At 43.1% G+C, this 144,179-nt stretch overlaps 2 protein-coding genes across 7 annotated transcripts; both read right to left on the reverse strand.

The window, feature by feature from the left end:
* Positions 1-10,406: 10,406 nt before the first annotated feature.
* On the reverse strand, positions 10,407-114,782 carry LOC139169313 (rho GTPase-activating protein 8-like). Of its 6 annotated transcripts, XM_070755288.1 has the most exons (18): positions 114,562-114,782; positions 91,564-91,644; positions 79,704-79,752; positions 78,722-78,779; positions 77,820-77,911; positions 74,945-75,085; positions 70,567-70,705; positions 46,878-47,018; positions 44,627-44,714; positions 42,311-42,442; positions 40,713-40,799; positions 34,175-34,273; positions 32,385-32,495; positions 31,769-31,842; positions 23,510-23,587; positions 14,862-14,990; positions 13,965-14,068; positions 10,467-10,928 (listed from the first exon to the last, which is right to left on the reverse strand). In XM_070755288.1, the coding sequence occupies exons 1-18, from the start codon at positions 114,690-114,692 to the stop codon at positions 10,731-10,733; spliced, it is 1,932 nt and encodes a 643-aa protein (XP_070611389.1). In that variant the 5' UTR covers positions 114,693-114,782; the 3' UTR covers positions 10,467-10,730. The 6 variants fall into 6 exon arrangements, with proteins under 6 accessions (XP_070611384.1, XP_070611386.1, XP_070611385.1 ...); XM_070755283.1 differs by lacking the exons at positions 70,567-70,705; positions 74,945-75,085; positions 77,820-77,911; ... (2 more) ...; positions 91,564-91,644; positions 114,562-114,782 and adding exons at positions 48,242-48,348; positions 54,391-54,588 and having other exon boundaries at positions 10,407-10,928; XM_070755285.1 differs by lacking the exons at positions 70,567-70,705; positions 74,945-75,085; positions 77,820-77,911; ... (2 more) ...; positions 91,564-91,644; positions 114,562-114,782 and adding exons at positions 48,242-48,348; positions 53,963-54,406 and having other exon boundaries at positions 10,407-10,928.
* On the reverse strand, positions 60,726-64,760 carry LOC139169314 (proline-rich protein 5-like). The gene has a single exon (XM_070755289.1). It carries the CDS (start codon positions 64,524-64,526, stop codon positions 64,152-64,154), a length of 375 nt encoding a protein of 124 aa, XP_070611390.1. The 5' UTR covers positions 64,527-64,760; the 3' UTR covers positions 60,726-64,151.
* Positions 114,783-144,179: the final 29,397 nt, after the last annotated feature.

Below are 144,179 nucleotides of genomic sequence, written 5' to 3' on the forward strand. Positions count from 1 at the left end.
AGCATGATGATACAATGTGGAAAGTTTGTTTTAAAAAATATAGCGGGCTGCACATTAGGAAGATTAAAAACATATTTTCTGAGCTGTTCCAATAAATCCAGATGAACTGAAACTTTTCAAAATGCTTCAACACCAGGTTTCCAGTGGGTGAAATACTGAATTTTCTGCCTCATTTAGATCGCTTAGGATTGTGAGCATGGCTGAGTTTTACCTATTTACTTGGCTTTCTTTTTATCCAATCCTAAAACCCTCCTGAAGAAATTTTTAGTCAATGTGTGGTGCCCCTTCAAAAAAGGCCCTGACTGGAAATTATTTCAGTTGTTGACACCCATTTCTGCATTTTCTCTGATCAAGTGAGAAGCTGGTGGTGCTTAAACGGGAGCCTATCAGAGGTGGATTCCTGGTGGTTCGTACCGGGCCATACCCCCTGAACTACTCTCTTGGCGCCATAGGTGCTGCCATTTTGTTTTTCACTTCTGTGCATTCACAGAAGCTGTTTTTTGCTTCTGCGCATGCACAGAAGCTGGGTTTTCGATACTTCGCATGCACAAGCACCCACACGGCACAGGAGGAAGCGAACCGGCAGCGAGGTAAGTTAGAACCCACCCCTGGAGCCTATAATAGATCAGATGAGAGCAAGTCAAGTGATTAAAATCTGTTCTGCACTTTGTTGGCCAATAACTTGTTTATAAGTCAAGTGAACTCACACACAAAAAAGGGTTGAGAATTCTAACATTCTGAAATTTATGGAGAATTTGGACATTGTGCTATGAGAAAAGTATCCTGATGTTTGTGTTTGTTCTTCTTATTTTATTTCATTCAAGGCTATTGCTATCCATTTTGTTAGCATTTTGTTTGCCTGTATTTAAAACATCATTTTTTCTATTCTTAAAAAAATATCACAGGAATTCTAGTTCACATAAATTACCTTTTTTCTTAAATTTGTTTTTTCTGTCAGGAGTCAAATTACACTTTGATTATGTTGATATGTTGCATGGAGAGTGGTGTACCTTCCTATTTATTAACATTGTTAATGCTTGCAAAGGATTTGCAAAAGAAAATAACTGAATCCTGCATGAAAATATTGCGGTTTATTCCTAGCATGGTTTGCCCAAGTCCATTTGCACAAATTAAATTGGTCCATTCCTGATCTTTTATAAAATCGCATTTATCTGAATTGTAACTACTGGGATGAGATCTTGCACTAAATTTGACTTTAGATGTCCTCTTCTACCCCCAAACCCAACAGGACAACCTGTCCCCCAAATCCCCGACAGGAACATCATTATGTAAAGAGCTGAAGCCAGAAAAGGTGAGTGATTTTACAAGGAAATACAAACCAAAGTGAAAAAGCAACAAAGAACGGCATTATTCCGAATGGAGCTGCAGCCCATCAGAAAGAAGGCTATTTCTTTTCATCTGCTTCCTTTATTATTCTGATTATAAAATGAAACCTCTGTTTGTAGAGAGACTCAAAGAGATGCCATTTCACTGTTCCTGCAATCCACTTTTAACCAAACAAAGATGATTAAAGATTACATCAACACGGACACCAAAGAAGACTCCCGAGACTTTGAAGGTACTGGGAAATTTCTGGTGTAAATGATTCAAATTGGTTTCTTTATACTTTCTGAAGGAGATGCTATTTTCCCAACCACTGTGAAAATGTAGGAAGACTTCAATGCCATCATAGAGAAGTTAACAATCTTGGTCTTCGTTCTCTCTTTGCCATTTTATCTTGCGTGTTGAAGCCAATTTTAATCTCTGCAGATTTCACTCGGGTTTTTATACTCCGTAATCGAAGAATGTCAAAACTGATGTTAGACAAAAGAAACATCTACTGTTGCACGTCCAGGTTCTGCTAAATCACGGGTGATATATTCTGAGGTTTAATATGCATCACATGGTCTTCAAGTTATCATTGAGGAAAATATGCTTTTGTTTGAGTTTATAGATTGAAAAAAATGCAATGAAATATTTTTAAAACGTAGGAAATAAGCTCTTATAAAAGTGTTTTAGTTAGGCCGTTCTATCAAGTGTTGTGGCCCGTTTGCATTCTGCGCAGCTGATCATGGATTCTGAGGATCAAGAGTTGGGTGTGGTTATGTATCAGTGAAAGGCTGCAAAAAGTTTTACTACCGCACTGTGGGCGTGGCATATTTTGTGGGTGTGGCTTGCTGGCCATGTGACCAGGTGGGAGTGGCTTGACGATCATGTAACCAGGGGATGGATTAAAGGTCATGTGACTGGCTTAAAGGTGGCCAACTTGACGTCACTCACAACAAGGGTTAGGATGCCTGGCCTCTCCTCGCCTCAAAGAGATAAAATTTCCCTATTTTATTTTATGTATTTATGTATTTATTTATTTAATTGGATTTGTATGCCATCCCTCTCTATTTACTATTACTGAACATCCAAAATATACTATTTAATTCTATGCGCATATGCCATGTGTACATAAATATTACAGGCACACAAAAATATACCTATTATATAAACACGCACGCACACCTCTTCTAAAATTATACACACTCAGCCTCATTTACTGTGATAGGAGAAACATACTCAGAGCCCAGAAGGGAAAACAAAATCATTTTTTTCCTACTGGTTCTGCGTACTTGGCCATACCTTTAGGAGCCCATCACTGGTTGGTATCCTAGGCCGGTCTACTTGGCACCCAAGTCTGACAGCGAGGAGATCGGAAAGGATGTGGGGTCAGAGGCTGAAAGCCAACCAGGGCCTGTTACACCTCCAGAGGTGCCTATGAGTAACTCAGGAGAAAAGAGCCTCTTCTTGATGCCAGGGTGTGCAGAAGTGTCAGAAGACATGAATGGCTGAGCAGGAGGAGGTCTCTGTGTGAATAGATCTCTAGAAACCTGGTTACGCCTTTTGGCTATATAAGGGTGAGCCTCGTGATAAGCCAGTGTGAAAGTCAACTTTTGAATGTGAGCGATGGCTGCTTGGATTTCTCTTTTGGACTATTTATGTGAATTACAAATTAGGAAACTGAAACCTTTTGTCTCTGGGCTTCCTGCCAACTCAGAGTGAGTCATGATAATTAGAGATCTGTGGTCAAAGAAAGAGTATTTGTGAGTTTACATTATTACGTGAGACTCTAATGAGCTACTGTGACGAACAGACTTAATTCTGGCTTGGCTGATGTATTTTAACCCTCCTTGCTACTAAACCATTAGAAATTACATGCTTAAATCTTGTCAGACCCATGTGTGGATCAAATTATTTGCTTTTACATTGATTCCTATGGAAAAAAATTGCTTCTACTTAAGAACATTTCTACATTCCTGGTCACGGAACGAATTAAGTTCTTAAGTAGAGCTACCACTGTACTTCTCTTTTTTTTTCTGGACCCAAACCACCAGAGCCATCTATGGACTTGGTAAATCTCCTTTTATCTGTTAAATTTTCAGTATTGGTAAAGGTGTTTACAAGAGAGAGATTCTTATTCTTTGCTGAAGAGTTTTTGTGTTGACTTAAAAATTGTTGACCTAGTCTAGTGATGGGGAGCCTTTTTTTCCTCGGGTGCGCTATTGCCCACACCCATAATTCAATGCCTGGGGAAGGCAAAAACAGCTTCCTCCACTTCCCGGAGGCCCTCAGGAGGCTGGAAACAGCCTGTTTCCCAACTTCTGGTGGGCCCAGTAGGCTCACGTTTCATCCTCCCCAGGCTCCAAAGGCTTCCCTGGAGCCGGAGGAAGGTAAAAACGGCCTCCCCCATCCCTCCCGGAGGCTCTCTGGAAGCCAAAAACGCCCTCCGAGAGCCTCTGTGCGAGCCAAAAATCAGATGGCCGGCACACATATGCATGTTGGAGCTGAGCTAGGGCAATGGCTCTCATGCCAGCAGATATGGCTTCACATGCCATAGGTTCACCATCACTGATTTAGTCATTACAACTAAACATATCAGATTACTGAAAACCGTTCCTTAAACATGCCTTCATTTGTTCACATTCTTAAGCCACAATGATTTAGCGGAAATGCAGTGGCTGTTTTCCATAGTCTAATTATTATCAGCCACTCTTATCTTTCCAATGGCATTTGTTGAATGTTGACATTCATTGAACTCTCCAAGCTAAAATTATCCTGCTTAATAGACGCCATTGATTCAAACGTTTTGTTTATCATCCCCTCATTTAGCATCTGCCTCTCTGTCAATATATTTGTTCTAAAATAAGAATCTTACCTCTTTGCTCCTATCCATCACAGCCATGATGGGCTGCCAAAATTTTTACTGCCACACTGTGGGTGTGGCTTATTTTGTGGGTGTGGCTTGATGGTTGTATGATCGGGGTAGGAGTGGCTTGCCGACCATGTGACTAGGCGCGAGTGGCTTGACAATCATGTGACCGGGGTGGCTTAAAGGTCATGTGACTGGGTGGGAGTGGCTTACCGGGCAAGATAAGTTTTCAAATAGGTGCTTGGACTCTTTCAGTTGATTAAGTCACATTATTTGAATAGCCACAAAAACGACAAATGAGTTATTTGTTGAGGAGCACAGTAACATTTTAAGCTTTTGTACTGAACCCACAAGGTTCAGTACGATAACAGATTTGGCAAGTAGCTCAATTTTCTTTACTTGCGATAAATGTTCAGTTCTAGATAATGATTAAAATGATTAAAGCGTTTATGGGTAAAAACATACTATTTAATTATTTCCTATTTTAAAAGTAATTAAGGATCATACTAAAGTACTAGAGAAGGAAGGACAATAAAAAAACTATTAAGTATTCCATAAATAGTGCGTAAACTTACTAGCCCCACTGCGTCGCCATCCCCCCCCACCCCCCGTGGGGGCAGCAGCCCATTACAGCATCACAGAATGTGCCAGGAAAGTAAAACTGCTTCCTGGTTTCGGTTCAGACAAAACCACCTTGATTTCCCCCCCCAAAAAATATAGATTTTCATTTGAGATAGGACAACCATTTCTTATATTCCCGGCTGGCACCGTTCTACTTCACATATTCCCAGGGGTGTGTGGATACCATATGTTCTGCTTGAATGTCTGGATTCATTCCATGTCATGCTGATGTTTTGTGAAAAGTACTTTATTCCTTTTCAGATTCTCGGATTGTGTGTGTGTGTGTGTGTGAGACCAAATGTTATTAAAGCTGTCAAAAACACCTGTCAACATGCAACGTGCCTTTCAAAGTCATCGAACATGCAATGTGCCAGAGAGAGAACGCACTGCCACATTAATTATTAGATTATTGGTTGCAACCACTTTAGTTGCAATTATAGCTATCAGCAAGTTCCTGTAACTAATAATAAATCACATCAGACGAATGAGGAATTGCTTTGCCTGAGCAATATTTCATAGAATCCTAAGGCTTGAAATGATCTTGGATGTCTTCCAATCCAGTGGTCACCAACTGGTGGTCTACGAGAAAAGTTTGGTGCTCTGCAGAAAAATTATTTGTGTTTTTTTTATATTGCACTAAATCAGTGGCCCTCAAACTACAACCCCTAGGCTAGGTACGTGCAATGGATGCTTGTGTTGCTGCAGAGAGTCTCCACCTTTGGGGTCTTTTTGTGCGGGTCGGAGGGGTGGCAGAAATTCCAATTTGGGGTCTGCTTCAGCCTCCTGGTGTGGGGCTTTGGGTGAAGGCTGGAGGGACGTGCCACTGGTGGCAAAGAGCTGGAGGGCCTTGTTCTACATCATGGCCTGGAACTAGCTGAGCATCTCAGCCTGCTGAGTTTCCAGGTGTGGGTACCTAGCCTTGTACTCCCTCTGCTTGGAAAGCCAATGCTCATAGTCCTAAGACAAGTGCTTCTGCTAAGTCTCCTCGGTCAGATACAATTTGAACTAACCACAACTAGCTGTTGTTGTGGTTAGCTCTGGCCCAGCTCCTGCCCCAAGGACTGTGGATGTGGGGGAGACATCCACATGCTGCAGGCCTGTTTTGCCCCTGGGGGAATCTGATGATGAAGGCTCCTCTGATCAAGAAGACATGAGTGACAGGGAGGAGAGTGGGGCAGGCAGCTCAGAAGGAGATCAATTATCTAGCTCCTCCTCGGATTCGGAACAAGAGTTAATGACACAGCCACGCATGCGGAGAGCGATGCATAGGCAGCAACAACTGAGAGATTATTATCAAAGAAAATGAGGCCACCTGTGGTTGGGTGGGGCTGTGGTAATTAGTGAGGCTGCTATAAAGAGCAGCCTGTGGGTTTGGCCATTGTGGAGGATTATCTGATCGTTGTGTTTCGTGACTGCTTTACTGACTTTGTCCTTTTGTGTGCTGATTTTTCCCCGCTTTGAAACTAAACCAGGGCAAAGTGTGTTTCACTTTGTGGAAGAAGAAGGACTGTGAATTGCCTCACAGCTGCAAGCTAAGTATCACAGAACTGATAAGGGACTTGTACAAATTACCAGTTTGTTTGGAGACCAGTGCTCTTTGCTATACCAAAAGAGGTCTTAGTTTAAGTGAATTTTCATTATAAAGAACATTGTTTTGAATTTTCAAACGTGTGTGTGTCTGAAATTTGTACCTGTGAATTTTTGGGAGGAGTCTACCAGAGAGCCCGACAGAACAGCTGTTTTGCCAACTCTTTCTCGTGGTAGCTGCTTCCCGTTGGGGCCTTAAGGAGCCTGTCGTGTCCCTGTCCCGCTCAGCAGATCATGGATTCTGAGGATCAAGAGATGGGTGTGTTATGGTATCCTAGGCCTGTGTACTTGGAACCCACGTCTGAGAGCAAGGAGATCGGAGAGGATGTGGAGTCAGAAGCTGAAAACTAACCAGGGACTGTTGCACCTTCAGAAGTGCTCTTGAGTGACTCAGGAGACAATGAAGAGCTTTTAGATGCAAGGGTGTGCAGAAGTATTAGTAGGCAGGAATATTTGAGGAGGAAGAGATCTGTGTGTGAATAGCGCTATAGGCCACGCCTTGTGGCTATATGAGGAGGTGTTTCATGACGAGCTCTTTGTGAGCGTCAACACTCGACTAAAGAGGGCTTATACATGGTGATCAAGAACTCTTTCTGCTCGAATAAAGCATGTGGAAACAGAAATTTGCATTTCCGGGATTTCTGCCAAAGTACTGACAGTGTGGTGATTAAAAATTGCGTCTAGGACAACATTTTAATGACTTTTTGACTTCCGGCCTGAGACTGATAATAGCCGCTAAATTGGTCATGGAAATGCTATTCAGGGTTTGCTCTTATCTCTTGCTACAGTTAACAATTTCTGCTATGATTTGTTTTTAAAAATAGATGCTGAAAAATTGGATAACCTGGTTGTGTGTGGACCCACTTCTTGGAGGCTTCTAGCTAAGACAGAACAGAAATGAGTAGTGGCTGAGAGGGGATGGGTAAGTAGAGGCTGGCGAGGCATCTCTTGACGTGAGTGACATCAAGTTGGCCATGCCCACCTAGTCACGTGACCACCTAGCCACGCCCGCCCACCCAATCATTAGGCAGCTCACATTGGTAGTCCACGGGATTTAAAATTATGAATTTAGTGGTCCCCGAGTTCCAAAAGATAGGGAACCCCTATTCTAGTGCAACCCCTTGCCCATCCCTGACAAATGGTGGGTAAAATGAGGAGACGGATTGTGAGGGCAATCTGCTGGCTCTGTTAAAAAGTGCTATTGCTAACATGTTTGTAAGCTGCCCTAAGGAGAAGGGCGACATTAAAAAAAAATAAATTCGAATAAATAAATAAATAAATAAATGGCTCTTTTGAAGCTTGAACTGCTCCTTTCTGATGGTGCTTCAAATTTCAACCAGGTTTAGGTCTTGACTGTTCCACAGCCATTCCCAAACTCTTTGCTCTTCTTCATCCCTTTTTGTTAGACTTTTTTGTCGGGGGGACCCCATCTTCTTAGTCTACAGACACATTCTTGGCAAGGAGCGCTTAAAAATCTCGAGCAAACCCAGGCCTTGATTTTACTTTGTCCCTTCTCCCTTCTAACAACATGGATAATCAACAGCCTAGCCACAATAAGCCCAGGTTCTAGTTTTCTCTTCAAAACTCACACAAAATCAACAATACTCTTTCCTGTATCAGAAAAAGAAAACCAGTAAACAACACATCTTCGTTTATAAAGGGACAAAGTCATTTATGAAAATATAGCCCCACTATCGACCCAAATTGCTCACAGAACACAAATGTCTTAGGAGAGATCAGTTTTTGTTTCTAATTTTTTCTCTCTCTCCTAGCAGCAGGGACACAGTTTTAAAAGCCACTCTGTCGTTTTCCTTGTCAAATCTGGCACAGTAAAAGTATTCAATTCCGCCGATTCTTTCTGGAAGCTTCTAAAAAAAAAAACAACCCCCCAGACAAATCTTGCAACCATTTTAAAGCCCCCGTGGTTTAACTTAACTGCAATATTTACCTCCGTTTTCACGCTGTCAGTCACCAGCTTTCAAAGGCAAAAGTTTTGATTTTGCATGCTACAGTTCCTGGTTTTTTTTTTTAATTGTCCAATTGCCTCCGACTGCAGTATGTGTGTTTCTTCCGATTACCCCTGGTAATCACCTGCTTTTTTTCTGCGATGGAAATGGCCCGAAAATTGCTCTTCGATAATCAGGGATGAGTTCGCCGGGGCCCTGCCTCACAAAAGCTGGAATTGTGCAATTATCATTTGTAAAGAGAAACTGTTATCAAAGCCGCTGCGGGGGACAACACCAGGACTTCTGTTAAAGAGTTGGGGAAATCTGAAGCACATATTTCTCACACCAGAAATTTTCTTATAAACTCGGCTGAATAATTCATGAGGCTTGATTTAACAGCACATTTAATTCCTGGCATGTGCTGCATAGAGAAAAAACAACAACCCCACCAGAATTCTCTTAAGGTGTAGCCGCCTGGAAGCAAAGGGGCAACGCGGAACTACATTTCCAAACGTTCTTTGAATGCAATTCAGAACTTTTGTGATGCTTGTGTGTTCGGCGTGCCTAGAATCAACCCAGCCGGCCACTGACAGATGCACATTTCGAATCCCTGCCTTATCCCCAAGGATGCAAAGGAAGATCTGGGTTTATCGTTCAATCAGTACTCACAGCTCAGGCATTAATGTCCCTGGAAAACAGACGGCTTGGCGATTTCATGCATTTTTTAAAGGGCTTACAAAGGAAAATGGCCCCCAGGAAGAGAATTGCTTGAGCTGAGCAAACGAGGGGGTGGTGGATAGTGCAAAAAAAAAAACACCAAACAAACCCCACAACCCACCACCAGAATTCATGAAAGCTGCTACTGTTTACCATATTTTTCAGAGTATAAGACCCACCTTAGTTTTGGGGAAGGAAAATAGGGGAAAGTAATCTTCTTACCAGGTATTCATCTGGCTGGCATCCTTGGTCTGGTCAGCCTCAGTACATTATTTTATCCCCTGGTTAGGGCTTTAAAAAATATTTATTCAGAGAGAGTAAGAATGAAAGAGCTTGCAAGCCAATAAGAGCAGGGAACATCATTAGCACCTGGAAAGAAACTTTTGGAGCATGTAGAGCAATGGGGAAAAACCCTGCAAAGACCTAGGGCTTGGAAAACATTCTTAGCAGAGAGTAACAATGAAAGAGCTTGCAAGCCGGTAAGAGCTGGGAAGATCATTAGCACCTGGTTAGGGCTGGAAAGAAACTTATTCGGAGAACGTAGAGAATGAATAAAAAACTCCTACAAAGACAGGGTTTGGAAAACATTTTTCACAGAGTAACAGTGAAAGGGTATGCAAGCACCTGGTTAGGGCTGGAAAGAAACTTACTTGGAGCAAGTTAGAACAATGAAAAAAACCCTGCAAAGACTTAGGGCTTGAAAAACATTCTTTGCAGAGAGAAACAATGAAAGAGCCTGCAAGGTGAGAGATGGGAAGACCGTTAGCAGCTAGTTAGGGCTGGAAAAAAACCTACATTCAGAGTATACGACGCAAATCATCAGCCTCTTTTAGAGAGGAAAACGCTGTGTCTTATCCTCCAAAAAATATGGTAATTAAAATGCATGAATTGGAAAATGGGCTGCTAGACTTCTGATTTTTTTTTCTTTGCTCCCTTAAACACTCAGCTAAAGCAAGTAGGATGCTTGGCTGCATAGCTAGAGGTATAACAAGCAGGAAGAGGGAGATTGTGATCCCGCTATATAGAGCGCTGGTCAGACCACATTTGGAATATGGTGTTCAGTTCTGGAGACCTCACCTACAAAAAGATATTGACAAAATTGAACGGGTCCAAAGACGGGCTACAAGAATGGTGGAAGGTCTTAAGCATAAAACGTATCAGGAAAGACTTCATGAACTCAATCTGTATAGTCTGGAGGACAGAAGGAAAAGGGAGGATGTGATCGAAACATTTAAATATGTTAAATAGGGTTCAGGAGGGAAGTGTTTTTAATAGGAAAGTGAACACAAGAACAAGGGGACACAATCTGAAGTTAGTTGGGGGAATGATCAAAGGCAACATGAGAAAATATTATTTTACTGAAAGAGTAGTAGATCCTTGGAACAAACTTCCAGCAGACGTGGTTGGTAAATCCACAGTAACTGAATTTAAACATGCCTGGGATAAACATATATCCATTGTAAGATAAAATACAGGAAATAGTATAAGGGCAGACTAGATGAACCATGAGGTCTTTTTCTGCCGTCAGTCTTCTATGTTTCTATGTTTCCTCTTCCGACACTTGCCTTGTAACATGGGAATTCGTCCTGCTGCCTTGCATAGAAATGTGTGGGAAGGAAGGAAGGTGGTGGTGAAGTCTTTACAGTCCCCAGTCTTTTGATTTTTCAAGGCAAGCATTCGCCAGGCACCTTTCGCGAACTGAAGATGATGGGATAGAAATCGATCAACAACTCAACAAAAAGATTTACGGGCACCAATGCGCTGAAGGATGGAGCACTGCTGGGTGGCCAGATTAAATTCAATCCAAAGACACAAGCAAGATTAGAACTGGACATTTTGTTGAAAATGGTTTCCCGCGACACCTGGAGAAAGAAAGACACAGAAATCAGAATATGTACAACACATCTAGGAAGGTACAAACTCTGGGCAGAAAGTATTTAAAAATAAAAATAATGCCCATTAATTGCACGAGTGAAGCTGTTCTCTTCTTTTAAATCTACATTGCATGCACAATGTGTTCTGCCGGCGTGTCCCAACCGCCCGTAATTACAGGGTAATTAGTCCAGAAAGACACACACCACACGATAGAAGGAAAACCAAAAGTCTTTATCAACAGAAAAGCAGAAAAACTCCCTTTTAAAATGTCAAAGGGATTTTTTGATACACACAAGGCACAGGTTAAATGCAATCCAATTTCTCACCCAGTAACTGGGAAATTGAGTCCAATTTCAAAGTCCAGAAAGTCCACACATAGGCTTGAACAGGGAAACAGCAAAACCACGATCTTGACGAAAGTATGAATCAGATAAACTTCCACAAGGCTAAATCAGCACGCTGCTCTTTTTATCTGTAGCACTAATTACAGCAGCCCCACCCAACCAGAGGTGGCCTCACTTATCTCCTGTAATAATCCTTCAGTTGTTCTCTTCTATGCATCAATTTACGCATGCGTGGGTCTGTCATAAGTTCTTGTTCAGAATCCAGGGATGATAAGGAAGATTGATCTTCTCCTGGGCTGTCTGCCAAACTCCCCTCTTCACTGTCACTCACGCTTCCTTGGTCAAAGGAGACTTCGTCGGCAGATTCTATCGGGAGCAAAACAGGCCTGTGGCATGTGGATGTTTCCCCCACTTCCACCTCCACATTCCTTGGGGCAGGAGCTGGGCCAGAGCTAACCACAACACAATGTACCCATGACTTTTTGGAATGTTATATTTTTTCTATAATTTACACATTTCCCCAACCAATAAAGCTCATGCTTTTCTCTTGTGGCTCCAAATAAATAAGGGTAGATGTAACTGTTAAATATACAGGAAGAACATGGCATCTGTAGAATGGCTTGGGAACAGTCCAGTTAATAAATAAATAGTCCAATTAATAAATAACTAGAGCTTTCTAATAGAGAGGAATAATTCCATCCAGGAAAATATATATATTAAAAACGCTGTCCTTTCAATAATGCATTCTAGTATAAAAATATAATGATAAAATAAAGATAATGATAAAATGAAGATAAAATATAATGCGTGTGTGTGTGTGTGTGAGAGAGAGAGATATATATAGAGAGAGAAAACATATTTTTGCTGATAATGAAAAGGAAGGGAGACTAGTATAGATCTATTTCAAGCTATTTTGTTCTCATCATATTTAACAAATAAATGGCATATATACATAGAATTAAATAGTATATTTTGGATGCTCAGTAATAGTAAGGAGATAGGGAAATTGTATCTCTTTGAGGCGAGGAGAGGCCAGGCGCCCTAGCCCAAACCCTTGGCGTGAGTGATGTCAAATTGGCCACCTTTAAGTCAGTCACATGATCATCAAGCCACTCCTACCTGGTCACATGGCCGGCAAGCCACACCCGCAAAATAAGCCACGCCCACAGTGTGGTAGTAAATTTTTTTGCAGCCCTTCACTAGTAAGAAGCATGGCTTAAAGAAGTCAGAGAAATTGCACTCTGATAGACTTTTTAAAAGGAGAGGAGGAGCTAGTTCCATTTTGCTTGCCTTTGTGCTTATTAAACCTGAAATCAGAGGAGGAGGAGGAGGATCCAGTTGAAGTAGCCCTTTGTTCTGCCGATTTTATGAAGATTTTCACAGCTACAAAAAGCCCAGGTGGCTCTTGAATCGATAGAAAGTGAGGACCATGGCAGAAAAGAAAGTCACATATAATTTACTCTTTATAGCAATCCTATGTAGCTTTTGATCTGGTAATCTCACACTACTAACCATAGCTTACAAAACTTTTGCCAGACCAATCCATCTGTCTGGAATCCCCACCGTATTTTGGACGCAAACACTTTAGAAAATGTCTAGACATACTTTAATAGGAGAGCCCTCCACTCTTCCACTGGCAACAGAATACCCTACACAACTAGACTGACACTCCTAGGTTTAGAAAACTTAGAACTACATCACCTTAAACACGACCTAAGCATAGCCCATAAAATCATCTGCTACAACATCCTTCCTGTCAATGACCACTTCAGCTTCAACCACAACAATATACGACCACGCAACAGATACAAACTCAAAGTAAACCACTCCAAACTCGACTGTAGGAAATACAACTTTAGTAACCAAGTAGTTGATGCATGGAACTCACTACCTGACTCTTTAGCATCATCACCTAACCCCCAAAACTTTACCCTTAGACTATTCACTGTTGACCTCCCCCAATTCCTAAGAGGTCAGTAAGGGGCGTGCATAAGTGCACCAGCGTGCCTTCTGTCCCCTGTTCTAATGTTTCTCTTTTATTAGTATCATGTATATAAACATTGTTATATCTTTGGATACTACCAATACGTACTTGACCAAAATAAATAAATAAATGTAAATAAATAAATGTTGTGACTGAAACAGTCTGTAATATTGGATGAGGCCTGGAAAATGCATTGATAAACTTAGAATAAATCTGTTCATCTGGAACTGTCCAGCCTTTGCGGTAATCCAAAGAAGGACCAGCCTTTATTGCAAATTTACAGTAAGTGAAGCTTCATTTGCCCTTTCCTTATTTTTACTCTCCCCCAAAACTAAGAAGGGTCCCTAAGAAGAGACCCTCCTTTCTGCACCCCTCCTTTAGTCTCAGATTTTGTTTATTGGATTATTGTCTAGGATAGGGCTGTCAAACTCACGTCTCGGCAGCATCACGTGATATGTCGAGAGTTCCCCCCTCTTCATTAATGGGGTGGTGGGGGGTCACATTCTGCCCATGGGCTGCGAGTTTGACACCATCGTCACATCCCCCGCACGTCGCTAGCCGTTTGGGCGATCTGGTGTGAACCAGGAGGAACCCAGCCCTGCCCTGCAGACACCCTTTGGGTCTGGTACCAGAAGAATCAGTTAAGAGGCAGCTTCAAAACAGCAATGAAGCCGGAGATTTTAATTGGTACCCACCATATGGAGAAAACACATCAGAAACTTCAACACGACATAATTGTGCTCAGGGAGTCTGTGTACAATTTCTTTGCATCTGGTCACTCGCAAGCTGCTTTCTACACCTAGAAGAAAAGAGAAGGGGTTAACCATTTCATTCACTGTGAAAATATTTACTGACCTCTCGAATCCTGGACATAAAATGTTTCAACTCCTACCCTCAAAATTTCCCTACAAAGCACATCAAGACAGCTAGACACAAGAACAGTTTTTTCCCAAATGCCATCACTCTGCTAAACAAATAATTTCCTCAACATTGTCAAACTATTTATTAAGTCTGCACTACTATTACTACTAGTTTTTTTCTCACCATTCCTATCATCCATCTCCTCCCACTAATGACTGTAATTTGTTGCTTGTATCCTTAAGATTTTTATTAATATTGATTGTTTCCTCATTGCTTATTTGACCCCTATGACAATCATTAAGTGTTGTACCTTGTGATTCTTGACAAATGTATTTTTTTTCTTTTATGTACACTGAGAGCATATGCACCAGTGACAAATTATTTGTGTGTCCAATCACACTTGGCCAATAAAGAATTCTATTCTATTCTATTCCATTCCACTCTACTCATTCTACTCTACTCTATTCTACTCTACTCCACTCCACTCTACTCATTCTACTCTACTCTATTCTACTCTAATCTACTCTACTCCACTCCACTCATTCTACTCTACTCTATTCTACCTCTAATCTACTCTACTCCACTTCACTCCACTCCACTCTACTCATTCTACTCTACTCTATTCTACTCTAATCTACTCTACTCGATTCCGTTCCATTCCATTCTATTCTGCGGTTCCCAATACAAAGTACAGATGAGTCAAAGCTCTATATTTGCGGAAAGTGACTCACTAGTGATTTGAATGATCTGATCATACATTGGGAAGGTCAGTAAAGGTTCAGGAAGTTCTCGGAGAAAGGCCTTCAGGATTACTCCCGGGATGTGAATATCTTCATACTCATCAAAATCAACAGATTTTCCTACAACAGAAAATGCCAAAGAATGCATGTAAGAAAATGTAAATAAGAGGATTTAATTCAAACGCCCTTCATTTCCTGGGTCAGGAGTTCCAGCACTCAGTCATTTAAGGCCTGGTCATCTCACCCTTGTACTACTGCAATTAATAATAATAATAATAATAATAATAATAATAATAATAATAATAATAATAATACAACATCGAAGTTGGAAGGGACTCCTGCTTAGGCAGGAAACCCTTCAGACAGATGGTTATCCAATATCTTCTTAAATCTTCCAGTGTTGGAGCTTTCACAATTACTGGAGGCAAGCTGTTCCACTGATTAATTGTTCTAATTGTCAAAAAATTTCTCCTTAGTTTTAAGTTGCTTCACTCCTTGTTTAGTTTCCACCCATTGATTCTTGCTCTACCCTCAGGTGCTTTGGAAAATAGGTTGACTCTCTTTTCCTTGTGGCAACCCTTGAGATTTTGGAACACTGCTATCATGTCTCCTTTGGTCCTTCTCATCAAACTAGCCATGCCCAGTTCCTGCAACTGTTCTTCATATGTTTTAGCCTCTAGTCCCCTAATCATCTCTGTCGCTTTTCTCTGCACTTTTTCTAGAATCTCAACATCCTTTTTGCATCATGGAGACCAAAATTGAATGCAGGATTCCAAATGTGGCCTTACTAAATGTAACTCTACAGGTGGCTACCCCTGAAGAGCTTTTAGAAGCTTTCACTGGTCCAGAGTGTGCCAGCATAGGCAATCTTTGGAGCCTCTAGAGTGGCCCATGTTCAATTCAATTCAATTTATTAGATTTGTATGCCGCCCCTCTCCGAAGACTCGGGGCGGCTCACCACAGTAATAAAAACAGTAATAACAATGGAACAAATCTAATAATAAAATATATAAAAACCTCAACAATTAAAAAACCATACAGCACATACACATCAAACATGAAATATAATAAGCCTGGGGGAGATGTCTTAGTTCCCCCATGCCTGGTGATATAGGTGGGTCTTAAGTAACTTGCGAAAGACAAAGAGGGTGGGGGCCGTTCTAATATCCGGGGGAAGTTGATTCCAGAGGGCCGAGGGCACCACAGAGAAGGCTCTTCCCCTGGGGCCTGCCAAACGACATTGTTTGGTCGACAGGACCCGGAGAAGGCCAACTCTGGGGGACCTTATCGGCCGCTGGGATTTGTGCGGTTCCGGAGATATTCTGGTCCAATGCCATGTAGGGCTTTAAAGGTCATTACCAACACTTTGAATTGTGACCGGAAACTGATCGGCAGCCAGTGCAGGCCACAGAGTGTTGTAGAAACGTGGGCGAATCTAGGAAGCCCCACGATAGCTCTCGCGGCCGCATTCTGCACGATCTGAAGTTTCCGAACACTCTTCAAAGGTAGCCCCATGTAGAGACCATTACAGTAGTCGAACCTCAAGGTGATGAGGGCATGAGCGACTGTGAGCAGTGACTCCCGGTCCAAGTAGGGCCGTAACTAGCGTGGCTTGGCGGGCGTAGCAGGGGAAGGATACTGCAAAATCTCCATCCCCTCCTGATCAGCTGGGGCTCGGGAGGCAGAGAATAGATGGGGACAGGGCCAGTCAGAGGTGGCATTTACCGGTTCTCCGAACTACTCAAAATTTCTGCTATCAGTCTCCAGAATTGAATCCCATCTTTGCCCCACACCCTGCTGTTTTCCTCTCCAACTTTTAGTCTTAGTTATAATTTGTATTTTATTATGATTTTATTTTACACATTTGTGTGTGCATGACTATACACATAAACCTACATACAGTACATATTGTAGAGGGGAGGCATATAAATGAGTAAGTAAGTAAGTAAGTAAATAAATAAATAAATAAAAATTCATATATATAGTAGATGATAGATGGATAAATAATAGATGATAGACAGACAGACCGAGAGATATGGTAGGTAGGTACGTAGGTAGGTAGATGATAGATAAATGATGGATAGATATAAATGATAGATAGACCAATAGATATGGTAGGTAGGTAGATGATAGATAGATAGATAGATAGATAGATAGATAGATAGATAGATAGATAGATAGATTTATAGAGGGAAGGCAGCTCAGGTCTCGTGTGTTCGCCCTAGAACAAGGACAGAAGCACCAGCCTGAAGATGACGAGTGGGACCTTGTCGAAACGTCGCCAGAAATCTCTGAATCCTACACGGGAAGAAACCCGAATATGCCAAGATCTTCATACCAGATATGGTAGGTAGGTAGGTAGATGATAGGTACGTAGGTAGACAAACAGACAGACAGAAAGGTAGGATGGATGGATGGATGGATAGATGCAGTAATGGACAGCTGCCCCCCCCCAGTGGGGCAATGCTGTGGTGGTAGTAAGTTTATGCACTCTTTGTTTGAATACTTAATATTGTCCTTCCTTCTCTAGTACCTTAGTATGATCCTTAGTATGAACTTGTCTAATTGGTGTCTGACTAAATACTTTTCCCCTCACTGTATCAACTATCTATCTATCCATCCGTCCATCAATCTTACTTATACGTTTCCCACAGTCACTGTGCAATGAGATGGATAGCTCTCCATTTTCCTTACCTATCCAACTACCCACCTACTTCATAACCTCAAGACCCTTCTTGCTACAACTATAATTTGAACCTTATTCCCATATCTTGATTGGCTCTAAGATGGCTCAAATGCAGATCTTTTCCACTTAAGAGAGTGTGTGAAGTTTATCAAAAGCTATATTTATTTTTTCCCCAAAGTAATTTGATTTTATATCAGATAAGAGATAGAGTAATTTTATACTGCATATTCTTTTTTCCCCTTATTGTGGTGACAACGGTATGTTATTATCTAGCAGCAAGATATTTGCACTATAAAAACATTTCATAAAACGACTTCAGTGCTTTTCACAAATGATTTCTTTTGACATTGTCTCTACAGGAAAAAAGCGGTAAAAAAAATAAAGTGAAAAGCAGAGGAGCTGATATTGCTGTTTAGAGAAAATCAAGCTATGCAGGATTCACAATTTGTCATTTCATAGCTATTGTGAAACCATCAATATAAGCTGGTCACGACTCATTGTACAAACTGTTTTAAATGCTGGTCCTATCTCCTTCCTTCTAGATTTAAAGTTAAGATGGCACCTCTCCAATCCATTTAAGACATAGCATGGAGTGGGGACCAATTTTAAAGTATCTTGCTAGTATATATTTTAGGGAACTGCCCTTTTCATATATTAACTAACTGGGAGTGTGTGTGTTCCAGAATATCCTTCCCTCATAAAAATGAAAAATGGCATTTGTTTGATAAATCCAGTGATGGGCTGCCAAAATTTTTTACTGCCACACTGTGGGTATGGCTTATTTTGTGGGTATGGCTTGATGGGCATGTGACCAGTAGGAGTGGTTTGCCAGCCATGTGACCAGGTGGGAGTGGCTTGACAATCATGTGACTGGGGAATGGCTTAAAGGTCATGTGACTGGGTGGGAGTGGCTTACTGACCAAGATAAGTTTTCAAATAAGTGCTTGGACTCTTTTTCAGTCGATTAAGTCACATTATTTGAATAGCCACACAAAGGACAAATGATAGACAGAGTTATTTGTTGAGGAGCAGAGTAACCTTTTAAGGTTTTGTACTGAACCCACAAGGCTCAGATTAGGCAAGTAGCTCAATTTTCTTTGCTATAAAAGTTGAGTTCTAGATAATGATTAAATAAAATGATTAAAGCATTTATGGGTAAAAACATCCTATTTAATTATTTCCTATTTTAAAAGTAATTAAGGATCATACTAAGGTGCTAGAGAAGGAAGGACAATAAAAAAATTATTAATTTAGTGCATAAACTTACTATCCCCACTGAGCCCCCCCTCCCCGTGGGGAGCCGCAGCCCATCACTGGATAAATCATACACCTGGAAGAGGGGTGTGGCCAACAGCGGCACAGTATGGAAATCTGGAATGCTCCAGATAAAAGTGCTGAATTCAAGTTGGGGTTTTCTTGGGGGGGTGGGGTGTCTTTTTAGACCAGTGTTCCTCAATTATTTTCTATTATGCCCCCCCCCTAGGAAGAAGTAAACATTTCACGCTACCCCCAAACCGGGATGATTGCAATATTCAACACGTTTTCGCTGAAAAACTCAAGCAGCTTACCAGAGTGAGTGAAGTGTAATGTGTTTAAGTGACACCTTAATTTATTTGCCTTCATACTGTCTGCTGTCAACATCTTTAGACACGGTAAACATACCGGTCTTTCCTCGTCTCCCACCATAGTCACAGTGAAGCCAAGCGCTACATACGCTTTGACATATTTCCTTGTCTTAGCTTTCGGGAAATGTAACGTTTGTCTCATTATGCTGCACTGCAGGCCACTGAAGCTGACTTTGGATATGTGGATCAGTGGTTCAAATCTCATCACCGGCTCAAGGTTGACTCAAGCCTTCCATCCTTCCGAGGTGGGTAAAATGAGGACCCGGATTGTGGGGGCAATATGCTGGCTCTGTTATGCTGACCTACAAGTGCTATTGCTAACATGTTGCAAGCCGCCCTGAGTCTAAGGAGAAGGGCGGCATAAAAATCGAATAAATAAAATAAAAAATAAATTATCTCCGTCTCTCTCCTCCTTTCTTTTCATCCCTGTTAAAATATTTTTCCATGGTGTCTCTTAAGGGTTTGTTATCTGCACTTCATATCTCCTGCTTTGTGCTTTGTGGCTATTGTTCAGTGCAAAAAACCCCTACACCCTGTTGTGGTTGGCTTGGCCCAGCTCCTGCCCCAGGGAATGGGGAGGTGGATGCAGGGGAAACTTCAACATGTCACAGGCCTGTGTTACTGCCGACAGAATCAGTTCAGAGTTTAGTTTCCTCGGACGAAGAAGAAGGTGGGAGTAACTCGGCAGAGGAGGGCTTGGCACACAGCCAAGGCAGTCAATCTTCCTTATCTTCCCTTGATTCAGATGATGACGTTTTGGACCCACGCAAGAGCATAATTATGCGTAGAAGAGACCAAGTAAGAACATATTACAGTAAATAAGGGAGGCCACCTATGTTTGGGTGGGGCTCCAGTAATTAGGCTGCTGCTATAAATAGCAGCATGTGGGTTTGGCCGTTGTGGAAGAATATCTTATCGGAGTTCGTCAGGAATCTTGTGTTGCTGGACTTCGTTGCTTTTTCACGCCTTTGAAACCAAAGCAGAGCAACGTGTGTGTGTGTGTCTCACTTCATTGGAAAAAGAAGGGGTGTGAAGTTTCTTCACAGCTGCTAGCTAAGTACTTAATGACTGCTAAGGGAAATTGTACAGACTACCCGGTTGTTTTGGGAAGAGTGCTCTTTGCAATACAAAAAGAGTGCTTTGTTTCTTTTGAAGTTTGTGATAAAGAACATTGTTTTGAATTTTCAAACGTGTCTGTGTGTCTGAAATTTGTACCCTTGAATTTTCGGGAGGCTCCTATCAGAGAGCCCGGCAGAACACACCCTGTGGTTAAAAAAACCCATGTTTCCTGGGGTCACACGCCCTCCCCCCTGGCATCACTTCATGCCCCCCCCCCCAGGGTAGACTGCCCCACCATTTGAGAAGCACTTCTTTAGACCATAGTCTTCCAGTAGGGACTAAAGTAGAATTAAAGCACAGGCAGGTGTAGAAAGGGAAACCCTATTTCCTCCAGAACGCCAGCGAAGGGCTTTGGACCGGACGTCTTGGAAGGCAGCCATGGAGCACTGCCAATAGATGAGGCGGCCTCTCAAAAGGAGAGAGAAAGTTGTGTGAATCATCTGGGTGAGATTTATTTAATTTTGTCTTCTATACAAAGTGACTCTGATTTTAAGTGGTTCTTCCTTTGAAGAAGAAGATTGCTTAAGGAAAAGTTTGGCAAAGAAAAGCAGGGCGAGCGGAACTTAATGGCTCCCTCCCTGCATTAAGGAAAAGGGGTGAAATAACTAGGATCCAAGGAAAGAAAAGAAAAGAAAAAAAGAAAGAAAGAAAGAAAGAAAGAAAGAAATTGATTGAATAAGCTAATACAGTGGTACCTCATCATACGAACTTAATTGGTTCCAGGAGGAGGTTCGTAAGGTGAAAAGTTCGTAAGATGAAACAATGTTTCCCATAGGAATCAATGTAAAAGCAAATAATGCGTGCAAATCCTTCAGGAAAATCCCAAACTTTAGAAGGGAGATGAACAGAGGGCAGGGAGGAGCAGCTAAAGGGGGCAGGTGGAAGAAGCAAGGCTAGGCTAAAGGGTGAGTGCCCCTCCCTTTTCTTTCTTCAAAAGACACCCTTTCAGTGTCTTTGCAAGCACCTTGTTCTCTGCAAAATGTTTCCTCCCCCAAGCTGCCCCTCCCTCCTCCCTTTTCTTTCTTCAAAAGACACCCTTTCAGTTCCTTTGCAAGCATGCAAAATCTTTACTCCTCCAAGCTGCCCCTCCCTTTTCTTTCTTCAAAAAAGGGGAAAAAAGAAACCCCTTCATCCCAGCAGCAGCTGCTTGGGTTCGTAAGGTGAAAATAGTTCGGAAGAAGAGGCAAAAAAATCTTAAACACCGGGTTTGTATCTTGAAAAGTTCGTCAGAAGAGGCGTTCGTAAGATGAGGTACCACTGTATTATAGTGGAATTGAAAGCAAATTGGAATTAGTTATTATATGATTTACCCTTAGTTATTATATTATTTACTTTCCTTTTTTGTTTAATATTTAAAGTGAAAAGTGGAAACTTTTCCAACAGCTGCAGTGCCATCTAGTGGCAGAAAAAAAGAAAAGGAGAAAGGAAATTTTTGAACAACCTTGACATTTGTTGAGGTCTAAACAACATGTGGATATAGCTTTTGTTTTTATTTTCTGTATCTATGAAGCATTTTTGAAAGAAAAAAAGAGTCAAAGACTGAATTAATACTGTTATTTTTGATTCTGCTTTTTTACTCTTTATGCTTGGAGCTTGAACAAATTATGCACTGGCAATTTTGTTCTTAGGTTTTTATCTGTATTATTAGAAACTATTTTTCTTTTGGGATTTTGATTCATAAGGATTATGTATTTTGTTTTTTCTTTTCTGAATTTTGATTTATGAGGATTATATTGACTATTGGACTCTCTCTATTCATATATACCATATTTTTTGGAGTACAAGATGCACTGAAGTATAAGACGGACCTTAGTTTTGGGGGAGGAAAACAACGGGGGAAAAATCTGCCTCTGCATCCCAGCAAATAGAAAACTACACAGATGATAACACTGTTTGCATGTGTGCCTGACCCATAGAAATATCAAAGAATTGGAGAAATGTACATTATGGTAGTATATTAATGCCAGAAAGTTTTCTTAAATGTAGTCACACTAACTCCGCCCAATTATTTAAAGAATACAACAATAGAAAAAGAAAGAGGAGGATGAAGAGGAAAGGAAAAAGGGAGAGGAGAGGAAGAAAAAAGGGGATAGGAGAGGAGTTAAAAGGAGGGAAGAGGAGAATAGTAAGAGAATTATTATTATTGTGGAAAATATATTTTCCCGGTTCAGACTGGATCTTAGAACTGGTAGCATGAGCAGCGAGAGGCTCCGCCCATCCACCCGGAACACTTCTGTTGTGGTTAGCTCTGGCCCAGCTCCTGCCCCAAGGACTGTGGATGTGGGGGAGACATCCACATGCTACAGGCCTGTTTTGCCCCCGGTGGAATCTGATGATGAAGGCTCCTCTGACCAAGAAGACATGAGTGACAGGGAGGAGGAGAGTGTGGCAGACAGCTCAGAAGGAGATCAATTATCTAGCTCCTCCTTGGATTTAGAACAAGAGTTAATGATACAGCCACGCATGCGGAGAGCGATGCATAGGCAACAACAACTGAGAGATTATTATCAAAGAAAATGAGGCCACCTGTGGTTGGGTGGGGCTGTGGTACTTTGTGAGGCTGCTATAAAGAGCAGCCTGTGGGTTTGGCCATTGTGGAGGATTATCTGATCTTTGTGTTTCGTGACTGCTTTACTGACTTTGACCTTTTGTGTGCTGATTTTTTCCCGCTTTGAAACTAAACCAGAGCAAAGTGTGTTTCACTTTGTGAAAGAAGAAGGACTGTGAATTGCCTCACAGCTGCAAGCTAAGTATCACATAACTGATAAGGGACTTGTACAAATTACCAGTTTGTTTGGAGACGAGTGCTCTTTACTATACCAAAAGAGGGCTTGGTTTAAGTGAATTTTCATTATAAAGAACATTGTTTTGAATTTTCAAACGTGTGTGTGTCTGAAATTTGTACCTGTGAATTTTTGGGAGGAGTCTACCAGAGAGCCCGACAGAACAACTTCTGTGGTCACACGTGAACACATGCAAACTGGTAGTAAAGGGTTTTAGGACCCACTACTGGTGTGACCACCTTCTCACCCACTTGCAAATACCTTTACTCCGCATCTATCTAATATAGCATTTCACTTTTTAAAGGACTTTGTGATTAATCAAACAACTAATGAAAATGAGTCTATGTTTGCATGCCAGGCGCTTTTTCTGTTTTGTTTTGTTCTTATCTATTTGTTTTACTTCGTGCTAATAAAAGAGCTACTGACCTTGATTGTAAAGTTTCTGAATCTCTTGAATACTTTTGATGCTTGCTGATCTTCGAAACAGCCCTTCCGTTTTAAGTCCTTGAAAAGGGAAGGATTAAAGTTACTTTTTGCCACTATCATTCATTTGACCTTCCAAATTCAATACTCGACATCCTTGCAAACCGAAATGTCATTTTTCAGTACGGATTCATATAAGTGAATTGTTTCACTTATTTCACAAAGAAATCAGCTGAAAATATTCCCCCCCCCCCCCACTTCTGCTGCATTGTTGTGGTTTAGTGCAGTGATGGTGAACCTTTTTTTGGCTCGGGTGCCAAAAGGATGCATGAGTTCATGCCCACACCCATAATACTGTAAGCATTCCACACTGGGCTTATAACCAATGTTAGAATCCTAAACTTAGAAGTGGTGGTTGTTCAGCCAATAACCATATTGAACAATACCGTGTTCAGTTCTGGAGACCTCACCTACAAAAAGATATTGACAAAATTGAACGGGTCCAAAGACGGGCTACAAGAATGGTGGAAGGTCTTAAGCATAAAACGTATCAGAAAAGACTTAATGAACTCAATCTGTATAGTCTGGAGGACAGAAGGAAAAGGGGGGACATGATCGAAACATTTAAATATGTGAAAGGGTTAAATAAGATCCAGGAGGGAAGTGTTTTTAATAGGAAAGTGAACACAAGAACAAGGGGACACAATCTGAAGTGAGTTGGGGGAAAGATCAAAAGCAACATGAGAAAATATTATTTCACTGAAAGAGTAGTAGATCCTTGGAACAAACTTCCAGCAGACGTGGTTGGTAAATCCACAGTAACTGAATTTAAACATGCCTGGGATAAACATATATCCATCCTAAGATAAAATACAGAAAATAGTATAAGGGCAGACTAGATGGATCATGAGGTCTTTTTCTGCCGTCAGACTTCTATTTTTCTATGTAACCAATAGCCAAAATAAGAGCCGAGATGGCGCAGTGGGTAGAGTGCAGTACTGCAGGCCACTAAAGCTGACTGCTAGATCTGCTGGTCAGCAGTTCAAATCTCATCACCGGCTTGACTCAGCCTTCCATCCTTACGAGGTGGGTAAAATGAGGACCCAGATTGTGGGGGCAATAGGCTGGCTCTGTTAAAAAGTGCTATTGCTAACATGTTGTAAGCTGCCCTAAGTCTAAGGAGAAGGGCGGCATAAAAATCGAATAAATAAATAAATAGTCCAACCCCCCGTTCAAGCCTAAATTCTATTGCGGGCATCCATAGAACTTTGCACATAAGATATGGCAAGAGGCTGAATGAATGTATTAGACTGGACCAGTGTTGTAAGCCTCCCTGAGACTAAGGAGAAGGGCGGCATAAAAATAGAATAAATAAATAACACAAACTAATATAAGTAAGAGTATAAATATTATTTAGAATGTACACAATAGAGTAATCAGCAAACAGTCAACTACATTTTTGCCAGACCCATCCTCGAATACAGCTCATCTGTTTGGAACCCATATCGCATCTCAGACATCAACACCCTTGAAAATGTCCAAAGATACTTCACCAGAAGAGCCCTTCACTCCTCCACTCAAAACAGAATACTCTATGAGACTAGACTTTCAATCCTGGTTCTAGAAAGTTTAGAACTAAGACGCCTTAAACAAGATCTAAGTATTGCACACAAGATCATATGCTGCAACGTCCTGCCTGTCGGCGACTACTTCAGCTTCAACCACAACAACACGAGAGCACACAACAGATTTAAACTTAATATTAACCGCTCCAAACCTGACTGTAAAAAATATGACTTCAGTAACTGAGTTGTCGAAGCATGGAACTCATTACCGGACTCCATAGTGTCATCCCCAAACCCCCAACACTTTACCCTTAGATTATCTACGGTTGACCTATCCTGATTCCTAAGAGGTCAGTAAGGGGCGAGTACAAGTGCACTAGAGTGCCTTCCGTCCCCTGTCCTATTGCTCTCCTATATCTCCTATACCTTTCTTCTATTCCTATATCTCTTCTTCTATTCTTTCATTGATATGTTCTATTACTATACATTCTTTTCTATTATTTCTTAGATATAGAGTATCTCCTCTATAACCTTCATCATGTATTTTACTATGTGTATATAGATATATACCCACTAAAACACTCATTGTGTATTGGACAAAATAAATAAATAAATAAAATAAATACATACATATCCAAGTCAAGCGATCATATAAAAACTGGATATCAGAATACAGTGATCCCCCGCTCGTTGCGAGGGTTCCGTTCCAGGAGCCCCCGCAACGAGCGGGTTTTCGCGAAGTAGCGCTGCGGAAGTAAAAACACCATCTGCGCATGTGCAGATGGTGTTTTTACTCCCACAGCGCTAGCGAGGAGCCGAAGATTGGGGGCGGCGCGGCTGTTTGCCGCCGGCATGGGGGGCTTCCTAGCAGCCCCCCAAACCCGGGTTGGGGGTCCGGGGGGCGCTGTCTCTCGGCGCTTTCGAGCTGAGTCCGGGAGCGAATTCGCTCCCGGACTCAGCTCGAAAGCGCCGAGAGACAGCATGGACAGGCCCGTTCCTTGGCGCTGTCTCTCGGCGCTTTCGAGCTGAGTCCGGGAGCGAATTCGCTCCCGGACTCAGCTCGAAAGCGCCGAGAGACAGCGTGGACAGGCCCGTTCCTTGGCGCTGTCTCTCGGCGCTTTCGAGCTGAGTCCGGGAGCGAATTCGCTCCCGGACTCAGCTCGAAAGCGCCGAGAGACAGCGTGGACAGGCCCGTTCCTTGGCGCTGTCTCTCGGCGCTTTCGAGCTGAGTCCGGGAGCGAATTCGCTCCCGGACTCAGCTCGAAAGCGCCGAGAGACAGCGTGGACAGGCCCGTTCCTTGGCGCTGTCTCTCGGCGCTTTCGAGCTGAGTCCGGGAGCGAATTCGCTCCCGGACTCAGCTCGAAAGCGCCGAGAGACAGCGTGGACAGGCCCGTTCCTTGGCGCTGTCTCTCGGCGCTTTCGAGCTGAGTCCGGGAGCGAATTCGCTCCCGGACTCAGCTCGAAAGCGCCGAGAGACAGCGTGGACAGGCCCGTTCCTTGGCGCTGTCTCTCGGCGCTTTCGAGCTGAGTCCGGGAGCGAATTCGCTCCCGGACTCAGCTCGAAAGCGCCGAGAGACAGCGTGGACAGGCCCGTTCCTTGGCGCTGTCTCTCGGCGCTTTCGAGCTGAGTCCGGGAGCGAATTCGCTCCCGGACTCAGCTCGAAAGCGCCGAGAGACAGCGTGGACAGGCCCGTTCCTTGGCGCTGTCTCTCGGCGCTTTCGAGCTGAGTCCGGGAGCGAATTCGCTCCCGGACTCAGCTCGAAAGCGCCGAGAGACAGCGTGGACAGGCCGTTCCTTGGCGCTGTCTCTCGGCGCTTTCGAGCTGAGTCCGGGAGCGAATTCGCTTCAGGACTCAGCTCGAAAGCGGCGAGAATGAACGGCGTGGGCGGGCGGCAGCGAGGAGTTTGCGTGGGCGGTGGGGAAACTCCTCGCTGACGCCAGCAAGAGGGGGAAGACCCAGGAAAGCCACCCAGCAGCTGATCTCCCGGTTGCCATCTACGCATGCGTGCCCATAGAAAAAACGCACGCATGCGTAGATGGTATTTTGACTTCCGGGTTGAAAAATCGCGAAGTACCCTGTTCGCAATGGTTGGGGACGCAATAAACGGGGGATCACTGTATACAGTTCTATACATACAGCAGCTAACCAATAATATTCTCACAGAGTTCCATACAATACCATAAACCGGTGATGGCGAACCTTTTTTTCCTTGGGTGCCGAAAGTGCGTGCGCGCGCACTATCGTGCATATGCACACACCCATAATTCAATGCCTGGGGAGGGCGAAAACAGCCTCTTGAAATTATATTCTGTCTTTCGAAATGTGTTCCAGGCTATAATGAATTCTCCATGTTGTTTAGATTTTTTCATTGCATTTCTATCATTTTGGCAAAAGGAGCTGCTCATTTTAGCAGTCGCGACTGGAATAATCTATCAGCGATAAAGCACATGTATACCTTTCTTTCTGAGCACGATCATCACAGAACAGATAGTCCTCAACTTACAATGACTTTTTAAAGTGACTTGAAGTTACAATGACACTGTCAAGCTTCGAACTATATTCAGACTGCTTTAATTTCTCACGGCTTCACAGCTTGTCAACAGACCAGGGAAAGGGAGGGAGAAATTGGAATGTGTATTCCAGATGGTAACAAGAAATGGTCTCATGGACATTTTAACCCAGGGGTATCAAACTCAAGGTTAGGTCCCACAGAGTTGGCCTTCTCCGGGTCCCGTCGACTAAGCAATGTCATTTGGCGGGACCCAGGAGAAGAGCCTTCTCTGTGGCGGCCCCGACCCTCTGGAACCAGCTCCCCCCAGATATCAGAGTTGCCCCCACCCTCCTTGCCTTTCGCAAGCTCCTTAAAACCCACCTCTGTCGTCAGGCATGGGGGAATTGAAAATTCTCTTCCCCCAAGGCTTATAGAATTTATACATGGTATGCTTGTATTTATGAGTGGTTTTTTTTTAAATTGGGGCTTTTTAGATTGTTTTTAATATTAGATTTGTTTACATTGTCTTTTTATATTGTTGTTAGCCGCCCCGAGTCTTTGAAGAGGGGCGGCATACAAATCTAATAAATAATAATAATAATAATAATAATAATAATAATAATAATAATAATACTTAAATCTGGTCCATGGGACCGGCCTGGAAATAGTAAAGGACCGGTCCATGGTGCCTCTGGCAGCCAAAATGGGGCATATGGGGCATCACGTGACCCCCTCACATCCCGTTTTGACCAGCAGGATGCTGCAGAAGTCCTTCTGGGCCAAAAACAAGGAACTGGGGGCCACGTGAGGCCTCACATACCTGTTTTGGCTGGCAGGCTGTTGCAGGAGGCTGCGCGGGCCAAAAATGGGACACAAGGAGCTGTGTGAAGGTCTCATGCCCCATTTTGGCCAGCAGGGTGCTACAAGAGGCATCCGTCCTATCTCCCTCACTTCACCCAGCCAGCAGAGGAAAATTACAGTGCTGATCTGGCCCTTGAAGGAATCCAGTTTGACACCCATTTTATCCAGTGTTTACCAAATCTTTCCACAACCACACCTGAATACCTAATTGGACCATGTGGCCTACACTCTCAGTGACTTACAGATCATAAAAAGCCAGATAGAAAAGCAATTAAAATATTTAAGCTTTGCAAATTAAAAACTTTAAAAGTATTTATTTTATTGATTGATTGATTGATTGGATTTGTATGCCGCCCCTCTCCGTAGACTCGGGGCGGCTAACAACAATGATAAAAACAACATGTAACAATCCAATCCAATACTAAAATAACTAAAAAAAACCTTATTATAAAAACCAAACATACATACAGACATACCATGCGTAAATTGTAAAGGCCTAGGGGGAAAGAGTATCTCAGGTCCCCCATGCCTGATGGCAGAGGTGGGTTTTAAGGAGCTTACGAAAGGCGAGGAGGGTGGGGGCAATTCTAATCTCTGGGGGGAGTTGGTTCCAAAGAGCCAGGGCCGCCACAGAGAAGGCTCTTCCCCTGGGTCCCGCCAAACAACATTGTTTAGTTGACGGGACCCGGAGAAGGCCCACTCTGTGGGACCTAACTGGTCGCTGGGATTTGTGCAGCAGAAGGCGGTCCCTGAGATAATCTGAAATTATGCAAAACAACAACCAAGAACCAGTGACGGATGGCAGGGAATGAGGTCTTCTTATGCTGTCAATCACCACCGGTGTTAAGCGCCCCACTCAGGCTCCTGTGCCAACAGGCAAAGCCAGGTTTTAGTAAGCTTCCAGGATCGAAGGGTACTTTTATTCTCTTTTATTCTTTTATTCTCCTTGAAGATAGTGCTTCCTTGTTCTCTTCAGTGTAATACATGATTATCAGACTGTTCTTAATCATTCCAGCTTTCTGTTCTTTAGAAATACCAGCGTCTCCACGTTAGAAAGTTAGGCTTAAAGGTTAGGGTCCATTTGGAGGGGGGGGTTTGGGGAAAAAATGGCTTTTCCAAGGTCAAGATTTTCCTGATCAAACAAAATCATGAATAATTTTTGGCCATTTGGGTTTATCTTAACAACATGCTCAATATTATTTCTTATATCTCTCTTCGGGAAAAATATGTATCATATTTTGACAAATGTCTATGGAGAGGGGCGGCATACAAATCCAATAAATAATAATAATAATAATAAAATAATATATTTTTCTTTTATGTACACTGAGAGCATATGCACCAAAGACAAATTCCTTGTGTGTGCAATCACACCCAGCCAATAAAGAATTCTATCACCTGGTCAAATTCTATTGTATTGCGTCTGTTAAAAACTCATTTATCCTCTTAGCAAGAATTGCTGCGTGGGAAGAGTTTATAATCTGCATTCAATAATGAGGTAAGCTTGTATGCTTCAGGACGAGTTGAATTTTTCTTTCTTTATAAATCAAGGAAATTAAACACTTTTTTTCATTATAGTCTTCACATATCTGAATCTTTTTCATTACTCTCTTCAGAATTTCTTGAAAACTCTTGTAATGTATTGCAGAAATATCAGGCCCTACGTTTTATTCATTTTTTAATGGCTTCTTTGCGTCTATCTTTCAATAAAAGTTTGATTGAAGAGGTTCCTTTTCTTGGTCAGTAAATTTTTAAAGTAATATCCCATTCAAATGTTTTTCCTTTTTTGCTGATTGCAATATTGCATTTTGTTGTATCATTTCAAAAAATAACGAACGCTTGTGAAATAATGGAACTGATAAAGGTGCAAAAAATGGCAAGAAGAATGATCAAGGAAATGGAGCACCTCCCTTATGAAACCAGGTTGCAACGCCTTGGTCTCTTCAGCCTTGAAAGACGGCGTTTAAGGGGTGACTTGATCGAAGTGAATAATAATAATAATAATTTATTGGATTTGTATGCGGCCCCTCTCCGCAAACTCGGGGCGGCTAACAACAATAATAAACACAACATGTACAATCCAATAATAAAAACAACTAAAAACTCCTATTATAAAACCAAACATACACACAACAAACATACCATACATAACTTCTAGGGGGAAGGAATATCTCAACTCCCCCATGCCTGGCGGTATAAATGAGTCTTGAGTAGTTTACGAAATAATAAAATCATGCATGGGATAGAAAAGGTGGATAGAGAAACATTCTTTTCTCAATCACACAATACTAGGACGACGGGTCCCTCCCTAAAGCTCATAGGACGAGGGGGCCCTCCCTAAAGCTCATAGGTAAGAAAGTGAGGACAAATCAAGGGAAATATTTCTTCACCCAGAGGGTCGTTGGTTTATGGAATTTACTTCCAGAAGAGGTCGAGATAGCTGTCAGCCTGGATAACTTCAAGGCAGGATTAGACAGATTCATGGATGCCAAGTGTATCGGTGGTTATTGAAACGGATGTCCAAGTGCCGCCTCTATGTTGGTTGAGGCAGGCAGGGTTCCCTTGAGTACCACTTGTTGGGGGTCAAGGGAAAGGGAGGGTCTTGCCTTCTCTTTCTGCTCAAGATCCCCATGGACAATTGGTGGGCCACTGTGTGACACAGAATCCTGGACTCGATAGGCTTTGGCCTGATTCAGCAGGGCTCTTCATAGATTCTTATATTCTTAAATACAAACATAGAAACATAGAAGACTGACGGCAGAAAAAGACCTCATGGTCCATCTAGTCTGCCCTTATACTATTTCCTGTATTTTATCTTACAATGGATATATGTTTATCCCAGGCATGTTTAAATTCAGTTACTGTGGATTTACCAACCACGTCTGTTGGAATTTTGTTCCAAGGATCTACTACTCTTTCAGTAAAATAATATTTTCTCATGTTGCTTTTGATCTTTCCCCCAACTAACTTCAGATTGTGTCCCCTTGTTCTTGTGTTCACTTTCCTATTAAAAACACTTCCCTGCTGAACCTTATTTAACCCTTTAATATATTTAAATGTTTCGATCATGTCCCCCCTTTTCCTTCTGTCCTCCAGACTATACAGATTGAGTTCATTAAGTCTTTCCTGATACGTTTTATGCTTAAGACCTTCCACCATTCTTGTAGCCCGTCTTTGGACCCGTTCAATTTTGTCAATATCTTTTTGTAGGTGAGGTCTCCAGAACTGAACACAGTACTCCAAATGTGGTCTCACCAGCGCTCTATATAAGGGGATGGTTTTTACATTTTAGCTAGCTTGACCTTGGCAATCCTTTGCTTTAAAACGCAAGTGAATCCTTACCTCTTTTCTTCAAGTAAGCCACTGTGTGGTTCATTACGGGTGGGATTAGATCGCCTTTGTTTTTAGCACGGAGGCTGTTGGAGAAAAGAAAACAAGTTGAAACATGACCTGAAGAAAAATATCCAGCATTGAAAAATGATCTTGCTTCTAATCTGTTAACTTGCCTTTCATAAAAAAAAGAAGGAATATAGAAGAGTCTCAAAAAAAGAGGGGGTGGGAAGCAATGCTGTGCCTCAAAGATGGATTCCTCCCAGTTTGGACCGGTTCTATAGAACTTGTAGTAACTTGGTGGCCTGGGTCACTAAAACCGGCAGCGGCCTAGGCCTGCCACGCCCTCAAACCTGCTCTCTCTGCGATCCTGTAGAGGGCGCCATTTTGCTTCTATGCATGTGCTGGGTTTTTATGGAATTATTTAACAGCCCCATAACGGTTTGTTCATTCTGACTTTATCCCCAAGGTGACTCTGGAATTCCTTTACAAGCCCAGATGTGGAGCTGATGGTCCCGGCAGCAAGACACGTCGCATGCCTGAGACGCCATCACGCAGGCCCAGTTAACCTTTGAAAGGGGCAGGATCCCATTCAGTGACATGGTCAGATAAAGCACAGGGGTCTTACTACTGAAGGCTGACTCCAAACTGCTGCGTTGGGAGAGGAGGCCTCGGCGGAGGGAGTTTTGCTGGAGGAAGGGATCTGCTCTTCTGTTTCATCTGAAGTTTTTCATCGTGCCTGGTGGGGGGAATGTAATCTCGGTATTCAAGAGAGAAAATGTTTGGTTCACTTACATCACTCAAACCAAACTCATTGGTGGGAGGAGAAAACGGTGAATGGAGGAAGAGGAGGAGGCGGAGAGAAATAGGAGGAGGAGGAGGAGGAGGAGGAGAGGAGGAGGCGGTAGAGAGGCAGAGGAGGAGGAGGAGAGAAAGAGGAGGAGGAGGAGGAGGAGGAGGAGGAGAGGAGGAGGCGGTAGAGAGGAGGCAGAGAGGCGAGGAGGAGGAGGAGAGAAAGAGGAGGAGGAGGAGGAGGAGAGGAGGAGGCGGTAGAGAGGAGGAGGCAGAGAGGCGAGGAGGAGGAGAGAAAGAGGAGGAGGAGGAGGAGGAGGAGAGGAGAAGGTGGTAGAGAGGAGGAGGCAGAGAGGCAGAGGAGGAGGAGGAGACGGTAGAGAGGAGGAGTCAGAGAGGAAGAGAACAAGGAGAGGAGGAGGCAGAGAGGAGGTGGAGATAGAGAGGAAGAGGAGGAGTCAGAGAGGAAGAGAAGGAAGAGACAGAAAGGAGGAGGAGGAAAGGAAGAGGCAGAGAGAAAGAAGAGGAAGAGAAGGAGGAGAGGAGGAGGCAGAGAGGAGGAGGAGGAGGTAGAAAGGGAGGAGGCAGACAGAAAGAGAAGAGGAGCAGACAGGAGAGGAGGAGGAGAAGAGGAGGCAGAGAGGAGAGGAGGGGGAAAGGAGAAGGCAGAGAGGAGAAGGCAGAGAGGAGATGGAGGAGGCAGAGAGGAGAAGGAGATAGAGAGGGAGGAAGCAGAGAGAAAGAGGGGAGGAAGAGGAGACAGGAGAGGAGGAGGAGGAATAGAGGAGAAGAAGAGAAGGCAGAGAGAAAGCGACAGAGAAGAGAAAGAGGCAGAGAGGAGGAAGAGATAGAGAGGCGGAGGGGGAGATGAAGAGAAGGAAGAGACAGAAAAGAGGAGGAGGAAAGGAAGAGGCAGAGAGGAAGAAGAGGAGGAGGAGGCGGCAGAGAGGAAGAGGAGATGGAGGAGATAGAGAGGAGGAGAAGAGGAGAAAGAGGAGGAGGAGGCAGAAAGGAAGAAATGGAGGAGTCGACAGAGAGGAGTGTAGGAGAAGGAGAAAGAGGAGAAGAAAAGGCAGGGAGGAAGAAGAGGAGGAGGCGGAAGAGTTGGTAGAGAGGAAGAGAAGGAGGAGGAGGAGGAGACAGCCAGAGGAGAGGAGGAGGCAGAGCTTAAAGCTTAAAGTTGAGAAGCATTGCTTTAGAATACCATACGTCAGTGATGGTGAACCTATGGTGCGTGTGCCATAGGTGCCACATGGAAACATATCTGTGGGCTCGTGAGGCATTGCCCCATGTCAGCTCCAGCACACATCCATGCACTGGTTAGCTGGTTTCCGTCCTTCTTTTCAGCCGCTTTCAGTCTCCTTGGGCTCCAGGAAAGCCCCCTAAAGCCTGGAGATGGTGAAAAACAGGCCAATCGGACGTTTGTTTCCAAAATTTGGAAACGTTTGGGTCGTTAGGCTGTTTTTCGTCATTCCCAGCTTCCGGAGGTTTCTTTGGTTACGATACAAAGTGCTTAGCTCTATAAAGTGCAGGATAATCTAAATCAGTTGCATCAAAAGCTGTGCGTGTGTCTGCGAGAAATAAAAATATCTGTCAATGTTAAAAGTAAGAAGGAAAAGGACGTACCGAACCACTTCTTCGGGGATATTCAAGTGTTCGTATTTCAGGTGGTCTCGCAGGTCACTTAGGTAATTCATGTAGAACACCTTTTTCCCAAACTTGTGACTGAAAACACAGAAGATTTTTTTTATTAATATGAATTGTTTCCTCATTTCTTATTTGACCCCCTATAATCATTAATGGTTGTACCACCCCATGATTCTTGATGCACAAATTCCTTGTGCATCAATAAAGAATTCTATATTCTATATGTTCTGTCTGGGTCACTCCAGAAGCCAATACCAACCCAAAAAGAGAAGCCAGACACACTGGTAAAAGGCAAAGGCAGTTTTATAAAATTCAAGAAAAACACAGGTAACAGAAAATGTCCTTACAAACAGGAAAATGCTGTATGTTCAGATATATCCACGAAGGCAAAAGTCCATGCAGCAATACAGAATTCTTGCTGCCAAGCCGAGGCTGTAGATAGCAGACCTACACCTCCCACGGGTCTTCCAAAGCTGCTGGGCCACAAGCCAGGAACAGAGACGCCGAGAAACAAGACAGGATAACGCCACTCCAAACTGATAACACTCCACATGGCTTCAAGGGCTTGCCTGCCTTTTAAACCCTGCTAAGGAGGACCACACCCAACCCCAGCTGTTCCTAATTCAGTGCTGATAATACTTCTTTAATTGCTCCTTTCTTTGATCTGACTGTCTCTGTCGCATGTCAATGACGGCTTGTGCATCATCACCTAATGACTCCAAACTACTGGCTGGGGAGAGCCCCCCCCCCCCCCCCGGGGCTCTCATACTGTTCTCCTTCGTCCCATTCCTGATTTTCCTCTCCCCCGTCCGACTGTTCAGCCCCCTCCTCTTCGCTGTCATCCTCTTCCGGGCATGGAGCCAGCAGAGACACAGCCGGTCCCTGAGCAGCCTCAGGCTGAACCACAACACTATATATCCTATATTCTTTCCTTCTTAAAAAGTGCTATTATGAGTTTCAGAAATAATATTGAGGGAATAACTAGATATGCCCAAATATTTGGTCAGGAATGTGCAAAGAAAGCTTCTATTTTCTACTTTCAAGTCAACATGCCCATTTTCAAAACAATTTCATTAATTTAACTAGTCAAAGTAGCCTTTTAAATCATTTTTTAAAAAAAATTGACCTATAATACGAGGCACATCAGAAAAGCCATAAACCTGAATTAAAATGGATTTTTTAAAACATTGTTGATTTTTCTGGAAAGTTATTCTGCAAAAAGCTTACGAAGAAGAAAAACCTTTCATAATTACTCAGAGTAGAGAGGAAAATTTGTATATTCAAGCTCCCTCTACTGGAAGGCAGCATGAAATAAATACAATCCTTTCTTTCACGGGAGGGAATTAATAGACCCAAAGAGAAGGTCTATGCTAGAAAGAAGCACTTTTGTAGAATTCATATTCTTGCTTTTCAGTGTATTTAATCCTAAGTAAGATTTCCAATTTATATTTCTAGACAATTCTAGATTCTATCTATCTATCTATCTATCTATAATCTATCTATCTATCTATCTATCTATCTATCTATCTATCTATCTATCTATCTATCTATCTATCTATCTATCTACCTATATAATCTATCTATCTATCTATCTATCTATCTATCTATCTATCTATCTATCTATCTATCTATCTATCTATCTATCTATCTACCTATATAATCTATCTATCTATCTATCTATCTATCTATCTGTCTGTCTGTCTGTCTGTCTGTCTGTCTGTCTGTCTGTCTGTCTATCTATCTATCTATCTATCTACCTATATAATCTATCTATCTATCTATCTATCTATCTATCTATCTATCTATCTATCTATCTATCTATCTATCTATCTATCTATCTACCTATATAATCTATCTATCTATCTATCTATCTATCTATCTATCTATCTATCTATCTATCTATCTATCTATCTATCTATCTATCTATCTATCTACCTATATAATCTATCTATCTATCTATCTATCTATCTATCTATCTATCTATCTATCTATCTATCATCTATCTATCTATCTATCTATCTATCTATCTAATCTATCTATCTATCTATCTATCTATCTATCTATCTATCTATCTATCTATCTATCTATCTATCTATCATCTATGAGGCAGACCGTCTTCTGCCTGATGTATCCTAGTGGTTGGTTAGGTCCCACAGAGTTGGCCTTCTCCAGGTCGCGTGAGCTAGACAATGTCATCTGGCGGGGCCTAGGCGAAGAGCCTTCTCTGTGGTGGCCCCGGCCCTCTGAAACGAACTCCCCCCGGAGATACGTACCGCCCCCTCTCTCCTGGTCTTTCATAAAGCTCTGAAGACCCACCTCTGCCGGCAGGCATGGGGGCCCGTGAGTGGTGAGATTGTCTCCAGCCGATGTTGTGAATGATTGAATTGAATGAATGGGAATGATTGCATATGGAGACTTTTTATGATTTTATTAATACAGTGGTACCTCTACTTTCGAATTTAATTCATTCCGTGACCAGTTTCTTAAGTAGAAAAGTTTGTAAGAAGAAGCAATTTTTCCCATAGGAATCAATGTAAAAGCAAATAATGTGTGTGATTGGGGAAACCACAGGGAGGGTGGAGGCCCTGTTTCCTCCCAGGAGATTCCTAGAGAAGCCCCACGGACGCTTCTCCCTGCCTTTTCTCGCCCAGTTTCCTGCCCCACGGAGGCTTCTCCCCACCTTTTTCGGCCCTGTTTCCTCCCAGGAGACTCTTAGAGAGGCCCCACGGAGGCTTCTCCCCACCTTTTCTGGCCCTGTTTCCTGCCCCACAGAGGCTTCTCCCCACCTTTTCTGACCCTGTTTCCTCCAAGGAGATTCCTAGAGAGGCCCCACAGAGGCGTCTCCCTGCCTTTTCTCGCCCAGTTTCCTGCCCCACAGAGACTTCTCCCCACCTTTTTCGGCCCTGTTTCCTCCCAGGAGACTCTTAGAGAGGCCCCACAGAGGCTTCTCCCCACCTTTTCCGACCCTGTTTCCTCCCAGGAGATTCCTAGAGAGGCCCCACAGAGGCGTCTCCCTGCCTTTTCCGGTTACAGTTTCGGAGGCTTGGGTTTGTAAGTACAAAATGGTTCTTGAGAAGAGGCAAAAAAAATCTTGAACACCTGGTTGTTATCTAGAAATGTTTGTAAGTAGAGGCATTCTTAGGTGGAGGTACCACTGTAATTCCTTTTTAAACAATAATTAGATTTCTTCATACATATTGCTTCGAGAAGGGTGGCATAGAAGTAAAATAAACAAACAAACAAACAAACAAACAAACAAATGTGCTGTGTCATTAATCAGAATAATAGAGTTGGAATGGACGTTCAAAGTCTTCAAGTTCAACCCTTTGCACAATCAAGTGACCCAAACGTCCCAGACAAATGACTGTCCAATCAGACAAATAATGCAGGTAATTCATTATTCATCTTGGAGGTGTTTTTAGGTTCTATCAAACATTAATCAAACAGAAATTTCACGCACGTATCCAGGTAAGGATGGACTAGTTCGACTAGATCAGGGATGGCGAACCTGTTTTTCCTTGGGTGACGAAAGAGCATGCATGTGTGCTATTATGCATGGGCAAGTGCCCACACCCATAGTTCAATGGCTGGGAAGGGAGAAAATAGCTTCCACAACCCTGAAGGCCCTCTGGAGGCCAGAAACGGCCCATTTCGCAACTTTTGGTGGGCCCAGTAGGCTCGTGTTTCATCCTCCCCGCGCTCCAAAGGCTTCCCTGGAGCCAGAGGAGGGTAATAACGCCCTCCCACCATCCACCCCTCCCGGAGGCTCTCAGGAAGCGAAAAACACCCTCCCAGAGCCTCTGTGTGAGCCAAAATTCAGCTGGCTAGCACGTTGGAGCTGAGTTAGGGCAACAGCTCACATGCCAGTAGATAAAGCCATGCTATAGGTTCACCATCACTGGACTAGGTTCACAGCAGGGGTAAAATTCAGCAGGTTCTGAGTGGTTCAGACAATCGGCAAACACCACCTGTGGCTGGCCCCAGATCGGGGTGGGAATGGAGATTTTGCATTAACCCTGCCACACCCACCAAGCCACACCCACAGAAGCGTTAGGGGGGAAAATGAATTTCTCCCCTAGTTCACAGGGTAGTTTAAAAAATGAGTAGTGATGGCCAACCTTTTTTCTTTTTTTGCTCGGCCAAAAGGGTGCATGTGCATACCCACGCCCATAATGCAATGCCCTCATCCCCGCGCATGTCTGCACAATCCCGCTCGTGCTACCCCCCAGATGTGCACAGGCCTCACTGAAGCCTCAAGACTTTCGGTGGGCCCATTGGGCTCTTTTTAGACCTCTACAGGATTCAGGAAAGCTTCCTGAACCTTGAGGACGAAAAATGGATCCAACGGGCCTACCAGAAGTTCATTTTTGAACTTCTGGTAGGCCTGTTCAAAATGGATCCAACAGGCCTACCGGAAGTTCAAAAATGAACTTCTGTTGGCCCGTTGGATCCATTTTTCACCATCCACAGGCTCCGGGAGCTTTCCTGAAATCTGGGGAGGATGAAAATGGCCTTCCTCCACCCTCTGGAAGGCCAAAAATCAGCAAGCACCAACGTTCATCATGGTGGAGGACTCAGGAGTTCCAGAACTGCCATGCTGAGAAACTGCTGTGGTTCCTTTAAGAGTCATGCAGAGGTGCCGATGAATGAGAAAGAAAAGAAACCGGGAGATCTGCGAGGGTATGTGGGTGATTTATGGACCTTATCTCAAGAAAGAATGTGTTAATTAGCTCTCTGCCCGCTGTTTGTTATCTCTTGGCCAGTTTGAGCGGGGATTTTGCCAACACGAACTGAAAAATATGCTCCTGTCTGTACAAAGCATCATTAACTATAAAAAAGTGTTTGAATTGAATCCTTTGCTTGTGGGGGCTTCTTTGTTCCTGTCTGTTGTGATTCAGTCTGAGGTTCCTCAGGGAACGTCTGGAACTCTGCAGGCTCCATGCTCAGAGGGGGAGGACGAGGAACAGGAGGAGGACCAGGCAGACGGGGAAGAGGAATGTCAGAATGAGGAGGAGGGAGAACAGCCTGAGACCCCCCGGGGGAGAGCTCTCCCCAGCGAGTAGCCTGGAGTTATTAGATGAGAACGCACAAGCCATCATAGATATGAGGCAGAGAAGGGCAGCACAACGAAGGGGACAATTAGCCAGGTACTTCCATCCCTAATAGGCAACAGCTGGGTTTGGGTGTGGTTCTCCTCAGAAAGGTTGAAAAGGCAGGCCCGCCCTTCCTGTATTGTGGAGAGTTATCTTTTGGGAGTCCTGTGACCTTGCTCCGATCCTTGGCGTCTCTGATTCTGGCTTGTGGCCTCGACGGCTGAAAACTTGGGGGAGGCGTGGGTTTTATTATCTACAGTGGTGTGTGTGCCAGCAAGAAGCCTGTTGTATTGTCTGGCCTTCGTGACTCTTCTGTGAAGCTTCATAGCATTCCAGTTTGTAAGAACAGTTTTTGTTATCTGTGTTTGTTTTCAAAGATATAAAATGACTTTGCTTTTTACCAGCGTGTATGGCTACTCTTTTTAGTTGGTGTTGACGTCTGGGGGAACCCAGACAGAACACTGTCCGATAGGCCCAAAGCAGAACAGTGGGGCAACAGGCCAAGGGAATTTTTGAGGGCTGACACTTCATTTCAAACCACAAAGCCACAGAAGAACGGGAATAACATAGTGGCAACACAGTAAACCCATTTGCTTGCTCAACTTGTTGCAGGAAACACCTGAAATTATTTTCCTCCATAATTACAACACTTTTTTTCAGGTGAATCCCAGTAGCCACTACAGAACCTAATAGCCTGAAAAAAAACCAACCCCAGAACTGGCATTGCTGTTGTTCAAATGGTTTCTGGGGATAATCTCATTAGTAAGTATGTATGTATGTATGTATGTATGTATGTATGTATGTATGTATGTATGTATTTTTTTTATTTATTTTTTTATTTATTTTGTCCAATACATAATACACATTGAAGAGAAAGATATGTAATAATATAAGTAAAGAAAAAGAATAGAAGAAAAGATATAAAAGTATAGGTGAACATATATGAAAGGAAGAAAAGATAAATGAGATAAGGAGAGACAATTGGACAGGGGACGGAAGGCACACTGGTGCACTTATGCACGCCCCTTACTGACCTCTAAGGAACCTGGAGAGGTCAATCGTGGATAGTCTAAGGGAAAAATGTTTGGGGTTAGGGGTTGACACTACTGAGTCAGGTAATGAGTTCCACGCTTCGACAACTCGGTTGCCAGGAAGTAAAGGCCAACTGAAATTAGTATGATCTATCAAAGGTCACGCCATCCAAACAGGAACCCCCCACCCGCCCAGTCTAAACAGAGTTTAGTTGGAAATTTTTTAGTTGGAAATTTGGAAGGAAAACTACATCTCAGTTAGAAGATTATTGACTCTTAGCAACTATTTCAATCTTTGTTTTCTATCATGCAGGTGTTTCTGGACATCCCCCAAAGAATGGCAGAAGAGAAAGAATTTAGCTTTCCTTCTGCTTCAAAGAATCCAGACTATACCTTATCAGAGGTTTGAAAACGTTCCAAATTATCCTGATGAAGTTGGTGGGATGTACAATGTAGAGCGCTTTCAGATTTTTCTTGTATCTGCAGAAAAGAAAATTAAATGGTTAGAGGGCTCCCAAACGCTGCGGAGCGAAGCAGCTGCGAGCGAATGAAAGCAAAAGTTTTCATTACTGGGATATTATGCCCTTGCCTTCCAAGCACATCTAATTTAAAGGGGATTGAATGCGAAATAAAAAAGAGGGAACGGTCAGTTTCAGATGGAATTCAAGTAGGTGAAAATTATACAGCGATTGCGTTACAAACTACCGCCTAAATTGTTCGGTGCGAATAATGAAAAATAAATCTCTCCAAATGATATGAGCAAAGTGCCTGAAATGGAGAAGAAGAAATAAAGGAAGAACACAAATATATCTTTATAAATGCAGCTAAATCTCTCTCTCTCTCTCACACACACACACCATTTGACTTAATGTTTATGTTTCAGATATATTTGTGCTTTGAATTCCTAAAGAGAGCTGGAAATAAAAATGAATCAGGATGATGAAAACTAACTCACTTGGCAGAGATAAATTGACCTCCAAGCATTCTCGCTTCTAAAAGGAGACTCAAAATCTGCAAAACATCCAGCAATGTGATATGCCTGCCATCTTGCAGATATTAAACTCCCCCACGCACACACAAATGTCCCTAAAATATGTCCTTATAAACCAATGACAAGTCTGCATTGCGAGTTCAGTTAATAACAACAAACAATTGTTTCTCCATCTTTAGCAACTTGAAGATACAATATATTATTATTATTATTATTATTATTATTATTATTATTATTATTATTATTGGATTTGTATGCCGCCCCTCTCCAGCTCAAAAGGAGATCAATTATCTGTCTCCTCCTTGGATTCAGAACAAGAGTTAATGATACAGCCACGCATGCGGAGAGCGATGCACAGGCAGCAACAACTGAGAGATTATTATCAAAGAAAATGAGGCCACCTGTGGTTGGGTGTGGCTGTGGTCATTAGTGAGGCTGCTGTAAAGAGCAGCCTGTGGGTTTGGCCATTGTGGAGGATTATCTGATCGTTGTGTTTCGTGACTGCTTTGCTGACTTCGACCTTGGTGTGCTGATTTTTCCCCGCTTTGAAACTAAACCAGAGCAAAGTGTGTTTCACTTTGTGAAAAACGAAGGACTGTGAATTGCCTCCCAGCTGCAAGCTAAGTATCTCAGAACTGATAAGGGACTTGTACCAATTGCCAGTTTGTTTGGAGACGAGTGCTCTTTGCTATACAAAAAAAGGGCTTGGTTTAAGTGAATTTTCGTTATAAAGAACATTGTTTTGAATTTTCAAACATGTGTGTATCTGAAATTTATATCTGACTTTTCGGGAGGATTCTGCCAGAGAGCTCAACAGAAGCCACCCCGATCTCCTCCATTCACAAGGGTGTTGAGGTGATTTCAAGAGTCAGGCCTAAGCAACTTGGAGGGCAGCAAGGATAAAGTTCAATAGTCAGTAAAAATTAAAGTACAGTATTTCAGTTTGGTGCTTTTACAGGTAAGTTACCCCATTTGCAAAACAACCCCCCAAAAAACGTACTTCCGGTCAAATTCTTTGTAGGCACTTTGCAACCAGCTCAAACTTGGCTTGTTTTGACTGTTCAATCCATAGTGAAAGTAGACAAGCGTGTAGTCGCTTTCCACATACTGTTCCAGCGTGTACTTTAAATATCTAGAGAGAGGATTTTGGAAAAAGAGAAAACAACGTATAGCATTAATAAATGCACTCTGGGTTTATAAAGGGAAAATACAATTTATCCAATAAAATACAATTTATCCAATAAAGGCAAAGAACATACTTAAAGCCCTACATGGCATTGGACCAGATTACCTCCGGAACCGCCTGCTACCGCACTAATCCCAGCGGCCGATAAGGTCCCACAGAGTTGGCCTTCTCCAGGTCCCATCGACTAAACAATGTCATTTGGCGGGCTCCAGGGGAAGAGCCTTCTCTGTGGCGGCCCCGGCCCTCTGGAATCAACTCCCCCCAGAGATTAGAACTGCCCCCACCCTCCTTGTCTTTCGCAAATTACTTAAGACCGACCTGTATCGCCAGGCATGGGGGAATTGAGACACCTCCCCCAGGCTTTTATATTTATGTATGGTATGCATGTGTTGCATGGTTTTAAAATGATGGGTTTTTTTAGATGTCTTTTAATATTAGATTTGTTTCCATTGTAACATTGTTATTATTATTGTTGTGAGCCACCGAGTCTTCGAGAGGGGGCAGCATACAAATCTAATAAATTATTATTATACTTGATCAATATCCTGAATATTTACCATTTTTACACACCCGTACAGGTAAAAATTTCAGTACATGACAAATGCTATGGACATCTTCTTAGCCAGAGGAGAGAGCTAAGGGCATTCTTGAGAACATTACCGGACTCAGTAGTGTCAACCCCTAACCCCCAACATTTCTCCCTTAGACTATCCATGATTGACCTCTCCAGGTTCCTAAGAGGCCAGTAAGGGGCGTACATAAGTGCACTAGTGTGCCTTTCGTCCCCTGTCCAATTGTCTTTCATTTATCTCATATATCATATATATTTTCTTCCTTTCATATATCTTCTCCTCTATTTTCACTTTTAACCTTACATATACTGTATTACTTCATGTCTATTTTCTTCCTATGTATTTGTGTATTGGACAAATGAATGAATGAATGAATAAATAAATAAATTTAAAAAACCATAAGAACCCTCAATTCAGAGAACCCCGCGTGGAATGAGATAGGGATGTGCCAAAACCTGCAAGATGATATTGTGGTATTTTGACGGAAACTCTCAATTCCTTTTAGGTCTTTGTGTTTCAAAGGGATGGGCCTTTGATTATGACACTACCATGTCCAACTCCCTTCTTGCAGATATTGAAATACCCCTCAAATTCTTACAATTTCTCCTACAACAATTTGGATTACTGTATTTTCCAGAGTATAAAACACGCTCTTATCCTCCCTAGAAGAGGTTGAAAATTTGAGTGCATCTTATACTCCGAATGTAGCTTTCTCGAAGCTTTTTCCCCAACCCACAAGGTGCTAACGATCTTTCCAGCTCTTACCTGCTTGCAGGCTTTTTCACTGCTACTCTGTTCGGAGTTTTTTTTCCAGCCCTAAGTCTCTGCAGGCTTTTTTTCATTGCTACTTGCTCCAAACAGGCCAGATCCAGCCTGTGGCTCTTACGTTTGACACCCCTGTTCTAGACTACTCTCTCCACAAAACCAGTATGTACAGGTCAGTGATGGGCTCCCATGGGTACTGTCAGGTACGCAGAACTGGTAGAAATGTTTTAATTTTTTTTAAAATTTTTCCCTTCTGTGCTCTGGGTATGTTTTTCCTATCACAGTAGATGAGGTTGAATGAAACATGAAAATTCATTAAAAATGGCATTTGTGGGAACTGACATCAACGCAACAATTCAGGTACAATGTGCAAAATTCCATCCAATAGAGAAAACTATCTAGAAACAAAAATGAAAAAAAAAAATTACCATTATTTTTTAAAATATAAAAATTGGCAGACGATAAAGCAGACGGGATCTGTTCTGTACATTCATAATAGCTCAGAGTTCGTTTGGAGTGGTGGGGTATGAATGTTTGTCTGGTGGTGGGCACAATTCACAAAGCACTTGTTTTATGTTGTGCGTATGTTTATATTGTAAAAAATCTATTATTATTTTTTTTAAAGCAGCATATAAATACAATTAGTAAATACAATAAATAAATAAATTCTTATGTTACTGTTATTTTTGGTGGACAAGAAGCTGATATTGACTCATAGATAAAAACGAAAGAGAGTTGTGCAGCTGAAAAACAGTAGAGGGAACTAGAATGCAAAGAATAAAAATAGACCTACTCCAATAACTGGCGGTGGTTGATCTGGTGAGAAGGAGGCAGGCGGCATGAACTGAAGGTGATCACTTTTCTTCCCAAAGAGTCGTCACCTGCAGAGTCAATAAAGGTATCCAGGTGATATTGTGGTCAGAAGTTCAGGTTTTCTACTCAGGAGGGCTGGTTGAAAGGTGAGTGTTTAGTCCCTCCCATTTCGGACCAGACTGCCCGAACCGGTAGCAACCGGCTAGTGACGTCAGGGATCGTCATATCTCACAGCGGCCAGTAAGGGCCCACAGAGTCGGCTTCTCCAGGTCCCATCTGCCAAGCGATGTCGATTGGCAGGACCTTGGGGAAGAGCTTTCTCTGTGGTGGCTCCAACCCTTTGGAATCAATCTCCTCCCTACCAGTCTTCTGGAAATAATAATAATAATTAATAATAATAATAATAATTTATTGGATTTGTATGCCGCCCCTCTCCGCAGACTCGGGGCGGCTAACAACTATAATAAACACAACATGTACAATCCAATAATAAAAACAACTAAAAACCCCTATTATAAAACCAAACATACACACAAACATACCATGCATAACTTGTAATGGCCTAGGGGGAAGAGCTATCTCAACTCCCCCATGCCTGGCGGTATAAATGAGTCTTGAGTAGTTTACGAAAGACAGGGAGGGTGGGGGCAGTTCCAATCTCCGGGGGGAGTTGGTTCCAGAGGGCCGGGCCGCCACAGAGAAGGCTCTTCCCCTGGGGCCCTTCAAACGACATTGTTTAGTCGACAGGACCCGGAGAAGGCCAACTCTGTGGGACCTTATCGGTTGTTGGGATTTGTGCGGTAGCAGGCGGAAAGATGTTAAGACCTGGCTTTTTCGGCAGGCCAGGAATTAGATTGACTGCTGTGTGTGTATGGTTCTTTTTATGATATTGTTTTATTGTTTTATTATATTACTGATTTTATTGTTGATTTGGATTGTATTTTAGTATTGTTGTATTTATCCCACTTGTTAGCTGCTATGAGTCCGTTTCGGACTCATTGCATATAAATACAATCAATCAATCAATCAATTAATAAAATCTGATTAATTCGGTGATGGTCCGTGGGCTCTGCCATCTTTTTTTTTTTTAAAAAATGTTTTGCAAATTTTTCCCTTTTTGATGGCTTCTCCTCTTCCGGTGCTTGAAAAAGGGCCCTCATGCCCACCCCGGGCTAATACTGACCTATATTTCTTCGCCCGAAACACAGCTAGTTAGCCACTCAGCTGTGATTCAGGCCACTTCCTGCTACTGAACATGCACGGAAGCCAAATTGCACGAGTGGATGGCGAAATGTCGCGATGCGAACTGGTGGCGAAGTTAAGTGGAACCCACCCGTGGTTTAGCCCACGGCAGTGTTTCTCCAACTTTAGCAACTTGAAGATCCGTGGGGTAATGGATCATTTGGGGCATGAATCCCAGCAACCAGTTAAGTCCCATAGAGTCGGCTTTCTCCAGGTCCCGTCAACTAGACAATGTCGTTTGGCGGGACCTAGGGGAAGAGCCTTCTATGGGGCGGCCCCGGCCCTGTAGAATCAGCTCCCCCCAGAGCCTTCTCTGTGTGGGCCCCTGCTCTCTGGAATCAGCTCACACCTGAGATTCGCACTGCTCCAAACCTCCTCACCTTTCATAAGAGTCTTAAGACTCACTTATGCCACCAGACCTGGGGGGGATTAGATCTTAGCCCCCTGGCGGATGAATGTTATGTATATTATTTGTGGCTGTTGTCTGAATGGGTATGATAGATTTTTAACATAATTGGGGATTTTAGATTAGTTTACCTAGTTTAATTAATTGGATTTAGCTACTGTATTTCATTGTTTCCTTTTATATGTTGTAAACCGCCCTGAGTCCTTGGAGAGGACTATATATATATATATATATATATATATATATATATATATATAGAGAGAGAGAGATATGTATGTATGTAGGTAGGTAGGTAGGTAGATAGATAGATAGATAGAGATATATGTAGGTAGGTAGGTAGATAGATATAGAGAGAGATAGAGATAGATGTAGGTAGATAGATGTAGGTAGATAGATAGATAGATAGATAGATAGATAGATAGATAGATAGATAGATAGATAGATAGATAGATAGATATAGAGATAGATAGATATAGATGTAGGTGGGTAGGTAGGTAGGTAGGTAGGTAGATAGACAGACAGACAGACAGACAGACACACACACACACACACACACACACTCACAGTAGATAGATAAATGTACCTGCAGAGTGAACAATGCCGTGTCGAGCCACGTCGTAGTATGGATGAGTGATGCTTATTCCAAATTCTCCGTTTGACTGCGCTGCCGAAAAACTACTGATTTCTCCCATTGCTGTATTTTCAGCTTCATCTTTCTGCAATTCTGAAACAAACCAAATTTTTTGGGAAACAACGACAAGAATAGAAACGACTAATAATCTGCAGCGACATAAAATATTTTAGCATACTTTTTTCCTACTTCCTTACAGCTGTTGACAAGGCTAGCTTACGATATTACCCGACTGTCTTTTCCCGTGAGAAAATAATCACAATTTCAACTCGCCCTCCTGTTAAAATTTGAAAAAAACAAAACCTTTGTACAAAATATGTAGCAGTGATGGCAGCCCAGTCTCACCAGCGCTCTATACAGCGGGATCACCATCTCCCTCTTCCTGCTTGTTATTCCTCTAGCTATGCAGCCAAGCGTTCTACTTGATTTCCCTACCGCCTGACTGCACTGTCCACCCATTTTGAGACTGTCAGAAATCACTACCCCTAAATCCTTCTCTTCTGAAGTTTTTGCTAACACAGAACTGCCAATACAATACTCAGATTCAGAATGGCATATTTTTAATAATGACTAAGATTCGATTCTTATTGAAGTCGAAATATGTTTTATAACCGCTGAGTAAAGTTTTAATGAAAAAACTAAGTTTGATGAAAATCTTCAATTTGTTTTAAGACTGGTTTGACCATCATTTATGAAGGAGAGTACAAAATCCCTTCTTATTTGAGGGCTTGAATTACTCACATGTTAAGAACATGAATCCTTGTTGGATAAAATCTGGGTCAAAGATACTAATAGATTTGGGACATCACAAGCAATTGTTTTTCTCATCAAACCATTGGAATTCTCCCTTGTTCATTTTTTCATGCATTTTTAAATTTTCAATAATGCTTTTTTTAGAAGTGAAAAGTCACCATCATTACACGCTAACAGCAATTTTTTCAAAATGATGGGCCATTCAGTATGTTAAATTCATCCTCCCGCCATCCAATGATAATTGAGAAGGTGGCGTCTGCAGCTTTCTGGAGTTCCTGTTTGAAGTAGTTATTCCATTTGCACCACAATTTAGGATGAGAGCAATATTATCTCATACAATTTCACTGGACGCGCATACCAATAATTCATATACACTCTGCGCATCAAACTAAATTTCAGCCCAAATAGCTTTTGATCCTATGGCCATAGCAGAGTTACTTAACTCAGATATAATCTGAGATACAATCCCATCAAACTATTTTTTTTGATGTTCCAAATCATCCAGAAGATACCACTCGATGCCCCCCCCCCCAAAAAAAATATAGAGATATTGATATATTTACCTATTTCTGCTAACGTTTCAAAATCAATTGCAGACATACTTCGGGTGAAAAAAAATCCGTTTATCAGGTTAGTATTTGACTGATGATCCTATAATGCTCGATCAGACCTAAATACAGACAAAAGTGAGTATCTAAATTTCAGAAAGTCTCTTGCCATTATTGGAATCATGCCCTGCTTTATTTGATTTCGAGTCTGGCTTTTCAGAAATCCAGCTTAAAGGAACAGAAAGAAATGGCAGGTTGGTGGCTGCGAATTACTTAAGAACGCCTCTACTTAAGAACTTTTCTAGATAAGAACTGGGTGTTCAAGATTTTTTTTTTTTGCCTCTACTTAAGAATCATTTTCTACTTAAGAACCTGAGCCCAGAAAAATTTCCCAGGAAATTTGAGAGCAGCATGAAGACCCGGCCAGTTTCCTGCCATTTAATCCCGGCCATCTGGGCTGCCAGAGGAGCCTTTTGGTGGCGCTTAAAGAGGCTTTGGCAGTCCAGAGAGAACGAAGCATTTTCCTTTCTCTGGCCCTTGGACAGGGAATAAACCTCTGCCATCGCCCAGAGAAAAGAAACGCTCCCTTCGCTCTGGGCAGCCGAGAAGTCACCACAGCGAAGGAAAGACGCCGGCTACAAAGTGAGCGAGCGAGAGGAGAAGGGAGCCCTTCAGCATGGGAAGGAAGAGGAAGCAGGTAGCAGCAGCAGCAGCAGCCAGTGTATAGGAGGCAGTGTATGGGAGGCAGCCTTGCGGTGGGTGTATTGGAGGCGCATGCTCCTCTTCGCCACTTCAGAGTCTCTCTTTTTTTTTTTAAGCCTTAAAGTTTTGGATTTTTTTGATTTCCCTCACCTCACCTTCTTCCTTCGGCAGCATCTCTCCTCCTCTTCTTCTTCTTCCTCCTCCTCCTCCTCCTACCCAAATTCCGAGCTTTTATTTCTTTCCTAATGGGTTTGCACACATTGTTTGCTTTTACATTGATTCTTATGGGAAAAATTGCTTCTACTTAAGAACGTTTCTACTTAAGAACCTGGTTCTTAAGTAGAGGTACCATTGTACTTACCTTTCATTCATTGCAAAAGCCGCTCCGAGTCTCCGGAGAGGGGCGGCATACAAATGTAATACAATACAATACAATACAATACAACACAACACAACGCAATACAATTAAAAAATTAAATTAAATTAAATTAAATTAAATTAAATCTGACGGCGGGTTTCCTTGACAAAATTAATTATGGTTGTCAAGCCAAACTCAACATTACCAATCGTAGGTTAAACAGTTCCGTGCGGAAAGAAATTATGTTAAGATGTGTCACGTATCTAATTGTAAACTATCCTGGTGAAGTTTATTTTTTGAGAAAGATGATAAATAAGATCACATCTCACCACTATAAAGGAACTGTCTAAGGCAGTGCTTTTCAAACTTGGCAACTTTTAAGATGTATTGGCTTCCAATTTCCTGAGGATGCTCATCTAGGGCAGTGATTGATTGATTGATTCGACTTCTATGCTGCCCAATCACGAAGGACTCAGTAAACCTTTTGTGATGGTAACCCTTTTTGTACCGCCCTCCTGTGAATGTATGCACAATTCTGCCCCCTGTACCCTGTTTTTGGCTTAGCAGGCCTGCCTTAACCCGCCTGGGACAAAAAAGGGGACATTGGGGCAACCATACACACACACATACACACATATACACACGTGGTTCCCCCACACACTTGCCTACTCTGTTAGAGTTGTTAAGCAGAGGCAGATTCCCATTATCACTGTTACCAATGCACAGTGCTTCCTGCACGCACAGGAATCAAAATCTCACGAGGGCACATGCGCGCATATGAGGTTTTGGTGATTGTTTCCCGCTTCCGCATATGTGAAGTGTTAATACCACTTTATGAGGCCTTGGTAAGGCCACACTTGGAATACTGCATTCAGTTTTGGTCACCACAATGCAAAAAGGATGCTGAGACTCTAGAACAGGGTCCCCAAACATGTCAACTTTAAGACTTGTGGACTTTAACTCCCAGAACTCTCCAGCCAACTATGCTGGGAGTTGAAGTCTTAAAATTGCCAAGTTTGAAGACCTCTGCTCTAGAAAGACTGCAGAGAAGTATGACAAAGATGATTAGGGGAGTGGAGGCTAAAACATATGAAGAACGGTTGCAGGAACTGGGCATGGCTAGTTTAATGAAAAGAAGGACCAGAGGAGACATGATAGCAGTTTCCCAATATTTCAGGGGCTGCCACAAAGAAGAGGGAGTCAACCTATTCTCCAAAGCACCTGAGGGTAGAACAAGAAGCAATGGGTGGAAACTAATCAAGGAGAGAAGCAACTTAGAACTAAGGAGAAATTTCCTGACAGTCAGAACGGTTGATCAGTGGAACAGCTTGTCTCCAGAAGTTGTAAATGCCCCAACACTGGAAGTTTTAAAGCAGATGTTGGATAACCATCTGTCTGAAGTAGTGTAGGGTTTCCTGCCTAAGCTGGGGGTTGGACTAGAAGACCTCCAAGGTCCCTTCCAACTCTGTTGTTGTTATTATTATTTTTATCCTGGGAAGGCAGATATTTTTGTTGTTTATTTCAGGGTCTCCCAACCTTGGCAACTTTAACACTTAGAGCAGGGGGTCCCCAACTTGACAACTTTAAGACTTGTAATCTTCAACTCCCAGAATTCTCCCACCAGCTATGCAACTTGTGGAGCTGAAGTCCACAAGTCTTAAAGTTGCCAAGTTTGAAGACATTTAATTCTTTGCCTTGCCTTATTTTTAGTTTTTTACAAAAGCCTGTTTTTAATCCTAGATTCCATCACAAACGTTATCTTTACCCAGTGAAAGGAATTCCTTTGCGAGATTTAATTTTATATTATAAAAGAAATGCAATCAAGATGGTCCTTCGAAATGAAAGAAGGAAAAACATTTAAAAACAAATAAAACCCTGTGTGCTTCTTTGAGGTTACTAAGTCCAGATAGGAAAAACGACAGCAACAATCCTGAAATAACAGTGCATTCCTTCCACTAATAATTCTGATCAAATCTCTTTTTGCAAGTACATCCAGAGCAGACAAGATTCCTTGTGCATGTGGAATAAATTCATGCTTGTTCTTAATAAATGCTGGCTTCCTATTTCAATTTCTTGATTTGAGTTTTGACCCTGAGTTTGCATTTGGATGTTTTATTTTTATTTATTTATTTATTTTATCCAATACACAATGGGGGTTTTAGTGGGTATATATCTATATACACATAGTAAAATACATGATGAAGGTTATAGAGGAGATACTCATAGTAAAATATATCTAAGAAATAATAGTAATAGAACATATCAATGAAAGAATAGAAGAAGAGATATAGGAATAGAAGAAAGGTAGAGGAGATATAGGAGAGCAATAGGACAGGGGAAGGAAGGCACTCTAGTGCACTTGTACTCGCCCCTTTCTGACCTCTTAGGAATCTGGATAGGTCAACCGTAGATAATCTAAGGGTAAAGTGTTGGGGGTTTGGGGATGACACTATGGAGTCCGGTAATGAGTTCCATGCTTCGACAACTCGGTTACTGAAGTCATATTTTTTACAGTCAGGTTTGGAGCAGTTAATATTAAGTTTAAATCTGTTGTGTGCTCTTGTGTTGTTGTGGTTGAAGCTGAAGTAGTCGCCGACAGGCAGGACGTTGCAGCATATGATCTTGTGGGCAATACTTAGATCTTGTTTAAGGCGTCTTAGTTCTAAACTTTCTAGGCCCAGGATTGAAAGTCTAGTCTCATAGGATATTCTATTTCGAGTGGAGGAGTGAAGGGCTCTTCTGGTGAGGTATCTTTGGACATTTTCAAAGGTGTTGATGTCTGAGATGCGATATGGGTTCCAAAAGGATGAGCTGTATTCGAGGATGGGTCTGGCAAAAGTTTTGTAAGCTCTGGTAAGTAGTGTGAGATTGCCAGAGCAGAAGCTAATACGTCTTTAGGTTTCACATGACCTAAGTGAAGCCAATTTTTATGCGTTATCATGATTTGTGAGTGTACCAGTAGTTCAACTGCAATCAGACATTTATATTGATTGCCAATTGGAAACCTTTATGGACTCTGTATGGACTTTTTGCATAAAACGGAACAACTAATCGATTGCCTTGATTATTAAACTAGAATCACAATGTAACTTTACAGAAAGAGGCAAATTTATAATTGTCCCTATAACTGCTGTAAAGAAGATTGGGTGTTCTTTTTTTCTCATTGAGGAATCATTGAGTTTGTCATCTGCACCTCTATAACTGTCTGGTTTGGTTCTGAAACTCAACAAGTTCGACACAGACTTCAGAGGATAATCAGAACTGCAGAAAAAGCAATTGCTGCCAACCTGCCTTCCATTGAGGACCTGTATACTGCACGAGTCAAAAAGAGGGCGGGGAAAATGTTTACTGACCCCTCACATCCTGGACATAAATTGTTTCAACTCCTACCCTCAAAACGTCGCTACAAAGCACTGCACACCAAGACAACTAGACACAAGAACAGTTTTTTCCCAAATGCCATCACTCTACTAAACAAATAATCCCCTCAACAGTGTCAAACTATTCTGCACTACTATTACTACTAGTTTTTTGCTCATCGTTCCTATCACCCATCTCCTCCCACTTAGGGCTGTAGGACTGTAACTTGTTGCTTGTATCCTTCCGATTTCTATTGATATTGGTTGTTTCCTCATTGTTTACTTCACCCCTATAATCATTAAGTGCTGTACCTCATGATTCTTGACAAATATATCTTTTCTATTTGTACACTGAGAGCATATGCACCAAAGACAAATTCCTTGTGTGTCCAATCACACTTGGCCCATAAAGAATTCCATTCTATTCTATTCTATTTCCTATTCTATTCTATTCCATTCCATCCTATCCTATTCTTATTCTATTCTTGTTCTATTTTATATCCCATTCCATATATTCTATTCTATTCTACTCTACTCCACTCCACTCTTATTCTATATTCCATTCCTTCTATTCTATTCTATTCTACTCTGTTCTATTCTATTCTACTCTCTGTTCTGTTCTATTCTGCTCTGCTCTATTCTATCCTATCTCTGTTCTGTTCTATTCCATTCTACTCTGCTCTATTCTATTTTACTCTACTCTACTCTATTCTACTCTATTCCACTCTGTTCTACTCTCTTTTCTGTTCTGTTCTACTCTACTCTGTTCTGCTCTACTCTACTCCACCCCACTCTTATTCTTATTCTATATTCCATTCCATTCCTTCTTTCTATTCTATTCTATTCTACTCTACTCTCTGTTCTGTTCTATACTATTCTACTCTGCTCTTTTCTGTTCTATTCTACTCTACTCTCCTGTTCTGTTCTATTCTGTCCTATTCTATTCCACTCTGTTCTACTCTCTTTTCTGTTCTGTTCTACTCTACTTTACTCTACTCTGTTCTGCTCTACTCTACTCCACCCCACTCTTATTCTTATTCTATATTCCATTCCATTCCTTCTATTCTATTCTACTCTCTGTCCTATTCTATTCTACTCTATCTCTGTTCTATTCTATTCCACTCTGTTCTACTCTCTTTTCTGTTCTGTTCTACTCTACTCCACTCTGTTCTGCTCTGCTCTATTCTACTCTATTCTATATTCCATTCCATTCTTCTTTCGTTTCTATTTTTCTCCTCCCCTTCTTTTTACACCCCTCCCCTTCTCTTTTATTTCTTTTTTCCCCCCTTCTCCCTTCCTGATAATTCTTACTCTTACTTTTTCTCTTTCTTTCCAGGGCCCTTGTAACTTTGGTCCCTAAACGAAAAGTTGTATAAGTCGAGCACTACCAGAAAAGGAACTCCCGAAGCAGATTTTTCCAGCTGCCCTCAGAGAGACTCAAAGCTTTTTGCCCCTCCCGAGTTTCTTCGGTTTTACTCTTGGTTGCGCCGCTTGGGTACTTCTGGGTGTAGTTGCTACGCAGGTTGAGGGGGGCTTGAACGCCCTCCCCCCCGGGAGTGTCCCGTTCCTGGGGGTCCCTTCGGCCTTCTTTGTACGGAGCCCCCCCCGCCCCGTTTCGTAAAAGCCCCCGCGGGGTCAAGAGAGGCCGTGAAAGTCTCCCCTCAGCGTCGTCCGCGCTCGCCCCTCCCCCATTCCCGCCATTTTCCCGAAGCCGAGGCTCAGTCGCGCCCGTCGCCTTCTCGTACCTGCCCGTCCCGGGAAGACGGAGGAGGAAGCCGCAGGGCCCCTGGAAAGTCCCGGCCCGCGTGGAGGGAGAGGCGGGGCGGTGGGTGGCTGAGGGCCGGCCAAGGCGAGCCAGGCCAGGTGAGAGTCCATTGGTTTTACCTGGAGCTCCCGGTAGGCGGGAGCCAGCCTTCCCGGCTCAGTTCCCAGGGAAAGCTCCCTCCAAGTCCGAAGGTGACTTTGAGATTCCCTTTGCCCCGCTCAGGTGACGCTACCTGGCTCAGCAAGCTTACCCCGGATAGGGCTGGAATGGGAGACCGCAAGGAAACCCTGAGGCTGGTAGAGGCTGGTAGAGGAATGGGAGACCACAAAGAAATCCTGAAGCTGGTAGAGGAATGGAGACCACAAGGAAACCCTGAGACTGGTAGAGGAATGGGAGACCACAAGGAAACCCTGAGGCTGGTAGAGGAATGGAGACCACAAGGAAACCCTGAGACTGGTAGAGGAATGGGAGACCACAAGGAAACCCTGAGGCTGGTAGAGGAATGGGAGACCACAATGAAATCCTGAATCTGGTTGAAGAATGGAGACCACAAGGAAACCCTGAGGCTGGTAGAGGAATGGGAGACCACAATGAAATCCTGAATCTGGTTGAAGAATGGAGACCACAAGGAAACCCTGAGGCTGGTAGAGGAATGTGAGACCACAAGGAAACCCTGAAGCTGGTAGAGTCTGATAGGGGAATGGGAGACCACAAGGAAACCCTGAGGCTGGTAGAGGAATGAGAGACCACAAAGAAATCCTGAAGCTGGTTGAGGCTGATAGGGGAATGGGAGACCACAAGGAAACCCTGAGGCTGTCATGACCTTTTTGACTTTGATCACACTGTCATGACTTTTTCTAAACTTTTTGTTGTTTTTGTTGCTAAAATTGAGGTTGGAATCAGTTCCACAGAATAGTGCCTAGTGGCCTTTGGACATCAGTGGATGTTCTCCAGCTGTGTTTGGTGCTAAAGCAGATGAACCAACCTGCCGATTAAAAGATGACCACCAACCCGCCTTGATGTGACTGGAAGCCAATGATGGATGGATGGATGCACGATCAAGAGATTGCAAGCTGTTGTAATTGCTATTGAAGCTTTGCAGCCAGCTGGGAATAATCGGCTAACCTCAGCAAATGCAGCTCATTGAATTTCTCTTCTCATGCCCAAATACAAATCCGTAACAGACCAAGGAGAATGGATGATAATTAAACCTAACGATGTCTATCAAAACTGCCGCCCTTCCTTTTGAGCATGAGTTTTGTCTGATTGGCATGCATGCATTTACGTAGATGCAGATTTCCCGAGAGGCAAATGCATGAGTAGGGAACAGGGGTGGATTGCTGCCCGGATTGAGGAGGGGACACACAGTGGGGTAGCAAAAATGGAGCTCCATCCCAGAGCACCAATTCAATTCAATTTATTAGATTTGTATGCCGCCCCTCTCCGTAGACTCGGGGCGGCTCACAACAATAATAACACAATATATAACAAATCTAATTCTCTCAGTTCTGGAGACCTCACCTACAAAAAGATATTGAAAAAACTGAACTGGTCCAAAGATGGGCTACAAGAATGGTGGGAGGTCTTAAGCATAAAACGTATCAGGAAAGACTTCATGAACTCAATCTGCATAGTCTGGAGGACAGAAGGAAAAGGGGGGACATGATCGAAACATTTAAATATGTCAAAGGGTTAAATAAGGTTCAGGAGGGAAGTGTTTTTAATAGGAAAGTGAACACAAGAACAAGGGGACACAATCTCAAGTTAGTTGGGGGAAAGATCAAAAGCAACATGAGAAAATATTATTTTACTGAAAGAGTAGTAGATCCTTGGAACAGACTTCCAGCAGACATGGTTGGTAAATCCACAGTAACTGAATTTAAACATGCCTGGGATAAATGTAGATCCATCCTAAGATAAAAATACAGGAAATAGTATAAGGGCAGACTAGATGGATCATGAGGTCTTTTTCGGCGGTCAGTCTTCTATGTTTCTAATAATTAAAAATCATTAAAAACCCCTTATTAAAAAGAAAACATACACTCAAAGATACCATACATAAACTATAGGCCTGGGGGAGATGTCTCAGTTCCCCCATGCCTGGCGGCAGAGGTGGGCTTTAAGAAGTTTACGAAAGACAAGGAGGGTGGGGGCAGTTCTAATCTCTGGGGGGAGCTGGTTCCAGAGGGTCGGGGCCACCACAGAGAAGGCTCTTTCCCTGGGTCCCGCCAGCCGACATTGTTTAGTCGACGGGACCCGGAGAAGGCCAACTTTGTGGGATCTAACCGGTCGCTGGGATTCGTGCGGCAGAAGGCGGTCTCGGAGATATTCTGGCCCGATGCCCAATTTGTACCAAAAGATGTTGAAAGAAAATGCAGGGCGTCCTCTTTGGGCAGCCTCTGCGTTCTCCCCAAAAGCATTTAAAAAGCCCAAAGCCGGAAATTCTGCTACAAACAAAAGGGACTAGGAAAAGTATAAGGAGATAAAATCTGGAATTAATTCTATTTGATCTGCGTTGCTGCCTCTATCTCTCTCTTTTCCAAATGGCTATAGTATTCTCTAGCACAGAGGTCTTCACAGCTGGCTGGAGAATTCTGGAAGTTGAAATTCAAAAGTCTTAAAGTCGCCACGTTTGGGGACTCCTGCTCTCGAGAAATAAAATGAATAATACTTGAAACCTCATGTTTTGTCAGAAACCTTGATTTTGTTTGGTAGTCTGCAGGATGGATTAAGACTGTTATGTGGAATGGAGCATTTTGGGATGTTCGCTTAGGCTGCGAAAGTAGCAAGGGACACTTTGAGTAAGTGATTATTTTGTGAGTGGCCGTTTTAATCATTGTTGTGGTTAGCTCTGGCCAAGGTCCTGCCCCAAGGACTGTGGATGTGGGGGAGACATCCACATGCTGCAGGCCTGTTTTGCCCCCGGTGGAATCTGCTGATGAAGGCTCCTCTGACCAAGAAGACATGAGTGACAGGGAGGAGAGTGGGGCAGACAGCTCAGAAGGAGATCAATTATCTAGCTCCTCTTTGGATTCGGAACAAGAGTTAATGATAAAGCCACGCATGCGGAGAGCGATGCATAGGAAGCAACAACTGAGAGATTATTATCAAAGAAAATGAGGCCACCTGTGGTTGGGTGGGGCTGTGGTAATTAGTGAGGCTGCTATAAATAGCAGCCTGTGGGTTTGGCCATTGTGGAGGATTATCTGATCGTTGTGTTTCGTGACTGCTTTGCTGACTTTGACCTTTGTGTGCTGATTTTCCCCCGCTTTGAAACTAAACCAGAGCAAAGTGTGTTTCACTCTGTGAAAGAAGGACTGTGAATTGCCTCACAGCTGCAAGCTAAGTATCACAGAACTGATAAGGGACTTGTACAAATTACCAGTTTGTTTGGAGACGAGTGCTCTTTGCTATACAAAAAGAGGGCTTCATTTATTTGCATTTTTGGTATAAAGAACATTGTTTTAAATTTTCAAACATGTGTGTGTCTGAAATTGTATCTGTACATTTTCAGGAGGATTCTGCCAGAGAGCTCGACAGAACAAATCATGAAGGCACCTTTATGGCAATGCTCAAATTCTAAGTGAGATGTTTCTGTCATTTCACTGTTCTAGAGCTGCTCACTTCTAGGATGTAGGTGAATTCGATGAACTGCTTGTTTTGAGTCCATTGACATGGGAATTGTTTTGAGGTCCTTGGAAAATCCTTGGTCAAGTCACATGATTGTCAAGCCACTCCCACCTGGTCACATGGCCGACAAGCCACACCCACAAAATAAGCCATGCCCAAAGTGTGGTGGTAAAAAATTTGGTAGCCCTTCACTGGTGCGGAATATTGTATATAATTGATCACATTTTTGTTAGTTTCTTCAATGCTTGCAAAATACACTGCTCAAAAAAAAATCAAGGTGACACTCGAACACATCCTAGATCTGAATGAATGAAATATTCTCATTGAATACTTTGTTCTGTACAAAGTTGAATGTGCACGACAGCATGTGAAATTGATTGTCAATCAGTGTTGCTTCATAAGTGGACAGTTTGATTTCACAGAAGTTTGATTTACTTGGAAGTTATATTCTGTTGTTTAAGTGTTCCCTTTATTTTTTTTGAGCAGTATACATTGCAGCTGGTCTCTCTCTCTCTCTCTCTCTCTTACACATTTTATTTATAAGCAAGAGTTCTGTTTTGAGAACAAGAATACATTCCAAGCCTTCAGGTTTTCAATGAGCAGCTAACAAATTTGAGGTGGAGATACCGGTAATCAGTAAGGGGACAATCTTGGATAGCATCATCGATAATCCATCTTGCAGGCCTCAAGTTAGATAAGATAAATGATACCAAAAAGGCAATATGAAGCTCTTCCATAGTGGAGATGAGGTTTATTTTAGAGTGGTCTGCCCATTCATTGGGATCAATAGATCACCCTAAGCACCAAGTTGATTCAATTGGTAAGCAATAATGAGTCGCCAGATTGTACGAGGGTTGCCCAGAAAGCAATGCACCATTTTTTTTCCCCTCAGGTTACAGTAATGGTACGAATGTGAAACTTTCGATATACATTATTTGAATTGTCAGGAGTGTGTGTAAATTGTGCGTTTCTTCAGACAGATAGTATAGCTGCAGCCAATGTTCCCTCTAGTTTTTTTTCCGGGGTGGGCGGAAAAGTATAGTGTCTGAGCGGAAGTCCCCTTGGGACTGGGTGGCATAGAAATATAAATAAATCCCTTCTTTTTTATTAAAAGAAATTAATAATAAAACCAAACCAAACTCTATTACTATTAAAACTAAAACAACCAGCAAATCCAAAAACATAACTATTAATAAAAACAGGTGAGGGCTCTTCCAACTAGCACCAGTCACTCACCCACAAAAGTTTGGGGGCAGTGGGGACAGAGGCAATTTATTTTCTCACTAGGGACCCCAATGGTGTGAACAACCTAGGTCAGTGATGGCGAACCTATGGCACAGGTGGCACGCGGAGCCATATCTGCTGGCACACAAGCTGTTGCCCTAGCTCAGGTCCAACGTGCATGTGTTGACCCCCTCAGAGAGGGTTCACATCTTGGGCGTCCTCCTTGATCCACAGCTAACATTAGAAAACCATCTTTCAGCTGTGGCGAGGGGGGCATTTGCTCAGGTTCACCTGGTGCCTACCAGTTGCGGCCCTGTTTGGACCGGGAGTCACTGCTCACAGTCACCCATGCCCTCATCACCTCGAGGTTCGACTACTGTAACGCTCTCTACATGGGGTTACCTTCTGCCGCACGAATCCCAGTGACCGGTTAGGTCCCACAGAGTTGGCCTTCTCCGGGTCCCATCCACTAAACAATGTCGTCTGGCGGGACCCAGGGGAAGAGCCTTCTCTGTGGCGGCCCCGACCCTCTGGAACCAGCTCCCTCCAGAGACTAGAATTGCCCCCACCCTCCTTGTCTTTCGCAAACTCCTTAAAACCCACCTCTGCCGCCAGGCATGGGGGAATTAAGACATCTCCCCCAGGCCTATATAGTCCTATGCATGGAATGCTTGTGTTGTATGTTCTTTTTAATAATGGGTTTTTAGATTTTTAAATATTAGATTTGTTCTCTGTATATTGTTCTGTTGTTGTTGTGAGCCGCCCCGAGTCTGCAGAGAGGGGCGGCATACAAATCTAATAAATAATAATAATAATAATAATAATAATAATAATAATAATGTGTGTGCCAGACAGCTGGTTTTTGGCTGGCACAGAGGCTCCGGGAGGGCGTTTTTGGCTTCCAGAGAGCCTCCGGGGGACGAGGGAGGGCATTTTTATCCCAACCCGGCTCCAGGAAAGCCTTTGGAGCCTGGGGAGGACAAAACGTGAGCCTATTGGGCCCACCAGAAGTTGGGAAACAGGCCGTTTCCGGCCTCCAGAGGGCTTCCGGGGGGCGAGAGAAGCTGTTTTCACCCTGCCCAGGCATTGAATTATGGGTGTGGGCATTCGTGCATACGCGATAGCGCACGTCCACACTCTTTTGGCATCAGAAGGAAAAAAGGTTCTCCATCACTGACCTCGGTTGTTCCCTTGACCCAGGTTTTCCGATCTTCCGGAAAGGCAGTCCAAATTATCATGTTCTGACAGATATTTTGGTCCTTGTGGTAGCTTTTAAAGCTTTTTGTCGTTGTTGTTTGGACTACTTCATTTAGGTAGTAGTTTCAACGCTATGAATTAAATGTTGTGTTGTGGGTGTCTTTGCATTTTCTTTTGTTAACGTTCCGGGGCATTTTATTTGAAGTGCTGTAAACCATTTTATCCACTGGATGCTCTATTACATGTAACACAAATGAATTAAGATTATATTGATAACCATCTTCTCTGATTTCTTTTATTTTAAAAAACAACAACAACCAGTCTGGACACAGGCTCTCAACCAAATCAGTAGCAAGCACATTATTTATTTAAATTAGTTTTACAAATTTCACTTGATTGGTGAAAGATGTGTGGATGTACTGAGAATCATTAAAAAATAGTAGCTGCTATAAATTAATCAAATTCTATTATATTTAGAACAACTTTTAAAAAATTAAAATCTCTTTCTTTCTTTCCTTCTTTCCTTTTTCTTCTTCCTCTTTTACTTTCTTAGCCTATAGGCACATTTTAACTTTTGAAGAGCAGGGATTGTTTGGAAGCCATGAAAATGTTTTTTAGCTTGATGAGAAAGGTGGATTTTCTAATATTAATTAAAATTAAGACAGTTTCCTATTCAGAAATCTGCCCAGGCAGTAACGAGGCAGAAAAAAGCGTGTTTAAATAACACTTGACCCCCAATGTGAACATGCATGTTATGCCGGCTGAAACACCGATTTGCAAAAAATGAATGATTGCTGATTAAGCACCACATAGACTATTTTCAAGTCGCCAGATACCACTTTAAGCTTAAAGTTGTACACTTTAAGTACAATGGAGAAGCGCAAGTAACATTTCAATCAGCAAGACTCAAGTTTATCGTTGCTTAATTCCTCTCATTGCTTTCGCGGTGTCGTAACTTATTTTATCTGTATCCATCATGGTAGCTTGCCATGAAGTCAATTCGTATGGTTAATGGTCTTGAGGCCTAGTAATATCCCAGATTTGTTTTTCCAAGTGTCCAAGCTGAGATCCTTTGTAGTGGTCGGGGAACCAAAAGGAATTACAGCGGTACCTCTACTTATGAACTTAATTCGTTCCATGACCAGGTTCTTAAGTAGAAAAGTTTGTAAGAAGAAGCAATTTTTCCCATAGCAATCAATGTAAAAGCAAATAATGCGTGCGATTGGGGAAACCACAGGGAGGGTGGAGGCCCTGTTTCCTCCTAGGAGATTCCTAGAGAGGCCCCACTGAGGCTTCTCCCTGCCTTTTCCATCCCTGTTTCTTCCTAGGAGATTCCTAGAGAGGCGCCACGGAGGCTTCTACCCGCCTTTTCCGTCCCAGGAGATTCCTAGAGAGGCCCCAGAGAGGCTTCTCCCCACCTTTTCCAGCTGTTTCCTCCCAAGAGATTCCTAGAGAGGCCCCACGGAGGCTTCTCCCTGCCTTTTCTGGTTACAGTTTCAGAGGCTCGGGTTTGTAAGTGGAAAATGGTTCTTGAGAAGAAGCAAAAAAAAAATTGAATACCCGGTTCTTATCTAGAAAAGTTTGTAAGTAGAGGCGTTCTTAGGTAGATGTATCACTGTATCTACCTTAGTGTGCTCCCAAATCTTGTTCTTTCTGAAAAAGGTCAGATCCAAGGTTCAGCTCTTTTTGTACATTCAATCTCTGGCTATGACACCATGAGATAAGAGTAAAAATGCCCCTTACTTAATTCCTGGAAAGGGGAACCATATAAGACAACTGTCAGTTGTATGAAAAGTTCAGAAGTTAACCCAGGAGGCTGTGAGATCCTCTCACCTTCTCTAATACCATCCAATCAAGAGGAGAATTGGATTTTTTTCTTATTTCTAGTCCATCTGGTCCCCATAGACAAGCAACATTCTTTGCATTCCTGCTCAACCATTGCAATATGGGTAAAGTAGAATTTTCCAGCCACGGAGCCTTGACCGAGGAGGCTCCATAACTATTGTGACACTTCTACATGTCCCAACAACACAACTATCTTCTCCTTTGAGAAGTGTAACATGGCAAGGGCTGCACAGCAAGAGGGCAATTCTCAAAACTGGCCATGGCTAGGAACAGCACAGGCAAACATGGAAAAGACTTCAACTTCTCCAGCAAAGTTGATGATATCTACCCTTGAAGGAACATGAGTTACTAGATACATACATTTGAGTACATGTAGCTTTGTACACACCTGACCTAGTCCAGATTCATCACTCACCAACACCTGTGCTGCATTTGAGTCCCAAAAGCTGACTATTTCGGTCCTAAACTATCGCACGGGGATTTTGAGGAAGTCATCCATGCTCTACTCTACATCGAGAGCAGCCATTGGAAGAATAACTGGCAACTGACCTCCTGCTTTATCTTGGCTCCGATTGGCTGACTCTTGCAGGAAGGAGAATTCTGAGGAAGGAGATACCAGGAAGTGAGCTGAACGTACAAACTGGAAAAACGCTGGGAATGAAGGCGGGAGGCAATAGCATCCCTAGGAGGAGATGGCACCTACGAAGAACATTAAGGTAGGTTGAACGTCAGACAGTATCTCAGGATGACTCTTGGCTGCCTCTTACAGGAAAGGAGATACAGTGGTATCTCATCATACGAACTTAATTGGTTCCAGGAGGAGGTTCGTAAGGCGAAACAATGTTTCCCATAGGAATCAATGTAAAAGCAAATAATGCGTGCAAATCCTTCAGGAAAATCCCAAACTTTAGAAGGGAGGCGAACAGAGGGCAGGGAGGAGCAGCTAAAGGGGGCGGGTGGAAGAAGCAAGGCTAGGCTAAAGGGTGAGTGGGAAGGAAGAAAGGCAAGGGGGGCGCCCCTCCCTTTTCTTTCTTCAAAAGACACCGTTTCAGTGCCTCTGCAAGCACGTTGTTCTCTGCAAAATCTTTCCTCCTCCAAGCCGCCCCTCCCTTTTCTTTCTTCAAAAGACACCCTTTCAGTGCCTTTGCAAGCAAGCTGTTCTCTGCAAAATCTTTCCTCCTCCAAGCTGCCCCTCCCTTTTCTTTCTTCAAAAGACACCCTTTCAGTGCCTTTGCAAGCACGTTGTTCTCTGCAAAATCTTTCCTCCTCCAAGCTGCCCCTCCCTTTTCTTTCTTCAAAAAAGGGGGAAAAAAGAAACCCCTTCATCCCAGCAGCAGCTGCTTGGGTTCGTAAGGTGAAAATAGTTCGGAAGAGGCAAAAAAATCTTAAACACCGGGTTCGTATCTTGAAAAGTTCGTTAGAAGAGGCGTTCGTAAGATGAGGTACCACTGTACTAGGTGGTGAGCTGAACGTACAAACTGGAAAAACGCTGGGAATGAAGATGGGAGGCAATCACATCCCTAGGAGGAGATGGCACCTATGAAGAACATTAAGGGAGGTTGAATGTCAGACTGTATCTCAGGCTTGCTATCCCTTGTGGTTTAGTTCAACCTGGATACACAACCTAAGCTCCATTGCCACCCATAGCTCAGCCTGGTCGTGGGGTCAGTGTGACTTTATGAACCTAGCTTAAACAGATGCAACCTGGCCACAGCCGTTTCCCCAAGCCAGGTTTATCCGTATTTCTCTGGAGTTGAGATCATCCTCTTTATCTGACTTTGGAAGAGTAGGCAGAGCTCTTACTCCACCCATCCAAACCTGGTGGACTTGCAAAGCCTAACTCCATCAGACCACGCTTTGCCTGCTCACATCCATACTGTATCCCGGGGAACCAGAGCAGTTCTGGCCAAAATCAATGAAAATCCCATCGGAATCGGAATCGATCGATTCTAAAATCTGGTCCACTATGTTCTCGGGGCTGGCGGTGGGAGCAATGGCGAGCAAGTCCGAATCCCGGGCCAACTCAAATACTCGCGTCGGGTTCTCCGCGGGGTAGAAGAGTCCTTTGGATTGATCCGACACGCACTGCATCGAACTTGCCGGAACCCTCTCCTGTTCTCCTGCCGGCAGGATCTTCATGGTGAGCATGGAGCTATTGGATCCATTGTCTGTGATGGTCGTGAGGTTGGAGTATTCCGGCATCTCGCCACAGGAGGTCATTTCAGAAACCGAGTGCCGTCGGATGCTCGAGCTGTTGGCGGGGGCTCCCTCTGTCTCATACTCGGCTACGGGAGTCAACAAAGGGTTGTTGTAACTTTTGGATCTCACCACCGGGTTCTTAGCAAGAATATCCCCCGATTTGGAGCGCCGAAATAAGCGTTTTTCTGTTAATAAACACAGAGAACAATTAAAATCTTCATACTCTCCCTACTATGACAACCAACCCACCACAAAAGGTCCGTGCCCAGGTATTTGGATGATGACGTCAAATCAGTAAAGTGAATTTCCCTATAAGGTGGTATTTATGCATATGTTTTGGGAATGTCCGGTAGTGCAGAATTTTTGGAAAGAAGAGTTAATAGGATATTAAATATACGATGGACAATTACTAAGGACGTCTTTGTGACGTCAAAGCTCTGCCCATGGAATTCCCTATTGGGATTCCCCACCTCCTTTCTAGCCTCCAGATCAGCCGAAAATGCCGCCGCCGATCGCAAACAGCCGGGGCTTCTCGGCGTCCTCCGGAACCCGAACCCGAACTTCTGGGTTCGGCGTTCGGAAGAATGCTGAGAAGCCCCCTGGCTGTTTCAGAAGGTGACAGCTGGGTGGCGGCGCTTCGCGGCGGCCTCCCGAACCCGAAAAGTTCGGGTTCGGGAGAATGCCGAGAAGCCCCCCAGCTGTTTTAAAAGGTGACAGCCGGACAGCGGTGCCCAGCAGAGCGCCATTTTGCGATGTGCGGTGGGTTTGTAAGCCGAAAAAAGTTTGTAAGAAGAGGCAAAAAATTTCCGAACGCCAGGTTCGTATCACGAGGGGTTCGTATCACGAGGGGTTCGTATCATGAGGTACCACTGTATAAGTCAAAAGGAAGGAGATGGGAGAATTTAGAGAAATAAAAGAAGCAGCGATAGAAAGCGCTCAAGCGGTAATAGTCCTAGGCTGGAAGGATGCGACAAAATGGACGATACAAAATTGGTATCGGTACATGGTGGATCGTATTCAGTTTGAGATTATGGATAAGAGGTTGAATTTGGCCAATGAAACTAATCTGCGGGAACCGATGGGACGATGGGACAAGGTAAGAGGACATGTGGTTAGTAGAATTTGAAGAATAAATTAGAATCACTTTATAATATTTAAATAGATATAATGGTCTTGAGTTAAAATGGTATATAGAAAATATGCCCCCATTTTGGTGGAGGGGTACGAATGTTGTTTAGTGGTGGGCACTTTGAGCATTGAGCACATTGTTATGCGTTGTGTGAATGTTTTACTGATATATTATTATTATATCACAGAGCACTTGTTGTATGTTGTCTGTGTGTTTATATTCTATAAAATAAACATATATATATATATATATACGTTAAAAAAGATATATTGTTATTATAAAAATCAATTAAAAAATTAAATTAAAAAAAGTAATGTGAATTTCTCTTTCTTACATTTGTCTCTATTTTTTTCCTAATCATTCAACTCCCCCATGTCTCTGTGTTTGTACTATTGTCTCTCTTGGACATGAATCAAAAAGAGCATATTTGAAAGGATGGGTGCTCTCATCTTTGCTTCCCAGAACCTCTGTGGATCAGTACTGTCTACATTCCAAACCCTTATTAGGTTTTGGCCTCTTCAAATAGAAGCTTGGTGTTGCTGTCTATTAGACCAGGTATCATTGACTTCACTTTCTTATTAGTTCACGTGTATACTTTATCCTATTCTTCCATGAAGGAACACATTAAGAACCCCCACTCGGTTAAGGACCTCGGAGTACTAATAACAAAAGACCTAAGCGCCAAAGCCCATTGCAACAACATCACCAAGAAGGTTTCATGAGTTGTCAATCTAATCCTACGTAGCTTCTGCCCTGGCAATCTCACACAACTTACCAGAGTTTACAAAACTTTCGCCAGACCCATCCTAGAATACAGCTCACCTGTTTGGAACCCATACCGCATCTCGGACATTAACACTCTCGAAAATGTCCAAAGATACTTCACCAGAAGAGCCCTTCACTCCTCCACCCGAAACAAAATACCCTACGAAACTAGACTCACTATCCTGGGTCTAGAAAGCTTACAACTACGACGCTTTAAACATGATCTAAGGATTGCCCACAAGATCATATGCTGCAACGTCCTGCCTGTCAACGACTACTTCAGCTTCAACCACAACAACACAAGAGCACACAACAGATATAAGGTTAATATTAACCACTCCAAATTGGGCTGTAAAAAATACGAGTTTAGTAATCAAGTTGTCGAAGCATGGAACTCATTACCGGATTCCGTAGTATCTTCCCCTAACCCCCAACATTTTATCCTCAGATTATTCACAGTTGACCTCTCCAGATTCCTAAGAGGTCAGTAAGGGGCGTGCATAAGTGCATTAGCCCCTGTCCTATTGTCTCTCCTATATCTCCTATATTGTATCTACTATTCTTCTATTCTATTCTTATACTACTCTCATAATATCCTTCTAGTCTCTAATTGATATACAGTGATACCTCATCTTACGAACTTAATTGGTTCCGGGGCGAGGTTTGTAAGGTGAAAAGTTTGTAAGACAAAACAATGTTTCCCTTTTGCCAGCCGAAGTGCCCATTTTTTCGCTGCTGGGATTCCCCTGAGGCTCCCCTCCATGGGAAACCCCATCTCCGGACTTCTGTGTTTTTGTGATGCTGCAGGGGAATCCCAGCAGTGCAAAAACGAGTGTTTCGCTGACAACGGAAGTCCGGAGGTGGGGTTTCCAGCGAGGGGAGCCTCAGCAAAATTGCAGCATTGCAAAAACACAGAAGTCCTCGAAACCCCACCTCCGGACCTCCGTGTTTTTGTGATGTTGCGATTTCGCTGAGGCTCCCCTCGCTGGGAAACCCCACCTCCGGCCTTCCGTTGCCAGCAAAGCGCCCGTTTTTGCGCTGCTGGGATTCCCCTGCAGCATCGCAAAAACATGTAAGTCCAGAGGTAGTGTTTACCATGGTGGGGAGCCTCAGTAAAATCGCAGCAGCGCAAAAACGGGCACTTCGCTGGCAACAGAAGTCCGGAGGCGAGGCATCCCAGTAGCAGCGGCTTGGGTTTGTAAGCTGAAAATAGTTTGGAAGAAGAGGCAAAAAAATCTTAAACCCCGGGTTTGTATCTTGAAAAGTTTGTATGACGAGGGGTTTGTAAGACGAGGTATCACTGTATTCTATTCCTAAATTTTCACTTCTTTCTCTAATATATTTTGCTTGAGTATAACCTCTATAACCTTCATTGTGTATTATTGTACATTGGACAAAATAAATAAATAAAATAAAAATAAATTAAACATCATTTTGGTAGCTTCCAATCCCAAAACATCCACACCATGTCAGGAATTCTTTCAGGTTCGCCACAAGATGGCGCTAGCTGAATACTATACTTTTCCTGGAACCAAATTATAGCTTTGGCCGCTGATCCTGTTTGCAAAAGGATGTAGCAATAGACTGCACCCAAGGATTTAACTGAGAGCATTTTGGGCTTTTTTCTCTTCTACGTTCTCCCTTGTGCTCTTTTCCTCCCTACCTCAGGCAAACTGCATAAGAAGTTTATACAGTGATCCCCCGTTTTTCGCGGGGGATGCGTTCCAAGACGACCCGTGAAAAACGAATTTCCGTGAAGTAGAGGAAATATTTTTTTAAAATGTATTTAACGAGTATTTGGACTTTTAAAACCCACCCTTTGCATTAAACAGTCATTCTATAATGTTTCTCAGCTGGAACTACATGTGATATCCTACCAGTTTCTTTAATAGAGTACAGCACTACTGTAGAAGGATTTTATGAATTTTTAACGGATTTAAAATTTTCAATGGATTTAAGCCCTCTTTGAAAACCCGTGAAGTAGCGAATCCGCAAAAGATGAACCGCGAAGTAGCGAGGGATTACTGTATAAATGTGTATTTGCACACCAAGACAACTAGACACAAGAACAGTTTTTTTTCCAAACGCCATTACTAAACAAATAATTCCCTCAACACTGTCAGAGTTTCTACTAAATCTACACTTCTATTCTACTAGTTTTTCTCATCATTCCTATCATCCTTTTCCTCCCATGTTGACTGTATGACTGTAACTTGTTGCTTATATCCTAAGATTTTTATTAATATTGCTTCTTCATTGCTTATTTGACCCCTATGACAATCATTAAGTGTTGTACCACATGATTCTTGACAAATGTATATTTTATTTTATGTACGCTGAGAGCATATGCATCAAGACAAATTCCTTGTGTGTCCACACTTGGCCAATAAAAATTCTATTCTATTCTATTCTATTCTATACAGCTAGATAAATTTGTATTTATCTATCTCTTTTGAAAATCCGTGAGAAAGAAGATAAAATTATCTCAGGAAAGAGATGGATGTTCATTTATTATTATTTTTTGACCCTTCTTTTGTTCCACCCTCCCTCTTCCTGTCTTTTCCTCAAACAACAGCCCCGTGAGATAGGTTGGTCCAAAAACAGAGCGACTAACCCAAAACTGTACAGGGCATTTTTGTGGCTGATTATGATAATTAGAAACTAAGTTTCCCTACTCCCAGTCCATACTTTCTCTGCCCCACTCTGATTTCTGGACTGAGAGGGAAAGATTGAACCAAAATCACCCGGAAGTCCCTGTGCCTATGTTAAGGATAAGAATCCGAGTCTTCCTGCTCCTAGTTTGATAGCTTTACCACTGGCTCTTGGGTTGGAGAATGAGAGAGAGAGAAGAGAGAGAGAGGGAGAGAGAGAGAGAGAGAAGAGAGACGAGAGAGAAGAGAGAGAGAAGAGAGGAGAGAGAGAAGAGAGATGAGAGAGAAGAAAGAGAGAAGAGAGAGAGGAGAGAGAGAGAAGAGAGAGAGAGGAGAGGGAGAAGAGAGAGGGAGAAGAGAGAGAGAAGAGAGAGACGAAAGAGAGAGAGAGAGAGAAATTTTGTAGGACTGAAAGAGGATTGGAGCAAAGAGATCAGGTAAAATTTTTGCGTGACTTTGATCTCCTTGTTCGTAATCGAACATTTCCCCCACTATGGAATACAGCGATACCTTGTCTTACGAACTTAATTTGTTCCGTGACCAGGTTTGATAAGATGAAAAGTTCGTAAGATTAAGCAATTTTCCCCATAGGAATCAATGTAAAAGCAAATAATGCTTGCAACCCCATCCCAAAAGTCACCCCTTTTTGCCTTGCGCCGCTGGGAATCCCCGCCTCCGGACTTCCGTTGCCAGCCGAAGCACTGGGATTCCCCTGAGGCTCCCCTCGCTGGGATTCAAAGCAGCGCCCGCAAAAATGAAGGGATTCAGAGCACTGCTTTGAATCCCAGCGAGGGGAGCTTCAGGGGAATCCCAGCGCTTCGGCTGGCAACGGAAGTCTGGAGGCGGGGCATCCCAGCGGCGGCGGCTCGGGTTCGTAAGTTGAAAATAATTCGGAAGAAGAGGCAAAACAATCTTCGTATCACGAAGTTCATATGAAGACGGGGTTCGTAAGACGAGGTATCACTGTATCATTCTTCCACGTGGAAAGCCTACTCAGAGGTCTTCAAACTTTAAAACTTGTGGACTTCAACTCCCAGATTTCTCCAGCCAGCATAGCTGGACAATTCTGGGACGTTGAAGTCCATAGCATAGCTGGCTGGATAATTCTGGGATGTTGAAGTCCACAAATCTTAAAGTTCCCACATTTGGGGACTCTTGGCCTACTTGGGTCAATTCTACAGTCCATCGACCTTCCTGGACAGAACTTCTATACTCTAGGCACTGCAGAGAGATTTTCACAATTTCTGAAATGTAAAGAAGCAAGTGTATGGAATCAGGAAGTAGGTTCCAGGATGCTTTCTGATATATGTGAAGTATCTGATAAGAAAGCTACTAACTGTAAAGTTGGTTGACCTATTAATTGCAAAACAAGCCTTGGGAGATGACGCCATTGGTGAAGAATCGGGCGTCGTATATATGGGTGGTCAGACTACTATTATACAGAATTAATAAATTGTTTTCTGTTACGTTTATATGCTAAGGCATGCTATCACTGGCCAAGCTCTAAAAGTATTACCTAAAATGCAGGAAGAGTGAGTGAGAGCACCATCACTGGAGTACAAACCGTATGTCCCCAAGTAAGGGGAAACCACTTTCTGTAAGAGAGTTTCCAACTTCAAATAATCTTCAGTGACTCCTTTTGATTCATGAACACCCTGAAAAACGAAAAGGAGAACACAGCTTCAATATCTTAAAAAAAAAAAATCATAATCAATATAACGGTAAAGGGTTCAGGATTAACATGAATGAGAAGTGCAGGGTTTGGAGTTTGGGAGAGACAAGGAAACCCCACCTCCAGACTTCTGTGTTTTTGTGATGCTGCGATTTCGCTGAGGCTCCCCTCGCTGGGAAATCCCACCTCCCACAGACTTCTGTTGCCAGCGAAGCGCCCGTTTTTGCGCTGCTGGGATTCCCCTGCTGGGATTCCCTTGCAGCATCGCAAAAACCCGGAAGTCTGGAGGTGGGGTTTCCCATGGAGGGGAGCCTCAGGAGAATCCCAGCAGCGCAAAAACGGGTGCTTCGGCTGGAAAAAGGGGTGAGTTTTAGGCTTGCACGCATTAATCACTTTTCCATTGATTCCTATGGGAAACATTGTTTTGTCTTACGAACTTTTCACCTTACGAACCTCGTCCCGGAACCAATTATTTATTTATTTATTTATTTATTCGTTCGTTCGTTCGTTCGTTCGTTCGTTCATTCATTCATTCATTCATTCATTCGTCCAATACACAATACACATGGAAGAGAATAGACATGAAGTAATATATATATAAAGATAATATGTAAAAATAGAGGAGAAGATATATGAAAGGAAGAAAATATATATGATATATGAGATAAAGGAAAGACAATTGGACAGGGGATGAAAGGCACACTAGTGCACTTATGTACGCCCCTTACGGGACCCTTAAGTTCGTAAGACGAGGTATCACTGTATTGTGTGATAGAGAAAAGAATTTTTCTCTCTCCACCTTTTCTATCCCATGCATGATTTTATACACTTCGATCAAGTCACCCCTTCAACGCCGTCTTTCAAGGCGGAAGAGACCAAGGCGTTGCAACCTGGTTTCATAAAGGAGATGCTCCATTTCCTTGATCGATGTTATGCAGCTGGCTAGATCCCCCCCCCCCCTACAAGGATGTCCCTGTTAATAGAGAGTCCCCTGAACAAAAAAGCAGGAAATTGCCAAGCCACTTGAAAAGGAGCCAAGAATTCCGAAAGCCGGAGATTTAACAAAATTGTGCTTTCATTTTCAGGCTGTTCCATCCTTCTGCTATTTCCTTTTTTTTTTGCAACCTCGGATCCTAACGCGGGAGGACAGGATCATTAAAAAAGAAAATGGCAGGAGGGGGTGGGGGTTCAGGAAGGGCTGGATTAAAGCAGCCCAAACGGAGCCAATTTGGAAGAGGACCGAGATGGAAAGAGGCAAGGCTGAAAAGAGCAGAAAGAGGAGAGGAAACGGAGTTAAAAACAAATCAGTGGGGCTGAATTCATTTGCGCATCTATCCAGAGGGACCGCTGCTGTCAGAGAAAGCAATTTAAGTGGACGTACGAGACACGTTACGGGTCAGAAATATTCCCCGCACGATGCTGCACCAAAGTTAAGAGTTTATTACTATCTTTGAGCAGTACGAAGCAGAGAGGGCTCAGTTTTTGCCTACTTTGCATCTCAAACAAGAACCAGCATTGGGGACTCTTGTTCTGCTGCATTCCTACATACACAAACACACACACACACACACACACACACACACACACGGAGAGGCCCTCAACCAATCTCCCAGTGTGTGTGTGTGTGTGTGTGTGTCCTTGGAGGGATTTTTTTAAAAAGGCCCAAGGGCAGCTGAGACAATGTGACCCTTCCCTTTTTCGTTTCATTGGGAAAAGTTCTATAAAACATTCTGGGAGCTTTTGGCAGCTCTGAAATGTGATACAGATTTTCAATGGCAACAAATGTGATGAAGTTAACAAATGTCACCCATTTATTTATCTGTAGACACGCATATTTCTTTGGGCCTCTGAGCAGTGCTCAGCCATGACTTAACAGACAAGCATCTTAGATCATGTTGTCTCAAATGCTGTGTAATCTACTTTGGATGCCTCGCCCACTTCCTAGAAGATAATAGAAAAGCTACATCAGCCAGGCTGGTGCCTGGAAACCTGAATGTAGGAAGAGCTGAAAAGTTCTCCACCCAGGAATGCCAACCCATGGCTCTGGAGCCGCATGTAACTCTTTCATCCCTCTGATGAGGTTCCCTGTCACTCAAAATAGGCGTCATAATCGCCAGTGTGTGATACCCGCTGGCACATAATTTTGTAAGCTTTTCGAGGCGCGGTAGACCAACCATGGATAACCATGGATAAATCCAAGGCATACAAATCTAAATAATAAATAAATAAATCTAAATAATAAAGTTTCAGAATAAGCTACAGAAGAAACTACATAGAAATGTAGAAGACTGACGGCAGAAAAAGACCTCATGGTCCATCTAGTCTGCCCTTATACTATTTCCTGTATTTTATCTTAGGATGGATCTATGTTTATCCCAGGCATGTTTAAATTCAGTTACTGTGGATTTACCAACCACGTCTGCTGGAAGTTTGTTCCAAGGATCTACTACTCTTTCAGTAAAATAATATTTTCTCACGTTGCTTTTGATCTTTCCCCCAACTAACTTCAGATTGTGTCCCCTTGTTCTTGTGTTCACTTTCCTATTAAAAACACTTCCCTCCTGAACCTTATGTAACCCTTTAACATATTTAAATGTTTCGGTCATGTCCCCCCCTTTTCCTTCTGCCCTCCAGACTATACAGATTGAGTTCATTAAGTCTTTCCTGGTAAGTTTTATGCTTAAGACCTTCCACCATTCTTGTAGCCCGTCTTTGGACCCGTTCAATCTCATTAGTACTAATATCATGTATATAAACAGTGTTAGTTCTTTGTATACTACCAATATGTACTTGACAAAATAAATAAATAAAATAAAATAAAATGTTGCTGTCACATGATTGCGGTGTGCATGTGTGTGTGTGTGTATTCCCATCAGAACTTCAAATCTGGATCGTAAGTATCTTTTGGGGTGATCTGTTGTAGCTTCAAATGGTCACTGAGTGAACAATCATGTCAAGAATTTCCTGTGTACAAGAGAGGCCGGAATTTGGATCCGTGATGGCCCTCTTGGCTTTTCTGCCCCATTGGTAGCGCCATCTCCACCCCCGTCCCTGTCATAAGTGGCGTTCCCCAGGGAAGCGTACTAGGTCCTACTCTCTTCATTCTCTACATCAATGACCTCTGTGACCATATCGAAAGCAACTGTGTTCTTTTTGCCGACGATGTGAAACTTTTCAACACCACTGACAACACACTCACTCTCCAAAAAGACCTGGACTTTGTTTCAGACTGGTCTAACACCTGGCAACTTCAAATATCAACCAACAAATGCTCTACCCTCCACATCGGCAAAAAGAATCCAAACTGCACATACGAACTGAATAAACAATCTCTCACTGCCAACCCACACTCAGTAAAAGACCTTGGAATACTAATATCGAATGACCTAAGTGCTAAAGCCCACTGCAACAATATCGCCAAAAAAGCTTCTAGAGTTGTAAACCTGATCCTACACAGCTTCTGCTCAGGCAATCTCACACTACTCACAAGAGCCTACAAAACTTTAGCCAGACTCATCCTAGACTACTGCTCATCTGTCTGGAACCCATACCACATCTCAGACATCAAGACCCTTGAAAATGTCCAAAGATATTTCACCAGAAGAGCCCTTCACTCCTCCACTCGAAACAGAATATCCTACGAAAATAGACTAACAATCCTGGGCCTAGAAACTACGGCGCTTAAAACACGATTTGAGTATTGCCCACAAGATCATATGCTGCAACGTCCTACCGGTCAATGACTACTTCAGCTTCAACCGTAACAACACAAGAGCACGCAACAGATTCAAACAATACGAACCGCTCCAAACTTGACTGTAAAAAATATGATTTCAACAATCGAGTTATCGAAGCGTGGAACTCATTACCGGACTCCATAGTGTCAACCCCTAACCCCTAACAATTCTCCCTTAGACTATCCACGATTGACCTCTCCAGGTTCCTAAGAGGTCAGTAAGGGGCGTACATAAGTGCACTAGTGTGCCTTCCGTCCCCTGTCCAATTGTCTCTCCTTTTTCTCACTTATCAGATATATTTTCTTTCTTTCATATATCCTCTCCTCTAAGTTCAATTTACCCTTATATACATTACTATATGTCTATTTTTCTTCCTATGTGTTTGTGTATTGGACAAATGAATAAATAAATAAATAAAATAAATCTACCAAAAGCCTACAATCCAGTTAAATGTGAACCAAAGGGTGTGCCAGAAAAGCCCATACCTGCAGGATGAGTAACATTTGGACAATTGAAGGTGGAATCCTCGCGCGGGAACGGGACAAAGAGTCTTCCAGTTTTATATTGAGAGTTATAATATTTCTGAAGTGCAACAGGGCCAGCTGACGGACTGGGGGCTCCTTCCCCTGCAGGAAACAAATAAATGTTTTTAATTACACTGGTCAACACACACAAAAAATCATCAGCGGAGGTAAAATTTGGAGCTCTACATGGCATCGGCCGTATGAGTCCCAGCGAAGGATGAGGTCCCACAGAGTTGGCCTTCTCCAGGTCCCGTCAGAGAATGTCGCTAGGGGAAGTGCCTTCTCTGTGGGGGGGCCGGCCCTCTGGAATCAGCTCCCCCTGGAGATTCGCACTGCGCTCCCCCTCCTTGCCTTCCATAAGAGTCTTAAGACTCACTTTTATTGTCAGGCCTGGGGCCATTAAATTCTTGCCCCCTGGCCGATGAATGGACAGAGAGAAACTGACTGAATGGGAATCACTGGTTTTTTATTGGTTTTTAGTTTTCTATTTTCTATTTAATTAATTGGACCCGAAATGTTATGTATTGTTTTATTATATGTTGTGAGCCGCCCCGAGTCCTCGGAGAGGAATTACAGTGATACCTCGTCTTACAAACCCCTCGTCATACAAACTTTTCGAGATACAAACCTGGGGTTTAAGATTTTTTTGCCTCTTCTTCCAAACTATTTTCACCTTACAAACCCAAGCCGCCGCCACTGGGATGCCCCACCTCTGGACTTCCATGTTTTTGCGATGCTGCAGAGGAATCCCAGCAGTGCAAAAACGGGCGCTTCGCTGGCAACGGAAGTCCGGAGGTGGGGTTTCCCAGCGAGGGGAGCCTCAGCGAAATTTCAGGGTCGCAAAAACACGGAAGTCCTCGAAACCCCACCTCCGGACCTCCGTGTTTTTGTGATGCTGCGATTTCGCTGAGGCTCCCCTCGCTGGGAAATCCCACCTCCGGACTTCCATTGCCAGCAAAGCGCCCGTTTTTGCGCTCCTGGGATTCCCCTGCAGCATCACAAAAGCATGGAAGTCCGGAAGTGGGGGTTTCCATGGAGGGGAGCCTCAGGGGAATCCCAGCAGCGCAAAAACGGGTGCTTTGGCTGGCAAAAGGGGTGAGTTTTGGGCTTGCACGCATTAATCGCTTTTCCATTGATTCCTATGGGAAACATTGTTTTGTCTTACAAACCTTTCACCTTACAAACCTCGTCCCGGAACCAATTAAGTTCGTAAGATGAGGTATCACTGTATTTCTTTAGAAGAATGATGGTGTTCGGGAAAAAAACCCTGTTCTTGTGTTTATTTACTGACCCCTCTCATCCTGGACATAAATTGCTTCAATCCTACCCTCAAAACGATGCACACCAAAACAACTAGACACAAGAACAGTTTTTTCCCGAATGCCATCACTCTGCTAAATAAATAATTCTTTCACCACTGTCAAACTATTCACTAAGCCCGCATTATTATTAATATTAGTCTTCTCATTGTTACTATCACCATCTCCTCCCACTTATGCCTGTAAGTTGTTGCTTGTATCCTTAAGATTTTTATTAATATTGTTTCCCGATTGCTTATTTGACCCCTATGACAATCATTAAGTGTTGTACCTTATGATTCTTGACAAATGTATCTTTTTCTTTTATATGCACTGAGAGCATATACACCAAAGACAAATTCCTTGTGTGTCCAATCACACTTGGCCAATAAAGAATTCTAATCTTCTAATTCTATTTATCCCCTATGAGATGGATCTATTACCCAAAGAAGCAGAGAAGCTCCAAATGGTCAAAACACCAAACAAGCCTTTATTGAATTATACTCATTGTAATATTGTTTTATTATTGTTATGAGCCGCCCCAAGTCTTCGGAGAGGGGTGGCATACAAATCTAATAAATTATTATTATTATTATTAGTAGTAGTAGTAGTATTAGTATTATTATTATGTCAGTACAACACAGCCAACGAGATCACTATGCTGGATTTCGTATTTCATCACCAGTCGGGCGCTAACCAAGCACCTAGGACTGCGTGATGTAGCGGCGAATTATGTTTGCCGATCCCAGTAAAGCAGCCTTTTGCAATTGACAGATGGAGATTTTGTCAATTCCGATGGTTTTCAAATGTCCGCTGAGATCCTTTGGCACTGCACCCAGTGTGCCAAGTACCACTGGGACCACTTTCACGGGCTTATGCCAGAGTCGTTGCAGCTCGATTTTTAGATCTTCGTATTTCACTAATTTCTCTAGCTGCTTCTCCTCAATTCTGCTGTCTCCTGGGATTGCGATGTCGATGATCCATACTTTCTTTTTCTCCACGATCACAATGTCTGGTGTGTTATGCTTCAGAATTCGGTCAGTCTGAAGTCGGAAGTCCCACAGTAGTTTTGCTTGCTCATTTTCGACCACTTTTTCGGGCTTATGATCCCACCAGTTCTTTGCCACTGGTAAATGGTAGTTGTTGTTGTTGTTGTTGTTGAAATTATTATTATTATTATTATTATTATTATTATTATCATTATTATTATTATCATCATCATCATACTGGACCTGCAAAATGCGGCTGTGGGATCCTGTAAAAATATTGGGCTCTTTAACAAAAAAAAAAAAATTCAGACAGCGAGTATGTTTGCACCGAAGGCTTTTTTCTTTTTTGCCTTCTTATTTGAAATACTGTTCAGCCAAGGGAAATAACCTGAATAGTAGAGCAGAGAAGAACAGTTTCATTTTAAATGTGTTTCCTCCATGGTGTTTTGCCAGGCTGCCAAGCGAATGACTTGAAGCTCCTTTCATCAATCACTGGAATTCCATTTACTGGTTTATCCGGATTTCTAAAGCACCACAATTGCATTTTACCTGCACGGGATAGAATATGGCCTGCAGCATGGGCAGGACATCGCTGAAAAAGAAATCCCAGGTCTCAGCCAACGTATCCAGGAGTTTCTGTCCTGTAAGTTAAAAAACAACAACAGGTAAAGTTAAACCGGTGAACCTGTAAAACTTCTAAAGCTATCTATTTTTTTTTTTAATTTTTAAAATATTTCTATATTATTTTTATATTATTTGTATATTTGTATATTATTTTTATATTTTTATACTTTTATATTATTTTTATATATTTATATATTTATACTTTTATATACTACTCAAAAAATAAAGGGAATTTTTTCCGGGCTCGGGTTCTTAAGTAGAAAATGGTTCTCAAGAAGAGGTAAAAATAATCTTGAACACCCAGTTCTTATCTAGAAAAGTTCTTAAGTAGAGACGTTCTTAAGTAAATGTACCACTGTATTTTCAGGGAATACTCTATTGCAGTGATGGTGAACCTGTGGCACATTGGACAGCATGCAAGGCGTTACCCTATGTCAGCTCCAATGTGCATGCGGGTGCTGGCCAGCTGATTTTTGACCTTGGGGATTTTTGACCCCCAGAAGCTTCAGGGAAGCTTCCTTGAAGCCCCAGTGAGTGAAAAACGGCCCAACGGGCAAACCAGAAGTTTGAACAAACGGACTTCCAGTTTGCCTGTTGTGCTGTTTTTCGTACTCTGGGGCTTCAGGAAGCTTCCCTGAAGCCTCTGGAGTCCACATTTAACCACATTTATTTTTTTTCTAAACAAATATAGTGGTTGCATTCCTATGTCCCGTTAGCACCTATCTGGAATCATTTTGAAACACACGGAGAGGGGCGGCATACAAATCCAATTAATAATAATAATAATAATAATAATTAATAATAATACACGCGCCCTTCATAATCACCTTCATAAAATCGGATCTTATCCCTCAGGATCACCATGCCTTTCGTAAGCAGCTGGTTCTGGAAAGAGAACACAAAACAGGGTCAATTTTCACAACATACTGTATTTTAACTATAGGGTTTTTTTTGTTTTAATGACAGGTCACCAGAAAAAAAGAATTGTCCACAGCCTTTAATTAAAAACGTTACATGGTGTGGGATTTCCCATCTTACCATATCATGGCAGGAAAAATGATAAAAATCTTCAAAAGGTCTTAATCCCTTTGAAATGGGGCAGATGGGGTAGAATTATACAGCCTAACAGTGCCTGAAGTTTTCAGAAGAGGCCAGGAAAAGACAGGGAATTAATGTGTCCTTTAAATCTTGGTATTTAACATAGAAACATAGAAGTCTGACGGCAGAAAAAGACCTCATGGTCCATCTAGTCTGCCCTTATACTATTTTCTGTATTCTATCTTAGGATGGATCTATGTTTATCCCAGGCATGTTTAAATTCAGTTACTGTGGATTGACCAACCACGTCTGCTGGAAGTTTGTTCCAAGGATCTACTACTCTTTCAGTAAAATAATATTTTCTCATGTCCCCCCTTTTCCTTCTGACATGATCGAAACATTTAAATACGTGAAAGGGTTAAATAAGGTTCAGGAGGGAAGTGTTTTTAATAGGAAAGTGAACACAAGAACAAGGGGACACAATCTGAAGTTAGTTGGGGGAAAGATCAAAAGCAACATGAGAAAATATTATTTTACTGAAAGAGTAGTAGATCCTTGGAACAAACTTCCAGCAGACATGGTACATAAATCCACAGTAATTGAATTTAAACATGCCTGGGATAAACATATATCCATCCTAAGATAAAATACAAATAATAGTATAAGGGCAGACTAGATGGATCATGAGGTCTTTTTCTGTCGTCAGTCTTCTATGTTTCTATTTTAAAACAGTAAAAGGGAAATCACAACCAAAAAGAAATTTATACGAACCTGTAAATATTCTGTAAAAAAAGATCCCAACTCAGTTTTCAGAAGTTGCCTGTTCAAAAAAAAACCCGTAATAAATGAAAAAGGTCATCATATCTTAGTATACATTTATTGAATTTTATGTCATTCATGGTTGTTACATTACAAATGCACAGATTGTCAGAAAATATGATGAGAGATGTCATTGATCAGAGAATGGTCAATGATCATGGCATGGGTCCAGGTTATCTCACCTCAATCGAGTTGGCCCACCCCACTCACGCCGGTGGAAGGAGCACGCTGAAGACCCCTGGTGTGGTCCCTTTTCTATCATGTCCCATCCTCTGGCACATCACGCCCTCTAAAGTGAGATCCACACCCACACTTTGGGCCTTCCAAAAGGTCCTGAAGGACTTGGTCCTACCAACTAGTCAATTGAGGGACATGTTATTCTGGGAGGGGGTGGATAATAGAGTAAGGTAACCCAACCTCTTCTTTGCGTCTATGTTATTCCTGTTCTCTCCATCCTGTCAATTTTAAATCAATTATGTATGTATGTATGTATGTATGTATGTATGTATGTATGCATGCATGCATGTATGTATGTACAGTGGTACCTCTACTTAAGAACGTCTCTACTTAAGAACTTTTCTAGATAAGAACCGGGTGTTCAAGATTTTTTTGCCTCTTCTTAAGAACAATTTTCTACTTAAGAACCCGAGCCCGGAAAAATTTCCCAGGAAATTTGAGAGCGGCACGAAGGCCCGGCCAGTTTCCTGCTATTCCCCCTTTAATCCCGGCCATCTCAGGCTTTTCTGGGCTGCCAGAGGAGCCGTTTGGTGTTGCTTAAGGAGGCTTTGGCAGTCCAGAGCGAATGAAGCATTTTTTAAAATTGGCACACTTGCCAAAAGACCTCAGCCAGCATTTGAAAACAATAAACATCAACAAAATCATGATCTGTCAGTCTCAAAAGGCCACCTCGCTTGGATCTGCACGCATCACACGAAAATAGATCACACAGTCCTAGACGCTTGGGAAGTGTTTGACTTGTGATAGTGTGATACAAAATCCCGCATATCAATCTTGTTTGCTGTGTATTACTGTTTTTTTGAGATAATAATAATAACAACAATAATAACAATAATAACAACAACAACAACCACTGTTGTTGTTAATAATGTTGTTGTTAATAATAACAACAACCATTGTTTTTACCACTGTTGTTAGCCGCCCCGAGTCTACGGAGAGGGGCGGCATACAAATCCAATAAATAAATGAATGAATGAATGAATGAATGAATAAATTAAATAAATAAATAAATAAAATAAATAAAATAAATAAATAAATAACAACAACAACATTGGCGTAAGCCAGTGAAAATGGTCCCAGTGGTCCGTGGCATGCTGGGCGCGGTGCCAAAAGGTCTCAGGGGACATTTAAAAACTGACAAAATCTCCATCTGTCAATTGCAAAAGGCCACTTTACTGGGATCGGTACACATAATTTGCCGCTACATCACACAGTCCTAGGTGCTTGGGAAGCGCCCGGCTGGTGATGAAATACGAAATCCAGCATAATGATCCCGTTTGCTGTGTTGTATTGTTGAAATAATAATAATAATAAGTTCAGGAAGTCGGGCAGGGGGCTGCTCCCAATGCATACCATTTGATTTTTATCTCCATGGCCAGAAGCAGCTTTTTGAAAACAAAGTGAAGCGTTAAATCAGTGATTCTCAACCCTTGGCAACTGTAAAATGTATTGCCTCTCGTGAATGATGCTGGCTTTCAACCAAGCCTCCTTGGGATTTCATAGCAGACCCATGTTGCTTTCACGGCAATAATACAGAAGCAATGGGCTATCTGACCTCTTTTCGGTCTGAAGTCCTGGAAGTCATCCAAAGTTAGCTTAATATGGTCCACAAGAGAGTTTGTGTATTTGTGACTTGGGAGAAGAGCCAGTGTCAACCCTGAAACTGACCTGGCCATTTTGGGGCTTCAGTACTGCTACAACTCCAGCTGTGGGAAAAGGAGGGGGCAAGTAGAGAGAGCTGGGGGTGCTGTAGCCAAAGCAAAATACAGTGATACCTTGTCTTACAAACTTAATTGGTTCCGGGATGAGGTTCTTAAGGTGAAAAGTTTGTAAGATGGAACAATGTTTCCCATAGGAATCAATGGAAAAGCGATTAATGGGTGCAAGCCCAAAACTCACCCCTTTTGCCAGACGAAGTGCCCGTTTTTGCACTGCTGGGATTCCCCTGAGGCTCCTCTCCATGGGAAACCCCACCTCCAGACCTCTGTGTTTTTGCAATGCTGCGATTTCACTGAGGCTCCCCTCGCTGGGAAACCCCACCTCCGGACTTCCGTTGCCAGCGAAGCGCCCGTTTTTGTGTTGCTGGGATTCCCCTGCAGCATCACAAAAACACGGAAGTCCGGAGGTGGGGTTTCCCATGGAGGGGAGCCTCAGGGGAATCCCAGCAGCGCAAAAACGGGTGCTTCGCTGGCAACGGAAGTCCGGACGTGGGGCATCCCAGCGGTGGCGGTGGGTTTGTAAGGTGAAAATAGTTTGTAAGAAGAGGCAAAAAAATCTTAAACCCCGGGTTTGTATCTTGAAAAGTTTGTATGATGAGGCGTTTGTAAGATGAGGTATCACTGTACTTTCTCTTGGGAACCAAGGACATTCCCACCAGGGGTCCAAAAGGAGGGGACTGGAGGCATCTAGCAAATGGCTGTATCCTGATTGGACCATGTGACTGTTGGGAGAACATGAAAGAATTTTTACTTAGGTGATTTTCATTTTCTTTATGTACACTGAGAGCACATGCACCAAAGACAAATTCCTTGTTTGTCCAATCAAACTTGGCCAATAAAGAATTCTATTATATTCTATTCTATCCTATTCTAATCTATTCTATAATCTATCATAGGGATCCCCGAGCTGGCTGGAGAATTCGGGGAGTTGAAGTCCACAGGCCTTAAAGTCGTCAAGTTTGAAGACCTTCGATCTATTATGACCTAATGCAATTTCATCGGTTGTTCTCCTTTGCTATTTGTCCTGCAGCCAGCCATACATTTCCTTACTTATTTATTTATTTATTTATTTATTCATTTATTCATTCATTCATTCATTCATTCATTAGATTTGTATGCCGCCCCTCTCCATAGACTCGGGGCGGCTTACAGCAATGATAAAAACAAATATATAATAACAAATCTAATAATTAGGATCTAAAATAACAATAATACATTTAAAAAGTCTAAAAAACAAGAAACCCCAATATATAAAAACATACATACAGTCATATCATACACAAAAACTACATAGGCAGGGGGAGATGTTTCAGTTTCCCCACGCTTGACGGCAGAGGTGGGTTTTAAGGAGTTTACGAAAGGCAGGGAGGGTTGGGGCAGTTCTGATCTCTGGAGGGAGCTGATTCCAGAGGGTCGGAGCCGCCACAGAGAAGGCTCTTCCCCTGGGTCCCGCCAAGTGACATTGTTTAGTTGACGGGACCCGGAGGAGACCAACTCTGTGGGACCTAACCGGTTGCTGGGATTTCTTATTTATTTCTTACATCCGAATGGGAAGGAAGACCAAGGAGATCAGGAAACACAGTTAAATTAAGACTTTGGTCTTAGAACGTGGTGTTATCATTTCTTGGCTTTTTAGAATTTGAGCCAGTAACAAATGTGGTCTCAAATCAAGCTCAGGAAATGGGTGGTGTGACCAATTTCCTTGGTTTGAGAACAGGAAGTGCATCTTTCTAGTGGCAGAAATTCTACCCAGTTCACAAAGTTGAAGTTTCTATTTTCTTGCAAATTTGTATACATCAAACATGAGGTTCCAACTAAGGATAATCTTGATTTTATCGTCTTAGCTTCGTAGCTCATAGACCTATAAAGCCCTACATGGCACCGGACCAGATTACTTGTGGGACTGCCTTCTGTTGTATTATTATTATTATTAATTAGATTTGTATGCCGCCCCTCTCCATAGAGTCGGGGCGGCTCACAACAATAACAAAGACAATGTAAGAACAAATCTAATAATTTAAAAAACACTAAAAACCCCATTATTAAAAGCAAGCATACACACAAACATACCACGTATAAACTGTATAGGCCCAGGGGAGATGTCTCAGTTCCCCCATGCTTGACGGCAGAGATGGGTCTTAAGAACTTTACGAAAGGCAAGGAGGATGGGGGCAGTTCTGATCTCCGGGGGGGAGCTGGTTCCAGAGGGTCGGGGCCACCACAGAGAAGGCTCTTCTCCTGGGTCCCGCCAAATGACATTGTGTAGTCAACGGGACCCGGAGAAGGCCAACTCTGTGGAACCTAACCGGTTGCTGGGATTCATGCGGCAGAAGGCGGTCCTGGAGATATTCTGGTCCGATGACATGAAGGGCTTTATAGGTCATAACCAACACTTTGAATTGTGACCGGAAATTGATCGGCAACCAATATGGCTCATGCGCCATAGGTTCAATATTACGGTTCTATAACATTGAGCACATTATATCCTGAAACTGCAACACTACAGGCAGTCCTTGACTCACAAGTTTGTTTAGTGACCACTGGACGTTACAATGGCACTGGAAAAAGTGTCTTATGACCGTTTTTCACACTTAATGACCTTTGCACCTTCTCCACAGTCACATGATTTATATTCGGATGATTGACAACGACTCATATATTATTATTATTATTATTATTATTATTATTATTATTATTATTATTATGTCAGTACAACACAGCAAACGAGATCACTATGCTGGATTTCGTATTTCATCGCCAGTCGGGCACTTCCCAAGCACCTAGGACTGTGTGATGTAGCGGCGAATTATGTTTGCCGATCCCAGTAAAGCGGCCTTTTGCAATTGACAGATGGAGATTTTGTCAATTCTGATGGTTTTCAAATGTCCGCTGAAATCCTTTGGCACTGCACCCAGCGTGCCAAGTGCCACTGGGACCACTTTCACGGGCTTATGCCAGAGTCGTTGCAGCTCGATTTTTAGATCTTCGTATTTCACTAATTTCTCTAGCTGCTTCTCCTCAATTCTGCTGTCTCCTGGGATTGCGATGTCGATGATCCATACTTTCTTTTTCTCCACGATCACAATGTCTGGTGTGTTATGCTTCAGAATTCGGTCAGTCTGAAGTCGGAAGTCCCACAGTAGTTTTGCTTGCTCATTTTCGACCACTTTTTCGGGCTTATGATCCCACCAGTTCTTTGCCACTGGTAAATGGTAGTTCCAGCACAAGTTCCAGTGGATCATCTGTGCCACAGCATCATGTCTATGCTTGTAGTCAGTCTGTGCGATCTTTTTGCAGCAGCTGAGTATGTGATCGATTGTTTCATCTGTTTCTTTACAGAGTCTGCACTTTGGATCGTCTGTTGATTTTTCAATTCTGGCTTTGACAGCATTTGTTCTAATGGCCTGTTCTTGTGCCGCCAGTATTTGTACTTCTATCTCCTTTTTATCTCCACTTGTAAGCCATGACCAGGTTTGTTTATTATTATTATTATTATTATTATTATTATTATTATTATTATTATTATTATTATTATTTAGATTTGTATGCCGCCCTCTCCGGAGACTCCAAGCGGCTTACAACAACAATACATAGTACAAATCTAATAGTTAAAAAAAACAGTTTAAAACCCCTTTTAATAAAAAACAGTCATGCATCCCAAACAAACCATACATAAAATGAAATGGCCCCAGGGGAATCAATTTCCCCATGCCTGACGACATGGGGATCTTTTGTGATCTTTGGACCAGCGAAGTCGATGGGAGGGTGGGGAGCCAGATTCATTTAACAACCCTGCTACTAATTTAACAACTGCGGTGATTCATTTTAGAACCGTGGCAAGGAAAGCCACAAAGTGGGACAAATTCCTCACTCAGCAACATAAATTCTGGGCTCAGTTACGGTTGTGAGTGAAGGACTATTGGAACCTAGCAATTCTGCCCAGACTGCTTTTTTTTCTACTACTCATCTTAGCTTTTACTTTACTCTGTGACTCCTTCAAAGAAAAGAACTATGAGTCAGGGCCACGTGAAAATGCATCTTGAAGTTTCTTGGAAGCCTCCCCCCACACCAAATTCCATTCTGATCAGTTAAATTCTTTTAAGCCAAAGGGAACTTAGATTTCAAAGGAGTAAAAGTGGGTGGGAAGCTCCAAAAACTGGTTCAGACTTGTTGATGGGACTTCCTAAACCACTTGCACAGGCTTAAGGGTGGATAGCAGCTGTTTGATCACTTTCCTGGAGGCACGGAGTTCGCTCGTAGGATAGCTACCGTGCTTCAGAGGCTGGACTCCCAAACTCATTTCAACTTGGTTCTATTCTAAGCCGCCCTCTTCCATCCAGCATGTTGTTAAACTCTGTCCAATTTTGTATTTTTTTCCCCAAAAGAAAACTACCCAATGTGTAAAACTGTAACTTTGAAATTGCTATTGCAGGAACCTTGGTTACTGTACATTCAGAGGTGAAATGTTACCAGTTCGGGCAGGTTAGCCAGAACCGGTAGTAAAAAAAATGCCACTGGTTTGGGTGAATCCAGTATATCCCACAATCAGCTGTGCCTAGATGAGCTACAAAGCAGGATTTCCTGCTTTCTTATTGATCTAAATTACACGGCCCAATTGATCCCCTATTTGCTGTTCTACTTAACTTTGCAGACTCTAATGCAGTGAGGGCAAACCTATGGCACAGGTGTCACAGGTGGTACGTGGAGACATATCTGCTGGCACGCGAGCTGTTGCCCTAGTTTGTTTGTTTGTTTTGTTTTGTTTTGTTTTGTTTTGTTTATTTTATTTATTTTATTATTTTATTTTATTATTTTATTTTATTTTATTATTTTATTATTTTATTTTATTTTATTATTTTATTATTTTATTATTTTATTTATTTTATTATTTTATTTATTTTATTTTATTTATTTTATTATTTTATTTTATTTATTATTTTATTTTATTTATTATTTTATTTTATTTTATTTTATTTTATTTTAATTTATTGGATTTGTATGCCGCCCCTCTCCGTAGACTCGGGGCGGCTAACAACAGTGATAAAAAATAGCATGTAACAATCCAATCCAATACTAAAATAACTAAAAAAAACCCCTTATTATAAAACCAAACATACATACAAACATACCATGCGTAAATTGTAAAGGCCTAGGGGGAAAGAATATCTCAGTTCCCCCATGCCTGACGGCAGAGGTGGGTTTTAAGAAGCTTACGAAAGGCGAAGAGGGTGGGGGCAATTCTAATCTCTGGGGGGAGTTGGTTCCAAAGGGCCGCCACAGAGAAGGCTCTTCCACTGGGTCCCGCCAAACGACATCAGCTCCAACATGCATATGTGTGCCAGCCAGCTGATTTTTGGCTCGCACAGAGGCTCTGTGAGGGCGGTTTTGGCTTCCAGGGAGCCTCCGGGGGATGGGGGAGGGAGTTTTTACCCTCCCGTGGCTCCAGGGAATCCTTTGGAGTGTGGGGAGGGTGAAACACAAACCTACTGGACCCACCAGAAGTTTGGAAACAGGCCATTTCCAGCCTCAATAGGGCCTCCGGGGTGGGGTGAGGGGCAGGGGAAACTGTTTTTGCCCTCCCCAAGCATGCATTCATTCATTCATTCATTCATTCATTCACCCAATACACAAATGCACAGGAAGAAAATAAACATGAAGTAATATATATAAGGATAAAAGTGAAAATAGAAGAGAAGATATATGAAAGGAAGAAAATATATATGATACATGAGATAAAAGGAAAGACAATTGGACAGGGGACGAAAGGCACACCAGTGCACTTATGTACGCCCCTTACTGGCCTCTTAGGAACCTGGAGAGGTCAATCGTGGAGAGTCTAAGGGACAAATGTTGGGGGTTAGGGGCTGACACTATTGAGTCCGGTAATGAGTTCCACGCTTCGACAACTCGATTGTTAAAGTCATATTTTTTACAGTCAAGTTTGGAGCGGTTCGTATTAAGTTTGAATCTGTTGCGTGCTCTTGTGTTGTTGCGGTTGAAGCTGAAGTAGCCATTGACCGATAGGACGTTGCAGCATATGATCTTGTGGGCAATACTTAAAATCGTGTTTTAAGCGCCGTAGTTCTAAGCTTTCTAGACCCAGGATTGCTTGTCTATTTTCGTAGGGTATTCTGTTTCGAGTGGAGGAATGAAGGGCTCTTCTGGTGAAATATCTCTGGACATTTTCAAGGGTGTTAATGTCTGAGATGTGGTATGGGTTCCAGACAGGTGAGCAGTAGTCAAGGGTGGGTCTGGCAAAAGTTTTGTAGGCTCTTGTGAGTAGTGTGAGATTGCCGGAGCAGAAGCTACGTAGGATCAGGTTAACAACTCTAGAGGCCTTTTTGGCGATACTGTTGCAGTGGGCACTCATTATGGGTGTGGGCACTCGCATATGTGCGATAGCTTGCGCGCACTCTCTTTCGGCACTTGAGAAAAAAAAGCTTCGCTATCACTGTTCTAATGGATTCAAAAATGCTCATTTTTCATGCTCCTTTTATTGCCTGCGGTGCGCATACGCACGCCCAAACCGAACCAGTAGCAGACTTCAGAGGACTTCACCCCTGGTTATATCTTTCCAGAGTGTGTAACTTTTTTTACTATGCAAATTGGTAGGCTTTTTTCTTTTTACAGAAACGCCCCCCTCCCACATATATTTTTTTCTATGCCATGTTCCATGGAACGCATGTTTTTTCTGCCACTTCAACAAATCTGAACCAATTCTGTCACGTCGATGAGTTAATACGGACTTCCCTTTTTTTCCTTGCCAAGAATGCCAGATGTCCCCGTTCTCCTCTGATTTCCTTCACCTTTGCTACAAGGCAGTCCAGCCTTTCCAAAGTAGGTGCCCTATTTTACACTACTGTTTCTAATGAAATTTGACAAACATCACAAAAATCGGCGCTGTCGAACGGGCACTAAACGAATGATTAGAAACTGAGGACCACCTATATTCTTCCTTATACAGTGCATCACTACCTTTGAAAATTGTTCGGAAACTTCACATCGTGCAGAATGCAGCTGCGAGAGCTATCAGGGGCTTCCCTAAATATGCCCATGTCACACCAACACTCCGCAGTCTGCATTGGTTGCCGATCAGTTTCCGGTCACAATTCAAAGTGTTGGTTATGACCTATAAAGCCCTTCATGGCACCGGACCAGAACATCTTCGGGACCGCCTCCTGCCGCACGAATCCCAGCGACCGGTTAGGTCCCACAGAGTCGGCCTTCTTCGGGTCCCGTCGACTAAACAATGTCGTCTGGCGGGACCTAGGGGAAGAGCCTTCTCTGTGGGGGCCCCGACCCTCTGGAACCAGCTCCCCCCTGAGATTAGGATTGCCCCCACCCTCCCTGCCTTTTGTAAACTTCTTAAGACCCACCTCTGCCGTCAGGCATGGGGGAACTAAAACATCTCCCCCTTGCCCATGTTGTTTTGTTGATTGATTGACTGTGTGCCTGCTTTTTTATATATATATATTGGGATTGTTTTATGAAATTACTAATTTTAAATTGTAATTAGATTGGTGGGCATTGGATTTGTTATTAGGTACTGTTTTTTATTATTGTTGTGAGCCGCCCCGAGTTTGCGGAGAGGGGCGGCATATAAATCCAATAAATCTAATCTAATCTAATCTTATACGGTGTATCACTACGTTTTTTCTAGCGATAATAATAATTAATAATAATAATAATAATAATAATAATAATAATAATTTATTAGATTTGTATGCCGCCCCTCTCCGAAGACTCGGGGAGGCTCACACAATAATATTAATTACAGTTCCATAATAGTTCTATATATTTTAGATAGGTAATTTAACTACCCTTATTCTCAACCATACTTTAGTTGCCTTATATAAATGGCATTATACTTTTTATTAATTTTATTCTTAATTAATTTTACTTAAATCAAAATTTCACTTGCATTGTTATATGATTTTATTGGCTGTTTTTTACATTAATCAATGTAAACACTTTTGTTTTTAAATGGTTTGTTTAATTTTAATTTAATTGGATTTAACTATTGTAATTGTTTTTATATGTTATAAGCTGCCCCGAATTCTCGGAGAGGAGCGGCATATAAATCCAATTAACAAACAAACAAATAAATAAATACGACACACACTGCTAGAGAGAAGTTCCCTGAAGATGGCCACAAGTCTGAAAGCTCCGAAGATAAAACCTCTGGTTCCGGTGACCACATTGGATCTGGCAGTATTAGCCTGGGAGACATATATTTGCATTTACAGTGATACCCTGTCTTACAAACTTAATTGGTTCTGGGACGAGGTTCTTAAGGTGAAAAGTTTGTAAGACGAAACAATGTTTCCCATAGGAATCAATGGAAAAGCGATTAATGCGTGCAAGCCCAAAATTCACCCCTTTTGCCAGCCGAAGCACCCGTTTTTGCGCTGCTGGGATTCTCCTGAGGCTCCCCTCCATGAGAAACCCCACCTCCGGACTTTCGTGTTTTTGCGAGACTGCAGGGGAATCCCAGCAGGGGAATCCCAGCATCGCAAAAACGAGCGCTTCGCTGGCAATGGAAGTCCAGAGGTGGGGTTTCCCAACGAAGAGGACATCAGTGAAATCGCAGCATTGCAAAAACACCGAAGTTCTCAAAACCCCACCCCCGGACCTCTGTGTTTTTGCAATGCTGCGATTTCACTGAGGCTCCCCTTGCTGGGAAACCTCACCTCCGGACTTCCGTTGCCAGCGAAGCACCCGTTTTTGCACTGCTGGGATTCCCCTGCAGCATCACAAAAACACAGAATTCTGGAGGTGGGGTTTCCCATGGAGGGGAGCCTCAGGGGAATCCCAGCAGCGCAAAAATGGGCGCTTCGCTGGCAACAGAAGTCCGGAGGTGGGGCATCCCAGAGGCGGCGGTCGGTTTGTAAGGTGAAAATAGTTTGTAAGAAGAGGCAAAACAATCTTAAACGCCGGGTTTGTATCTCGAAAAGTTTGTATGACAAGGGGTTTGTAAGACGTGGTATCACTGTATTTGCAATCACTTGCTTTGTTGTTTGTATTATTGGGTACATCTTTTCTTTCCTGACCTACCCCGGTGACGTTAAGATACAATGGACTGTGCTTCATGGATCGTCTCGTGCAAATTATTTTAAATTGCTGCTTAGTAGTAATCCATTCGGTCCAATAAGAGAGTGTTGTGAGTGCTTAGAAAACAGTGTTGCAGTATAGCAAATTATGTTAGAATAGGATTGTATTAAATCTGGATTTCTAGCATAAAAAATACTCTATTTCTATAAAACCCAGGACAAGGAAGGGCAATAAACTCGCCTAATCTGCATTCCTGGCAGTTACAACAGGGAAACAAAAGGGCTCAAATACACATCTCACAAAGTTTTCACCACTCCGGACAGGACATTATAGGATCAAAGGGGGGAAATTTCATTGCCTGGAGCACACAAACAGCAGGGCAATTAAGGAAGATTAGCAAGATAGGAAAAAAGACTTCAGAGAAATTAGGTGTGAATAAACATCTGCTTTTAGGAAGTTCCAAGGAGATTGTTTCTTGATATCTATGGGAAAGGAAGAACTCAAAAGGATACGTTTGAAGCTGTATGGTTGGATGTATCATTTGACATGTATATGTAATTATACCCCATTTCCTTATGTTCCCAAATTAAAAGAAGCGCATGGCTCTACTCCATGTCACTCCACCCAGAGAGAGAATGTGTCCAGGTTCTTCTTTCTAGGATTTGCGTTCGTGGGTGACCCCACACACGGCTGGGTTGCTCTTAGCCCCTTTTGAGGATATCGTCTTCATTGGGGACTTTGACAGCATCCACAAAACAGTGAGAAATTTATCTAGCAGCAGGGATAGAAAACGTTGACTTACTCACCTGACTCCTTCATTGAGATTGTAAAGATCGTGGTCTGCGAGGCCCTTTCTCTGAAACACGGCTATGACTCCATTCTGGATACTGCAAGAGAGGTGAAGAAATACAGTCTGAATTCCTAATAATAATAATACCGGTTATTTGTGGAGGCAAGCACCCCCAGCTGCTGCAGATGTTAAATTAGACGGTCAAAAGAAAAGATAAAAGACTCGAGTAGAATCTTCAGGCTAGCTTCAAATTTCCCACTAAGCTAGAACCAAACTCAGTTTCCTTTACGTTCCTGGTAACTACATTAAGTACCATCTTTCAGTCATCTGTTAAGTTGTCTGCCTCAAATGGGTGACATGAGAGCAGTGTTCCAATATCTCAGGAGTTTGCCACAAAGAAGAGGGAGTCAACCTATTTGGACCGGGTGTCACTGCTCACAGTCACTCTTGCCCTCATCACCTCGAGGCTCGATTGCTGTAATGGGGCTACCTTTGAAAAGTGTTCGGAAACTTCAGATCATGCAGAATGCAGCTTCGAGAGCTATCATGGGCTTTCCTAAATATGCCCATGTAACACCAACACTCCGCAGTCTGCATTGGTTGCCGATCAGTTTCCGGTCACAATTCAAAGTGTTGGTTAAGACCTACAAAGCCCTTCATGGCACCAGGCCAGAATATCTCCGAGACCGCCTTCTGCCGCACGAATCCCAGCGACCAGTTAGCTCCCACAGAGTTGGCCTTCTCCGGGTCCCGTCAACTAAACAATGTTGTTTGGCGGGACCCAGGGGAAGAGCCTTCTCTGTGGCGGCCCCGACCCTTTGGAACCAACTCCCCCCAGATATCAGAGTTGCCCCCACCCTCCTAGCCTTTCGTAAGCTCCTTAAAACCCACCTCTGTCATCAGGCATGGGGGAATTGACACTTTCCCTCCCCCCTAGGCTTATAAAATTTATGCATGGTATGCTAGTATGTATGACTGGTTTCTAAGTTGGGGTTTTTAAATTAACTTAAATATTAGATTTGTTTACATTGTATTATTATTGCTGTGAGCCGCCCCGAGTCTGCGGAGAGGGGCAGCATACAAATCTGATCAATCAATAAATAAATAAACCTATTCTCCGAAACACCAAAAGGCAGGACAAAAAGCAATGGGTGGGAACTAATGAAAGAGAGAAGCAACTAAGAAGAAATTTCCTGACAGTCAGAACAGTTAATGAGATCAATTAACAATTGATCAAACTTTTAAAAAGTGCAGCTTTATTTTTGCATGATTGATATGATTAAAGAAAAGTAAAAACAAATGAAACAATTCCCGCAGATTCTTGAAATCCAAAAAATCTGCATTAAATCCACACTAAATCCGAATACCCAATAAAATAAAATACACGACAAATTTAGGGGTACAAACACACCACAAATGCAGGAAGTCAGTGCAATCTAATAGCAGCCTTGGTGTTTACAATTTATAATCTCAATAATGGTAGCATCATGAGTAGAGCAGAATGTATCTCTTTATTATTATTATTATTATTATTATCATTATTATTAATATTATTATTATTATTATTAATTAGATTTGTATGCCGCCCCTCTCCGAAGAATCGGGGAGGGTCACAACAATAAAAACAGTACAAATCCAATATTTAAAAGAATTTAAACCCCTTCATATAAAAAAGCAATCATACATCTCACACAAACCATACATAAAACAAAAACAGTCCAAGGGGAATCAATTTCTTCATGCCTGACGACAGAGGTGGGTTTTAAGGAGTTTGCAAAAGGCAAGGAGGGTGGGGACAATCCTAATCTCCGGGGGGACTTGATTCCAGAGAGTCGGGCCACCACAGAGAAGGCTCTTCCCCTTGGGTCCCACCAGACGACATTGTTTCATCGACAGGACCCGGAGAAGGCCAACTCTGTGGGACCTAACCGGTTGCTGGGATTTGTGCGGCAGAAGGCGGTCCCAGAGATATTTATGGTGTACTTTTTTTCCATCTTCCATGGGAGTGGAAAGCTACGGAAAACAACAATTTTCAGGATCGTGGTTCTGCACTTTAAATGAGTTGAACTGCAGCTTCCGTAGGTTTCAAAAGGATGATACCACAACGATGTTGTGTACAACATGTCAGTGCATAAATAGTACTGTTGCATAATTTGGGTCAACTGCACCTGAACTCAGGCAACTTATGTAGTTGCATCATTTACGCAATGATGAGTTGTCACATAGCTTACAATCTGTGTAGAGGTGTACAGTCACAATCTTCGCGTAAAATCTTATTGAGATAATAAGAATTTTCATAGACATTCAATGGATCTTTTTTCATCCTTTCTAGAGTTTGTTCCTTACAAACTGCTACATAAATGGTGGCCAACTGGAGTTTGTCACACATGGAGGAAATTAAACTGTATTATTATTATTATCATTATTATCATTATTATCATTATTATTATTATTATTATTATTATTATTATTATTATTATTATTCCTCTCTGAGTCTTCGGAGAGGGGCGGCATACAAATCTAAGTAATAAATAAATAAATCTAAGTAATAAATTATTATTATTATTATTATTATTATTATTATTATTATTATTATTATTATTATTTATTGGATTTGTATGCCGCCCCTCTCCACAGACTCGGGGCGGCATACAAACAACAATGATAAAAACAGTATGTAGAAATCCAATTAATAAAACAACTAAAAACCCGTATAATAAAACCAAACATACACACAAACATACCATGCATAACTTGTAATGGCCTTGGGGGAAGGAATATCTTAACTCCCCCATGCCTGGCGGCATAAATGAGTCTTGAGTAGTTTACGAAAGACAGGGAGGGTGGGGGCAGTTCTAATCTCCGGGGGAGTTGGTTCCAGAGGGACGGGGCCGCCACAGAGAAGGCTCTTCCCCTGGGGCCCGCCAAACGACATTGTTTAGTCGACGGGACCCGGACAAGGCCAACTCTGTAGGACCTTATCGGTCGCTGGGATTCGTGCGGGAGCAGGCGGTTCCGGAGGTAATCTGGTCCCATGCCATGTAGGGCTTTAAAGGTCACGACCAACACTTTGAATTGTGACCGGAAACTGATCGGCAGCCAATGCAAGCCACGGAGTGTTGCAGAAACGTGGGCGAATCTTGGAAGCCCCATGACGGCTCTCGCGGTTGCGTTCTGCATGATCTGAAGTTTCCGAACACTTTTCAAAGGTAGCCCCATGTAGAGAGTGTTGCAGTAATCGAATCTCGAGGTGATGAGGGCATGAGTGACTGTGAGCAATGACTCCCTGTCCAAATAGGGCCGCAACTGGTGCACCAGGCGAACCTGGGCAAACGCCCTCCTCGCCACAGCCGAAAGATGATGTTCCAGAGCAATCCAGGGAATAAAAATTCAAGAAAGGGGTTGGACTAGAGGACCTCCAAAGTTCCTGTCAACACACTGTGGATCTTGTGCATCTCATTTGGCAACCAAGGACCCAGAGTATGGAGGAAGAATGGAGAGGCACACACAGCAAGATGCTTGAGGTCCGGTGTAACAGAGTATTCTAATTTTTCAAATTTCACCTGTACATTAGTTGCTGCAATGCAGTTTCTAATATTTTGCAGCTTCTGGCCTTGCAAAATATGAACCACTGGCAGCCAAGTCTATAAAGGATTTACTGTTACGTTTGGAAAGGGATGCCTTCACAATCCATCTTCACATTAACTTCCTTTTGTCCAGTTTCAACCACAGTGGTGCCTCTACTTAAGACCTTAATTCGTTCCATGACCAGGTTCTTAAGGAGAAAAGTTGGTAAGAAGAAGCAATTTTGCCCATAGGAATCAATGTAAAAGCAAATAATGGGTGCAATTGGGGAAACCACAGGGAGGGCGGAGGCCCTGTTTCCTCCCAGGAGATTCCTAGAGAGGCCCCATGGAGGCTTCTCCCCACCTTTTCAGGTCCTGTTTCCTCCTAGGAGATTCCTAGAGAGGCCCCATGGAGGCTCCTCACTGCCTTTCCGGCCCTGTTTTTGCCCAGGAGATTCTAGAGAGGCTCCACGGAGGCTTCTCCCTGCCTTTTCTGGCTCTGTTTCTCCCAGGTGATTCCTAGAGAGGCCCCACTGAGGCTTCTCCCTGCCTTTTCTGGCCCTGTTTCCTCCCAGGAGATTCCTAGAGAGGCCCCACGGAGGCTTCTCCCCGCCTTTTCTGGCCCTGTTTCCTCCCAAGAGATTCCTAGAGAGGCCCCACGGAGGCTTCTCCCCACCTTTTCCAGCCCTGTTTCCTCCCAGGAGATTCCTAGAGAGGCCCCACGGAGGCTTCTCCCTGCCTTTTCCAGTTACAGTTTCGGAGGCTCGGGTTTGTAAGTGGAAAATGGTTCTTCAGTAGAGGCAAAAAAAATCTTGAACACCTGGTTCTTATCTAGAAAAGTTTGTAAATAGAGGCGTTCTTAGGTAGAGGTACCACTGTGTTATAACACCGCCACTAAAAGGAAAGAGTATTCCTGGATCTATTTGGCAGCTGGACTGAGGAGAAAGGGAAAAAAAGGAGGTCTGTCGGAATCCAAGTGCTGCTGCAGTTTATGCTGGACACCTAAATCATTCAGGCCAGACATTTCAAGTCAGCCAAGGGTTGTGCAGAGCCAGGAAAATAAAGAATCCTGCCATATTTCATGTCTGCATAACGGGACATTCTTGGAAGGAGGTGGTATCCAAGTTAAAAAAACGTGCAATAAATAACTCCAATAAATAAAACCCTTCTTACTTGCCTATTGAAAATCTGTCCAAAAGAAAAGAAGAAGAAAAAGAAAGGCTTTTGGCTGCTACTTCAGGAAAGGCCAGATAAGAGATAGAGACCAGACAGAGAGCTATGGGTGAATTCATTTGAAGGTTATGCCCAAGGAAAGTCAGTGCAAATTTTAAAACGTCATGATGTGCTTGCACGAAGCGAATGTAACTTGGGAAACAATGAGTAGGCAATGCTTTGGCAAAGAGATGCATCTCTGGAATATCTATCTATCTATCTATCTATCTATCTATCTATCTATCTATCTATCTATCTATCTATCTATCTATCTATCTAATCTATCTATCTATCTATCTATCTATCTATCTATCTAATCTATCTATCTATCTGTTTAATCTATCTATCTATCTATCTATCTGTCTGTCTGTCTGTCTGTCTGTCTGTGTCTGTCTATCTAGTCTGTCTGTCTATCTGTCTAATCTATCTATCTATCTGTCTGTCTGTCTGTCTGTCTGTCTGTCTGTCTGTCTGTCTGTCTGTCTAATCTATCTATCTATCTATCTATCTATCTATCTATCTATCTATCTATCTATCTATCTATCTATCTATCTATCTATCTATCTATCGGATTTGTATGCTGCCCCTCTCCGTAGACTCGGGGCGGCTAGTAACAATGATAAAAAAACAACATGTAACAATCCAATTAATAAAACAACTAAAAGCCCTTATTATAAAACCAAACATACACACAAACATACCATGCATAACTTGTAATGGCCTAGGGGAAAGGAATATCTTAACTCCCCCATGCCTGGCGGCATAAGTGAGTCTTGAGTAGTTTACGATAGACAGGGAGGGTGGGGGCAATTCTAAGCTCTGAGGGGGAGTTGGTTCCAGAGGGCCAGGGCCACCACAGAGAAGGCTCTTCCCCTGGGGCCCGCCAAATGACATTGTTTAGTCGACGGGACCCGGAGAAGGCCAACTCTGTGGGACCTTATCAGTTGCTGGGATTCGTGCGGTAGCAGGCGGTTCCGGAGGTAATCTGGTCCAATGCCATGTACGGCTTGAAAGGTCATGACCAACACTTTGAATTGTGACTGGAAACTGATCGGCAGCCAATGCAAGCCACGGAGTGTTGAAGAAACGTGGGCGAATCTTGGAAGCCCCACGACGGCTCTCGCGGCTGCGTTCTGCACGATCTGAAGTTTCCGAACACTTTTCAAAGGTAGCCCCATGTAGAGAGCGTTGCAGTAATCGAAGCTCGAGGTGATGAGGGCATGAGTGACTGTGAGCAATTTTATCTTAGTGCATAGTTCAAAAGTTGATAAAACTTTCTAACCAGCCGGGAATGATTCCCACTGTGCATTTCAGTGGTTTCCCAGGAATGTCACCGCCAAAGCAGTAATTTTCCTGGAATCCATAACCTTCTGTTTCCTGATAGATCAATCTCGGCCACGGAGTACAGTTTGTTTATAACCAAGAAAACTTATCCAGTTTTTTCTTTTTCAATAGAAGCAACATTGATATCTACCCTAAAAGTGGAATGACTTTTTAAAAAGCCTCTCTACCTTGATTTATCCAACGCTTTCTTTTACTTATCTATAATTCTAAATATTAGATATAAGGAAATGAGCTGCTGAAAATATAACGAATTCATAATCTTAACGCAGTTCTACCGTATACCCGCCCACTCCTTTCTTCCCTTTATTCTTCTTCTTTCTTTTTTCCTTCTTTCCTTTCGTATGTTTGTATGGTTCATTGACTTCTTTGTTTATGTGTCTTGGTTTATTGTCAAAGTATATGATTATTGCCTATGCAATTCGCCATGTTTTATATTGTCCATCGTAATTATATGTATCATATGTATTTATTGTATGTTTGTAAATAAAATTTTTTTTTTTTTTTAAAGAAAGAAAACTTCTCCAGTTTTTGAAACCACTGAGCTGCTCCATCTGCAAGAGTTGCGGGTTGGAAGCACCAGTTGTAACGATTCTGCATCTGTCCGAAAGAGAGGTGGAAGTGATGCTTTCTCCTATGGCACAGATGGCAAACCTATGCCGTGGGTGCCACAGGTGGCACGCAGAGCCATATCTGCTGGCACGCGAGCCGTTGCCCTAACTCAGCTCCAATGTGCATGTGTGTGCCGGCCAGCTGATTTTTGGCTCACACAGAGAGAATGGGAGGGTGTTTTTGGCTTCCAGAGAGCCTCTGGGGGATGGAGAGGGTGTTTCTACACTCCCCTGGCTGCAGGGAAGCCTTTGAAGCTTGGGGAGGGCGAAACATGAGCCTACTGGGCCCACCAGAAGTTAGGAAAGAGGCCGTTTTCGGCCTCCAGAGGGGTGGGGGAAGCTGTTTTCACCCTCCCCAGGCATTGGATTATGGCTGTGGGCGCTACACACACTCTCTTTCGGCACCCGAGAGAAAAAAGGTTTCCCGTCACTGTCCTATGGTTTTAACTTTTATGTAGACCTTTGGAATGAGGCGTCAGGAACATACAATGATATGTGACTTTGTGTCAATGGGGATAGATGTGGGAACTCATCAAATTTGCAGATGACATCAAGCTTTGCGGAAGCAAAGAAGTCATCAAAAATTGGCAAAATCTCCTCGCACTATATGTTGTTTCTGGCGCATGCGCAGAAGCCAAATCTTATGCTGACATGCGCACACTCGCCTACCACACGTGCGCCTGCGCCCGTGTCAGTCACCGGGAGTGCACCGCGAACGCCCTTGCCTGATCCAACCCCAAGTCAAATATGGACAGAGATACAGTGGTACCTCTACTTACGAACTTAATTCGTCCTGTGACCAGGTTCTTAACTAGAAAAGTTTGTAAGAAGAAGCAATTTTTCCCATAGGAATCAATGTAAAAGCAAATAATGCGTGCGATTGGGGAAACCACAGGGAGGGCGGAGGCCCTGTTTCCTCCCAGGAGATTCCTAGAGAAGCCCCACGGAGGCTTCTCCCCACTTTTTCTGGCCCTATTTCCTCCTAGGAGATTCCTAGAGAGGCCCCACGGAGGCTTCTCCCCACTTTTTCTGGCCCTATTTCCTCCTAGGAGATTCCTAGAGAGGCCCCACGGAGGCTTCTCCCCACCTATTCCGGCCCTATTTCCTCCCAGGAGATTCCTAGAGAGGCCCCACGGAGGCTTTTCTCTGCCTTTTCCGGCCCTATTTCCTCCTAGGAGATTCCTAGAGAGGCCCCACGGAGGCTTCTCCCCACCTATTCCGGCCCTATTTCCTCCTAGGAGATTCCTAGAGAGGCCCCACGGAGGCTTCTCCCTGCCTTTTCCGGTTACAGTTTCGGAGGCTCGGGTTTGTAAGTGGAAAATGGTTCTTGAGAAGAGGCAAATAAATCTTGAACACACGGTTCTTATCTAGAAAAGTTCGTAAGTAGAGGCGTTCTTAGGTAGAGGTACCACTGTATTATGAAACCATGCTAAAGTCCAATTCTTCCAAGTAAGAGCTGTTTTGACGGATGTGGAGAGCATATACACATCCAGACTAGGTCCCACAGAGTTGGCCTTCTCCGGGTCCCGTCGACTAAACAATGTCATTTGGCGGGACCCAGGAGAAGAGCCTTCTCTGTGGCGGCCCCGACCCTCTGGAACCAGCTCCCCCCAGATATCAGAGTTGCCCCCACCCTCCTTGCCTTTCGCAAGCTCCTTAAAACCCACCTGTGTTGTCAGGCATGGGGGAATTGAAATTTTTTTTCTCCCTTCCCCCTAGGCTTATAGAATTTATACGTGGTATGTTTGTTGGTATGATTGGTCTCTTAAATTGGGGTTTTTTAGATTACTTTTTAATATTAGATTTGTTACATTGTTTTTTATTTTTGTTAGCCGCCCCGAGTCTTCGGAGAAGGGCGGCATACAAATCTAAATAAACTAAACTAAACTAAACCAGTGGTTCTTCAATGATACAACCTCAAGAAGCAATTTTAGGCCATCAACAAAGAACAAGGCTTATGGTTGTGGGAATGGGTAATTCTGGCTACCTGTTTTCTAAAAAAAGTCCTTCTGTGATCCGGCCTCACCCCGAGTGACTTTCAATTCACTTTCTAATGCTTCAAAGGCCATGTTAACTCACTCTCTCCCACACAACTGGCAGCGACACGCCCACCACACCCACTAAAATTAGCCAGGAAAGCATTTGTACACAAGTCAAATCTCAAGTCACACACAATTTGAAAGTTCAAAGAGCCAAGGATTTCTTGTTTGCCTTCATTGAAACCAAGACTAAATACAGCAGGAAGTGACAAAGTATCAGGCAGTTATCAGGACCTTGTTCATCTAACACAGGGGCGTCACATTGGATTTCTTGGAGGGCTGCATCAGCATTGTACTTGTCTTCCTGTGGACCGGCCTGGAGCGGGGTGGTGTTGGAAGATGGATGGACGCCTCGTGCAGGACTCTGCCAGCCCAAATGGGGCACGGGGTGGCTCCACGCATCCACCTGTGCCCCGTTTTGGCTACCAGAGGCACCGTGGACTGGTCCATTGGTATTTCCAGGTTGGCTCCTGGGCCAGATTTCAACATCCCTGATCTAACACTGGCTGCCAATCGGTTTCCGGTCACAATTCAAAGTGTTGGTAATGACCTTTAAAGCCCTACATGGCATTGGACCAGAATACCTCCGGAACCGCCTTCTGCCGCACGAATCCCAGCGGCCGATAAGGTCCCACAGAGTTGGCCTTCTCCGGGTCCCGTCAACCAAACAATGTCGTTCGGCGGGCCCCAGGGGAAGAGCCTTCTCTGTGGCGGCCCCGGCCCTCTGGAATCAACTCCCCCCAGAGATTAGAACGGCCCCCACCCTCCTTGTCTTTCGCAAATTACTCAAGACCCACCTTTATCGCCAGGCATGGGGGAATGAAGACATCTTCCCCCAGGCTTTTATATTTTATGTTTGGTATGTATGTGTTGTATGGTTTTAAATTGTTGGGGTTTTAAATATGTTTTATTTTAATATTAGATTTGTCTCACTGTTATATTGTTTTTGTATTACTGTTGTGAGCCGCCCCGAGTCTTCGGAGAGGGGCGGCATACCGGACCAGATTATCTCAGGGACTGCCTTCTGCTGCACGAATCCCAGTGACCAGTTAGGTCCCACAGAGTGGGTCTTCTCCGGGTCCCATCAACCAAACAATGTCGCTTGGCGGGACCCAGAGGAAGAGCCTTCTCTGCGGTGGCCCCGGCCCTCTGGAACCAACTCTCCCAGAGATTAGAATTGCCCCCACCCTCCTTGCCTTTCGAAAGCTGCTTAAAACCCACCTCTGCTGCCAGGCATGGGGGAAATGAGATACTCTTTCCCCCTAGGCCTTTACAATTTTATGCATGGTATGTCTGTACGTATGTTTGGTTTTCATATAATGGGTTTTTAACTGTTTTTAGTATTGGATTTTGTTATATAATGTTTTATATAATGATTAGAACTGCCCCTACTCTCCCTGCCTTTCGTAAACTCCTTAAAACCCACCTTTGTCGTCGGGCATGGGGGAACTGAATCACCTCCCCTGGGCATGTACAATTTATACATGGTATGTTTGTGTGTTTGTTTGTTTAGAAATATGGTTTTTTTAAAAATATTTTAAATTATATTTAGATTTGCCATAAATTGTTGTATCCTGCTGTGAGTCGCCCCGAGTCTGCGGAGAGGGGCGGCATACAAATATAAATAAATAAATAAATAAATAAATAAATAAACAAACAAACAAACAAATATTACTGTTGTTAGCCGCCCCGAGTCTGCGGAGAGGGGCGGCATACAAATCCAATAAATAATAATAATAATAATACAAATCTAATAAATAATAATAATAATAATGAACACATATTAGTCTAGCCTTATCACCTACTGCAGTGCTCTTTACATGGGGCTACCTATGAAGAGTGTTTGGAAACTGCAAATCTTGCAAAATGCAGCCGCGCCGGCGGTTATGGGCCTTCCTAGACATGCCCATGTTTCTCCAACACTCTGCCAACTGCATTGGCTGCCGATTGGTTTCCAGACGCAATTCAAAGTGTTGGGAATGACCTATAAAGCCCTACATGGCATCGGACCAGATTACTTATTTACTTACCTTCTGCCGTATGAGTCCCAGCGACCGGTTAGGTCCCACAGAACTGGCCTTCTCCGGGTCCCGTCAACTAGGCGATGTCACTTGGCGGGGCCTAGGGAAGAGCCTTCTCTGTGGGGGCCCCGGTCCTCTGGAGTCAGCTCCCCCCAGAGATGCCCCCCCCTCACCTTCCACAAGAGTCTTAAGACTCATTTATGTTGGCAGGCTTGGGGCGATTAGATCTTGGCCCCTTGGCCGATGAACGTTATATATGGGTGATGTCTGAATGGGCACGATTGTTTTTTAGCATAATTGGGGATTTTAGATTAAGGCTATCTAGTTTTAATTAATTGGAATTTTTTATGTTTTATTCTTTCCTTTTATACGTTGTAAGTTGCCACGAGTCCTCAGAGAGGGGCAGCATATAGATTAGATTTAGATTAGATTTATTGGATTTATATGCCGCCCCTCTCCGTAGACTCGGGGTGGCTCACAACAATGGTAAAAAGCAATACATACCCTGTTTCCCCGATAGTAAGACACCCCCGATTGTAAGACGTATCGGGGGTTTCAGGGGGGTCGGCTAATATAAGCCGTACCCCGAAAGTAAGACATGTCTTACTTTCGGGGAAACACGGGGGTATTGCCGGGGGGGAGCCCGATGACGTCGCTTCCAAGCTCCGCGCATGCCCTTCGCCTCGCCGCGGCGCCACCGCCTCTTCCCCGGCTTGGCAAAGCGAAGGACGGCGCTGGTCCGAAGCGAGCCGAGCGGGCGGCGGCTTGCAGCGAATGCGCTCGTCCCAGCAACCGAGTCCTGCCGAGGCTCGGCTGCAAGCAGCCAGCGAGGCCGACCAGCTCCGAGGCGAGCGGCCGGAGCTGCGCCCTCCTTCGCCCGCCTCCTTTCTGGCAGGCAGGTGGGGCTGCCCAACTGCACAGAGCGGCTCCTCCCCTCCAGACACACACTTCCCCGACACGCGTCTGTGGCTCCACGCGTGCACGCCGCTTGGAGCCCTGAGGTTGAACTTGGAAAAGGGCTCACGAGGCTCCTGTCCCGCGGCTGCCCTTCTGGACTCTGGGGAGATGCCTTCGGGAACGCGACCCTTTCAATTTTTTTCCAATGTAAGACATACCCCGAAAGTAAGATGTAGTGGGGCTTTTGGGGGTAAAAAGAAAGTAAGACACTGTCTTACTTTCGGGGAAACACGGGTAGTAACAAATCTAATATTTAGCCATCTAAATTACAGTCCAAAAATCCAAAAGAAAGCCCAATATATAAAAAACAAGCACACAGTCGAATCATACACAGAAACTACATGGGCAAGGGGGAGATGTTTCAATTCCCCCATGCCTGACGGCAGAGGTGGGTTTTAAGGAGTTTACGAAAGGCAAGGAGGGTGGGGGCAATCCTAATCTCTGGGGGAAGCTGGTTCCAGAGGGTCGGAGCCACCACAGAGAAGGCTTTTCCCTTGGGTCCTGCTAGACGACATTGTTTAGTCGACGGGACCTGGAGAAGGCCAACTCCGTGGGACCTAACCGGTTGCTAGGATTTGTGCGGCAGAAGGCGGTCCCGGAGATATTCTGGTCCGATGCCATGTAGGGCTTTATAGGTCATAACCAACACTTTGAATTGTGACCGGTGCAGACTGCGGATATAAATCCAATAAATGAATGAATGAATGAATGAATGAATGAATGAATGAATGAATTAATGAATAAATAAATAAATGAATGAATGAATAAATAAATAAATGAATGAATAAATAAATAAATGAATAAATGAATGAATAAATAAAAGTCACAGTCAGAAAGGGTGTTACCAAACTCCTTCTGAGATAAAGCTCCAATGAAAGGGGGAAAAAAAGTCTTAAATTGTGTAATTTAAGTAAATGCAAACTCATTCTTGGTTTGGCTTAATCATAATTTCATCATCTTCCCGGCAAATACTGTAACCTAACTCCTCGTAAGACGCCTGGGTCACGTCTCCCATTAATGGACAATTCACCATATTAAGAAGGGCTATAAAAGAAACTATAAACTTTATTGGTTTAATGTTAAATGAGAATAATTATTTATGTAGGGTTACAGGTTTCTCAATCAACATTAATATTTAAAAATAAGCTTTCTATTATTCAGCATTATTCAGCATCACCTACAAAATAACCAATAGTAATACAATGATTGGAAGAGCTAACTAGCAATGATAGATTATTTATTATTTATTTATTTATTGGATTTGTATGGCGCCCCTCTCCTTAGACTCGGGGCGGCTAACAACAATGATAAAAACAGCATGTAACAATCCAATCCAATACTAAAATAACTAAAAAAAACCCATTAATATAAAAACCAAACATACATACAGACATACCATGCGTAAATTGTAAAGGCCTAGGGGGAAATAATATCTCAACTCCCCCATGCCTGATGGCAGAGGTGGGTTTTAAGAAGTTTACAAAAGGCGAGGAGGGTGGGGTCAATTCTAATCTCTGGGGAGAGTTGGTTCCAAAGAGCCGGGGCCGCCACAGAGAAGGCTCTTCCCCTGGGTCCCGCCAAACGACATTGTTTAGTTGACGGGACCCAGAGAAGGCCCACTCTGTGGGACCTAACTGGTCGCTGGGATTCGTGCAGCAGAAGGCGGTCCCTGAGATAACACCTGTACTGGTTTATGCCAGAGTCGTTGTAGTTCCATTATTATTATTATCATTATTATCATTATTATCATTATTATCATTATTATTATTATGTCAGTACAACACAGCAAATGAGATCACTATGCTGGATTTCGTATTTCATCACCAGTCGGGCGCTTCCCAAGCACCTAGGACTGCGTGATGTAGCGGCGAATTATGTTTGCCGATCCCAGTAAAGCGGCCTTTTGCAATTGACAGATGGAGATTTTGCTATTATTATTATTATTATTATTATTATTATTATTATTATTTTGTCAAACATGTACAAGATAACAGATATAGTATAAACATAAATATGAACATAGTAAATGGGTACGAAAAATGGGTACAGTAGGACAGGGATGGTAGGCATACTGGTGCGCTTATGCACGCCCCTTACAGACGTCTTAGGAATGGGGTGAGGTCAACATTAGACAGCCTAAGGTTAAAGTTATGGTGGTTTGGGAATGTAACAACAATGTCAGGTAGTGCATTCCAGACATTGACCATTCTGTTACTGAAGTCGTATTTTCTGCAATCAGGCTTGGAGCGGTTTACCTTGAGTTTGTATCTATTTTGTGCTTGTGTATTATTGCGGTTGAAGCTGAAGTAGTCATGAACAGATAGTACGTTGTAGTGGATAATTTTGTGTCCTACGTTTAAGCTGGACCATCGTTCTAGGCTGTCCAAGCCTAAGATTAGTTAATATTTATTTATTTATTAGATTTGTATGCCGCCCCTCTCCGAAGACTCGGGGCGGCTAACAACAATAAAAAAGACAATATAAACAAATCTAATATTAAAAATAATCTAAAAAACCCCAATTTAAAGAACCAATCATACATACAAGCATACCATGTATAAATTCTATAAGCCTAGGGGGGAAGGGAAAATTTCAATTCCCCCATGCCTGACGACAGAGGTGGGTTTTGAGGAGCTTGCGAAAGGCAAGGAGGGTGGGGGCAACTCTGATATCCAGGGGGAGTTGGTTCCAGAGAGTCGGGGCCACCACAGAGAAGGCTCTTCCCCTGGGTCCTGCTAGACAACATTGTTTAGTCGACGGGACCAGGAGAAGGCCAACTCTGTGGGACCTAACTGGTCGCTGGGATTCGTGCAGCAGAAGGTGGTCCCGGAGATATTCTGGTCCAATGCCATGAAGGGCTTTATAGGTCATAACCAACACTTTGAATTGTGACCGGAAACCGATCGGCAACCAATGCAGACTGCGGAGTGTTGGAGTAACATGGGCATGTTTAGGGAAGCCCACGATAGCTCTCCCAGCTGCATTCTGCATTGAAATATGTTTGCTTTAGGCGCTGAGTGGCAAAGAACTTTCATATTTATACTTCTAACATTAAAAGCCAATAAAATTTATAGTTTCTTTTATAGCCCTCCAATGTATGATGAACTCATAGGCTGAGTGTCTTGCTCTCTCAAAATTATGGGTGTGCTTTGAAGCTACACCTTTGGGTGTGGTCATTACACAACAGCTATCATAACATGAAGGGAATTATCACCTACTTATGAATGCTGTCAAGAACAAAGGATAAATGGAACAGGATAAAGGTCAAGATTTCCTAAACATGTATGTCCACCTAGATTCACATTGAGATCTTGCAACACGCAAGTCAATCCTGAGTTAAGAGGTTTACTGAAACAAACATCTTTGGTGGAAGAAATGCACAATATTTACAATGGAAGAGAGGCCGAATTTAAGTGGCTCAACCTCATAAAAAGACGAACAGTTCTAGGGGCACATAGTTTCGTTGCATTCAAATACGGCCTAAGTATTTGTAATGTTTAGTGAAAAAATGATGTAACTTGAATTTGTTTACCTTGATTTGGAAATGGAATTTCCAAGCTGATATGGTTGGTTCTTTTGTTGTACTATGTCTTTTTGTCTTTTTCGTCCTTTCCTTTCCTCTCCTCTCCCTTTCCTTTCCTCTCCCTTCCTTTCCTTTCTTTTCCTCTCCTCTCCTCTCCTCTCCCTTCCCCTCCTCTCCCTTTCCTTTCTTTTCCTCTCCTCTCCTCTCCCTTTCTTTCCTCTCCTCTCCTCTCCCTTCCTTTCCTCTCCTCTCCCTTTCCTCTCCTCTCCTCTCCCTTCCTCTCCTTTCCCTTCCTCTCCTTTCCTCTCCTCTCCCTTCCTCTCCTTTCCTTTCCTCTCCTCTCCCTTTCCTTTCCTCTCCTCACCTCTCCCTTCCTTTCCTCTCCTTTCCTCTCCTCTCCCTTCCTCTCCTCTCCCTTCCTCTCCCTTTCTTTCCTTTCCTCTCCTCTCCCTTCCTTTCCTTTCCTCTCCTCTCCTCTCCCTTTCCTCTCCTCTCCCTTCCTCTCCTCTCCTCTCCCTTCCTCTCCTTTCCTCTCCTCTCCCTTCCTCTCCCTTTCTTTCCTCTCCTCTCCCTTCCTTTCCTCTCCTCTCCTCTCCCTTTCCTCTCCCTTCCTCTCCTCTCCTCTCCCTTTCCTCTCCTCTCCCTTTCCTCTCCTCTCCCTTCCTCTCCTCTCCCTTCCTCTCCTCTCCCTTCCTCTCCTTTCCTTTCCTCTCCTCTCCCTTCCTCTCCTTTCCTCTCCTCTCCCTTCCTCTCCCTTTCTTTCCTCTCCTCTCCCTTCCTTTCCTCTCCTCTCCTCTCCCTTTCCTCTCCCTTCCTCTCCTCTCCTCTCCCTTTCCTCTCCTCTCCCTTTCCTCTCCTCTCCCTTCCTCTCCTCTCCCTTCCTCTCCTTTCCTTTCCTCTCCTCTCCCTTCCTTTCCTCTCCATTTCCTCTCCTCTCCCTTCCTCTCCTCTCCCTTCCTCTCCTCTCCCTTCCTCTCCTCTCCCTTCCTCTCCTCTCCCTTCCTTTCCTCTCCTCTCCCTTTCCTCTCCCTTCCTCTCCTCTCCTCTCCCTTTCCTCTCCTCTCCCTTTCCTCTCCTCTCCCTTCCTCTCCTCTCCCTTCCTCTCCTCTCCCTTCCTCTCCTTTCCTCTCCTCTCCCTTCCTTTCCTCTCCATTTCCTCTCCTCTCCCTTCCTCTCCTCTCCCTTCCTCTCCTTTCCTCTCCTCTCCCCTCCTCTCCCTTCCTCTCCTCACCTCTCCCTTCCTCTCCTCTCCTCTCCCTTCCTCTCCTCTCCTCTCCCTTCCTCTCCTCTCCTCGCCCTTCCTCTCCTCTCCTCTCCCTCTCCTATTCTCTCCCTTCCTTTCCTCTCCTCTTCTCTCCCTTTCCTCTCCTCCCCCTTCCTCTCCTCTCCCTTCCTCTCCTCTTCTTTCCTTTCCCTGGCTTTTGAGACTAATGTGGGACTTGAACTCATGATCTCCCACTTTTTAGCTTGGTACTTTAACCACTAGGCCAGTGATGGCGAACCTTTTTTGGCTCTGGTGCCAAAAGAACGTGTGTGCATGCAATGCGCACAGGTCTCACTGAAGCTTCCGGTAGGCCCGCTGGGCTGTTTTCACTCTCCCCAGAGTCCTGAAGCCTGGGTATAGTGAAAAAGGCCCAACGGGCCAATCGGAAGTTCAGAAACAAAACAGAAGTGGAGCTGTCCTACTTACTTACTTACTTACTTACTTACTTACTTACTTACTTACTTACTTACTTACTTACTTATTAGATTTGTATGCCGCCCCTCTCTGAAGACTTGGGGCGGCTCACCTTCAAATAGTTACCTTCAAGTACAGCGATACCTCGTCTTACAAACCCCTCGTCATACGAACTTTTTGAGATACGAACCCGGGGTTTAAGATTTTTTTGCCTCTTCTTCGGAACTAATTTCACCTTATGAACTCAAGCCACCACCGCTGGGATGCCCTGCCTCCGGACTTCCATTGCCAGCTGAAGGCTCCCCTCGCTGGGAAACCCCATCTCTGGACTTCCTTTGCCATCGAAGCACCCATTTTTGGGCTGCTGGGATTCCCCTGAGGCTCCCCTCCATGGGGAACCCCACCTCTGGACTTCCGTGTTTTTGCGATGCTGCAGGGGAATCCCAGCAGTGCAAAAACGGGCGCTTCGCTGGCAAAGGAAGTCCGGAGGTGGGATTTCCCATGGAGTGGAGCCTCAGGGGAATCCCAGCAGCACAAAAACGGGCGCTTTGGCCGGGGTGAGTTTTGGGCTTGCACGCATTAAACGCTTTTCCATTGATTCCTATGGGAAACATTGTTTCGTCATACGAACTTTTCACCTTACAAACCTCATCCTGGAACCAATTAAGTTCGTAAGACAAGGTATCACTGTAGTCGCAACCTGGCCTCCCATACCTCGGCCCATTTCTTCTGCAGCCAGGAAAACTTTCCCGAAGACCTCTGTAGCATAGGATAACAGAGTTCCAGATCGATCTGGAGTTCTGTTATCGGCTGCAGAACCCTTCAGGAAAACCTTGGTTTCTATTCTAAAGAATTGTATTCTATTCTAATTCATCCTCCTTTAAAAGAGACTTCTTCAGAATTATTCCCTGAACCCTTATAACTTAGCTGGCAGCCAACAATTTGCAAATCTCATTTTCTGGAGGAAACGTATGATCTGGGATTAGATCCTGGATTGACCTGATTTTCAGAGCCTTTTAAATTTTATTTATTTGTTTGTTTGTTTGTTTGTTTATTTATTAGATTTGTATGCCGCCCCTCTCCGCAGACTCGGGGCGGCTCACAACACAATAAAAACAGTTTATAACAAATCTAATAATTTACAATATAAAATATTAAAAGACCCCATTATTAAACAAACATACACACAAGCATACCATACATAAATTGTAAAGGCCCGGGGGAGATATCTCAGTTCCCCCATGCGGGTTTTAAGGAGTTTGCGAAAGACGAGGAGGGTAGGGGCAGTTCTAATCTCTGGGGGGAGCTGGTTCCAGAGGGCCGGGGCTGCCACAGAGAAGGCTCTTCCCCTGGGGCCCGCCAACCAACATTGTTTAGTTGACGGGACCCAGAGAAGGCCCACTCTGTGGGACCTAATCGGTCGCTGGGATTCGTGTGGCAGAAGGCGGTCTCGGAGATATTCTGGTCCGATGCCATGAAGGGCTTTAAAGGTCATAACCAACACTTTGAATTGTGACCGGAAATTGATCGGCAACCAATGCAGACTGCGAGGTGTTGGTGTGACATGGGCATACTTAGGGAAGCCCATGACTGCTCTCGCAGCTGCATTCTGCACAATCTGAAGTTTCCGAACACTTTTCAAAGGTAGCCCCATGTAGAGAGTGTTACAGTAGTCGAACCTCGAGGTGATGAGGGCATGAGTGACTGTGATTAGTGAGTCCCGGTCCAAATAGGGCTGCAACTGGTGCAGCAGGCGAACCTGGGCAAACACCCCCCTCGCCACAGCTGAAAGATGGTTCTCTAATGTGAGCTGGCTATAGGAGAATTTTAAGTTCTCTGTAGATGCTCTAAATCAGTGTTTCCCAACCTTGGCAACTTGAAGATATGTGGACTTCTAAATAATGCTTAATGCAGTGTTTCCCAACCTTGGCAACTTGAAGATATTTGGACTTCAACTCCCAGAATTCCCCAGCCAGCGAATGCTGGCTGGGGAATTCTGGGAGTTGAAGTCCAGATATCTTCAAGTTGCCAAGGTTGGGAAACACTGGCTTAATGTACCAAAGAAACCTGTCTACGTTTTTAAAACAAACACTCTAAGTAGCCAACAAGATATGACAAGTGCCTTAATGAATGTTCAAACGTACGACAGATAATCCAAAATTATATACAACGGTTTCAAAATTACAATGTTGAAGTGCGCCTGTGGTCACTTCCCTTTCTGACCAGCCAAAGACATGGATAAGGTAGGATGCTCCTTAGACATCAAAATAAATGCCTAAAAGAGCTACTACGTTGGGGCCACAGCCTTTAGCCTTACTCATATAACCTCATTTCGTAGAATACATCAACTACAAAGCCAAAAATCCCAATTTTCAAAACACAGGGTCTGACATGCTACGCCCAGATTAATCAAAATTTTCATGGCTTGGTGAAATGTATAATTTAGGTAACATTGAAAAGAACAACATTAAAAATGTCAACTGTTTCAAAATTTATTTATGATACAAGACCAAACCCGGTATAAGATATATGATAGAGCCGGGGTGGCGCAGCAGGTAGAGTGCTGTACTGCAGGCCACTGAAGCTGACTGTAGATCTGTAGGTCAGCGGTTCAAATCTCATCACTGGCTCAAGGTTGGCTCAGCCTTCCATCCTTCCGAGGTGGGTAAAATGAGGACCCGGATTGCGGGGGCAATAGGCTGGCTCTGTTAAAAAAGTGCTATTGCTAACATGTTGTAAGCCGCCCTGAGTCTAAGGAGAAAGGGCGGCATAAAAATTGAATGAATGAATGAATGAATGAATGAATGAATGAATGAATGAATGAATCAATCAATCAATCAATCAATCAAGCCAGCATGCAATATACCAGTGATAGAAACATAGAAGACTGACGGCAGAAAAAGACCTCATGGTCCATCTAGTCTGCCCTTACACTATTTCCTGTATTTTATCTTAGGATGGATATATGTTTATCCCAGGCATGTTTAAATTCAGTTACTGTGGATTTACCAACCACGTCTGCTGGAAGTTTGTTCCAAGCATCTACTACTCTTTCAGTCAAATAATATTTTTTCATGTTGCTTTTGATCTTTCCCCCAACTAACTTCAGATTGTGTCCCCTTGTTCTTTCTGCTCTGAAAATCTCACACTACTTACCAGAGCATACAAAACTTTTGCCGGACCCATCCTAGAATACAGCTCATCTGTTCGGAACCCATACCCTATCTCAGACATTAACACCCTCGAAAATGTCCAGAGATACTTCACCAGAAGAGCCCTGCATTCCTCCTCCCGTAACAGAATACCCTACGAAACTAGACTTACAATCCTGGGCCTAGAAAACTTAGAACTGAGACGCCTTAAACATGATCTAAGTATTGCCCACAAGATTATATGCTGCAATGACCTGCCTGTCAACGACTACTTAGCTTCAACCACAACAACACAAGAGCACGTAAGAGATTCAAGCTCAATATTAACCGCTCCAAACTTGACTGTAAAAAATGCGACTTTAGTAATAGAGTGAAAAAAAAAAAAGTAATAGAGTTGTTGAAGCGTGGAACTCATTACCGGACTCCATAGTATCATCCTCTAACCCCCAACATTTTACCCTTAGACTGTCCACGGTTGACCTCTCCAGATTCCTAAGAGGTCAGTAAGGGGCGTGCATAAGTGCACTAGAGTGCCTTCCGACCCCTGTCCTATTGTCTCTCCTATGTCCCATATATCTTCTCTTCTATCCCTATATCTTTCTTCTATTCTCTCATTGATTATTTTATCCTATACTCTCTCTTCTATTCTTTCTCTAATTCTCTTTCCTCGAAGGTGTCCTCTATTACCTTCATCGTGTATTTTTGTGTATTGGACAAAATAAATGAATTAAATAAATAAATAAATAAGCACAACTGTATAAAATTTGTTACTTTTGCTTTCTAGCTACTTAATAGAGCTGTGCAACAAATTGTTCCGGTCTCCAAAAAAAGTGCTTTAAACGTCAGTAAACAAAGCACTTGCCTTGTCATTCCTTAAAGCCAGCGTGCCTCTTCTGGGTATTTCACAATGAAGCAATTCTGGAAAAAAAGCTTCCCAGACAGATTACGCCTTCTGGGCTTCCAAACATTTTGGAGAGATCCGCAAATGTGTTTGAATTGTCCACCCCGGCGATATTTATTACTGGATAAACCCCAAAGTCTTTTGCAACGTTCCCCATTCCAAAATGCAAGCCCATTTTTCTTGCTCGTATCCACAAAGACCAAAGGAATGCAGAAAGGAGTGGCTATCTAAACATATACAAATTAATTTGAATTTACTTAATGATTAATATTTTACAATTCTGTTTTTGTTAATTCATTTCTTTCCCTTAAATATTAGTTCGATTTCTTCTTTTTTTTAATTTATCCAATTATATAGTTTCCCCCAAACTCTATAGTAGTCCTTATTTTGTTTATCCTGTAATTCATATGTTAATTTACTTAATTTAGCACAGTCTAACATTTTCCTAATCACCATCTCTTCATTTGGTATCTTTTCTTGTTTCCAAGTTTGTGCGAACACCAATCTTGCTGACATTAGTATGTGAGTTATTAAATAGTAATCTTCTTTGCTATGTTGTCCTCTGATTATTCCCAACAGATGCATTTCTGGTTTTGTTTCTAATTGATAATTTAATATTTCTTCCAACCAATTTTGAATCCTGGTCCAAACTTTTTTTCCTTGTTTTGTTTGTTTGTTTGTATTACAATCAAAATTAAAAAAAAATAATTAAAAGAAAGGAGTGGATATCCTGGCAACCTGGCAAATCCATCCCAACCTCTTCCAAAGGGCAAATTTATTTATTATTATTTATTAATTGGATTTGTATGCCGCCCTTCTCCGGAGACTCGGGGCGGCTCACAGCACATACCAAAAAAAATATAACAATACAATTTATCCAATTACGGTAATATACTAAAAAGATTCTTAAAAATTCTAACGTAAAACATTCATTTGCATTCATTTCAATAAATCACACGAAGGACTTTCATTGGTCAGGGGGGAATTTGGCTGAAGCTTTTTTGGGGAAAAAGAAGAGAATCAATCAACACAGGAGGGAAAGCCAGCAAGTTGGGTGGCAATCGTTCAGCAGAGAGGGCTCTGCTGGGAAAATTTTTATTTTTATTTTATTTATTTTGTCCAATACACAGTACATATCGAAGAGAATAGACATGTAGTGATATATATAAAGAATAGCATAGAAGAAAAGATATAAAAATAGAGGAGAAGATATAAGATATACAGTGTTCCCTCAATTTTCGCGGGTTCGAACTTCGGGAAATGTCTATGCCACGGTTTTTCAAAAATATTAATTAAAAAATACTTTGCGGTTTCCCCCCCTATACCACGGTTTTTCCTGCCCGATGATGTCATATGTCATTGCCAAACTTTCGTCTGCCTTTAAAAAACATTTTTTTTAATAAACTTTAATAAATAAACATGGTGAATAATAATCTAAATGGTTGCTAAGGGAATGGGAAATTGTAATTTAGGGGTTTAAAGTGTTAAGGGAAGGCTTGGGATACTGTTCAAAGCCACAAATAGTGTATTTACTTCCGCATCTCTACTTCGCGGAAATTCGACTTTCGCAGGCGGTCTCGGAACGCATCCCCCGCAAAAATCAAGGGAACACTGTATACATATATATGTAATACATATATCTATATATCTTATCTATCTATCTATCTATCTATCTATCTATCTATCTATCTATCTATCTATCTATTTATCTATCTATCTATCCATCCATCCATCCATCCATCCATCCATCCATCCATCCATCTATCTAAGAAAAGAAGAAAAGATATATTTATTATATATTATAATATATATATATATTATATATAGGCCGCAGTTCAATTCCAAGTCCGGCCCAGCTCTGGCGCACATCGCATTAACGCAGTTCGCAAATATGAGATAAAGGAGAGACAACTGGACAGGGGACGGAAGGCACGCTAGTGCACTTAATGTATGCCCCTTTATTATTTTAATCCCTGGAGAGGGGAGGGAAGAGGGTGAAGGTGGAGCCCCTACCTGTTCCAGGTGGCATTGGAGCAGGCCCGCTGCTGCTGAGTCCCCCGCTCGTCCAAGGCAGCTGCCTCTCTCTTGCCCAGATCGCTGAGGCTGGGCGAACTCATGAACTTCAACCTGCGGAGAGTCCTCATGGTCAATGGCGGTATTGTGCGCGCGTGTTGGCCTAGAGAAACCCCAGCCTCTTTTACCACTCCGAGCCAGTGGAGGCAAGTTCTCCCGTCTGCTGTTCAAAAGCGAAACTTAAAGAAAAGGGAAAACCAACAGGAAAGAAAAAAAACGAAGAAAAAAAAGGAGAACCAGTCTCTACAGAACAATCCTCGGCCAGCAAGAAAGACCTTTCATCAGAGCAATTCTGACGTTACACAGCTTAATCATGAACCAATAGGTTGGGTGCTGCTTTCTTCTTCTTCTCTCTGAACCTTCTGGTCCAGGAATCACCACGTTTCTCTCTCCTGGCCTTCAACAGATGGGAGCTTCATTCAGAGCAAATGTTCCACCTGCCATAGTAAACATTTCTCTCACTGAATTGCACAGATGGCTCCTCCTCCTTCTCCCCCCCTCCTCCTCTTTGTAACAGGAGACGGAGCTGCTCGGGGAGGGAGGGAGTGGGGGGGGAGCTACCCACAAAATATGACGGATGGAAATTTTGTAGCGAAGTTTCACAACCGCTGAAACTTTGCCGCGCGTTACGACACACGCATGCTCTTTCCCACCGGGGCAAAGAACAAACTCGGCCACTGAGCTGAAAGAGTGAACAAGCCTTCAACTGAACTCACCTGTTTAAAGAGACAGAGACCTCTTTCTTTTTTTTTTTTTTGCAAAGGTGTTTGGAAGATGTCCTACGGCATAGGGGCCTCGCATTCCTCCTGGCTTCCTAAACTGGCATGCAGAGTTGTATCTAAATACGTCAAGGGACACACATTTGCAAGCCAGAGCATTTCGATCACAAAGGTTGGTGCGCTGGGAATTATTCTCCTCTGACTTTCCAGGAATTCCAGGCATTTTCCTAGGTATTCGCTTTCTTTGTTATGCAAAGCTGGAAAGAAAGGATGCAGCAGGAATTCCAGTTTCGGAAAACTTTCATGTAGGCAGGAAGGCGGAGGACCAAGAAACATACAGGGCCTACTCTATATTGCTTATTTGGCCCCTGAGACAATCATTAAGTGTTGCACCTCGTGATTATTGACAAGTGTATATTTTCTTTAATGTACACTGAGAGCATATTGCACCAATGACAATTTCCTTGTGTGTCCAATCACACTTGGCCAATAAAGAATTCTATTCTATTCTATTCTATTCTACTCTACATTCTATTCTATTCTATTCTACATTCTATTCTATTCTATTCTACTCTACATTCTATTCTATTCTATTCTACTCTACACTACTCTATTCTATAGAATAGACATAGCGTTCTTAAACCAGCAGCATTATTCTATTCTATTCTATTCTATTCTCCTCTACACTATTCTATAGAATGGACATAGCGTTCTTAAACCAGCAGCATTATTCCATTCTATTCTATTCTATTCTATTCTTCTCTACACTATTCTATAGAATGGACATAGCGTTCTTAAACCAGCAGCATTATTCTATTCTATTCTACTCTACACTATTCTATAGAATGGACATAGCGTTCTTAAACCAGCAGCATTATTCTATTCTATTCTATTCTTCTCTACACTATTCTATAGAATGGACATAGCGTTCTTAAACCAGCAGCATTATTCTATTCTATTCTATTCTATTCTACATTCTATTCTATTCTATTCTACTCTACACTATTCTATAGAATGGACATAGCGTTCTTAAACCAGCAGCATTATTCTATTCTATTCTACATTCTATTCTATTCTATTCTACACTATTCTATAGAATGGACATAGCGTTCTTAAACCAGCAGCATTATTCTATTCTATTCTATTCTACATTCTATTCTATTCTATTTTCTATTCTATTCTATTCTATTCTAATCTACATTCTATTCTATTCTACATTCTATTCTACTCTATTCTACATTCTGTTCTATTCTATTCTACACTACTCTATTCTATGGAATGTACATGGCGTTCTTAAACCAGCAGCATTATTCTATTCTATTCTATTCTACTCTACATTCTATTCTATTCTACATTCTATTCTATTCTACTATACACTACTGTATCCTATAGAATGGACATGTCGTTCTTAAACCAGCAGCATTATTCTATTCTATTCTACTCTACTCTATAGAATGGACATAACGTTCCTAAACCAGCAGCATTATTGAACATGAACTGCTATTTGATAAGACACCACAAGAAAGCAACAGGAGTTCCAGAATCCAACCAAAGGTGGACCCTGAAGACAAACAACAGCCACCACTTCCAATAATGCACAGCTCCAGGTGCAGCCCTAAACCCTTGCATAATTTCAAAGGCCAGACTTGGTTCTCTACATTATAACAGAGACTGTCCAATTGGCGGAACATCCAAAGGATATTCCATGTCTGGTCTAGCTTCAGGTGCTACCATTACTCCAGTGCAGGAGGACTCAATTCCTTCAGAATTTACTGCTTTGTCCAGTGGGAAGATCAACATACCAACATCTTTTGCGGATCCAGATGTTAGTCAGAGAGGGCAGCCACTTGTTGGGGGCTCTAGTCACCATCTGTCTCTAGTCAAATACCATGTCTAGCCAAATGGTTTTTGTTAAAAGGCTGGGAATGGCCCCTTGCCTTCTGTTTGTTTTTTTTACACAATCTGAGCTGTGGCTTTTGGGTTGGGAGAGCTGTCCCATAACCGAAGAGGCTCCTTCCAGAGGCAGAATATTGGAGAGGCCAAGTGGCCATTTGTCGAAACTGCTGTGGTTATAAACCAGGTGTCCTTTTTTCCCACGGGTGTCTAAAGAGAATGGACGCTTGTGTTGAGTGTCCACACCCCTAATTCAATGCCTTGGGAGGGCAGGATTCCCTTGGGTACCATTTGTTGGGGGTCAAGGGAAAGGGAGGGTCTTGCCTTCTCTTTCTGCTCAAGATCCCCATGGACAATTGGTGGGCCACTGTGTGATGCAGAATTACGGACTCGATGGGCTTTGGCTTTATTCAACATGGCTCTTCTTATGTTCTAATGTTCCAACTGACCGGCGATCGAGCGTGCATGTTTGGCGCGAGAGCATGCGTGCTTGGTACACGAGATCTCAAATGTGCCTGCAAGATTTTGGCGATTTTCGCTGATTTCTTTTGCTTCCGATGGCAAAAATGGCCCAAATCTTTATGCAAAAAACTGGCAAAACTGGCCAAAATCTTGCACTGGGCGCAGGCATCTTACCCCCGCCCACATAACTGCGCCTGTCCATCCATGCTCAACTGGAGGCATCCCTGGAACCAGCTCCCCCTGGAGATTAGAACTGCCCCCACCCTCCTTGCCTTCCGTTAAACTCCTTAAAACTCACCTCTGCCGTCAGGCATGGGGGAATTGAAGCACCCCCCCCCTCTCCCCCAGGCCTATATAATTTATGTATGGCATGTCTGTGTGTATGTCTGGTTTAATAATGGTTTTTTAAAATGTTTTTTAAATTTATTAGATTTGTTGTGAATTGTTCTACTGTATGTTGTGAGCCGCCCCGAGTCTACGGAGGGAGCGGCATACAAATCTAATAAATAAAATAAATAAATGGTCGGGCGGTAGGAAAAGCAAGTAGGATGCTTGGCTGCAAAGCTAGAGGTATAACAAGCAGGAAGAGGGAGATTGTGATCCCCTTATATAGAGCGCTGGTGAGCAGTGTTCCCTCTAATTTTTTGGGGGGGTGGGCGGAAAAGTATAGTATCTGAGCGGCAGTCCCTTCGGGACTGGGCGGCACAGAAATAATAAATAAATAAACAAATAAACAAACATACAAACAAAAAACCCACCCTGTTTTGCCTAAGAGAATTTCAAAATAAAATACTGTACTGTGTGTCTATAACAGTGAGCTCATAGTAGGGCAACTCTATCAATATCAAAATGCCACTTAAATAGTTGAGCTAGTTTCAAACTAGATTTTGATTTTCTTTCTCTCTTCCTTACTCCCATTCTTTTTCTTTCTCTTTTCCTTCCTCTCTTTTTTCTATCTGTTTCTCTCTCTTCCTCTCTCTCTCCTTCCCTCTCACTCTTTCCCTCTCGACTTCTGGGCAGGTTTGGAAAACTCTGAGTTGATGATGATTTTTAAGTGAGCGATTGCTCACTGCTCAGCTTAGAAGGAACTATGCTGGTGAGACCACATTTGGAGTACTGTGTTCAGTTCTGGAGACCTCACCTACAAAAAGATATTGACAAAATTGAACGGGTCCAAAGACGGGCTACAAGAATGGTGGAAGGTCTTAAGTATAAAACGTATCAGGAAAGACTTCATGAACTCAATCTGTATAGTCTGGAGGACAGAAGGAAAAGGGGGGACGTGATCGAAACATTTAAATATGTTAAAGGGTTAAATAAGGTTCAAGGGGACACAATCTGAAGTTAGTTGGGGGAATGATCAAAGGCAACATGAGAAAATATTATTTTACTGAAAGAGTAGTAGATCCTTGGAACAAACTTCCAGCAGACGTGGTTGGTAAATCCACAGTAACCGAATTTAAACATGCCTGGGATAAACATATATCCATTGTAAGATAAAATACAGGAAATAGTATAAGGGCAGACTAGATGGACCATGAGGTCTTTTTCTGCCGTCAGTCTTCTATGTTTCTAAATAAATAAATTCCAGTAAACAGCGGTAAGTGTGGCCCCTCACTGCTTGTCTGCTCAAAGAGTTCGCTGAAGACGCCTCCCAGCCACTGAAAATTTCATGCAGGAAATATTCTCCTTTACATTCATTCATTTGTCTCACTACAAATACTTTCTCATTTCAAGTCCTGCAACTCAGACTTTCCTCCAGGAATGGCTCAGTACTTTATTTCAAGTTCATTTTTGCATCTTTAAAAAAAGGCAGAGACCCATTGTGGTGGCAATGTTGAACTTGAACAGGGGCCATGCTATTCCTCTTGGCTTTTTGCCTTTGCCTGGGTTCTTGGCAAGAGGATAACAAAAGGTTCTGTATCTTAAGGTAGAAACATAGAAGTCTGACGGCAGAAAAAGACCTCCTGGTCCATCTAGTCTGCCCTTATACTATTTCCTGTATTTTATCTTACAATGGATCTATGTTTATCCCAGGCATGTTTAAATTCAGTTACTGTGGATTTATCTACCACGTCTGCCGGAAGTTTGTTCCAAGGATCTACTACTCTTTCAGTAAAATAATATTTTCTCATGTTGCTTTTGATCTTTCCCCCAACTAACTTCAGATTGTGTCCCCTTGTTCTTGTGTTCACTTTCCTATTAAAAACACTTCCCTCCTGGACCTTATTTAACCCTTTAATATATTTAAATGTTTCGATCATGTCCCCCCTTTTCCTTCTGTCCTCCAGACTAGGGGTCCCCAACCACCGGGCCGCGGACCAGTACCGGGCCGCGGGGCATGTTGCACCGGTCCGTGGAGTCAGCAGCTGCCGGCCCTCATGCCGCCACCCCCTCCCTCCAGCGCTTCGCCTCCCGCCGGGCAAGAGGCCTCGGGAGGCAGGTTCTGCCGGCCACAGGACGATGGATGGGACAGAGGGGCGGGAAGGACCAAGAGGCTCAAGCCTCTTTTGGCTTCTGCCACGGGGCGCTTTTGCGTTTTTGGCTGGGGGGAGGCAGGAGGGCCAGCCTGACCCCCTCTCTCCAGCGCTTAGCTCCCGCTGGACAAGAGGGCTTGGGAGGCAGGTTCTGCCGGCCACAGGACGATGGCGGGAAAGAGGGGCGGGGAGGACCAGCACCCCCATGCTTAATCCCGCCCCCAACCACGCCCCTTTCCGCCCCCACTGGGCCATAGAAAAATTGTCTTGCTGAAACTGGTCCCTGGTGGAAAAAACGTTGGGGACCACTGCTCCAGACTATACAGACTGAGTTCATGAAGTCTTTCCTGATACGTTTTATGCTTAAGACCTTCCACCATTCTTGTAGCCCTTAAGACCAAAGGTGGCATGTGATTGCAGCAATAAATTAATGCGTGATAATAAAGCTAGCTTCCTTTATAGAATAAGGACCTTGAGCCCTAACAAAATTACTATGAACGGAATGTAAATGGAAGAAAGCACAAAATAATTAAAATGGGCTTTAACTGTTGCTAAATATATTAATTGGTGTTTAATCAATTTCAATCCCACCCTTAAAATTTCTTATCAAAGAATTGAATCTATTTGTCATTGTCGATCTAATTTTAAAGAGCCCACTATCCAGGATTTCAGTGTTTAACCAAGACACGCCTAAGTTCTTGAGAAAAAGCGAGCAGCGAGCAGAAATATTCAATAGTATATAGTAATTATTAAACACAGCAACAATAGATTTACACAATCAGATTGAAACAAGATTTACTCTATTTTTTTTAAAAAAAATCAAATCTGTATTAACAAGAAAGCACAATGACAAATTAGCCATTGAATGGGAGGCAGCAAACCTTGTGGGAAAGATGCTTAGCCATGGTTTTTAGCTTCTACAATAAGATGGGGAAGAGACAGGAATGATATTTTAGAACAGCATAGGTGCCACAGGTGGCATGCAGAGCCATAGCTGTTGGTACGCGAGCCGTTGCCTTAGCTCAGCTCCAATGTGCATGTGTGTGCCAGCCAGCTGATTTTTGGCTCTTACAGAGTCTCTGGGAGGATGTTTTTGGCTTCCAGAGAGCTTTGGGGGGTTGGGTGGGCATTGTTACCCTTCCCCTGCTCTAGGGAAACCTTTGGAGCCTGGGTTGGTCGAAAGATGAGCATACTGGGCCCACCAGAAGTAGAAAAACAGCTGTTTTGGGCCTCTAGAGGGCCTCCGATGGAGGGAAGCTGTTTTTGCCCTTCCCAGGCAAAACCGGAATTTCCGGTAGGCCAACTGGGTCTGTTTCTTGCCCTCCACAAGCTTTGGAGGCTTTCCTGAAGCCTGGGGAGAGCGAAAACGGCAACCGCCCCCCCCCCCAGCCCAACGGGACTACCGGAAGACTGGAGGCTTCTGTGAGATCTGCGTGCTTTGTGGGGGGGCAACGTGGGGGAGGTTGTGTGCGCTGCATAAGGGGAGGGCATTGTGCCCTTTTGGCACCTGAGCAAAAATGCATTGCACTATGGATGCGGGCACTCGCACATGTGTGATACTGCAGGTACACACTCTTTCGGCACCCAAGGAAAAAAAGGTTTGTCATGACTGACCTAGGCCTAGGCTCACTGGCCTAGGTTATTAGTAACACCAATAGTAATTAGGTCCCACAGAGTGGGCCTTCTCCGGGTCCCGTCAACTAAACAATGTCGGTTGGTGGGCCCCAGGGGAAGAGCCTTCTCTGTGGCGGCCCCGCCCCTCTGGAATCAACTCCCTCCGGAGATTAGAACTGCCCCTACTCTCCTTGCCTTTCGTAAACTCCTTAAGACCCACCTCTGTCGTCAGGCATGGGGGAACTGAAACATCTCCCCCGGGCAGATACAATTTATGAATGGTATGTTTGTATGTATGTGTGTTTAGAATATGGGGTCTTTTAAATATTTTTAAACAGTAATTTAGATTTGTTGTAGATTGTTTTTTCACTTGTTGTGAGCCGCCCTGAGTCTGCGGAGAGGGGCGGCATACAAATCTAAATAATAAATAAATAAATAAATAAAAATCAGATATCTTTCTCAATTTTGTTGAAAATGGCTCCCCCTACTGGCTGGTAGCCAAAGATGCCATACAGGCTACTGAGAAAAATATGTCACAGATATCCAAATTCTCAAATTTTCAGTATGGGGATATATTGATCTAGTACATGTTCTTAACATGCTAAATACTTTGTTTTCATAGATTTTCACGGGTACATGGGTATGAAGGTCTTGGCATATTCGGGTTTCTTCCCATGTAGGTTTCAGAGATTTCCGGTGACGTTTCGACGAGGTCCCACTCGTCATCTTCATGCTGGTGCTTCTGTCCTTGTGTTCGCGCTAGCACAAGGACAAAAGCACCAGCCTGAAGATGACAAGTGGGATATATATATATGTATGTGTGTGTGTGTGTGTGTGTGTATGTATGTATCACATATTTTACCAACAGAAAAAACATATATACATATATAATCGATATGGTCTTTTTTGCTGCTACCCAATAGCGGTTATAATTTTGCCATAAGATAAACAATATGTTATGTAGGACCTTAATCCAAAAAAGGTAGGATTCTGATGGCAATGTCATGCCCATTTTCTTGCCTTTTTCAACGTCTGTGGCCATGGAAATAAAAATACTGAATTATAAAATTTCATGTCTGAAATCTTAAAGCCAATTTCTTCACCCACACAAACCTCCCGCAAAGACTGGGACCCTAATCAAGGCCAGATTCTGACCACACCAATGCCATATATAACTCTGGGAAGCAAAACAGGACTTTAAAAAAAGAAAGAAAAATAAATCCTTTATTTATCAAATCAACAAAGGATCGTGCAATTGCTTTAAGCAAACAGTCTGCCTCTGAGATTATAATATACACTGCTCAAAAAAATAAAGGGAACACTTAAACAACACAATATAACTCCAAATAAATCAAACTTCGGTGAAATCAAACTGTCCACTTAGGAAGCAACACTGATTGACAATCAATTTCACATGCTGTTGTGCCCATTCAACTCTGTACAGAACAAAGCATTCAATGAGAATATTTCATTCATTATCTAGGATGTGTTTTTCGAGTGTTCCCTTTACTTTTTTGAGCAGTATATTTCCTATCCTAAAGAATTACCTTTTACTAGGAGCTGTTTTCAGTCAAACTGAAGATTTGGGAGAAAAAAGAGAGGGTTACAGGCTACAGCTAGTACAGCTAGTCCTCAACTTACAAAAATCCATTTAGTGACTGTTCGAAGTTACAACGGTACTGAAAAAAGTGACTTAGAAACATAGAAGTCTGACAGCAGAAAAAGACCTCATGGTCCCTCTAATCTGCCCTTATACTATTTTCTGTATTCTATCTTAGGATGGATATATGTTTATCCCAGGCATGTTTAAATTCAGTTACTGTGGATTTACCAACCACGTCTGCTGGAAGTTTGTTCCAAGGATCTACTACTCTTTCAGTAAAATAATATTTTCTCATGTTGCTTTTGATCTTTCCCCCAACTAACTTCAGATTGTGTCCCCTTGTTCTTGTGTTCACTTTCCTATTAAAAACACTTCCCTCCTGAACCTTTAACATATTTAAATGTTTCGATCATGTCCCCCCTTTTGCTTCTGTCCTCCAGACTATACAGATTGAGTTCATGAAGTCTTTCCTGATACGTTTTATGCTTAAGACCTTCCACCATTCTTGTAGCCCGTCTTTGGACCCGTTCAATTTTATCCATCTCTTTTTGTAGGTGAGGTCTCCAGAACTGAACACAGTATTCCAAATGTGGTCTCACCAGCGCTCTATATAGCGGGATCACAATCTCCCTCTTCCTTAAAAGGACTTATGACCTTTTTTCACACTTACAACTTTTTCAGCATCCCCATGATTTATATTTAGAATGCTTGACATCTGGTTCATATTTCTGACCAGTGTCCCGTGTGTGTGTGTGTGTGTCATCCGTGTTACTAAACTAACAGCTGCAGTTGTTTCACTTAACAAATGGGGCAAGAAAATTCATGAAATGGGGCAAAAAAATTCAATTAGCAAACTTCTCACTTAAAAAAAAGAAATTTGGGGCTCAATCGTGATCGTAAGTTGAAGACTTATCTGTAGCACCTTTATTTTCTGAAGGATGCGAAAGAGACACAGAATTGTGTTTCTTCTCCAATGGCTGCACAAATAGCCCTTCTAAATTTCTTGGGGGGGGGGGGCAGTGGTGAAATCCAGTAGGTTTTGGAGAACTGGTAGGGCAGTGGTTCTCAACCTGGGGACCAGGACCCCTTTGGGGGTGGAACGACTGTTCCACAGGGGTCACCTAAGACCATGAGGGGAAAAAAATTCCATGGTGTTAGGAACTAAAGTTTCTATTTTGGCGCCTTGGAACATATTTTTACAATACCAACCAATCAGGCATTTGCAGTAGGCATGTCCCTCTGACCTTCTTGTCAATCAGCTTAAAGCTCTGTTGGGAGAATTGGCGCTAGACTTATGGTTGAGGGTCACCACAACATGAGGAACCGTATTAAGGGGTGGCGGCATTAGAAGTGTTGAGAACCACTGCAAAATTTTGAGTAGTTCGGAAAAGCAGCAAATACGACCACTGGTTGGTCCGCAGGTGGGGTGGGAATGGAGATTTTGCAATATCCTTCCCCCAGGACACATGCCCACCAAGCCACGTCCACAAAACAAGTAGTTAAAAAAAATGGATCCTGTTGTACATACTCTTGATCAGTTGGAGGATGATGAAGATATTGAGGACTCAGATTCAGATAATGTTTATGAATTAGTGGGGGGCCCGGGGTTACAGGTAGTAGAACAGGTGGGAGGCCAGCCACAGGATGGGGCTATGAGTTCAGGATCTAGCGAGGGAGAATCAGATGCTCGCTGGGTTAATCCTAAATTCAGAAGAATTCAGAAACGTAGAGAGCAAAGGTCTGGAAGAAGATATTAAGGAGAGGAATGGGTTAAATAATTGAGTGAGATAATTGGCACGTCAGGTGGAGTTTCAAGGTTGCCAAACAAAAAGATGTTGATGTTTTATGCCGCTCTCCAAGTAAGCCAAGTATTCTGTGTGATTAACTGTCTGTCTGCTGAATTTAGTGATCATGCTTTTACGAAATAAATCTTGTCTAGCAGAGCAGAAGGAATGTAAGAAATGCAATTAAGAAAGATAACAGAGCCAGGAGAGATACGCCAGTATGAAATGTGTGTGTAGCCGGAAGAGAAGAGAATAAAATGGAGTTTCTTTGTTTATGAAATAATGGGTTTGATAAAAGTTATTTGTACTTGCTGAATTTATACCAGAAACCAGAACAGATTCCACCATAGGGGGGAGGCAGGAATGGGCCTTGGAAAAGCATCTTGGAAAAGACTATATAGTACAGCAAACAGCCTCTGAACACTGACCAGAACATACCTGCTGAGGGTTGCAGTAGAAGTGGGCGAAATAATGTGTTTTTTCCTCTCATGTACCTGCTCCCTGTCCTTTCCTGTGGGTCAGAAACGGAGGATTCTGGCAGTTGATGAAAACCACACAAGGGATGTTAGAGATGGAATTCTGCAGATCAAACAAAAAACAAACCCTAAATTTATGAAGTCTCCTTTTGGCTGAGCTTAGAACATAAGAACCTAAGAGGAGCCATGCTGAATCAGTCCAAAGCCCATCGAGTCCAGCATTCTGTGTCACACAGCGGCCCACCAATTGTCCATGGGGATCTTGAGCAGAAAGAGAAGGCAAGACCCTCCCTTTCCCTTGACCCCCAACAAGGGGGCCCCTCTACGGAGAGGGGCGGCATACAAATCTAATAAATAAATAAATAAATGGTACCCAAGGGAATCCTGCCTGCCTCAACCAACACAGAGGCGGCACATGGACAAAAAAGCAAAAAGCGTAATGGAAAAAAAGGCTGCAAAGACTTAGGGCTTGGAAAACAGTCTTCGCAGAGAGTAACAGTGAAAGAGCTTGCAAACTGGTAAGAGATGGGAACATTGTTAGTACAGTGATACCTTGTCTTACAAACGCCTCGCCATACAAACTTTTCGAGATACAAACCCGGGGTTTAAGATTTTTTTGCCTCTTCTTACAAACTATTTTCACCTTACAAACCCACTGCCACCGCTGGGATGCCCCGCCTCCGGACTTTCATTGTCAGCAAAGCACCTGTTTTTGCGCGGCTGGGATCCCCCTTAGCCTCCCCTCCCTGGGAAACCCCACCTCCAGAATTCCGTGTTTGTTGTGATGCTGCAGGGGAATCCCAGCAGGGGAATCCCAGCAGCGCAAAAACGGGCGCTTCGCTGGCAACCGAAGTCCAGAGGTGGGATTTCACAGCGAGGGGAGCCTCAGTGAAATAGCAGCATCGCAAAAACACAGAGGTCCGGAGGTGGGGTTTCGAGGACTTCGGTGTTTTTGCGATGCTGCGATTTCACTGATGCTCCCTTCTCTGGGAAACCCCACCTCCGGACTTCTGCAGCATCGCAAAAACACAGAAGTCTGGAGGTGGGTTTTCCCATGGAGGGGAGCCTCAGGGGAATCCTAGCAGCGCAAAAAACGGGTGCTTTGCCTGGCAAAAGGGGTGAATTTTGGGCTTGCACCCATTAATCGCTTTTCCATTGATTCCTATGGGAAACATTGTTTCATCTTACAAACTTTTCACCTTAAGAACCTCGTCCTGGAACCAATTAAGTTTGTAAGATAAGGTATCACTGTATCTGGTCAGGGTTGGAAAGAAACATTCAGAGCAAGTAAAGCAATGCAAAAAAACAAACCCTACAAAGATAGGGCTGGGAAAACATTCTTTGCAGAAAGTAACAGTGAAAGAGCTTGCAAGCTGGTAAGAGCTGGGAACATTGTTAACACCTGGATAGGGCTGGAAAGAAACTTATTCAGAGCAATGAAAGAAACATTGCAAAGACTTAGGGCTTAGAAAACATTCTTTGCAGAGAGAAACCATGAAAGAGCCTGCAAGGTAAGAGCTGGGAAGATTATTAGCAGCTAGTTAGAGCTGGAAAAAAAAAGCTACATTCAGAGTATAAGACACACCCAAATTATCAGCCTCTTTTAGGGAGGAAAAAGGTCCCACAGAGTGGGTCTTCTCCGGGTCCCGTCAACTAAACAATGTCGCTTGGCGGGACCCAGGGGAAGAGCCTTCTCTGTGGCGGCCCCGGCCCTCTGGAACCAACTCCCCCCAGAGATTAGAATTGCCCCCACCCTCCTTGCCTTTCGTAAGCTTCTTAAAACCCACCTCTGCCACCAGGCATGGGGGAACTGAGATACTCTTTCCCCCTATGCCTTTACAATTTTATGCAAGGTATGTCTGTATGTATGTTTGGTTTTATAATAAGGGTTTTTAGCTCTTTTAATATTAGATTGTTATATGCTGTTTTTATTAGTGTTGTTAGCTGCCCTGAGTCTACAGAGAGGGGCAGCATACAAATCCAATGAATAAAATAAATAAAAGAAAGAAATTTAGTACATCAAACAGCATCATTTTAAAGCGTGAGTTGTCAGTCATTGACTAGACTGGAAATGCAATAGCCTGCTCAGAGCCTGATTACCAAGCTTGGCTGATGCCCAATCTTCGAGATCACTAAAAGACGGAAATGGCATTATGGAAATATTTTCTACAGTTTCAGTTCTCCTTCTTTGGCACCTTCTACGAGCAAGAGAAATTGACTTTGATCTTCCAGAGTTTCTTCTCAAGTCTATAATTAACTGAACAGTTGCTTGGTTTTATTTGGAAGCAAATGGTCCTATCGTCTTTCTCCACTCTGGCGTTCTACAATCCTTGGGATTCAAGGCGTGCAAAAGAGCTAATGAAATTCTTCCTCTGACCTTTGTGCGTTAACAGCGACAACTGGGCTCAAAGAGGGCAGATGGAGGGTTTCAATACACAGCTCTTTTAATAGTGACAGGCTGCTAGATTTGAAACCAGCAAGGAAGGGTTGGTCCACTATGGATGGTTAGCAATAGCAATAGCACATTATTATTATTATTATTATTATTATTATTATTATTATTATTATGTCAGTACAACACAACACAACAAACGAGATCACTATGCTAAATTTCGTATTTCATCCACAGTCGGGCGCTTCCCAAGCACCTAGGACTGCGTGATGTAGCGGCGAATTATGTTTGCCGATCCCAGTAAAGCAGCCTTTTGCAATTGACAGATGGAGATTTTGTCAATTCCAATGGTTTTCAAATGTCTGCTGAGATCCCTTGGCACTGCGCCCAGCGTGCCAAATACCACTGGGACCACTTTCACTGGTTTATGCCAGAGTCGTTGCAGCTCGATTTTTAGATCTTCGTATTTCACTAATTTCTCTAGCTGCTTCTCCTCAATTCTGCTGTCTCCTGGGATTGCGATGTCGATGATCCATACTTTCTTTTTCTCCACGGTCACAATGTCTGGTGTGTTATGCTTCAGAATTCGGTCAGTCTAAAGTCCCACAGTAGTTTTGCTTGCTCATTTTCGACCACTTTTTCGGGCTTATGATCCCACCAGTTCTTTGCCACTGGTAAATGGTAGTTCCGGCACAAGTTCCAGTGGATCATCTGTGCCACAGCATCGTGTCTATGCTTGTAGTCAGTCTGTGCGATCTTTTTGCAGCAGCTGAGTATGTGATCGATTGTTTCATCTGTTTCTTTACAGAGTCTGCACTTTGGATCGTTATTATTATTATTATTATTATTATTATTATTATTAAATTTTGTTTTTGTTATTGTTGTTGTTATTATTATTATTTATTCGACTTCTATGCCACCCAATCCTGAAGGACTTAGGGTGGTGGGTTACAATAATAATATAAAAAGATACAAAACAAGAAAAAGAAGTTGGATATAATCTAAAACTATGAAACCCCATATTAAAAAACCCCCATTAATTATAAAGCAGTCATAGTCTGGAGGACAGAAGGGAAAGGGGGGACAGACGCCATTTTGAAATACTGCTGCGCCTACGTTATCTGTCTGAACCCATGAACCCCTTACAATTCAAATCATGTACAGTGTGATACCTCTACTTAAAAACTTTTCTAGATAAGAATTGGCCGTTCAAGATTTTTTTTGCCTCTTCTTAAGAACCATTTTCTACTTAAGAACCCGAGCCCAGAAAAATTTCCCAGGAAATTTCGTAAACTCCTTAAAACCCACCTCTGCCGTCAGGCATGGTGGAATTGAGACATCTCCCCTACGCCTATACAGTTTATACATGGTATGTTTGTGTGTATGTTTGCTTTTAATAATGGGGTTTTCAGTGTTTTTTAAATTATTAGATTTCTTGTACATTGTTTTATTGTTGCTCTGAGCTGCCCCGAGTCTACGGAGAGGGGCGGCATACAAATCTAATCTAATTAATTAATTAGATTTATTTCAAGGTTTTTAAAAAATATATAAGACAGGGTCTTATTTTCGGGAAAAACACGGTAGGTATACAATTAAAAAAATTAATTGAAGATCAACCAACTCTGAATCCAATGCTGTCAGATGGCTTTGCACTTTATTTTGCCTTGAAAATAATTTTCTGTTATTTCCCTTTATTGACATTTCCATCAGTACCTTAGTGCAGTGATTTTCAACCTTTTTTGAGCCGCGGCACATTTTTTACATTTACGGAACCCTGGGGCACCCTTGAGCGGGGGGGTGGGGGGGGGTGTAAAAAAAGTTTGGACAAAAAAATTATCTCTCTTCCTCCCTTTCGCTCCATTTCTCTCTCCCTCTTTCTCTCCCTTCCTTCCTTTTTCTTTCTCTCCATCCCTCTTTCTTTCTCTTCCTTCCTTCCTCTTTTTTGCTCTCTTTCTCTCTCCCTCCCTACCTCCCTCTATGTCTTTCTCTCTCTCCTTCCCTCCCTCTCTTTCTCTTTCTTTCTTTCTCACTCTTTCTCTCTCTCTTGATTTCTTTCTCTTGTTCTCTCTCTCTCTCTCTTGCTCTTTCTCTCTCGTTCTCTTTCTCTCACTCGCTCTTTCTCTCTCTTGCTTTCTTTTTCTCTCTCTTTTGCTTTCTTTCTCTCTCTCTTGCTTTCTTTCTCTCTCTGAGCTTCGCGGCACACCTGACCATGTCTCACGGCACACTAGTGTGCCCTGGCACACTAGTTGAAAAACACTGCCTTAGTGTGTAAGAATTGTGTGTGTGTGTGTGTGTGTGTATGTGTGTGTGAGAGAGAGAGAGAGAGAGAGAGAGAGGGAGGGAGACTTACAAATAAATAAAAATCTCATATGGGGCTATTGGAATGAACACCCAGAACTATGTAAAACTTCAGATAGAATTCCCCAGATAATGGAATTTCCAGCCTCAAGGAATAAGGCATCTTCTGTCTCAAAGTACAATTTTAAAAATACCAATAATGGGTATCATTCTTTCCTTCTACAGAACACAAAATGTTATTTGGGACTTTGGGAAGAGCGGGCATTAATATTTTTCAATATTAGCGGATTTTCCTGGTGTGTCTGAAGATGGAGCTCCTTCCACACACAACGAAAACTTTCAACTGCTTTGCTCCTCGCCTTGACAGCCATCCCTTTTTGGCTGGAGGGCCTCTCTGTGGGAAGACTGGTTGTGAGTCACACAACTGTGTGCAACAAAGGGAGTCTGAACTGAAGAAGGGAGCGAGGCAAAGAGAATAATGGGAAGGTGGAGTGAAAACTAAAGATAAACCAGAGCAGCTGCCCGCAATATAAAGAGCTTTCAAGATGATCCCAAAAAGATGGTGAAAAAATTATCTCTGTGTGGTTAAGCACAGCTTCAAAGCGAGAGGAAAATAGCTGAAAGTAGAATTTCAATCCAAGACTTCATCTCATGAAAGGACTTGCAATCTCGGGTGTTAACGTTTCATTTCTTTAATAGGCAAAGAGTACAGCATCTTATCCACTGTTATTTCATCCCCTCTAATTATTTAATGCAGAAACTGATGATAATGATAAGAAAAACTGAAGAATCAATAACAGCTAATAGTTGATAATTCTTTGAAAGAATTCTCAAATATGCCATAGGTTTGCCATTACTGCGCTAGACTATAATTTGTCTCAAGTATATAAATTAGTACATGCTTTTTTCCATTAACAAAATAATTTCATATATACTTGAATCATTTATCATGCAGGCTATATTAACCCCTGCCCTCAAATTGTAAAGTCTAGATTTTATTTCTTACATACTTCAAAATATTAAAGAAAAAAACAAGAAACAATCTTGAATACCTGGTTCTTATCTAGAAAAGTTCTTAAGTAGAGGCGTTCTTAGGTAGATGGCTTTGCTGGCCATCGCAGGACATAGAAACATAGAAGACTGACGGCAGAAAAAGACCTCATGGTCCATCTAGTCTGCCCTTATACTATTTCCTGTATTTTATCTTACAATGGATATATGTTTATCCCAGGCATGTTTAAATTCAGTTACTGTGGATTTACCAACCACGTCTGCTGGAAGTCTTGACGTCAGGGGGCCCCTGCTGCCCTGACCGCCGTGCTCGCCTTGTGCCATGGGGCGGGGCGTGAAAGCCCCTTGCCTCCACCGCCTCCTCTTCCACCGCCCTGCTGCCTGAGCCCATTTACAAGGGGCTGGTGGAAGACCCGATGTCGCTTTTGCTAAAGGTAGGGGGAAAAAAGAGTAAAAGCGACATCGGATCTTCCACCAGCCCCTTGTAAACGGGCTCAGGCAGTGGGGCGGTGGAAGAGGAGGCGGTTGAGGCAAGGGGCTTGCACGAGCGCCCCCCACCCCCGCAGCAAAGGGGCCCGCTGACGTCAAGGCCGCCCGAGGAAGCGGCACGCAGTGACAGAGCCGGAGAAGCCGGGCAGGGCTTAGAGCTCATGAGGCGCCGGCTCCATCGCGCTAGCATGGAAAACTCTGGGCTGAGCTTGATTTCTCCTCGCGCCCCAGCGCACTGCGCGCGTTAGAGGGAACATAGGCCTCCACCCTCCCTGTGGTTTTCCCAATCGCATACATTATTTGCTTCTACATTGATTCCTCTGGGAAAAATTGCTTCTTATTACAAACTTTTCCACTTAAGAACCTGGCCACGGAACGAATTAAGTTCTTAAGTAGAGGTACCTCTGTATAGTGAATATAAAGCAGAAAGGTCTGTAAAGGGTCAATAAAATTTAAACTTGGGCTGCAATCCCCCCATCCAATCGGTAGAAACCCCCAAGCATAAGATGTCCATCAAGCTCCATGTTGGATGGGGAAGTACGGGCATCTTATTTATTTATTAGATTTGTAAGCCATCCCTCTCCGTAGACTCTTCAATTTGACTGTAAAAAAGATGACTTCAGTAACCGAGTTGTCGAAGCATGGAACTCATTACCGGTGTCATCCCCAAACCCCCAGCACTTTACCCTTAGATTATCTACGGTTGACCTATCCAGATTCCTAAGAGGTCAGTAAGGGACGAGTACAAGTGCACTAGAGTGCCTTCCGTCCCCTGTCCTATTGCTCTCCTATATCTCCTATACCTTTCTTCTATTCCTATATCTCTTCTTCTATTCTTTCATTGATATGTTCTATTACTATACCTTCTTTTCTATTATTCCTTAGATATATTTTACTATGACTATCTCCTCTATAACCTTCATCATGTATTTTACTATGTGTGTATATAGATATATACCCGCTAAAACCCTCATTGTGTATTGGACAAAATAAATAAATAAATTAAAAAGTTGCCAAGGTTGAAAAAACACTGTTCTGAAGTAAGATATAATGTTTAAAATAAAAGGGTATGCAACTGAAGCAGTCTGCACAGAATTTTAAAGCATAAATTTATCAGGAAGAAAAATTCCATTTAGCCAGAGGTATATTTATATCGTGTAAAATCTTAGAGGAGCCTAGGAACTGGAATTAATCTAATTCTTCTAGTCGGGATTGCCATGCAATATACTGCTCAATTTAGCTGCCAGCATGCAGTTAGCATTCATTGCTGGTCCTTCATTGCATGCAGTTAGCATTCATTGCTGGCCCTTCATTGCATGCAGTTAGCATTCATTGCTGGCCCTTCATTGCATGCAGTTAGCATTCATTGCTGGCCCTTCATTGCATGCAGTTAGCATTCATTGCTGGCCCTTCATTGCATGCTGTTAGCATTCATTGCTGGCCCTTCATTGCATGCAGTTAGCATTCATTGCTGGCCCTTCATTGCATGCAGTTAGCATTCATTGCTGGCCCTTCATTGCATGCAGTTAGCATTCATTGCTGGCCCTTCATTGCATGCAGTTAGCATTCATTGCTGGCCCTTCATTGCATGCAGTTAGCATTCATTGCTGGCCCTTCATTGCATGCAGTTAGCATTCATTGCTGGCCCTTCATTGCATGCAGTTAGCATTCATTGCTGGCCCTTCATTGCATGCAGTTAGCATTCATTGCTGGCCCTTCATTGCATGCAGTTAGCATTCATTGCTGGCCCTTCATTGCATGCTGTTAGCATTCATTGCTGTTTGGCAGGCCTGAGTACAAAAGTGCAGATTAATTTAGATTCCCTGTTTATAACTTGCCTTCCGAGATCTTTCTAGCCACAATTCTGCCTTTCAACCCAAGCTACACCCACCTTTCCACCTACAAACCAAAATTCCCCAAAAGGGAACAAAGGCCAGATGGTTTAAAACAAGCCCGTTCTTTGCAGCTCGCAAATCTCCAGCTGAAGTAGGTCGGTTTCTGTCCTTTAAAACAACATGTCCCCTTATTGAGTTTTCACAGTAAACCATCTGCTAAAAAAAGTGGCAAGCTGTTTTGTAGTGGAAATTCAGAATCATAAATTGGGACAGAATTGAGGTCTTGCTGGCATGGGTACAAATTACTGGTACAGTGGTACCTCTACTTATGAACTTAATTCGTTCCGTGACCAGGTTCTTAAGTAGAAAGGTTTGGAAAAAAAAGCAATTTTTCCCAAAGGAACAAATATAAAAGCAAATAATGCGTGCGATTGGGGTGGCCACGACTACCCTTTTTTACCTACATTTTCTCACATACACATACCCCCCTGTGAATATTTCTGAGTTAATTTTATCCTTTTTGAAATAAAACTCAACTAAACTGCTTTACGCTACATGCTAAAAAATAGTTTTTAGTATACCATAATGGACCAAGTTCATAATTTTTTTTAAAATTAAAACTATCCAAGCAACAAAGCTTGGATTCTGCCAGTATGATTTGACACAAAAAAACATTCCCTGGTACAGAGCTCAAGGGATTGGATACTGTAGCCTAGAGGTTAATTCTCTGCCTTACAAGGCAAAGGCTGCAAGTTCAAATTCCAGTGAGAGTATGGCTAGCTGACGAGGCCAGAACAAGGCGGAAATAGATCTAGTCTCCCTTAATTTTCAAATTCAGCAAAAACATGTGACTGCAGTAATAATAATAATTCTTTTTATGGTAAAACACCCAGAGTGGTTTAGATGAAATGGCCAATGTAGAAATGCGATGAATGAATATTATCAATGTTTCTAATTTAAAGGCTGCATTCAGATAAAATATAACTATGAAATTTGTTTCTATTTCATGAGCCCCACTGTCCTATTGCTTTCACACAGCCTACAACCTTTTCCCACCTATTTGGACCGGGAGTCACTGCTCCATTCGGAGAGGGGCGGCATACAAATCTAATAAAGAATAATAATAATAATAATAATAATAATAACAACAACAACAACAATAATAATAATATTTATCCAAAATATACGAATTGTTATAAAGATAAAATGATATTAAAAAGATAATAATAAAATGAAGCAATATTTATATCCACTCCAGTAGAATTGCGCATTCTGGTTTTACCAGCTTAGAAAAATGTTTCTTGGGGATCATTTTCTAAATCTATACTAGAACCTAAGTCTCTATAGCATCTGGTAGAAGTCAAGATGCTACATCTCTGATGTGATTTGCTAAGTGACATCATGTCACTAAGTCTTCCTAGGATAACTTGAAGGAGGATTTGGTAACCCTTCTGAGGTTTAGGAAATCTAAACATCTTTTAAATCTTTCTTCTTTAGAGCTGAATTGGAAAAACGAAATCCCTGTTGGTGTCATCAAAACCACAGTCGCGGGGAAAAACCTTCAAGTTGAACACAACAGAGAATTTGCATCTATTAAAAACCAGGAGGAAAATAGGGGTCCACTATAGGAAAATTCCCACGTTCTCTATGAGTCATTGTATATGTTTACATCTATTTGTCAGTCTCATTGCAAACATGTCTGCATGTCTATAAGTCCAAGTAGCAGCAATGCAGAGACAATAATTAATAAAGGATCAAAGAATATTCTACTGTCATTGTCAAGAGCCTGTGGTTTTAACAAGCCCAACTGGAAAAAGAATTTATTATATCTGAAGGTTTATTTTATTTTATTAGTTCAAAATAACTCCTTAATTTTTTATTTTACATATTCTAGAATTCATAAAGACTTAATCTCAATGGGACAAATCCAGATTAAGATGCTGTTTATAGCCATATAAAATAGGGTCTATTTTTACTAGTTTTACTCTGCATTTTAAACTTTTTGCATGTGGTTTTAAAACTTTGTAGGCTACAATGAGAGCTCGCCATTGACTTTAATCAACCCTATTCTTGCCTGTTCAAATACAGTGATACCTCGTCTTACAAACGCCTCATCATACAAACTTTTCAAGATACAAACCCAGGGTTTAAGATTTTTTTGCCTCTTCTTACAAACTATTTTCACCTTACAAACCCACTGCCGCCACTGGGATGCCCCGCCTCCAGACTTCCGTTGCCAGCGAAGCATCCGTTTTTGCTCTGCTGGGATTCCCCTGAGGCTCCCCTCCCTGGGAAACCCCACTTCTGGACTTCTGTGTTTTTTCGATGCTGCAAGGGAATCCCAGCAGGGGAATCCCAGCATCACAAAAACGAGCGCTTCACTGGCAACGGAAGTCCGGAGGTGGGGTTTCCCAGAGAGGGGAGCCTCAGTGAAATCGCAGCATCGCAAAAACACAGAGGTCGGAGGTGGGGTTTCGAGGACTTCAGTGTTTTTGCGATGCTGCGATTTCACTGATGCTCCCTTCGCTGGGAAACCCCACCTCCGGACTTCCGTTGCCAGCGAAGCACCCGTTTTTGTGCTGCTGGGATTCCCCTGCTGGGATTCCCCTGCAGCATCGCAAAAACACAGAAGTCCGGAGGTGGGGTTTCCCATGGAGGAGAGACTCAGGGGAATCCCAGCAGTGCAAAAACGGGCGCTTTGGCTGGCAAAATGGGTGAATTTTGGGCTTGCACGCATTAATCGCTTTTCCATTGATTCCAATGGGAAACATTGTTTCGTCTTACAAACTTTTCACCTTAAGAACCTCATCCCAGAACCAATTAAGTTTGTAAGACAAGGTATCACTGTATTTGTTCTTTTCTATCAAGCTCATCCCAAAGTAAACTATATAATAGCGGTCTCATGACCCAATCAATTTAGATAGTGGTTGGGTTCATGCTTTCCCCTAACCTAGGTTTAAACATGGTTTGCTGAATAAGTTTCAGTGTTGGAGTAATGCTGAATCAAAATGTTGGTTGAATTTGGACATCATGTGATCTTTCATGAAACTCTTTCAATTTGGAAGAACTGTGGGATACATGAGGCAGAAGACACAGCCTCATGTATCCCAGTGACCAGCCAGGTCCCACAGAGTTGGCCTTCTTCAGGTCCCGTCAGCTAAGCTGGCAGGACCTAGGGGTAGAGCCTTCTCTGTGGCAGCCCCGGCCCTTTGGAATCAACTCCTTCCAAAGATTCGTATCGCCCCCACCCTCCCGGCCTTTCGTAAGGTTCTTAAAAACTTACCTTTGCCGGCAGGCTTGGGGCCATTGAGCACTGCCGTCTTGTTCCAGCCGAGTGTATGATTGCGATGGAATGATTGTGGATGTGTGTTTTTAAGAATTGGGTGTTTTTTAGATTAGTTTTTGGGTTTCTAACATGATAGGGCACACACATGCTCTTTCGGCACCCGATGAAAAAAAGGTTGTCATTGTACTAGGGCAAGGCTTCCCAACCTGGGCAACTTTAATACAAGTGAACTTCAACTCATGGCACCGGACCAGATTATCTCAGGGAGCGCCTTCTGCTGCACGAATGCCAGCGACCAGTTAGGTCCCACAGAGTGGCTATTCTCCGGGTCCCATCAACTAAAGAATGTCGCTTGGTGGGACCCAGGGGAAGAGCCTACTCTGTGGCGGCCCCGGCCCTCTGGAACCAACTGCCCCCAAAGATTAGAATTGCCCCCACCCTCCTTGCCTTTCGTAAGCTACTTAAAAGCCACCTCTGCCGTCAGGCATGGGGGAATTGAGATGCTCTTTCCCCCTAGGCCTTTACAATTCTATGCATGGTATGTCTGTATGTATGTTTGGTTTTTTATACTAATGGGTTTTTAATTGTTTCTAACATCAGACTACTATTGTACACTGCTTTATTGTTGCTGTTAGCCGCCCCGAGTCTCCGGAGAGGGGCGGCATACAAATCAAATAAATAAATAAATAAATAAATAAATAAATAAATAAACTCCCCAAATTACGAGCCCGCCATATTTTAGGGAGAAAACAAAACACAGCACTATAAAGCAAAAATACCTCCAAGACCGCCTTCTGCCGCACAAATCCCAGCAACCAATTAGGTCCCACAGAGTCGTCCTTCTCCAGGTTCCGTCGACAAAACAATATCGTCTGGCGGGAGCCAAGGGAAGAGCCTTCTCTGTGGCGGCCCCAACCCTCTGGAATCAACTCACCCCGGAGATCAGGACTGCCCCCACCCTCCTTGCCTTTCGCAAACTCCTTAAAACCCACCTTTGCCATCAGGCATGGGGAAATTGATTCCCCCGGGCCTTTCCATTTTATATATGGTTTGTCTGGGATGTATGACTGTTTTTTATATTAAGGGTTTTAACTCTTTTTTTAAAAATCATTGGACTTGTACTGTGTTTTGCTGTTGTGAGCCACTCCGAGTCTCCGGAGAGGGGAGGCATACAAATCTAATAAATCTAAAAAAATCTAAATCTAAAAAAATGCAATGATTAAACCCAAGCATTTGACAGTGGTTTTTGTAACAGTCTTTGGGGGCTAATCTGGTTAATTCCTAAAATGCCCCTGGGAAAGCCCAAAAATCCTGATTTCAATAAATATTTATTTATTTGTTTGTTTGTTTGTTTATTTATTTATTTAGATTTGTATGCTGCCCCTCTCCGTAGACTCGGGGCGGCTACCAACAACAATAAAAACAGCATATAACAAATCTAATATTTAAAATAACTAAAAACCCTTATTAAAAACCAAACATACACACAAACATACCATGCATAAATTGTATAGGCCTAGGGGGAAAGGGATATCTCAATTTCCCCATGCCTGATGACAAAGGTAGGTTTTAAGGAGCTTACGAAAGGCAAGGAGGGTGGGGGCAATTCTGATCTCTGGGGGGAGCTGGTTCCAGAGGGCCGGGGCCGCCACAGAGAAGGCTCTTCCCTTGGGTCCTGCCAAACAACATTGTTTAGTCGACGGGACCCGGAGAAGGCCAACTCTGTGGGACCTAACTGGTCGCTGGGATTCGTGCGGCAGAAGACGGTCCCGGAGATATTCTGGTCCGATGCCATGAAGGGCTTTATAGATCATAACCAACACTTTGAATTGTGACTGTAAATTGATCGGCAACCAATGCAGACTGCGGAGTGTTGGTGTAACATGGGCATACTTAGGGAAGCCCATGATTGCTCTCACAGCTGCATTCTGCACGATCTGAAGTTTCCGAACACTTTTCAAAGGTAGCCCCATGTAGAGAGCGTTACAGTAGTCGAGCCTCGAGGTGATGAGGGCATGAGTGACTGTGAGCAGTGACTCCCGGTCCAAATAGGGCCACAACTGGTGCACCAGGCAAACCTGGGCAAACGCCCCCCTCGCCACAGCTGAAAGATGCTTCTCTAATGTGAGCTGTGGATCGAGGAGGACGCCCAAGTTGCGGACCCTCTCTGAGGTTCTTTATACATCTAAAACCATTCTCCTCTCCCCACAAATCACCTTGTTTTTCCCCTCTTTTCCCAAAATACGCATAACAGAATGTTTTAATTCACGAATAATCTGAATGTCAACAAGCAGTAGACAGAGTAGGAAAAACCTCATTTCCATAATGAAGAAGAAAATAACCATGTTGCTGGCAGTAGTGATATAAATTCTCTTGATTTAGAGCCAAGCATAACAACCCTCGTTGGAAAGTTTCAACTCTTTTGTAATAAAATACCCTATAATGTAGAAGCAAAACCAGAAGGAATCAGAAACATGACTGACAAGAGGAAAATTTCCCTTTTCATTAAGGCCACATTAACTATGATTTAGAGCAGTGTTTCCAAACCTTGGCAACTTGAAGATATTTGGACTTCAACTCCCAGAATTCCCCAGCCAGCATTTTCTGGCTGGGGAATTCTGGGAGTTGAAGTCCAGATATCTTCATCTACATGAAACCGCTGGGTGAGATCATCCAGGGGCATGGGGTGAGGTATCATCAATATGCCGATGATACTCAGCTATACATCTCCACCCCATGTCCAGTCAGCGAAGCAGTGGAAGCGATGTGCCGGTGCCTGGAGGATGTTGGGGCCTGGATGGGTGTCAACAAACTCAAACTCAACCCGGACAAGACGGAGTGGCTGTGGGTCTTGCCTCCCAAGGACAATTCCATCTGTCCGTCCATCACCCTGGGGGGAGAATCATTGACCCCCTCAGAGAGGGTCCGCAACTTGGGCGTCCTCCTCGATCCACAGCTCACATTAGAGAAACATCATGCAGCTGTGGCAATCTGAAGATAAGTAGTGTTGTGGTTAGCTCTGGCCCAGCTCCTGCCCCAAGGACTGTGGATGTGGGGGAGACATCCACATGCTGCAGGCCTGTTTTGCCCCCGGTGGAATCTGCTGATGAAGGCTCCTCTGACCAAGAAGACATGAGTGACAGGGAGGAGGAGAGTGTGGCAGACAGCTCAGAAGGAGATCAATTATCTAGCTCCTCCTTGGATTCAGAACAAGAGTTAATGATACAGCCACACATGCGGAGAGCGATGCATAGGCAACAACAACTGAGAGATTATTATCAAAGAAAATGAGGCCACCTGTGGTTGGGTGGGGCTGTGGTAATTAGTGAGGCTGCTATAAATAGCAGCCTGTGGGTTTTGCCATTGTGGAGGATTATCTGATCCTTGTGTTTCGTGCCTGCTTTGCTGACTTTGACCTTTGTGTACTGAATTTCCCCCGCTTTGAAACTAAACCAGAGTAAAGTGTGTATCACTTTGTGAAAGAAGAAGGACTGTGAATTGCCTCACAGCTGCAAGCTAAGTATCACAGAACTGGTAACGGACTTGTACAAATTACCAGTTTGTTTGGAGACGAGTGCTCTTTGCTATACCAAAAGAGGGCTTGGTTTAAGTGAATTTTCATTATAAAGAACATTGTTTTGAATTTTCAAACATGTGTGTGTCTGAAATTTGTACCTGTGACTTTTTGGGAGGAGTCTGCCAGAGAGCCCGACAGAACAAGTAGTAGGGAAGCTCCACTTCCATTTCCTCTCCGAACTTCCAGTTGGCCCCTTGGGCCATTTTTTGCCATCCCAGGCTTCTCGAGGCTTCCCTGAACCCTGGGGAGAGCGAAAAACAGCCCAAAGGACCTACTGGAAGTCTGGAGGCTTCAGTGAGGCCTATGCGCATGTGTGGGCAGGGGGGGGGGGACAGCACAGGGGGCAGGGGGGGGTTGTGCACACGTGCGGGGAGGAGAGCATTGCATTATGGGTGTATGCACACGCACACACCATTGTGTACACACGCACCTGTTTGGCACCTGAGCCAAAAAAGGTTCACCATTATAAAAACCATATGTCTGATTTTTAACACAGCTGGGGTTTTTAAGATTGTTTGTTTAATTTTAATTTCATTGGATTTAGCTACAGTAATACCTCATTGGTGCAAGGAGGAGGTTCGTAAGACGAAAGGTTCGTAAGACGAAACATTGTTTCCCATAGGAAACAATGTAAAGTCAATTAATCCGTGCAACCAAAAAACCCCCCGCAAAAAAACAGCTTTCGGCGACTGCTGGGAAGCCGCGCGGCTGTTTTAAAAGGTGACAGCCGGCCTGGGGGGCTTCCCAGCACCCCCCTGAACCCGGGTTCGGGGTTCGGGGGGTGCTGGCAAGCCCCCCAGGCCGGCTGCGACCTTTTAAAACACCCGCGCCGCTTCGCAGCTGTCTCCTGAAGCCGAACGCTAAAGCCGAACCTCCGCGTTCGGCTTCGGGAGACAGCTGCGAAGCGGCGCGGGTGTTTTAAAAGGTCGCAGCCGGCCTGGGGGGCTTGCCAGCACCCCCCCGAACCCGGGTTCGGGGTTCGGGGGGTGCTGGCAAGCCCCCCAGGCCGGTTGCGACCTTTTAAGACACCCGCGCCGCTTCGCGGCTGTCTCCTGAAGCCGAACGCTAAAGCCGAACTTCCGCGTTCGGCTTCGGGAGACAGCCGCGAAGCGGCACGGGTGTTTTAAAAGGTCGCAGCCGGCCTGGGGAGCTTCCCAGCAACCTCCCGAACTGAACCCGGGGTTCAGCAAAATTTTGCCTCTTCTTACGAACTTTGTTCGAGTTACGAACCGGCGTTCTGGAGGCTTCTGGGAAGTCCCGCCGCCCGGCTGTCACCTTTTAAAACAGCCGCGCGGCTTCCCAGCAGTCTCCGAACGCCGGTTCGTAACTCGAAAAAAGTTCGTAAGAAGAGGCAAAATTTTTCTGAACCCCGGGTTCGTATCACGAGTTGTTCGTAAGACGAGGGGTTCGTATCTTGAGGTACCACTGTATTATAGTTGCCGTTTTTATATGTTATAAGCCGCCCCGAGTCCTTGGAGAGGGGGGGCATATAAATCCAACAAATAAATAATTAAATAAAACAAATCACTGATCTACAGGGTGCGTTCCAAAAGTAATGCAATTGAATTTCCCGCGCCCCTCCTATTGGCCGGAGTGGGACTGAAGCACTTGGAGTAGGTGGGGGGGGGGACACGCTAAGCTTTGCCATGAAACTGGTCTCAGTGCTCTCCAAGCTGTGGAACGGCAGGACGTCAGTTATTGTAAACCTCTGTGCGCCGACCGTGTCACGAAAAAAATGGAATGGAAATTTCGAGTGAACTTTTGCAACGTATAGAAACTGAACCTGATTATTTGGACAATGTCATCACTGGTGATGAAACCTGGGTTTTTGAATACGACCCAGAAACAAAACACTAAAGCTCTGAGTGGCACACCGACCAGTCCCCCAAGCCCAAAAAGGCAAGAATGAGCACATCAAACGTGAAAACAATGCTCCTTGTCTTTTTCGACAGTAAAGGAGTGGTCCATAAGGAGTTCATTCATCAAGGACAAACAGTTAACGCTGCCTACTACGTGGATTTATTTATTTATTTATTATTTATTTATTGGATTTGTATGCCGCCCCTCTCCGGAGACTCGGGGCGGATAACAGCAATATTAAGACAGCGTATAACAATAATCCAATACTAAAAATGATTAAAAACCCATTAATATAAAAAACCAAACATACATACAGACATACCATGCATAAAATTGTAAAGGCCTAGGGGGAAAGGGTATCTCAATTATCCCATGCCTGGCGGCAGAGGTGGGTTTTAAGTAGCTTACAAAAGGCAAGGAGGGTGGGGGCAATTCTAATCTCTGGGGGGAGTTGGTTCCAGAGGGCCAAGGCCACCACAGAGAAGGCTCTTCCCCTGGGTCCCGCCAAGCGGCATTGTTTAGTTGACGGGACCCAGAGAAGACCCACTCTGTGGGACCTAACTGGTCGCTGGGATTCGTGCAGCAGATGTACAAGAAAGACTCCAAGGACTCATCAGGATGAGAAAAGACATCTCCGCTACTTGGCAACTCCATCACAACTTGCTGCAACGCTCTATGAGTTTGCGAGTTCCTGGCCAAACACCAGGTGCCAACGCTGCCCCACCCCACCCCTATAGTCCTGACGTCGCCCCAGCAGGCTTCTTTTTGTTCCCTCGGATTAAGGCAGCCCTGAAAGGAACCCATTTTTCATCCATAGAAGAGATCCAATCAGCCATGACAAAGACCTTGCGAGAGGTCCCTGAAGACGCCTTCCAGGGCGCATATCGGTCACGGCAAAGTCACTGGAAAAAATGTGTAGAGGCCCAAGGACAGTACTATGAAGAATTTTAAGTGTTTGTGCAAATCTGTTCAATAAATTACTTTTTTAAAAAAAGTGCATTAATTTTGGAACGCATACAAATCTAATTAATAAATAAAATAAATAAATTTCAGAATTTGAAATGGCCGATGTTTAACTCCACCGATACTCAGAATGTTCCATCTGGAATTGCACACCTAACCCCAACATGCTATACTGAACTCCGTAGTGTTTTAAAGGTAATTAGAGGATCCCTGGAAAAAACACCATTAACTTTTATTGTAATAACATATGCTGTAATGACATTCTATTGTGTTGGCATGTCACAACATTTCAAGATAAATGGCTGCAATAGCTAAATTAGCAGGTACAGATATCTTGACTGTTCCTTGGCTCTTTCTGTTACAGAAAACCAAAATTAAAGGCTAAAAAAAAAGAGGCTCCTGTGTTGAATTGTAAAGGATTTAGGAATACTGTACCTCCAGATTAATTTGTATATCTTTCACTTGAAAGCTACTATACACAGTTAGGCTTAGATTTTCCTTTATATATGCTGGAATCAAGGGATATTTGCAAGAAAAACTCAAACGATGACATTTGACCATATGATCCAAGACTAGAGCTTTAATTACATGGATGTAGCTCCATCTAAAACTATTTTGAAACTCCCGGAGATAGAGGTTTCCACTAACTGTTGATTTGAATGAAAGTACTACAGTGGTCCCTCGATCATCGCGAGGGTTCCGTTCCAGGACCCCAAGCGATGATCGATTTTTCGCGAAGTAGCGGTGCGGAAGTAAAAACACCATCTGCGCATGCGCAGATGGTGTTTTTACTTCCACCGCAGCAGCGAGGAGCCGAAG

This window comes from Erythrolamprus reginae, chromosome 6, assembly GCF_031021105.1.
Source record: "Erythrolamprus reginae isolate rEryReg1 chromosome 6, rEryReg1.hap1, whole genome shotgun sequence".
Lineage (NCBI taxonomy): Eukaryota > Metazoa > Chordata > Lepidosauria > Squamata > Dipsadidae > Erythrolamprus > Erythrolamprus reginae.

Coding starts and splice junctions, on each gene's coding strand:
- LOC139169314 (XM_070755289.1), bottom strand. CDS start 64,526: ATGACCTCCTGTGGCGAGATGCCGGAATACTCCAACCTCACGACCATC.
- LOC139169313 (XM_070755288.1), bottom strand. CDS start 114,692: ATGAGGACTCTCCGCAGGTTGAAGTTCATGAGTTCGCCCAGCCTCAGC. Junction 70,706..74,944: donor AAATGTTACTCATCCTGCAG/GTATGGGCTTTT, acceptor TTCGTTTTTCAG/GGTGTTCATGAATCAAAAGG. Junction 14,069..14,861: donor TCAGATCATTCAAATCACTA/GTGAGTCACTTT, acceptor CTTTTCTTCTAG/GTGTAGAAAGCAGCTTGCGA.